The sequence below is a fragment of the Onychomys torridus genome, chromosome 20 (assembly GCF_903995425.1).
Source record: "Onychomys torridus chromosome 20, mOncTor1.1, whole genome shotgun sequence".
Classification (NCBI taxonomy): domain Eukaryota; kingdom Metazoa; phylum Chordata; class Mammalia; order Rodentia; family Cricetidae; genus Onychomys; species Onychomys torridus.
Window position 1 is genome coordinate 8,269,324 of NC_050462.1, and position 144,179 is coordinate 8,413,502.

Sequence of the window (144,179 nt, forward strand, 5' to 3'; positions counted from 1 at the left end):
GGTAAGGTGGGATGGGAGAGGATGGAGGAGACAGGAGAATGCTGATATTGGCAGATCTTTTACTAAGGAAACTGACCTGCTGTTGGACAGAGGTATCTGCTACATTTTTTTCCTTTTTCATAACCTATGTTCCATCTTTCATGGCCCCAGTTTTTACAACCTTCTATACTCAGCCCGTATGGTTTGCGTAAGCCCTGTGAAATTTCATCATGCAAGTCTGGAATACTCAGGTCTGGGGAGCCTGTGCCCTGGTCCTTGTGTCTTGTCTCAAAGTAGACATTGGACCCTTGTTGGTCCTAGAATTCAGTCCTTAGCTCTTTGCTGAACTTGACCTGGGTTGTAATGTTGATGGAGCAGCTGTTGTGACAGTCTGAAGCAGAAACTTGTGTAAGAATGAGGCCATCACAGAGAAACCCAGAGTCTAGCCGCAAAGAAACAAGGATTCCTGGCAGCATTATTTGAACAACCGGATCCATCTCTACCTGTAGCTAGAATGCCTAGTCCTTTGGATTATGTGTTAGTAATTCTTCTTTTGATCTTGAATGACTCAGAGTTTCTCCTTCTGAATGGAGAAAGTCCTGATGACAACAATAATGAAGACATACTGAGTTCTCTTTTGCAGTGGTCTTAATGTCTTTCCCAGTCAACCAAAAGAGTAATTAATGGGAAGTGAGAGGCCAAGGAGTCCATGTGAGTTACAGGTTAAGATTTAAGAGAAATTTGGACCATAATCCTGTTGTCCGGTTTTCATACCATGACCATCTCATCTGTTCCATTTCATCTCAGTCCCATGAAAACTTTTATAGGTAAATATGGAATATTGAGATTAGAGGTTCAATTTCAGGACTCTAGTAACTCTTGGATCTAAGCCTTTCTTCCTTCTAGTAGCCTCCCTTGCCAGTTTCTAGCCCTGCTCCCCTAACATTCCAAAGCACTGGGGACTTGCTTTTCTTTGCCTGTACCTCAATTTCCCTGTGCCAGTGTGAGGTTGATTACATTGTGAGCCCCATTTCTTAATTCCTTCTCCCCTAACACTCACTGTGGCCTCTTTGTGAATGAAACATGTTTTATTTCCCTTGATCTGGGGTTCAGCCATGTGGCTTAGCCTGACCAATGGATATGTGTGGAAATGTCAATGTGCTAATCTTAAGCTTTGGCTTCAAGTGGTCTTGCATCTCTCAGCTTGTAGTCTTGTGCCTTCGAAGACTATGCCCCAGTTATCCTATGGTCTCAGTAGAAAGAAGAAAGCTAACACTAGCCTTATGCTAAACCACTCCAATAAAATCACAGATTTGCACTACTCACCCTCCACATCTACCCTAGATGAGCAAACTGCACTGAATCTAGCAACAGCAAATGATGTCATCTCAAGATTCAGAAATTTGGGGTCATTTGTTGTAAAGCAGTTGCTAACTAATATTGACTTTGCAGTTTCTGTTATGCATGGCAATCCCTGGAGTAAGATATTTAGACTGTATCTGAGCAAAAATACTGCTACTTTCCTGATGGTAGAATTTCCAGAAAAAGCAAAGGGTGCCTAGTTTAACCAGAATCTCAAGTGAAAACTGAATGTTTTGTTATAAACATGCCCCAGGCATTAGATTCAGACAGTTGTCCCCAAATAAAACATTACCTAGACCATCTACAATCTGTGTTTGCTAACTGTGCTTGTTACTCCTTTAGTGCTCATTCTGACTAACTTTAGAGAAATGGGACACCTTACCACTCTTCACTCAAAGCTTTGGATTTATTGTTCTGTCATGCATGGGAGAGCTACTTTCAGGGAAAGCCTAGGCCCCTTGTTGGGACATAGAGACTCCTGTTTATGTATTCTCTCCAAATTCGTAGGCACAGAGGGAAAGAATAGAAAGCGTGTGGATTTGTTTATACTGCACATTCAGTTAAGTGAATCCATTCGTTCCATTTTGCACTGGATTATGAAAATATTTCTCTCCTCAATACATTGGGGGTGAAACAGAGTTGAATATCAATAGCCACGGCTTCAGATTGTGGATGGCTGCTTATCGTTGCTCAGCTCATAGGATTGCCTTTCTTACTGTTCAGTTCATTAAAGCCTTCAATTCCAGACTCAAACTCCTGTCTAAGACGCTTTCATTTTCGTTTTTGATAAACAGGTATAAATTATTTTTCTTTAATGTTATTCCAAATTGCATTGAGTTACAGTGGTGTTTTTTTCTGAAGCCTCGAAAACTTTAAAGCTTTTCTTTTCTTTCCATGGGCTTGCTAACAGCCACAACAATGCTCTCTTGGGTATACATGATCCTGCTTCAGCAAAAACTCAAGGAACTTTCTAGCAAAGGAAAAAAAAAGACTCAGGAGACATGCCTATGGTCTCTGGCCATTAGAAGCCCTGGGAGGAGAGACATAAGGTTGGCATGTGAATTCTTTGTCAGAGGGCTGGTGAACCTGTTCAGTAGGTGGGCGAGCTTGCTGCCGAGTGTGATGACTTGTGATTGACAGTTAGGAGAGAACTGGCTCTCACGAGTTGTCATCTGACTTCCACATATGCACTGTGCCACATGAGCAACTCCCCCACAAGAAACAAATAATGCATTTGCTATAAAGGCTCTATCAAGTGGTCGGAATACAGAGAACCAAGCAAACCATTCCAGATTCACTTTGAATCATTGTGTTATAAACAAGCATTACGTATCAGCTGATCCATGTGTGCTGCAGATTAGTTCTAAAATGTCCCCCAAAACTCACGTGGTGACAGTTTGGTCAGAGGTGGTAGCTATGGAAATAATTGAGCTGTGAGATTTTACCCCAGTTCATGACTAATCCATGGATGCATTCACAACTTAATGGGATATTGGAAATAATAAAAACCTCAGGAGGTGAAGGAAGTCAGTCAGTGGAGACATAATCTTGAGGGGTATGTGTATCTTGTTCCCAGCCCCCTCTCCTCCCTTCCCTTCCCACCAGCATGAAAGAAGCAGTTTTTGTTAGCTGTGCCCTTCTGCCATAATGTTCTGCTTCATCACAAGTCTAGAAACAGTGGAACCACGTGACTATGGGCTTAAATCTCTAAAGACATAGGGCAAAATAAGCATTTTCTCTTGTAGTGGGTAACCATTCCAGCTTTGACCTGGAAGTTCCAACCCCCATTGAGGCTTCGGTAATGGTCACGCCTACAAGGCGGAGCTAAGAGAGGATGTTAAGACCAGAGTTCCGGATGCTGGGGCTCTCTTTGTTCCAGGACCCTGGATGCTGGAGGTAGACGGAGCAGAGTTCTCCAGAGAACACTGCCAGCTGTGACACACCTTTCCCAGACCCTGCAACCTAACTATCCATTCATTTGTAAGTTACACCATTAAATAAACCTCCCTTTTAACTACGTGGAGTGGCTGTAATAATTTCACCAATATTCTCTCTTAAAGCTGTTCATTCCAAGTATTTCTTCACAGTGACAGAAAGCAGACTAATATAATATATAAATAGCTCTTGACCTTGACTTTGTTAGAATCCCCAAAGAAACTTTGAAAACACCATTCCCTGGGGTCTTCCTTACTTTTTCTATCTCAGTTGATGGAGTGTTGGCATCATTACAAGATCCTTAAGAGGTCTAAGGTGGAGGAAGGGAGAAGAAGCATGAACACATGTGGCAGTTTCTCAGGGGCAGACAAGCCCACAGAAGTGGGCTCCTCCATGGCCTCTTTTCTCAGCTTCAGCCCACACTATTAACAACTGCAAAGCCTGGGGGTTTCTCGACGGGCACTGAAGACTGGGTTTTGCTTTGTTTGCTCTTCATTGACTCGTTGACAAAGAGCATAAATGCACAGTATAGCTCAGAAAATTCCATTCAAAACATGATAGAGCCTTTTTTAAATGTCTACTACATGTTTAATATAGTGTAAAGTCCATGATATCAGCCCCCCATTATCCAGCACCCTGCTGCAACAATTATGTTATTTTTCTAGTCTTGTTGCTTCTAATTGTTTTTATTAGATACTTTAGAATTAATATCAGCTATTAGATCACTCACCTATATAGAATAGCATTTTTTCTCTAACACTTATTCTCTGATCAAATGACTAAAACATGTGGTTATTATTCCAGACATTGTTAAGTGTACAGTTCAGGGCTCTTTAGACACTAGATGTGTAACCATCACTGTCAGCAGTATTACTTTGTTTGCTATTGATATGATAAATACCATAAGCAAAGTCAGCTTGTGGAGGAAAGGGTTTATTTGGCTTGCACATTCTGATCACAGTCCATCACGGAGGGAAGCCAAGACAGGAACTCAAGCAGGAGTCATGGAGGGATGCTGTTTGCTGGCTCCTCCCTATGGCTTGCCCAGTTTGCCTTCTTATACAACCCAGGACCACTGGCTAAAAGGTGGCACTGCCCAAAGTAGGCTGTGCCTTCCCACACAAATTAATAACCAAGAAAATGCCCCCCACAGATATGCCCATAGGTCGATTTGCTGGATACAATTTCTCTATTGATGTTCTCTCAACCTTGATGATTCCACCTCGTACCAAACTGGCAAAACCTAACCATAACTACTATTCAAATTATTGTTGACTCCCTAGACTGAAATGTTGTATCTGTTCAGCACGAATTCTCAGTTCTCCTCTCCCAGCCCCTGGGAACTACTATGCAGCTTTCTGTTTCTAGGGATTTGACAATTCTAGGAACCTCATGAAAGTCACACAATATTTGCCCTTTTGTGTGTGGCATCTTTCGTTTAGCATATTGCCATTAAGTTTCACCCATGTTTCACTATGAAAGGCCCAAGGCTGTTCTGTAGTCAAATCCCAGTGCACTCACACCATTAGCAGGATAGAACAATATCCCTCAATGCCATCTCTCTTGGGTTCCTTCCTCTTGGACATCACAAAATATGTTATTTTAGAACTCACAACAGCTTCTGTTTCTTACTTAAGATCCACACAAGATTGCACCAGTACACATGTAGTCATGGGTGGGGGAAGGGTTCACGGGGATCTGCCCCTCCCAGGGGAGCTAATGGCAGTGTCTTTTTCTTTAGAGATGCATCCACTGCTGAATTACTCAACTCCAAAGGATAGTGTTACAACTACTCTTTTATGATTGGCCCTTGTCATACTCAGCGGGTTACAAAGCAAAATCAAGATCCAACCAAAAAGCCATAAACGTGGGTGTGAGAAGGATGCAGAGGGAGGTGGTGGGGGTGGGAGGCAGGTAGCTGAGGATGGAGGGATGGGTGTACATGTAGGAAGTTACCAATGACCAAGTTAATTTAAAACAATGTGTCGTTTTACCTTTAGTCCGTTGAAAGAATGACACACACAAGAGCCATATTGATTGTCCTGAAATATGCCTTGAGTTGTCTTTGAAGACTTGGTGTGTGGTCTGGTGTGTGTTGGTGGGGCGGGAAGTTAACAACTGGATATCATTACTTCAGACCAGTCTCAAACTTGAGATCCTCCTGCCTCAACCCTTCTAGTGCCAGAATTATAATTATGTGCCACCACACCTGGCCAGCACTGGTGTTTCTGCTGTGGCTTTTTTATGTGTTCTCATGGCCTTGGAAATCAAACCCAGATCCTTGTGCATGCAGGGAAAGGGCTCTACCCATGAGCAACCTTTTTAACCCCACTATGGCTTTTTAAAGAGGAGTGTTCAAGCGGAAGTGAGAAAAAGTAAGACTAAAATGAACAAAGATTATGCAAGATAATATAGGCCTAGAATATAGTATGTAGCTCAGAAATGACTCAGCTTTGAATAAAGGAGATGAAGGATAACGCAGAGTATGGAACTAAGATGCAAAGACCAAACCAAGAGAGAAAGCATGAGGAACCTTTCACAAAGAGAAGAAGGAGCCCTGGCCAAACTTACAAATGTCCACCTATAGCAGTTGTATATTTATTTCATACCCTCATTGGATGGACATATGCATAGGACGTGTTCTGTATCTTCAACCTCATATGCTGGATGTGAAGAAAAGTAGATCACTTGCTCCTTAGACACAGGTAAAAAAATGATACTCAAGTGACTATAACTAATATAATATAATATAATAACTGAGGTGAAACCTGGCAGTTTAGGAAAAGGTCAATCTTATTTTAAATAAGGATGAGCAGGAGTTATAATATCCAGATGGAAGACTATAGAAGAATGTGTTTTTCACAGTCTTTGATTCTGTTCCCAAACTTGCAATGTGACCTAGACACCCATCTTAACCTGTTTTGTTATGCTTTAACATAACAGTTTAGGCTGAATAATTAATATTGAAGAGAAATGTATAATGATCCCACTTCCATAATAATGTCATTAAACCATTCCTGGGGGCAAGTCTTCCTATAATTTGAATATCTCTTCAAGGCCTGCCTCTTAGTTCAGCTAAAGGAGATCAAATTTCAACATGAGTTTGGTACAGGACAAATTTCCGACCACAACACTGCTCTGCCAAGCAAGCTGGATGACTTCTGAGCCTATGTCATCCCTGTGTGACACTGCTTCTGCCCTTCTATCTTGGGATGTAGATTTTTGGAGTGGAGCCACCATCCTCCGAGGAAATCCAAGGAGGTCCCTGTTGAAATCACCAACCATGTGAGTAAGCAGGAAGTGAATGTTCCAATCTTAGAAGATCCATCCTCCCTGACACCACATAGAGAAGAAATGAACTCTCCCTGTCAAACCCTGGCAACATTACAGGCCTGTGATCAAAATAGTGCCTGCTGGCTCTTAAGCTACTATTTTAGAGGGTCCATTTATCACATAGCAATGGATAAATAAAAAGCTTAGCAAAAGATGGTACTCCTAAGGGCATTCTGATTCCAGAACCTAGATCAGCAGTTGGTAAAGAATGCCTCATTGCTCAGGTCCCCTACCTACAACTAATATATTCCCAAATGTGGCTATTGCCTACAAATGACTCCCAGCTCTGAGGCTGAAGAGAACCCTCTGGCTCAAGGTCGTGACCTTTTCAAGGATAGCCTGTACCTAATGCTCAGTTGATGCATTGATATAAAAGCTGGAAGTCTTAGTCTGACTTGGACCAACTATGAAGGACTACCAAGGCCTCAATGCCTGCTGCAGGGTCAGTCAAGGCCCAGTTGCTATTGCACATTAGCCTAACTTCTTTCTATTCACAATCTGCTTCTTTCACTTCCTCTACAAATACTATTCCTGAGAGAACCAGCCCCAAACCCTTACACACAAATCTCCACTGTGGAGTCTTCTGTAAGAGGCCCCTCTGCATTGCTGCTCTGGACTGTGATGAGAAAGAGAGTGGAATGAGATGCTTACAAAGGTGCCCAGTTGCAGGTACTCAGTGGCAGCAGTTCATGGGTAGGGTCAAGGGAACTGAATGTATGTAAACAACTTGTGCTGAATGTCTACTGCGTGTTGTGAATTCAAAGATAAAAGACAACATCAGTCTAGAAAAGTTTACCATCTAATAACAGATATAGACAAGGAAACATAAACATTCAAGACAGTGTAATAAATATTAACACAGAGGAAGAATAGATCAGGCTTGTGGGACCCTAGAGAGCCAACATTCTGAGCCTGATAATATAGAAGGTGAATTTCATGCAGGAATCAGTAAATATGGCTGAAGACACAAAACCATGGGAAATAGAAAGCAATGTAGCTAGAAAAGCTGATGGGCAAGTGGAACATACTTTACTGTATAGGAACATAAAGTGTTGCCAGCAGGTTTCAAGAAATGGATGATGGGGAGCTGGGGAGATGATGTGGTAGGTAAGAGTACTTGCTTAACAAGCATGAAACCTAAGTTCAAATCTCCACCAACCCCACAAGAACTGGGCATGGCACAAGAGTTGTAAGCCCAGCTTTTAGTGAGGTTGATGGAGACAGGCAGATCCCACGGGTTCCCTGAGTGGGCAGCCTAGTAGTAAAGGTGAGCTTCTGTTTCAGAGGAAGATTTCCTTGAGGTAATAAGTGGAGAGCAACAGAGGAAGACATCTAGTGTTCTAGCCTCTCTGTGTGTACACATATACATGTACCTGAATACTCGTGTGTACACATACACACACAGAGGAAGATATGGATCATTTAAGTCAAAACTGTGTTTTAGAAGGATCACTATGCCCACACCTTTACATATTGTGTAAAAGTGCATGGCTGGAGACAGGGAACGTGTTCAGGGTTACAATTGCAACAATCCATGTGGAAATAACGGCATTTGTCACAATCATTCAATGACTCCAAACAAAGAAAAATGGGGATTCTCTAGCCCTATTACTTGCAAACAAAACAAACAAACACCAAAAAAAATGAAACAAACAAAAACCCCACAAGCCATCCAGTCTGGGCACTTTACATTAGATGTGGATCTCTGTACTGAGAGAATTGAGCAACTGGCTGATTAATCCCATCTTCTATGCAGAGGCTGAAACAGCAGAAAAAAACAGTTTGCCAGTTTCATAAGAATGAATTAGTTCCTCTCCCCCTAGCACCCTGGAGAAAACACCAGTTCCTCAAAATGAGGACTCATGATAATTGGACACTTTCTGTGGCACCACAGCACCCAGGCTAGTGTTGAAATATTCCAGGTGACCCCAGGGAATGACTGCTCTCCTCAAATGTGCCATGGCCAGTTCAAGGACTTTGATCAAAGATGAGAACATTGATGCTCACAGCCTACTATCAAGAACAGTTAGTATGAAGCAGAGGAATGGTTCAGAGGTCAAGAGCATTGATGCTCTTACAGAGGAAGCAGGTTCAAATACTAGCTCCCAACCCCATGGTCCATGTAAGTCCTGTTTCAGAGGATCCTATGCCTTCATCTGACCTCCATGGACATCAAGCATGCATGTAATACACATATATACATGTAAACAACCACTTATACACACACATACATGAAGACAGCCACTTATACACATAAGACTGTAGCTGGAAGGTTTCTGCAGTCCTTGCCAGCCCTGCAGTGCCTCAGCTGCTTATAAAATAGTCATTCAGAGGCTTAATAGTATTTACAAACTGTATGGCAGGCTTCTTGCTAGCGAGCTCTTAGAGTTTAACTCAACCCATCTATGTATTCCATGTTCCGTGGCTTTACCTGCATCCCATTACATGTTGTTCCTAGGATGTCAGGCTGGCATCTCTCCCTCCTCTCCTTTCTTCTCTTTGTATATCTGCTTGGATTTCCTGCCTGCCTCTAAGCTGCCTTGCCATAGGTCAATGCAGCTTTATTTATCAACCAATCAGAGCAACACATATTCACAGCATACAGAAAGACTTCCCACAACATAAGACCAAACAAATAAACCTTTTTTAAAAAGAACACTTAGTTTAGCCTGAGCCAGAATTTGTTTGTCATTTCTCATTAGATTTTGTTTTGACACTTATCAGCCACTGTGTCTTGGAGCCACAGGAAAGAATCAATGGTTGAATAAATCAATACAGAGAGAATGCTCCTGGAGGTCACTTCTACTAAGTTGAGGGGAATAACCCCAATACCAGGGCTTTGTCACTGTCCCATGGGATTCAACTTCCTTAAGATTACAAGGTAGGAAATAGGCACTAGGAGAAGTTTGTGTTTTAGAAGCTACACATTATACATATATAACCAGAATTTCAGTCCACTTAGAACTTTACATTCTTAAATTAAATTTACATATGAACGTGTCTTTAAAAAAATGACATAATAAAATAGATTACGATTTTAAAAGGTCCTTCTATCTTGTTTACCTTTTCTGTTTTCAGTTTCCATGGCAAAGCAGTCAATCACTGTTTCCAGTTTCTTGCTATCTTTGCAGTTATGTCCTATGCATATGTTAAAGAATGCATATAAATATGTATTTCATACATGGCAGCATAATGCTCTATTTAAAACATTATGCATCTCACTTTTTAAAACTTAATGTATTGGGTTTTTTTTTTTTTTTTTTTTTTTTTAGTGTTAACACCTGTAGATCATTTAAAAAGCTCGCTCCTGATGAATGCTGAGGTCGTGTCCAATATTTTGTTACTTAAATAATTCAGCAATGAATACCCTGGTGTGCAAATGTGTTCTTTATCAAGCACATAAGTTTATATGGAAAGTGTGAGATGACTGCATGAAAAGATATGTGCTTTGAAATTGTTTGAGGTATACTGACGGAACAGTATTGCAGTTTTTCTCTTGACGCCCTTCTTCCTCAGTCATGTACAGTTTCCTACTATAAACATTTGTGTCTCTTTTTCTGGGAGATTCCCTAACTGTAAAAAAACGTGATCTGTCCATCTGCAAGGTAGATCAGAAGTGTTGAAGGAGGACATACCCAAGAGCAGCTCTCACTCACCGACAAGTGTTAAGTGATAAATAAATGTCCTGCCTTGTCTTTTGGTGAGACTATTCTGTTCCAGCTCTTGAAGGTGTCCAGTGGCATTGAGCCGCATATTATCATAAGAAAGTGTCTCATTAGAAAACCTCCTATATCCTTCTCTTCCTCCTTCCCCTTCTTCTGTGTTCTCTAACCAGGACTCCTCGGGCTCACCTCTCCAATAAACTATTTTCTGAACTTGTCTTTCAAGATTTGTGCATTGAAAACTCAATTCTCAGTGCAGTATCTGAGGCTAGGAACTCACAGGAGATGCACGGGTCAGGGGAGTTTCATCCTTGGGGCCCCATCACCTCTTACCCTACCACCTTGTGCCATGTTGAAAAAAACAGATGCTGGCACTTTGCTTTTGGATTCCTCAGCCTTCGGAATTGAGGAAGAAGAACTAAGGTCACAACAATTGTGTATCCTGCAGCCATGCCTGACACCCTATTTTATCCCCACTCCAACTCACTGACCTCATTCACTTGTCCATTCACCTTTTTACTCATTCTATCAATACCTGACCAGAGGTATCAACACCTGTGCCAGATACCTCTCTGGCCTCTGGATTTGATCAGATGGACCCTCTATTACCTGCACTCCATACGTCTTTAAGTTGAGCCTCCCATAGTCCATTTTCTAATTTCTATACCCAGTTGCCCAAGGCCTGGTATTTTCTAAAGAAAGGAGGTTTATTTAACTTGGTTTTAGAGGTTGAAATTCAACATCAGGTGACCCATCCTCTCACCCTTTGGAAGAGCCTTCTGACTCAGCCCTAACACGGCGGATGTCACAAGGTGAAGTCACATATTGGGGTGGGATCATACATGAGACAGAAAATGGTTTATAATCAGTAACCAAGTCTCTTGAAATCTAAATTGTTCTTGCAAATTAGGTACCAAGCCTTTATAAGTATGGTAATCTAATGCTCACACCCACTAAGGGAGGGTGGGGGTGCTGAAAAGCAAAGAGCTGTTAAGTCTTTGGAATAGGTCAGGGGGACCTGGGGCAGAAGATAATCTGTGGAGATTTTACATGCTGATGTAGGGTAGAGTCTGGTCCAAGACAAAAAGCAACTGCGTACTAAGCGATTTTGTCATAAGGCTACAAAAGTTCTGCTGCTGTGATTTATGGACATGTTTTTGTTTTGCAGATGGCCTGTTTTCATAGTAAAGAGTTTTATCCCCAGAGCACTCATTAATGGAAGTATTATTGTTATAAAACAGAAAGAAAGTCATTTCTACCCTCTCTAAACCCACTCAGCCTCCTCTGTTCCTAAACCAGGGCTGCACAGCATTGATGGAAGGAAGTCTCTCGATTCTTTCATTGAACTATTAACTATATCTTCTCCCTCGATGCCCCTTTCTCTTTTCAGTTCATCATCTTATACACTCTCCCTTGCTTTAAGCATGGGATTGTGTTTTCTTTTAAGAAAAAAAAAAAACCTGAGCAAACAAAACATGAGCTCCTCCATCCCTAGACCTTTCTCCTCAGCTGCTGTTCCTGTACTTCACTTCTTTGCTCATCCCCAACTCGGGCACTTCTAACCTCCCATTCTTCTTGTATCTTGTGTTTCTCAGGACTTCTCTGCACTTTTCTGACACTATCTGAGAAATATCCCCAAGATCAATCCATATTTGAGTTAAAAGGCTTTAATTGTTATTCCCTGTAGCTGGTTCCTCATTTTTAAATAATCTCTCAGTTGGCAGAACTATTTTCACGGCCTCTGCATTATTTCCCAACTGCCTACGTGTTTGTCCATTCAACATAGCATAGATATAATCTCCTTTTCCACATTCTCAATTCTAATAAACCTCTGCCTTACTCAAAAACCTCTTCTCAGTGCTCTCAAAGATACAAATGTGCTATAGACCGGGAACTTGTTACACATGAACTTATTGATCCCATCCAAGATCTGCTGGAGGGGAAGCCCAGAAATTTGTCCATTATCAAGTTTCTCAGGTAGTTTTAATGCACACTTTTAATTTAAGTTCCATATTGTTAACCTTCCCCTTTTCTCTCTTTTTTTGTGGGGGAGGTGTGTGTGTGTGTGTGTGTGTGTGTGTGTGTGTGTGTGTGTGTGTCCCATGCATGAGTGCTTGTATACACAGAAAGCCAGAGCAGGATGCAAAGTGTCTTCTTCTGTCACCCTCTGCCTTGCTGTCTTGTGACAGGGTCATTCACTAAGCAGAAGTTCACTGTCTGGACTAGTCTGGCTGCCCTCTTGAGCTCTATCTAGGTGCTATGGTTTTAAACTCAAGTCCTCACACTCACAGACCAAGCACCCTTCACACTGAGCTGTCTTCCTGAGCCTCTCTTCTGCTCTCTATTCTTCTGCTCTCCTTTCCTCTACATTCTAAGCTGTTTTCATTGTGTCTGCCTTCTGACCATTCATTAGACATGTTTGGTACCTTGGTTCTAGTCTTACATGATCTGTTCTGTCCACATGATTTCATCTGTTCAGATCGCTTCACTTACAACTTGTATTAGCCCCAATTCTGTTGTTTACAAATGACTGAAAACACAGAGTTAAGCAAGATTGAGCAAAATTAAAGACAAGACAGAATTTTTTAATCCCTGTAACATGCCTGCCTTGATCAAAGGTAGTAAATAAGGTCACCAGGATCTCACTATATTCTTTTTGTCTCCCATCTCTGTTTCCATTTGAGTTGGCATTGCTTTTAGTCCAGGTCCCTTTAGATGCTCACACTTCTGGGCTCTACTAAACCCATCACCGACGTCAACAGTGTAGAAATGTTGACTTCCTTAAGCTGGAGTCACACCACTATGTCTGAAGGTAGGCATGAAGAAAACTTTACTCACTGTGTGACGAGTATTGGTCTTGATTCTCAAATACAATGGGGAACAAAAAAAGTCCATATTCTCATGGAGCTGATATTCCAAAGGGAGACATAGATCATAAACAAAAGAAATGGGTAAATATAAGCTGTTGAATACTAGCATAGAAGAAGGATAGTGTAATGCAAAGGGGCAGGAGGACTAAAGGGGGGGCAGAGATTGCTTCCCCCAAAAAATTGAGATGGTGCTAACAGCAGGTCAATGGACTCTGAGTAGGCAAAGCCAGCAGAAATCCACTCCAGTTCCAAGCTCTACTTCTTACTGTCCTACCCAGTTGTCTAGTGGACACCATTTCTCCATATGGAAATAGAAACATCTCAAACTGTAGTTAGTACCTTCCTTCCCTCAGTTTGTTTCATATTTCTTCTCTTGAAAAAGGTTTTTATACATATTTAGTAGGAGTTGGCATCTCTATCTTCTCATCTTCAAGATTATAAATATAAATTGTAGAATGGAAACTACAAAAAAAATGGAAAAGAGTAAAACATCAGGAATGCACATGTTGCAAATGTTAAAGATCATTGGAAAAGGGTGGGCAGGGCAGAGAGAGGTTTCCTGATAGGTCTTCTCTAAGGAAGCGTTCTGGGTAAAATCCTAAGTTTAGAGGTGATGGGCTTTGCCCATTTCTTCCAGTTTCCACCTGGTAGGCATATATACAGGCAAAGGTAATTGTCCCAACTGAAGCCACTTACCAAATCCTGCTAATTTTACCTTTTAAATATGCCCAGGGTGTTCCCATAGCTGTGGCCACTTCTCTAGTCCATGCTCCACCATCGCTCTTCATTTTCCCTGAACTCTATCCAGTCTCCTCTCCTCTAGTTTTGTCGTCTCTTTGAATCCTCTCCAGGTTATTCCTGAAAAGGTCTTTGATTTCTACTTGTACTGAATGAAGACTGGAGATATCCTGTCAGATCTCTGAAGTGAAGCCACACAGCCAGTTTATACGTTCTCCAACTTCAGCTGCTCAAGTGCAAGGATGAAGTTGGCAGAAATTGAGTGGGGTTCATATTGAAAAAATGGGGAGAAGGGAATGGACAAAGTAAATCTATATAGGAGCTGGATTAAATGAGTGAGTCCTGGAATTCAAGTTGGTAAATTGGCAACAGAGCTCACAAGGAGATTATGAACAGGGAGACAGAGCAGCAGCAAGCAATGGGGCCCCCAGTGATGATAAAGGAAGATTGGAGATGGATTACTGTATGATAGAACATATATGAATTGGGATGGTTTAATTGGGGGTTTTGGAATCAATGCAGCTAGAAGTCTAGAGTATGAGAATTGAAATTGAAAGCTGAGATAGGGTGGAGGAACAGACAATTAAAGGCAAGGAGATAAAGGAGTTGAGAAGATACCTAGCTACATGAATATGTAGCTGGATACTGATGTAATCAAGGATGTTAATAAAATCATTGATGAAAGGAATAACAGTGTCTAGATGATAAGTGTTTAATGAAGAAGGGCACTGACAGAGAAGACCACAGATAAGGGCGTCTGTGGGAGGAAGGTGGTCTGTCCCAACAGTTTGCAACACAGGAGAAGCTGGAGTTAGAGTTGTAGAGGGCTCATTTGAAAATAGCCAAAGAAAATGAGGAAGACACCTATCTGTCCTCTCCAGACTCTGTATATGTGAGATACAAAAAGAAAAATAAAACAAGATGAATAACATCTATAAGCAAATGGGTCTCCCCCAGAGCAAACCAGGGAAGTAAGAGCAGATGAAGAAGTGGGGGATTTTGCTGATGATGTGCTGTGAGTTCCAGAGAGCAGAGTGAAGAGGGCTGGGGCAGGGGTGCAGAGGAAGACAGACTAAGGGATGTGCAGGATAATATCGAGGGTCTCCGGGGTGAAATGTAAAGAGAGATTAAGTGACGTGGAGTTGGTCTGTGAAGACAATGAGTGATAGTTCTGACTGGAGCCTCCCTTTCGATATTAGTGTGGGGAAGGGGGAAGAGGTGGAAGACAGCACAGCCTTGCTAGAACACATGAGGACTCAGGAGTCTCGGGGGAACACACAGCAATTTGTACCACACTCCAGATAGCTCATCACCTGGCAGGGGTGTCCAATCCTTGGCCCACAGGTTGTGAGAACATATATATTTCACCTGGCATTGCAACACCTTATCATTTACAAAGTTCATGTTCAAGAAACACACACACACACACAAAAGTCCCATAGTGTTTTATGTATGTTTATGACATTGTACTGAGTCATATTCATAACAATCCTGGACCAAGTTAGCCTGCATGCTATAGGATAAACTTGAAAGCATTAACAATACAACAAAAATTACAACTGAAACTAATAATTACCAAATTGTCAAAGTCAATGCAATGATGATCCCTATATTTAATGCCATAGCCTTTAAATTATACTAGTACCTATAACAAAGGCTTGAGATGGTTATTTATGATTGTAATTGAATTTGATACCTTTAAATTCTTTGAGGCAACTATCAAGGGTGAATATTTAAATTCAGTGCCCCTGTCAGAGTAGTGAAAAGGATTGTAGATTTGGTAGCAGGTGGTACTCCCAAAGCCTTGCAATCATATGTGTTAGCTGGATTAGTTCACAAGGCTTAAATAAATTTGAAATCAATTCAAACAGGTCACCTTGGCCTTGACACAACTTTTCTACCAAACTTTATGTCATCAGGAAACTTTATGTACAGATGGCACATTGCAATGGATTCCAGTAAGAGGCTTTAGAGGTTAACAATTTGTGTTAAATATGTACAAATAGCCTCATAACAAAACATTATTCTGTTAGCATTTTTTGTGCTAACTCTAGGAAGTGGGTATTGACATATCCTAATTTGACAAGTAAGAAGATTCCAGAGTCATGATAATGTGTTCAAAGCCCACAGCCAGTAGTTCTGTTGGAATTTCTTTCTGATCCTTTCCATGTTTATTTTGAGATGAGCTTATGCTATGTAGCCCATGATGAACTCAACTCCTGGTCCTCCTGCCTCTGGTTCTTGAGTTCTGGAATTATCATCATGGATCACCACAACAGCCTCAGTCTGTCTCAACCCAAAACAGACTGCAAAGGCAGAAAGGGCAGCTGATATGCTGGAGGCCAGAGAACCACACAGCCATGCCTGAAGGTCTTATCCCAACCTCGCTAATACCACACAGCCGTGCCTGGAGGTCTTATCCCAACCTCGCTAATACCACACAGCCATGCCTGGAGGTCTTATCCCAACCTCGCTAATACTTATTTTGGGGATCTTGTTTTTCTTTTATTAACATAACACTTTACTCTCTGTCCTTGAATTATCTTGAAGCCTGGAGTATTTCTCAAAAGTCTGTTTTGATAATTCTTTTTATTGTAGTGTGACCTCGTTTCTGAGTTCAGACTTCTAAAAGAAATACTTTCCCCAGCAGTTCCCTACCCTGTTTTTCCATAAAGAGCAGCATTAGAGAACATGAAATACCCATTTCTTCTTCCTTGTTCTCATGCCCAATTGGGGTCATTGTACCCAATTATTATGTGCGTTAATTCCCTCTCTCCATGTCCATGAAATATGAAATTAATAGAAAATTGGACTTTATACTGTTTCCAACTCAGGTTCCTTCCAGTTAACATTTCAACAATCTACAAGCACTCTGGTTTTTAAAATTAGAATGCACAGTACCAGATTTCCTTTCTGTGTTTACACACGTATACTGCGATGTGGTTAATCCTTCTCTCCCCACTTCTCTCCATCTTCCACTTCCTCTCCAGCTGTCTGGTAAACCCTCCAGTATTCCTCCCCCCACTGCCATGTCTCATGTCACATGTGTGCTCTACCCTCTGGGGTGTTGTTTGTCCCTCTTGTGGCCCCTTTCTAGTTTCATGACCTTTACCCACATTTGCTCCCATGTAACTGTGTGTGTGTGTGTGTGTGTGTGTGTGTGTGTGTGTGTGTGTTAGAAGCAATAGCTGCATATGACAAAGAATATGTGGTTACTTGTCTTTCTGAGTCTAGCTTGATGTATTTTCCAACTTGATCCATTTTTCTGCAAATTTCAGCTCCACATTTTATTATGGCTGAATAAAATTCCATGTGCATATGTACCACATTTTCATTACCCACTTGTCAATTGATGTACATCTAGGCTGGTTCTATTCCTTTGCTGCTGTTGTAAATGGAACCGCAATATCCATGAAGATTTAAATGTCTCTGTACTAGGGTACATAGACCTTTGGGGATATACCCAGTGATGGTATAGTTGGTCATGTGGTAGCTCTAAGCAACCTCCACACCTACTTCCTTCTTGGCTGCACCAGTTTAATTATTTGCACCAACAATGAAAAATACCTTCTCCTTCCCTACAGCTTGTCATTGTGTTTCTTCTTTTGCAAAGTATCAGAAGTTCTCTGCTTTTGACATTGACCTTAAAATGGTCTTCCCTGGCTGCAGATATGGCTGGCCTTCTGCTGCTCCTGTCTCCCCAACCCAAGCAACACAAAAGTAGGAATTGTTTAAAATGTGGGCCTCCATTTTCTTAGGCTCTTCCTTGAGGGCAGGTGCACAGGCTTCAGCACAGGGAGGATGGTTGTGGGTTTCAGAATTTGAAATCAGTGTTTGCAGCACTCAGGATTAAGATAAAAGAAGCATGCCTTTGCCTTTGTCTTCAGGGGATATGAATTTGTTGAATTCCTCTAGCTCAGTTATTCTCAACCTTCCTGATGCTGTGACCCGTTAGTACAGTTCCTCATGGTGTGGGGACCCCTGACCATGAGATTATTTTCATTGCTACTTCATAACTATAATTTTTCTACTCTTGAGAATCATAATGTAAACATCTGATATGCACCCCCTGTGAAAGACTCGCTTGACTCACAAAGGGGTCAGGACTCATGGGTTGAGAACAGATGATCTAGAGGTCTGAGAGTTTTAGAAACTGCCTGGCTGATTATCACTTAAATTTGTTTGTTGTAATTTCTTGTTTTCTGAAATAGCTGTCTACCTGCTTCTAACAAAATTTTGGCACAATTTCATAAAATAAGTTATTATTTGTTACTAATGGGCCAAGATTATCATAGTTATGAAGTAATAATACTTAATGTACTAAAAATTTGTATTCTAAATTTTAATTAAAAATGAATCAATAATTCAAAGAAATCAAAACTACATGTTAAAAAAAAGATATCTATGGTCATAATATGCTGACCTGACAACTGACTGCACACTACAGTAGAGCATCACAACATCCACTTTTAAGTGGTACTTTGGATTCTCCACCTCGAAGGAAAATGCTTAATTTCTATCCTATTGGAATCAGATGTATAGAAATTCTAAGCACTCATAAACTAACTCCCTACAATGGCAAAACTTTAAAATGTAAAATGTAAGTGAAAAAAGTTCAACAAAACAATGGTGTGGCGGGGTGGTGGTGGCACACACCTTTAATCCCAGCACTCAGGAGGCAGAGGCAGGTGGATCTCTGTGAGTTCGAGGCCAGCCTGGTCTACAAAGCGAGTTCCAGGACAGGCACCAAAACTGCACAGAGAAACCCTGTCTCGAAAAATCAAAAACAAACAAAAACAACAACAAGACAAAACAAAAAACCCTCAATGGTGCAGTTAACGGAAGGAGGGGATGAGGAAGCGGTTAGACAGGGCAGAAGAAGGAAACTGAGGGAAGAACCATGGGACCTGTGCGAATGAGCATGCTGAAGGACGGGGAGACGAGTGGTCAGGTTGCTGAGTCAGCGATCACAGCACACACTTTCCTTTTGTGTTTCTAGGAGCGTCTTATCAACGTGAGTCAATGCCATTGACCATCCCGGCACTTGGTAGCAGGACATGGTGGCTGAGAGCTGTACTTCTAAAAGTGTTCGAATGGAAGTGATGGCACTTGGGACTTTCTGTCCCCACACATGGTGCTGTGGCATCTTAAGAAGCCGTAGAAGCTGCAGGTCTCTCAAACCCCACCAGTTTGCTTGGCTAGTCTACTGCTGCCGCTTGGTTTTACTCGCTCTGTTTTGCTTAGTACTTTTTGAAGTTATTTGTTTCTTTTTATGCTTATTTTCCAGCCTCATCTTCACCACACACACACACACACACACACACACACACACACACACACACACACACACACAGACTCACACACACCCCCTAGACTGCACACTAAGTGATATCTGTGATGCTGTCCTGGTCCTCACGGGATCCTCGGTATCTAGCAATGCCCGGTGTGCAGGATGACTCCATAAACATGAGCTGGTGAAGGTAAGGATGATGACAGAGGACTGGAATGAGTGGTCATCCGTGGCCCATTCCAGACAGAAAGGAATCCGCCCCGCACATCCAGACAAAAGAGAACTGGTGGGGAAAGTCTCAAAGGTGGATACTGAGTGAATCTGCACATATGAAATGTAAGTAAAGAATATCTTTGCCTCTGGGTCATCGGCTTCCAAACAATACTCCCCTGTGCCCTTCCTTCTCAGGTCAAACTTTGATCAGGTGCTTTTGTTATCTTGCTTAAAAGCATCAATGAATATAAAAACTAACAATAGCAATTTACCACAGGGTATGTAGTTCGCCTGATATGTATTCATTCTTTAGTATGATCAGTGAATGAAGTCTACCTTCCTGCCCTGTACAGAAAGTTCTATAGAGGGAGAAATTATGCATATTTTTATTATTTACTAGCTCTTGGTATGTTGCATATTATGAATAGTAACTGTTTTTGTGAATGAAACCATGGGTAAATGAGTGCATATATATTTGCACACATGCGCTCAAAAAGACAAGGTACAGACAAAGAAAACGTGATACAGGAGTTCACAGGGATACGCTATCATTCCTAGCTACCACAGTATATGTGGGGTGTCTCAGGGCATGTCACAGAAGCGAGAACAGGAGGTTTGATGGCACCCAGGCAATAAATATGCTAGGCTTTTCATCTAGAGAACTGGAGGCCAGGTGGAGATGAAAAATCCTTTAACAAGAGCTAAAGGTACAGATAGGATAGTGTAGTTACAGTCCAGTCAGTAGTACAGTGTGGCCAAACAATAGATGAGTTATGTAAAGCCGTGTGTTTTCTCACAATGCTCAGGTCAAACTTAGCAGCAGAATTTGAGATGCTACACTAATTCTAGAGTGTCACCAACAGAAAGGTTGATGGAATTCAACACATCACAAAGAACATTTTGAAGCAGGTTTCTGTGGTCTGGAAATCTTCATGTCATGTGCTTCCGTATAAGTGGGAACATTCTTTGTTTTTTTGTTTTGTTTTGTTTTGTTTGTTTGTTTGTTTGTTTTGTGTGTGTGTGTAGGCATTAGGTAACTTTCCTGGATCACTTTATTTTTTAAGTCAGTCTCTCACTGAGTATGGAAATCACAGGTTCAACTACTAGCCATCCCCAGGGATCCTCCCATCTCTACCTCCCCAGCTTTGAGACGAAAGGCACATACCACCTGTCTGGCTTGTACCAGGGATCTGAACTCAGATGTTCTTGTTTGAGCAGCATTTTATCAGCCAAACCATCTCCTCAGCTTCTTTTTTTTTTTCTTTTGGTTTTTCATTTTTGGTTTTTCGAGACAGTGTTTCTCTTTCCTGGAACTCACTTTGGCAACCAGGCTGACCTCCAACTCACAGAGATCCGCCTGCCTCTGCCTCCTGAGTGCTTGGATTAAAGGCATGCGCCACCACTGCCCAGCTCCAGTTTTTAATATACTATATACGTGTCTTTTATAAGACAAATCAAGCGTGTTTTGCCACCAGCATATTATTAGCACACTAGCAAGAGTGCAAGCGTTAACCTTTCAAAGAAACAGCCACATACAAAAGGGAAGAGTCACTTTTTTATTGTTTTTTAAGCAGAAGCATAATTACTTATACAAAACATACATTTTTTTAGAGGAACTCATTAAAAGTTGCTTACAACTAATGGGAGACAGTCTAAAATTGAAGCATCGAATCGATGCATCTTTTTCTGAAGGTGTGGGCCTTTAAAGAGTCTGCTTCCACACTGGTCTGTCCCTCAGTGGTACTAGTAAGAGGACCCATGTCTGAATTCGCTCTCCATCCCCTAGGCCTCCCTGACAGTGACCACTCAGCTTGGCACCAGAGGGGAAGGTCCTGCTGCGCGGCTCCGGTGGGACAGAACTATTCAAGAGGGACAGTTGAGTTCTCTTGTACTGTCTCAATTGCTTATTTCTCCCTTTTCTTCTTTCTTTTCTCTCTTTTTCTCAATACCCCCCTCACTTTTTGTTTGGTTTGTTTTAAAAAAAAATTGCACTGACTTAACTGGAAGAATGAAACAACGTTATAATCTCAAATAGATCACATTTCAAGTGTGTCTCTGTCTCAGTTTCTGAAATCAAGCCTTTTGGCCAAGACGAAAACTTCTCCTTTGCTCCCAGCAAAGAATTATAGCATCATGAACATCTGGAATACATATTCAGCTTCTTTACATGATTCCCATAGACCTAATCCCGTTGGGTTCTCCAACTATAAAACGTGTTAACATAGTCATGCCACACACATGATTTTGTCACATAACATTTGTTTAAGAGAGCCAGTGAGAGGCCCATTTAAAGTGATGAGGTAGTTCAGGGTACCCATGCAGCCCCGTTGGCCTTTCCGACTCACTTTATAGACTGAACTAACTTGCAGGATCCTGGGGCTACATCAAGTTATTCTCGGGGTAGTGTAGATTAATAGCTGTCAGAGTTTGTTCTACAGTGGGGTGATCCCAGCTTCAGCATGAGTGATTGGGCTGCTCCAGCAAAGAGCTGTATCCTCCAACCATTCCTTGAAGTCATGGCTTTCCATTCATAAAGAAAATTCCCTATGGTAGGATAAACGCAGTGTTAGTATTGGCATGCTTGTGACATGGGTGCCACAGAAATATTCCACAAGGGTTCAGTAGAGCCCGTATGGGAAGGTTATCCATTAGCTGTAGAAATGCATGGGATGGCCCTTGGTACAGAGCACTGACGGCTGTCATTACACAGTTCTTTGTGACGTCACTTAACATCTGCTCTGGGTTTATTCCTCCCACTATAAAGATTCCGTTCAGTCCCTAGGAACTTTGGGCTCTAGGTCATGCTTGTTTTATATTGGATCATAAGAGTAGGTTGGTTGCTCTGCTGGGCTTGTGCTTATGGGCAGCCACCTGGCAAGCTGTCTATGATTTCATTTGCATTATCTGCAAAATCCCCAGGAGCTAGAGATTTGGTAAGGGCCAAGTGTCAGGAGGTTTGACCTGAAAAGCCCCTTGGAAGGAACAGAGAGCCCCACTTAGAAGCCTCAGGCTTCTCCCAACTCTGTAAATACGACAGTCACCTCGGGATGCCTCTTGCTTTGCCAACCAGTGGAGTGAGATTAACAACCCTGGCACCTTGCAGAGGAGCTCGCCAAGGCCAGGATGTGGGATCACTACCTTGATGGGAGCCAAAGTGGGCAGAGAGCTGGCCAGTTGGGTTGGCAGGACTGTAACTCCAGTAAGATCCAAATCTGAAGTCACCATTTTCCTTGGGAAGAATCAGGGATGGGAAACCAGGGTTGATCCCAGGGAGTCAGCCAAGCCAGCACTCATTAGATGGGAAAAGTAAGAAAGGAAGGAGTCGGGCACAGAGGGGCGGCAAAGAGTACCTGGATTCTTCAACCTTGAGAAGCCCAGAACAGCAAAACCAAGACGAAGTGGGGTAGTCATCAAGTGAGCCCACACGTCTGAACAAAGCTTATCTAAGGCATGTTGGGGGTCTGCGAAGTGCTGCTTAGCGTTGGAGTTGCTTTACTGTAGCTCCCCACGACTAATGCTCCAAGAAGACTGCACTGCACGAAGCCCAGGAAAGCACAATGCTCTCTAGTCCATGGTGAGCTTCGACTGAGCCTATGGGTTGCCATCGTCCACCTCTTCCCTCTGAAAGTAGTTGTCTAATTGCGCCACTCTGAGCACCTGCTTTGCTTTATAGCAGCAGCCCAGTACGAGAGAAGGTCTGTCTGAACCAGAATGAAGAACTAGATTAAGTCTGGAGTCTGTAATTTACTCTCCATACAGCAACAAAAAGCACTTCACTTCTCCTAGCTTTCTTCCTGTGTCTCACAAGGACTTCAAGAGTGTTACATATTCCTAGAATGCCACTAAGCCCTTTTAAGTGAAAATGAAAATAGAATATTCCATTAAAACACACGAGAATTAAATGAGATCATTAAAATAAGATGAAATAAAGAATTAGATATAATATGCATTCACTCGCAGTAGTGGTAGTATAATTATTAATTGACCAATCCTACTGAACAGCCATTAAACATGTAGATGTAGACTCAGAGTTAGGGACGTGTGATAAACAGTTACAACTTAGCTACGACTACACTATACCGGGAACTAGCAACAGATGAGGCTACTGAAGAAGGGGATGCTTTGAAGGTTAAGAGGAGAGCTTAAATGGGCCAAAGGACTCTGAGGACCCACTTCATGTGCCTGAAGAAGTGTGAGACCCTTGAACATGCAATGTTATGGAAATGGTTCATTGGCTGGATTCCTTGGGTGGGAGGGGAGACTGGTTAAAAAAAAATCCACACACTAATGAGGCATCCATCAATCCATTGGAGGAGGATGGAAGAAAATAGAAGGAAAAGGAGTGGGTCTTAAGAACATCACGAGAGAGTGGAAGACTACTGGTGAGATTGATGAGTAAGAACATAGAGATATCACAGAAGCAAGCCGAGACTAGCCTCACCCTTCGGTCCAGAGCCCTTGAGGAATAAAGAGGAAAACTGAGCAAATAAATATGCACCCACAAAATGGACATAGCTACTAGAGTGTCAGCTGACATTAATAACAAGAGTGTATATAGCACCTAGCAGCAGAAGATGATGTTTTGATTAGCTGTTGTAATACCTGCTCAGTGAAAAAGAAAACAGAAAATGCAGAAAAGCATTGTGAATGTTAATCGTCTGTTGTCCCTCTCCTACTCAAATTGTCATGACCCAAATAAAGCCAGGCACAGAGTCCTCCTCTGAAGGAAAAGGATGTGGACATGTCTATCTTCATTGGCCTTACCCCAAATCCTACCTTAGGCCTGCAATTTCTCTCCACTGATCCAAACAGCAGATTGTGTTATGAGGGAATGAACACACTTCATCTCATCTAGGGAAAAAAGAAAACAGCGCAGATGTTTAAGTAGGTGCTTGTGTGCATGTGTTTGAGTGGTGTGAATGTGTGTGCTTTATGCATATTTATTTCCTCCTGCAGGGGGAAAAAAATTCAAAACACTGTCGCCGGGAAGCAGCGCCTTTGTAAAATGTTAATGGTAGAACCAAAGCAAGTGCCACAGAGGGCTTCCTTTTAGCAATAACCAAGTAGCAATGAGTGAGGGGACCAAAGACTTGAGAAAAATGCACGGATGAAAAACTTAAAAATCACAAAACACAGGCCATTCACTTGAGATTTCTTTTTGTAACTCAGAAAAGATTTTTATTATCCTGATGATTCTGTTTTACTGAGAGAACCTTTGAGAGCCCTTGATGACATGATCAATTCTATGTGTCAACTCAGCTAAGCCACACAGAACCTACATACTTAGTCAAATGTCCTTTACATGTTACTGTGAATTTTTTTAATTGCACTACTTTTTATTTAGTATGTGTATCTACTTAGTGTGTGTGCACTTATGGATGTGTTCACAAGTACATGAGTACACCCATAAGTGCACACACACTAAATAAAATGTGTATGCATGTTTGCATACATAAGCATGCACATGCATGTGAAGACATCTTGAGGGAGTTGATTCGCCACCAAGTGGTTCCTGGGGATACATCTCAGGTTGTCAGGAGTGGTAACAAGTACCTTTACCTGCTGATTCATCTCACTGGTCTTCCTGGGATTGTTTTTAAAAAATATTAATATTTAAATCAGGTTTTTAGTGAAGCTGATTTCTATTCATAATGTGGCTGTGCCTTATCCAATTGATTGAAGGTCTCACTAGAGAATGGATGGCCTCCTCGGATGGAAAAGATGGAACTGTGATATCAGCCTGCTTTGCTTCAAATGTCAAATCTTGCTTGGCTTCCTAGACTACTGATCTACCTTGTAGATTTTAGAACTCCAGACCACTACATCTTTGTATGTCAATTCCATGAAAGGAAAATCCTATGTGGAATCTATTATATTTCTCTAAGGAATCTTGACTAATGCAATGGTGTTTAAATTGTTTTAAATTAATATTAAATAACTAATGTTCATTCTATGAAAGAAGCTGAGGCCTTCACTAAGCACTTATAAAATGGAACAAAAATATATTGTAAGTACATTTGTGTTTCTGCTCATGCTGTTGCCCATGCATGGAACAGCCTTTGCTGAGGTCCAGTTTGGAAGTGAGCTTATGCTTCAAGCCCTAACTCACTACCAGCTTGTGCTAACATCTCCAGATCCTTCCAAAGACCATACCAAAACACGAGTGAGACCAACAGAGATCCACACTATCTAGAAATGCAATTAGCTCATTTGTAGGACACCATTCTAAACCTCCACAGTCTTTGTTCTAAGTATTTGTCTTATGACTGCATTTGTTTTCCCAGCACAATAACTTGTCACGTGGTGCAATTCTCAACTACTAGACTTTGATGCATCATCCATTCATTATCATAACTGTCGAACATCCATAGTACTGTTTACTTAATTTAAATATATTTTTTCTTAAATAGATATTTTTGAGACTTGGATACATATGTTTTAATATTCAACTTTATTACTTAGTTTAAGGTCAAACTCAGAAAGGCATAAACAACATTTTTTTTCTTATAGGCAGACTCTGGATTTAACAGTTTGTAGTGTGTGTGTGTGTGTGTGTGTGTGTGTGTGTGTGTGTGTGTGTATGAGACTAGAAAGGGCATGTATGAGAGAGAACAAAGTATAATGATATCATGTATCTATGTATGCAAAAACAAAGTGAAACACATTACTTTGTATACCAACTTTAAAATAAAAAATTCATTCCTAGAAGATAATGTTTATTCTAAGCCCAGCATCTCTTATCTTAAATAGGAGTTCCTAAAACCACAGGCCTAAAACAAACTTTTTAAGTTTAATGATCTTAAATACTCATGTTAATGATATTAGATACTATGAAATCAATATTATTGAATTGTGGCTAGAAACTGCCACCTAGAAAGACTTTGGGCTTGATATCTGATCTCTTTGTTAAGCAAGATTGGGGGTGGGGGGGCGTGCTTGCCACTCAAGCTGAGTAGGGTCAGATTGGAACTTTCTTCTTGGTAGATTCCAGATAGAAAGAGGGTTAAAAATGGAATCACATCTGTACCTAGTGAGTCTTTGACTCCGGGTGTTCTAACCCACATTTTGGAAACTGAGGTGTGGGGAAGCCTGAAGAGCACCCAGGAAGCCGGAATCCAAGCTGTACTTGGGAGCACCTAAACTCGGGTTTCGTTGAATACATCGTTTTTCTACCTAGCCGTCCTTACACCCAGTGTCGTTTTCCTTACTTATAAAGTGAGAAGGCTTGTCATGTTACTTAGAGGGTTTAGGACTTTAAAAAATATTTTACTTTTATAATCACCATCTGTTTTCCATACTCAAGGTTTTTTAACTCTGTGTTTTGACTCACACAGCATGAAGAAGACATCCGTGAAGTTTAAGGTATTTCTTTGCCCCTCAACACTTCACCCCCTTTTAAATGACAGTGAGGCGGATATATGCATCTTTATTTAAAAGGTTTAGTTAAGATACTGCAGCTTAGGAATCCAGGACATTTCACGCCCTCACCCCCACCCCACTCCCGTCCCCCACCCCCAAACACACACTCCTTCCAGACACGCCCAGTGAAGATTGAAGCGGAAGTTTCCAAAGTGCCCACTAGAGGGCGCCCACATTTTTCTTTTTCTTTTTTCTTTTTTAAATTCCCAAGGAAAGCGCCTGTGTGGGTTCTAGCCCCGAGGCTCGGAATTGGAGTGTCCTTGCCCACTTTTCTGTTCAGTCTGGGACAAGTGCAGTGAGCCCTCACGTTCTCTCTCTCCACCAGGCCATGCTAACCCCCTGCGGTGACACCTCCTCTACCATCACCGAGACTGCTGTGCTCCCAAACCCACATCGATTTGGTTTCTGCTTCCAATATTTGCCCTTTAGTCATTTTAGCAGAAATCAAATCCAAGTTTGATGCTGAAAAGAAACACTGATTACTTCAGTAAATGGGTTTTTCTTTCCATTGGAAAACGTTCCTTCAAGTAGTTGCAGCAGCTCCCAGCTAGAGAACGTCTTTCTGGGATCAAGGGGAGCCTCCTGAGCAGAAGGCTTGGAAAACCTTGGGGGGGGGGGGTCCCTTCTCTTTAGCATGTGGAAATTTGGGATACGTCACTTTCCTCTAAATTCTATGTTCTGTATACAAGTTCTTCACCTCAGACACAGGACTGCACGCCAGAGCAAGCTTCCCTACAAAGAAAGACCCAAGAGTGACACCAAGATCTTCACCAAGGTCTCTGCGCGGTGGCCTTCGGGATGCCAGAGCCCTTCCCTCCCCCAAACTTCCACCCGGAACTTCTCTTCTCCCCTCCCCCTCCTCGCTCCTGGCTTCTTCCTTCTGCTTTCAGGTCACGTGTTCCATTATTCTCTTTTTCTTGTCTTCCCTGTTATTGATGTACTTCTCTCCTCAAACATTCCTTTTCCACTTTCATACACACACTCACACACACACACACACACACACACACACACACACACACACATATACACACATACAGACACACACAAATACACACACACACATATACACACATACACACACATATATACACATACACACACATATACACACATAAACACAGACACACACACATACACACATACAGACACATACACATATACACACAGGCACACACATATACACACATAAACACAGACACACACATATACACACATACAGACACATACACATATACACACAGGCACACACATATACACACATAAACACAGACACACACATAGACACATACAGGCAGACACACACATATACACATACACACACAGACACACACACTGACATTAATGTTAGCAACAGCAGTAAAGACAGCAATGGTTTTTATGTCCAACTGTGCAAAGATGCACGTGACCTTTGAAGGTGACCCCTCTCGGAGGAACACAGAGAAAATGGGATAGGACTCAAGCAAAAAGACGGGGGACCAGGTATCGCCCCATTTTCGGCGGCTCTCAGAAAACCTTCACTTTCTGAGAATGAACAAGTCCATTTTCTTTATTTCTTAAGAAAGGTGTCAGAAGCCTTCTGGAGCTGTGGCTTTATGCAAATAGACCACTCAGGTAGAAGGCTGGAGGGGGGTTGCTATTTATAGCTCACAGGCATTACACAGGCAAAAGGTGAAACTGTGAGCCTGTGTCTCCAGAGTGGACGTTCTCATGATGAGCGCATCTTCGCAGCTAGCTATTTCTGTGGTACACAGTTCCCATATCTGCTAGATTCTTTTTTTTTTTTCCAGACAGCAACAAAACAAGCATTCAGTAATTTCAGAATGAGCACGGATATCCTCTCCAAGGGGGTTTCCTGGCCTGATCCCTCCCTGGTACTAAACTTATACCACCTGGAGCTTCAGCTGGAGACTCGCCCCCTGCTCTCCCTTATGAACAGGTCCCGCACCCCATCATTAAAGGCCCTTTCACCTTTGAATTGACTCCTGGAGATTACAAAGATGGCCATTTCTCCAGGAATTATTGCCTCATGCTCTGTTGCTAGCTCACCCTCCCTGCTAACACAGACGATTTTCCAGTTTGAAATATATGGGAATCACTTCAGGAAATTGCTCCCCTCCCCATAGAAAACTGATAGTTCACATCAGAATGTTTCTACAGCACAGCTGATGACAATTAGGATGCACTGAAATTCAGTTTTCTTTGATTGTGCCATAAACTGGGACATAAATTAAAACTCAATTATCCTTTAAGGGTAATTGGGGTTATAAAACCCAGTGAGTCCCTGTGTTGTTGGCACTGCCAGGGTGCAGTGTCTGATGGGCTGGTGTGTGTTCTGTCCTCAAAACAGCCTTTCAGATGAAGCGAAATAAGGTGGTCTCTTCTGTGCAGCACAGCATCACAGCGCGACACAGTGCAGCTCAACAGGGCACAGCACAGTGCCCAGAAAGCTTAGGGACCAGAGTCACAAACTCGGAGGAATGTAGCAAGCTTCTAGAATGTATTGAGACAATTAAAGCACACTGCAGTTGCTCTGGGGAGAGGTTTGGGCAGTGCTGGGTTGCCTAGAAAGGCACCCAGTGGTAGAGCAAGGACTCCGGTCTGGACCGCATCCTCCGGCCTGAGAAACTAAGAAACTCTTAACAGGTCTTTGGTCCATATTATGTACATCGTCAAGGTCCTTAAGAGGGTGGTGGACATTTTTTTATGAAAAAGAAAAAGATCTGCATGAGTTGTCATAAATCAAGTTCCTCTGTGCAGGGGATTGCCCACACAACCACAGACATGCCGGACCACCTGGTGATACTGCAGTTTGCTGTGTTCTCTGAGTCAATCCTACCCACAAGAACATCCCAGCCCCGTGCCTCTCACCCTGCATTCTCTCCTCCCCATTCTTCATTTCCAAAACAGGTTCTCACCCCCACCTCCCTGAAAAATTGTTACCCCTCCCACTCTGCACTGCTCCTACCTGTTAAAGCCACACATGCTCAAAACATGGCAGGAAAGTGCCTCTCTTTCTGCCTGTCTCATGCTCCTGTTTTGCTTCTCTAGAGGTATGTGTCACTGAGCACACAGTAGGTACTCTCATCAAATGATACCTAACATCACCCACCACTGGAACAGCCTAACTCCAGGTTTCCAACGTCTGTGTCTGAAAGGTAAACATTGCCAAAAAGTATTGACCACACAGAGGATTGGAACAAGTCCAAACCCCTTGCAAAACCACACGGGTTTCATTTGAGGACATCCACCTCTCCGAGCAGATTTCCAGCCATGGGCAGTATAACGAGGCAGTGTATAGTTTCCAGCCGACCTCTGTCTCCACTGACATGTCTTAATCCCCCCCCTCCCCCAGAGTTGTGAGAGAGTGAGGAAAGTCAGGCTCATTTCCATCTCTCCTGGGAAACCACACCTAGAGAGATGTCCACGGGAAGCACAATGTCTGGTCTGGGCTTTTGTAACCCTCTTTCATAATTCACCTTCTTATCTATTCCCTCTCGAAACCACTGAGAAATAGGTACAAACCGTGTCAACAAAAGATCAGAACTTGATTCTCTACGGCAAAGGCAAGTATACATTATAAATAGCGAAGCAGCTGGCTGGAAGCATGCTGCCAGCCACTTACCCAGCTGAGGGATTTGAATGACATCATAACCCTAGAGAGGGTATTGCTAGCCAGCTGGTATTATTTGGAATACACACACACAAAAAAAAAAAAAATGGAGAAAGAAAACACAGCTAACGCACATACATACACACACACACACACACACACACACACACACACACACACAGAGTTATGCAGAAAAATATGGCCAACGTGGAACCAGTATGTCCCTCATATACCATAGTTTCCTTGGGGTTGCAGAGGTGACAGGCAGCCAGCTTTGTTGAAAAATAAGATCTTTTTATTTTTCACTTGGTTCCAGAGCTCAGCATAGTCTTTTTCTCTGCACAAAGCATGATACAGTGTCCTAATGGGAGCCAGCCCACTGCCGCCTGCCTGTCTATAGGTTTTAGGAAATGAGATCATCCCCTCACTTAGCAACCAGGACAAGGGTCACCAGGGTGCTGCTGGCTTTCAAACTAGTTTAACCTGGTCATTTCAGGGTTAACATCGCTGGGGTTTCTGGAGATGATCTTTTCTTCCTTTTTCCTTCTTTTTCAAATTTTGTATTTGCCCTAAAATATAAAATTGCCCCCCTGTCCCACTTAGATCCTCTAACCCTGGTAAGGTGTATTAGCAGGCATGTGTACCTTCATGCCCTGTGGAAAGTTAATCAGAGAACAGACCCTGTTTTCTATGGCAGCATCAGTATTTAATGTCTGCTAACCCTGTCAGTAACACACATTCTTTTAAGAGGAAAAAAAAATGCTTCTGTGCTCCAGTTTTTAAAAGCAAAGGTATGATGTTATTTGTCGCCGTGCCCAAAAAAGTCCTTACTCGATAACTTTGCCAGAAGAGGGAGAGAGAGGAGGCGAAAGCTCCCCCAGCTGTTTCCTGTCTACAGTGTCTGTGTTTTGTAGATAAATGTGAGGATTTTCTCTAAATCCCTCTTCTGTTTGCTAAATCTCACTGTCACTGCTAAATTCGGAGCAGATAGAGCCTGCGCAATGGAATAAAGTCCTCAAAATTGAAATGTGACATAGCTCCTCTAACATCTCCCATCTCTCTGGATTTCTCTTTGCCTCGTTATTCCTGCTCACCAATTCATTTTCAGACTTTGTACTTCAGAAGCAATGGGAAAAATCAGCAGTCTTCCCACTCAATTACTCAAGTGCTGCTTCTGTGATTTCTTGAAGGTAAATATCTCTTATTCTTTGAACTCTTGGGGAATTGTATTTAAACTGTGCACTGTTTTCTTCTGCCTAGAATTGTTATTCGCTTTAGAATTCGCATTGTTTCAGAACTGGGAGTTATTTACAAATTGCTGAATGTGCAGTTCTGTGCGGAGCTGGGGAAAGAGCTCCGGGAGACGAACGCAATTGCAGAGATATCTGTACGGGGAGAAACTGTTGCCAGGTACTTATGCTAAACCCTCCACTTCTACAGGGCTTCTGCGCTGCCGTTTTAAAGAGGTTCCTTTAAATCTTGCCTGTGGTTCGGGGCTTGAAAGCATGGATGTGAACTTCGGTTTGCTTTTTCTTTCACAGGTGCAGGCGTTTGCTTTTTAAGACCATGTTCCTGTGTGTCTGTCTCTATGTATGTGTGTAATTCGTCAGGACTTTATTTACGAGGCATGTCATAGATTAAAAGTTACATTTTAGACGATAGGAAAGCTTTTTAAATATGCTTTTTTGGAGCCAAGAATTGGGAATTCTCTGCACTTTTGCCCAGAAAGTCAAAGTTAAAGTGAAGTTTAATTTGCTTTTCTGAAAAAGAGCGCTTAGACAACTTGCTGTCTTTAAATATTCAGAAAATTTAAACAGGTCCACGCTGTGCTCAGAAAGCAGCGCGTTCTGGCGGCTGCTTGTCCAACTTTTCTCTTTGGAAGGGGACTTTCGTGGACCGAGTTTGGGCTTGGATCTCGAGCCACAAGCCTCTGCTCTCACACGGGGTGCAGTAAAGTCTCTTTAGGTGAATCTGGCTGCGGCTGCCGTTGTCAATGCACTGACTTCTCCTTTCCGATCACTGGCTCTCGTTCAAGTTTCCATTCTCAGCAAAATTATATCCTTCCAGACTTGTGTTTTTTCAATTTGCAAGCACTTTTAAGCCGCTGTCGCTGGCTCCTTGGAGGCAGTTGCCGGAGGGCTTAATTCATAAAAGATCCCAGCCACAGAGTGCAGCGTTTCTCTGCTGCTTTCAAATGCGCCGTCGCTAGGACTTTTCTTAGGCAAGTAAGTGGCTTGGGAGTTAGGGAGACAACCTTGTCAAGCACTTAATTCTGGATCCTTGAGATGCCAACAGGCTTCAGCCACCTTACAGGAATGAAGTCAGCGTTCCTATACGCTGTGTGGTCTGGCAGCTGGGATTGCGTCTCCCTATTTAAAAGGCTCATCCAGGAGACCGTGGAATGTTACCTCGACATTCATTGCAAGTTTGGAAAATCCTCTCCAAATGAACTTTTGTTCCCATGCTGGGTCTGCAGAACATTTCAGAAGTGGTGCTAGCAATATGCTTCAACTTTTTTCCTGTGCTTGCAGCAGGAGATGGTTGAAGGGAGCTGCTGTGTGGCAGTCTTTGAAATGTAATTCAATGAGCACAGGTCAATTGCCTAGAGCAGGGCACACAGGGCACAGCCTGGCTTTGTCCTCTGAGTCTCAAGGTATCTCCCAGTGCTGGAGCCAGGGGAAGGTGGGGAAGGAAGGGAAGGAGCTGGAACTTAGATCACTATTCTGGGTAGCTGAGATAGATAGCCATACATACAATGGAAGTCAGTGGCTTCACTACTGTGGGAGGGAGAGCAAGGGGTGGGGTGGGAGGGGGGGGGGGCAGAGGGTGGGGGGGGGGCAAGGGATAGGGGGAATGTGGGGGGGGGGGATGACTCGACTCCCAGCTGTGCAACTTGCTCATTGTTTGAATGGACAAAAGGCAGTTTACCCAGGCTCATAGCATACCTGCCTGGGTGTCCAAATGTAACTAGACGCTTTCACAAACCCCACCCACAAAACAGCACATGTTTTTAAGTCCTGAGTTTTCTAGTCACATCAGCCTCATAATACCCACCCTGACCTGCTGTGAAAAAGACCTGGAACATACCAAAATGACTGCACCTCCAGTGAGTACCTTCTCATGACTATGACCCTCACACTTCTGCTGGGCAGTTTCGCTGTCATTCAGATGTCTGGAATCAATTGATATCCCACTTGGTTAACACGGGAAGGCCTTTGGAAACCTGGATTTGTGGATGGTCTTTGAGGAAAGTGTTCCAGGTTAGGGATTGGGTTTGTTGTTGTTGTTTTGTTTTGTTTTGTTGGTTTTTGGGGTTTTTTTGTTTTGTTTTGTTTTTTTGTTTTTTTGCCCTGTCTTTCTCAGACTCTTCCTTGACCTCTTCCTTTCACACCCCTGACTTCTCTCTGTTCATTTTCCTTGTGGTTGATGAAATAAGGGGCCAAGAGAATGGAGAACATATGGGAAGACTTATTTGGAACTTTCCTTAGCTCCTAAGCAAGTTTGTTATTGTTTTCTGTTTGGGGAACATGATGTGATAAACTCCGACTCTCTGTGGGTGTGCTGTATTAGTGTCTGAGCTAAAGGAAAATGTACCAGAGGTCCTAGAATTGTAAGTACTGGCACTTATCAGACAGTGTTTTCAGTATAATTCCATGCAGAAAAGAAAGAAAAAATTGGTTAAAGCAATGTTTGGTTTTTAAACTCTAGAGATGTATATGTCTTGCTGGATTTAAAATAACTTTTAAAATGAAGTTTGTGACAGCTCATGACAGTCTAAACTTACAAAGTCTGTGAGACTGAGTAATAGTTCCTGTGGAGTTGGTCCAAACTAACTATTGCAGGTGGCTGGCCTTCACTACTATCTGAAACTCAGCAAGGATAGGGGGCGCTGTTTCAGAAATGGATTTGCTGGAGTATTATTCATTTTAGAGCTGACCTGCTACCAGCGTGTAGGGATGTGTTCTCTAAGACCAATTATGGGGATTACAGGGCTGCCCTTTCACAAAGAGCCATGAAGTCCTGTTGGGTCAGATTTGTTCAGGTTTCCATGAGAAATGCTAAAGGGGAACTCCCCTTCATCCTTTTTATAATTAAGAAAACTGAGTGGATATTAGCTCATTTCTAAGAAATCCTGTGCCTTTGGTTGTGTAGAGCTGGAGGACTTCCATGCCAAAGTCCTACTGAGGAAATGGACCACAGGCTTAACTGAGGTCACGCGCCCTCTATAATTGCATGTCCTCTTTCATGATCATCTGTAAGTAGAGAGTTCCTTTCCTTTACAGCTGCTTTACAGGCACTTATTTAATATTTACCTGGTGCTATCAAGAATCAGGGACTTGGGTTTCCTTGCCCCCTCCAAATGCTAAGATGAATATCTAACCACAAAATTGGAAATTTGTTTAAAATAATGGAACAAAATTTGTCAGGGATGCAGAATCATTAAGTAGTGAATTCACCCAGGACAAGGAAAGTGGTCATAAACAAAATGTCTAGGTCTCGTTCTCCAAACCAGATGGGGTTGAATGAACTTTCCCCAACTGTGAGGTTCGAAAAAAGCTCTTTAAAAAAATATAGCTTCCAGTGTATTTCCATGACCCCTTTTATAGGGTAGGCCACCTAGTAACACGTTGGTGACTCTTCCCATGCTGCTGAAAGCACACATATCTGAAAGAGGTGAAGCTGTTCACCTTGGGAGCCTTCCTGGAAGAAAGTCCATGCTGGTTCCACAAGTAGCAAATTGGAAAACTATTTGTCTGCTTCTTAGAATGAAGAAAGACTTGAGTCACAGGAACCCTGACTTTGGCATGGATGCCATTTGGCTATCAACCATTGGCTAACTTGTGCCAGCCAGAGGTCCCTTGATAGATTATGTTATAAAAGTGATAGAATGATAAATGAAATGCCTCCCAGACATTAAGTCAGAATTCCTGTTGCTCAAGAAAAGGCTCCTGCATGTTTTAGGTCCAGTGCCCTGCACATAGAAAAATCACTATCTGTATGGATCTTTCTGATAGTGGACTTGAAGAGAGGGACTTTAGAATGTAAGAACTACTTTTATTTCCTGTTAAAGCTCAGAAAATGAGTTCCAACCCCCTCACATTCTGCCATCCTCTCCTTTCCCGCTTGTCACTGTCTCCCAGGCAGGTACAGAAACTAGAAACGCTCTTCCCAAGGCAGCCATAAAACATGGACATTTGCTTCTAACCTCCCAGACTTTCTGTAGAGGAGCTGGCCAGAGCAAAATCTGTTGCCTGCCTTGTCTGAGGGTAGGTCATTGACCCCTTCTTCCAGAGAGGCCCTGAATCCTGCACCCAGGACTTAGAAATACTTCCCAAAGGGGCAGAGAATAATCAGGAGAGGCAAGATGTGCCGTGTTTCCCACCTCAGCCTGATGGTGTTAAACCCTAACTGCTCATGCTCCATTGAACTGAAGCGTAACAGCAGCAGCAACAAACAAAAGGGTTTTCCCTCATTTTGGAGTCTTTTTCTTGAAGGTTCTCTCCTCACCTAAACCTTTAGTTAATAAATAAAGGCATCGGGACTGTCTCCTGTCATCCCGCATTTACTATAGCGGTCTAGACTATGACCTTCATGGTGTTTAAGGAAAAGCACTGGATCTTTCTGTCACTGTGCTATGTGAGAGAAAATTTCATTCCTAAGACCTCATGTTTCTCCTCTCTCTGGATTGCTTGTTTGCTTTCCCATGTGGCAGGGTTAACTGCTGATGTTCTCAGGTGAGCCTCCTGGTCCTCTTCCCCGACTCTTGTTCTCCCTCCCTCCCTCACCCCCTCTCGCCCTCTGAAAAACTGTAATGATATATTTTCACAATTCCTTTCTGGCCACTGTAAAATCTTTGTAATCTATAGGCAAAAGATGATGCCCCAGTTAATTTAATATTTTGATTAATAATAAATATAATTACCTTAAGTACCATATGCAGGTAGCCATGTTGTAGAGCATTTAGATGAAAAGTTTGACTGCAAAACTGAGCAAATTTAACTTGTGATAACTGAGATGTTTTATCAGGTTCTCAGAATTGCAAGGGAATCCCCCACTGAAATAACTGCCATCCTTTGTCACCCAGTAAATGTTTGTAGACCTTTTACCCATTGATTTGTAATAGGAACTCATAAAAACCTCAGGATTTCTGAGAGCAAAGGGGTGAAACATAGGTTGTCTGATGTCAAGACAGGCTCAGACCAGGACCTGCAGGGGCGTTCATGCCACGTTGCTCTTCTAGGCCAGAGAATTTTAATGAGTGATTACAAGGAAATCTGAAGAGTCGGTGCATCCCTGTCCCACCCTGTCTGGACCCAGAAGGATACCTGATCCTCCTTTTTTCCCCTCTGGCAGATAAAAGTACACACCATGCCATCTTCCCATCTCTTCTACCTGGCACTCTGCTTGCTCACCTTCACCAGCTCCACCACAGCTGCACCGGAGACCCTCTGCGGGGCTGAGCTGGTGGACGCTCTTCAGTTCGTGTGTGGACCAAGAGGCTTTTACTTCAGTGAGTAACTCTTCCGCACCCCCTCCCACCACCCTTCTCTGGGCTACTACAGTTCTAAAGTATATGGGTTTGTGGATTTACAACTGCAGGGATTGTGTGAATAACTGAATGACTGGCCATGGCTGATAGCCATCCTCAGGCCAAGATTCCTCCCCTCAAAGTAAGCACAGCATTCAGCAGGGCTTTGGCAGGTTTGGGAGATTCAGGGTGGAATTTTCTTCCTTAAGAGTTTGGCTTTAACTGCTTCCTCGTGGGTCTTCCTCCAGCTTATGGTCTACCCCTATTCTCCTATCCTCGCTAATGAAGAATAGGACAGAACAGGCCTGGAGTACCAGAGGTTTTGTTCTTAGACCTTTGGGAGCATATATAACATTTGGAAGACATGCAGGATTACTTTGAGTGTTCTGTGATCTATAATAAAATGATAAGAATCCCCCACCCCCCAAATTCATGTGAACTTGAGAAATAAATTAAATGAAGAGCAGATTAGATGTCTTCATGGGATTCAAAGTCACTGGGAGTGGACAAAAGGTGATCTTTGCCAAGACATGTTTGTAAATATAGAGGCTTCTTCTAACTGCACACTGGAGTGGCGTACAAAAATGCTCTCCTTGGAAATCGACCTTGATATTTTGTCACTACTGCCCTTTGATGTAGTTCCTCCCTGGGTATTATATCCACCTGGAGAGGACTCTGAAAAATTCAGCATCGCCTATCTTATAAATAGGTCTCAGACAATAAGCAAGTCAACAGTCAGTGGAAAAGAGACAAAGGAGTCAATGTCTGTAAATAACACACACTAACAAGTCAATGGCTATCAAGGCAAGGGATCACTTGAAAACAATCTGCCCCCCACACACATCCATCTCCCAGCACATTATAATGCAGTGGAAAACCAAGAGACATATGTGAACTCTGTACATTTCTTTGGAAGTTTAAAGGGTTCCAAGAAACTGGGGCATGAATCATTCCTCGGGGTTCCTGCACTCACGTGCAGACAGATTACCTCAGTGACCCACCAAGCTTTGCATAGCTCCTGTGTGATGACCATATTCTAAAAGTCTCTCTTGAGGCAGGTGGTAATGGTGGTAGCTGATGGTGGTGGAGGGTGAGGGTGGGGGAGTGGTGTGTGTGTGTGTGTGTGTGTGTGTGTGTGTGTGTGTGTGTGTAAGAATGAGGCAAAAGTTTATGCATACAAGTCTTGAGATAGGCAAAAGAAGTACTAAGGAGACTGGTAATGCTTGTTTACCATGGTTTTAGCAAAATAAAATAAAAAAAAAACAAGTGACAGAGTATCATCAAAGAGTCAAACATGCTTTTAGCTGTTGGAATGGGGAAAATGTCCACTTTGTGCTTCCTGTCAGTCCTTTATTTTAATACATTCACTTAAAATTCTGGCAATGAAATAGTTTCATCTAGTTCTCTGTTGCAGGGTAAATGAATAAATTTATTGGGTGGGTGATTTTTTTTTAATACCAGACTTGCTTCATCTTTAAAAACGTTCTAGAGAAGGTGAACATGACAATGAGTTGCGATCATTCTATAATTTGCTGCCGTCGATCCTGGTTTTCACTTTGAAAAGCATGAGCGGTTCTCACCTCTGGTTCCCAAGGACTTGGTCTTGCCTTGGCAACCACTTGTGCAAGTTCCTTTCATCCAGTTCACTAATCATTTCCAAGCCTGCAAGTGCCCTCTCTTTAGTGCTAGGTGGAATTGTAAAACTCATCATGATGTCCTCCGGGATTTCCATATATGGTCCACGACTACTGGATTCTTCCACGCCTGTGATGTTTGCAGTAGAGAGTGAAAACTCAGACAAGAAATAATGAATCAACACTAGACAACTGACCAATACTTCTATATGTTCACACAGATGCTTGGCAATGAACCCTAACAATGGGAACCAATTTTATTGCACTGAAAAGGTTTTTTCATCTGATCACTATAAGGACCAAATTTTAGTAAATGTGTTTAACTTATACTTAATAACTCAAAATGAAAAGAATCCATATAGCCACTTGATATTTAAAGCAGGAGACTGGTGTGTGTATTTACCATGATTTTGGCAAACTAAAATAAGACAAGTGACAGAATATCATAAAAGAATTCTGGACAAAAAAAATGGCTTTGTGAAACATGTGCCAATCCTGTCATGAAGAGTATTTCATTCTTTTTTTAAACTCATATTATGCCTTATAGACATCCAAGATCTAAGCTAAATCCCCTGCCTGCCTCTGTTCCTTAAGCACAAAGGTATTTTTGATAGCTTTGTGTTCAACCCCACAACTCTTTCTACCTGAGAAAAGCCGGTTCTTTTCAATTGGTTTAGTTTACTTCAGAACACTGGGGGAACATCTGCTGGGCAGTAGCAGAAGGTACAACCAAGATGCCCACAGATAAATGAGAGACTGACCTTGCCTTTAGAGCAAGAGTCTAGACAAAGGTTAGGAAAAACTGTGTATCATATGCTGTAGGAGAAAAGAACCTTGGGAGAAAAGTATATATTCTTAATGCTTTCCCTAAATATTTCATCTCACATATGGCATGTCTTTACAAAGCTCTGCCCTCTGAGTGAACCCCTTAAAGGCCATAGCTATTTATTTTTGAAGATCGGGGTCAAGTTCAATGTCTGATATAGTAGTTGCTGGTATTTATAAATTTGAACTGGCAAGACTGAATCCAAGTAAACATAATAGAACTGCTTCTGTGGGACCCTCATAGTAAGGACCACGACGAATTATGACTGCCAAATATTTGGGGACATGCTTCTCAACTCATGCCTACCCAGGTTTTTGAAGGAACTGTTTTGCTTCCCCCACTGAATGTGTGTACACCAACAAGAACTTAGAAGCTGTACTTTGGCCATCCCCAAGCTACACTGATGCTCTGTTTTGTTCCTGAGCCAATTATTCTTAGAGGCATTAACTGTTGTCAACAGATTTTACTGCATTTCCTTTCCATCCCCTGAGATCTACTGTGTGTGGCAAAGTCAGCCCTAAGCATTTACAGTCATCAAAGCACCTTCCAAAGGGAAGCACTCTCCACATGGCTGTCCCTCCAGGACCCTTACTGAGTTTTCCTCTTATTTCCAAAGTTTGTTTGTCGTGTCCATACCATTTTATTTTAACCTGTTTCAACTAGACTTTGAAAGTATATATTTCTCTTAATAGTGGAAGGAAGTGTCTGATCTGGGGTTGATATCTAAACATCTGAAAGAAATTTGCCTCCATCTTTATTTTTTGGATAATACAAAATACTTAACGAGGAGGGGTTTTGAGTCCTTTTAGAATTGTTCTAAGTAAGTTTTTTATTTGTTTTTTGTTTGTTTGTTTGTTAATTCTTGCTTTGTGTAGACTGACCAAATTTTGCAAATGAGTATGTATTCCCCTCTAGCCCAAGTTCTGTGGGAGCGCAGCAGACACAACCTTCTGGATGATGGTGTGTGTGAATATCTTCCAGCAGAAGTAGAACAGTTGATCCAAAATTAATGCAGCTTCCTCAGACATTTTACAAAATGAAGGACCCAAGGAAGAGCTAATTACGGATTCTTCCCCATGTACCATAGACAGTGTGTGTCAATCAGGCTTATGCGGTCTTGGTCCTGTGAGGAGTGGGGTGCCATTGTGGAGGTGAAAGCTCAGTAGGCAAGAGCTCTGTATTAACTCACCCATGTGCTGGAACACACACAGAAGAGGTCCATTATAACTTTGTTTTGTCTGAAGCACACCAATGGGTAAAACAAAACGGGAAAAGTTAAGCTTGCCATAGGTATAACTTTTGACAACTTTGGTGATCATAACCATTTTAAGATGCTGTTTGGGAACTTCTGGAATTTTTCCCCTTTGAGGTATTTAAGAAGTTGACAGGCAACCAACCATCTTGAATGGTTTCAATTAAGAACAACCAGAAGAAAGAGAGATTCTGGGGTCCTTTTTAGTTTAAGAGTCTATAAACAGTCCCTTAAATAAACTGTATATGCTTGACCTCGGGCAGTCTTGGGGGAAGGGGAAGTAAATCAATTAGAAAAGAAAGTTGGAAACCCTTTCAGTTACCCAGATTTATGGCTTTAGTAAAACATCCCTATAATGCATGCTTATTAAGAACAGATCTGGATAAACCAATGACGACATCCTTCATGTGTTAAAGCATACTGTATTTAAAGAGTTGAAGTGAACCTTTGCAGTTAGCTTCATTGTTATCGATTGCACAAGCCTTCCTAGGTTTGGGTTATTATTATGAACTCAGCCTTCTTTCCTTTGATATACAGAGCCCAGAGCTGTCAATCATTATTTGTATGACTTTGGCCAGCATTTAAACTTCCTGGGCTGAAATGTCCTTGTCTATAAAGCAAGGGGGTTTTGTTAAAGGTAAATGACTTTTAACTTTAATGGACGACCTCTAGATTGCAAGCAACAAGCATTCATGCTATTGAAGAAAGGAGAAACCTGGATTTAACTAGTGACCGAGGAACATTTAGCTTCTTTTGTCTTCTTGACATCATTTCGGTTGGTCCCCAAAGGTAGGCGATCCACTCACTTCAAGAAATGAGAGCCAGCTGCTCTGCTATATTTTAATTTGGGCTTTTGGTCTCCAAGGACAGAACAGAAACTCAGACATGGCCACAAACTCCCAGGTCGTAAGCCTGAGGTTATCATTTCTCTTTGTTACCAAGGACCGTCTGATGATTGCACTTCCACATTGCCTCAACTTTCAGAAGCAATGAGGAAGTCTGCTCATTAGCAATGAAGAGGACTCTATGAATCTACCCAAAGCCTTTTGGCAGCCTGTTAGATACAGTCTGTCCAACGGAAGAAGAATGGAGTATTAAAAAGACACATAGTGACCACTAGCTTTGCGTTTGGGCCAGTGTGGACTCTGAGCTCCATCCATATGCATTTCTTTACACAGCATCCATCTGGGGATGCCAGGCATGCATTTGTGTGAGTGCTGGTCCACGTTAGGGGTGAGTGCGGTCACTGCCTGTGGAAAAACTATTCTCTTTGAAATTGATACATATGGAATTGACCTTATAACCTTGCCCTTATTTTTACTTGGAGCTAATAGGCCACAGATATGGTTTGAAAAAAAAATGGCATTGGGCTTTTATCTTGACCCACAAATGCTTGCTACTACTTTTTAAAATAGACCCAAGAAGACTCATCTTTGGAACTAAGAAAATGATGGTTTCTGTGTGATATTAGAAAACAGTTTTCAATTTTATGGCATGTTAATATTGGATAAGACTACCTTCTCCTGGATGGAGTACTATAAACAGGAGAATGAAGGGTTCAAGGGCAAAAATGTTGGCCTCATTTGACGAAAATCCAGGGTTGAGCTTTAGCTCCGCAACTTACTCTAGGAGACCTTGAGAAAGCTCCTTAACCGCACTGTGCCTCAGTTTCTTCATTTGTAAAATGGGACCTCCTTATGGTGTTAATATTAGGGTTAAATGAGCTAATAGATCATAATCTTAGTTTTGAATGGTGGCTTGGCACATAGCGGTACCACCCTCACTAGCTAGTGCATTTATTTTACTCCCTCCTTTGACTCAGTTGCAGAATCCACTGTGAAAAGTAAGATCTCTGAAAAGTCTAGTTAGCTCTGCACTCACATTTTTTTCCACTTTGGGGCAGCTGATAACATTATTGGTAGTAACAGTTATGGGAATCATCTTAGTATTGATGAAAAGAAAAATTATTTGCTTGCACTCCATTTACTTTTTCAAAATCCATTTGCTCTTCCATTTTGTCTCTATCCCCAATCCAACAGGCAAAGATGATTATTGCATTAGACAAATAAGGAGTGGAAGATGTGGGCTGTGGAAAAACTCAGCAGGTCACATTGTCACGCAAGTACACAGATGTGAAGCCAGATGTGGTAGCACAAGCCTACAGTCCTAGTGTTCTAATAAGGAGATGTGCGAAGCAGAGATGGGGAAAGCCCTAGATGCTTGCAGTCCAGCTGGTCTGACATGGACAGTGGCAAGAGACCCCTCCCACCCAGCTTCAAACAAGGTGGGAGGGTGGAAGGCAGGGACTCAAACCCATGGCTGGCCTCTGACCTCCACACATATGTTATGGCATGCACACTTGTACTCACACACAGAATAGGCACAACACACACACACACACACACACACACACACACACACACACACACACACACACGCATGCACACTCAAAATGAAAGGCATGGAGATTTTGAAACTTGATGGATCAAAAAACCAGACCTGCATCTTCTTGTCTCTATGCAATATGCTCATTTGGTCCCTTGCACAGTTTTGTAGTCTAGGGAAATGCTCCCCAAATTACAGACATCCTCTGGAAAATAAGGAGTAAGGGCCTTGGTAGAAAGCAGCTGGTTTTCAACATTTTCTTGAAATGAGGCCTGGGAGGCGAGGTTCCATGTAATGAACCTGCAGTTTACCCCTGGGACCATTGAGAAAATACCAGTGGGATTTCCTCAGAGTGAAAAGGAAAAGGTTCCTTTGATTAGAGATAACAAGTGTACAAGAAATTTCGCAGGGCTCCCTCAGACAGTACATGGCCCCTTTCCTGTGAGCACCAGGAAGCCTTACCTATCACTCACTGGTTGCATTTTCTTCCTCCTCCATCAGAAAACCTCAAATGTTTCATTTCTTGAAGCTTTTAGTTTGGAAGATTTTTCTTTCACAATGAATTACCAAAAGGCTATTTAGTTGGACCAAATATCTCTTGTGGGATACTGGGAAAGTGGCGGCAAAAGTTATGAAGTACTATGATGCATGGTGGGAGCCTTACAGAGGTGGGATGGAACACACAATCTCTATCTGTGCACAATAGGCTGTTAGAGACCATGGTATCAGAAGGTCTCACTTCAACAGTGGCGGTAAACATGTTACATCCAAGAGAGAGACTGAGCATTGTATGGCTTCAGTGTTCTTCCAACTACCTTGTCCAGACACCATATGCCATGCCAGCAACCCTAATGTACTCCATCTCTCCAGAAGCCTTCCTTTGGATTTCAAAGCTCACAGCAAAGAATCAGATACACTGAAAACATGCACAATGTCTCTCCCAAGGAGATTCTCTAATTGTCCTCAATAACAGACCACAAAGGCTTTGATCTCACATGTAGCCAGATGTCTTTGACAACCGTGGTGGCAAGCTATCCTGTTTGCACTAAGCTGTTACCCTGGCACCATTCCATCCCACACCTTTCTTTGAATCTTCGTGAGCTCTTACATCCCAAAGAATTATTTTGGTTGCCTGCAAAGTTCAAACCTCTTATTAACTGTTAGACCAAGGAGATGACATTGCAGAATTTTGTTTGTCTTTATCTATATGTGAGATCATGTTTAAAACATAGCAAAGAGCTGTTATTTGACATGCAATTCCCTAACTGTAGCAAGTTATATGCCTAGTTAATGCATTGTTTAGTCTCACATTGGCTAGGGCCATTTAAAGAGGCACTTGGCAAGCTCTGGGTTTCATTCTTGGCATAACTGCTCCTTTTAGCTTTCCACTGAACTTTAGATACCAAGAGAAACCCTTCGCTTGCTTTACATCTGGCATATTGCTTTATGTAATTCACCAGACGCTCTGCACGTGGCCCTCTGGATTTGTCCTAAGGTAATGAATGGCTTTGCAATATTTGGTCAGCAGAAGTGGAGACACAAAGAGAAGTTGCGCAACCCAGAAGAGACCACACAGTCTTTAAATTAAAACCTTTTGCTTTAAATGTTCAGGCACTCTGCAAGAATAGTGATTTCCATTTCAAAAGAAAAAAAACTTACGCTGAAATCCCAGGAAGATACTTAAGAACCTGATAATTGATCAAATATATGTACTTCTGTGTTTTAAAGCTACCTGATTAGTGAAAGGAAAGAATATGAAACCCTGCTACAAGCTTAGAAACCTTTGAAAATAATCTTATCAACATCAAAACAGAAACACAGAGGGACGTGCTGTATTCAAGGTCACATAGCTAATGAGTGGCGGTAGGAGGCATGTTGATTCCGTTCTTTTCTGACCCCAATGCAGCTTTCCTCCAGGTGACAGCAATTAATCATGCCTATGTGAAATTACCTGGTAACTTAAAACGACCCAGGGAGGCATAAAATCAAGTTCATCCAAACGAACAGTCCCAGGCAGCCCCTTCATTCTAATAAACTCACCTGAGAGTTAACAATGTGTTCCCTTGTTGCAGAAGTATTCATAAATTAAAGCCAGCCCCTGCCTGTCTGGATCTATGGTGTACAATGCCTTCAGATGTGCTTTGGGCATTGAAGTCTACCTAAGGTTGTAATTTAGATTATTATTGTATAGTATGATATTCTGATCCTCTGGCTACTCTCTCCAAGGTCAACGTTGGTTGAATGACTTAGCTTAGCAAAGCTGCATTCCTGGAAAATCTGAAATAGCCTGATGAGTTGTAGGATCAGTTGTCAGTTTTGTTGGTTTTTTGTTTGTTTGTTTGTTTTAGATTTCCCTGTCTCATGCAAAAAAAAAAAATTTACACCTTATTTCTTTTCAGACTCTCAAGCAAATACTCTATGAATCCCTAACTGGTTTTCTTCTTTGTTTGTGGTCTTTCTGGGGTGCCAGGAAAGGCTATCTGAGGGGCATGTTTAAGCTAAAGTTTGGCTACACTGTGTAAGAGCTGTCAGACAACTCTGTTTCTGGGAAGATGGCCTGCCTCTGTGCCGTTTCCCCTGATGAAATGGGTCTTTCACCAGAAGCAAGCAGTTTAGAAAGACTGTGCGGAGCCAGACACATGGAGCCAGCTCCTGGCTATCCACGAAACTGGGCGAAGGAGCACAAGAGTTAGAACTCTGGGGTACACGGATTAGGGAACCCTGAGGACATCCTTTCTTCCTCCTCCCTGCCTCTTTATAAACCTTCCTTTTCTTGGGAATGTTATTAGCAATAGGAGTTTCAACTGCAGGCCTCCTGAAGTTTGGGGTCTGGTAACTTCTGCTGAAGGAGAGGCCTGTCCAGTGCATTTCAGTAGGTTCAGTGAAATACAATTGGCTCCTACCAATGTCAGGAGTCCCATCATCCCAGTTGTAATGGACTCAAGTTACTCCAGATACTGCCTAACATATTTGGGGAGCAAAACTACCCCCAATTCCGAATGACTAGACTATAAAAACTCTAGGAGAGAAACAACTAACAAAATGGAGGAAAACCATGTATAAAATTAGAAATAACACACCACCTAGGAAGCCTTCCTAAGTGACGGGATTATGGACTCGGTCCTTAGTTACTGGGTCAGGAACTGATGCCTGGAGTAAGCAATGGGAAGACGCAGTGGAATTTTGAAAACTTTTCTGTGGAAACATACAGCTCTTTCTGTGTGCTATCTGAAATCATTTGCAGGCTTTCCTTCTTGTCTTGTAGCCATAGAACTCATTCATCTTTGGTGAGAGAAGTAAGAGCAAAATGCAGTGGTCACCACAAGGCTGTGGGCTTGAGAAGTGAGACTGAGGTCCCCTGAAGCCAGAGTAAAGGAAGCTGCAGGCAGAGCCAAGTCACCTCTGTGACTGTGACTTCCTTTCTTAGACTGCTAATAAATAAACTCTCTATTCTTCACTAGGAAAAGGCCTAGTTCTAAGTAAATGGCCATTTTTTTCTCTGCCTTTGTGATGCCTTTCCTAAATATCACCAGACTCATTTTATTGTTCAGAAAACCAGCAGTCCCACGTTGTTTGAGTCTGACCCAAATTACCTACTGAACAGCTCTGTGTTCTTGGGGTACTCACTCTGATCTTGAGTCTCACATTCCTCATCATAAAATGTGAATCAAAATATTATTTCTTGGAACTGTTCTGAGAGGCAGCCACAGAAGGGCTTTGGGAGCTGAAGGGACTATCTTTCACTCTTAAAAAGACTGGATGAGACACCTGGCCTTCTGTCTTTACTCATGGCCGACAATTCAGTTCAATGGCTTGATTTCAGTAAAGCTTTCTGCAATAATTACAATCTAGAAAAGTTAATGCAGTCATGTATTTTCCTCTAACTTCTTAATTAAAGATAACAGCATGCCAGTGTCTCCTTCTCACTCATCTCCTTGTACTTAGAAAGACCACTTGGTGACAGTTTTATTTTCTCTTGTTGGAAGAACGAGAGGAAGCCTCTTATGTTACCACACAGAGGCTGCTGAGTTCGTCCACTAAGAGGTGGCCAGGTCATCACTAAAGTAGCGCACATAGGCAAAAGATGTCTGTTCCCTGGAGTCAGCTATTAGTGAACCCTGCTTAGCCTCAAAACAGAGTGGTCAGCAGAGGAGATTTATTTCCAGGCTGAAAAATATCTTTCTCCCTCATGTTGCCCAAAACTAGAGTGTTTTTTTTTTTTTAAATCATTGTCTGATTTAGACAATGATTTAAGAAGCAGCTTTTATTTAAAGCCTGGCTTTGATGCAATAAAAAGTATGAGTTTTATTACCATATAGACCAGTAACAAGGTGTTTTTCTTTCTCAGGGGATTTATAGCCAGTCATGCCTAGAGACACAGATTTGATATAGTGAAACCCTTCGGAAGCACACAATGAAGTATTGGTTACAATTGCTATTGGATTTCTATCCTATTTTACACCACACTTGGAAAACCAGGAATTAAACTCCCATAGATACGTTTTCTGTCCTTCACAGTAGCCATTATGGAACACTTAAGAAAATTCCTGATTTGATATTGAAAAAGTCATTCTAAAATCTATTTCCTTCTTCCCATTCCCAGAATAAGTACTTTGCTTTCCACTGGTAACTGCTGTCATTGTGAATCTGAGACCGAGAGAATAAAAGTTAAGTCTCCAGGTCTACTTGAGGTGTCCACTCTGAATTTTCCCTCACAACTGAAAACTCAGTTCAACACTAAGCCAATGGGAACTTTTCAGAGGCTACCAGACCGTCATTAGGATGCCTCACCACTTTGGAAACTTTTACTCCATTCTTCTCTCCTATTCTTCTCAGGTTTTTTTTTTTTTTATAAAGAAGCCATTCTAGACCAGGGAAGTGATGAACCCCTGGCATAGAATCCAGAAGGTAGATAATGCAGCTGGAGGCCCTACCCTCAGAAAACACCACAATACAATTCTATTTACCCAAGCAGAGCTGAAGAATTGGAGAGCTATAAAGAGTCACAGGCAGCAGTCGGATCCAGAGAACCAGGAATCAGGTCCTAAAGCAAACCAGTGGGGAGCCAGAAGTGCAGTTTAGTCACCCACATTCGGTCCTGAGAACTCCTGAACAAGCAGGCACGTTCAATGTAACCTTGGAAAACTCACATACAATAGTCCTGGTGACCACAGTTCAAGTCCTCACAATGAACTGTTACGTCACATTTGCAGCTTTGTGGATGAGAATACTCACTGAAAACTCCAGGCCCTTCCTCATTCAGAAAACCTTTCTCCCAACTTCTACCATTCAACTTCATTAAGTGTGTGACTATAATACACTACAGATATCTTCATAAACCTTTGAAATTTGATAGATTGGAGGGTTCAGAAAGAAAGGGAAAAGGTTAAAGGGTAACTTTTTTCTGAGTCAGTTTAATGTGAAGGTACATCAGCTAGCTTGCTAGTAGAAGCTACCCAAAGCAAAGAGTGTATAGACACATTCGCTGCATTCCTGACTTGCCAGTCTTCCATGAAGGTCTTCCGTGAAGGAGCTTAAATTTCCCTATGTATTTTGAGTCTTATATTTATTTCCGTTAAAGTCTCCAGTTGTTCATAGGCTTATTTTGTTTGGCAGAAGGTAATGTTGATTCACATAATGAAGAAATTTGAAGGCAAAGCTACTGAAAATGGATCTAATTTCTCAGGGTAATTTGGGAGCGAGAAATTGATAATTTGTCTCCTTTTTTCCTGGTTTCATCAGCTGCCATACTGCCAAACATTTGTTCCATATGGATGCTTTGCTATTCCTGAAACACATCATATCTCTTAACTACAACTCTATCTAGTATGGTAGAAGGATAAAGCTCCAGTTGTCCCATTTTCTTGGCTGGACACCCTCCATGAATGGCTACTGAATGGAAGAAACAGGATCAAATGGAAACCATTTTCAGCATGTTCCAACCATTTCACTGTGAGTTTGTCAAGCACAGCAAATGTTCCTTATTATAAGGATGACTATATTTTCAGCACACATACAAATGCTAGTAACTTATACCTTAGAGTTCCACTCTCTTAGTTTGGGTGTAGAGATAGCTTTGTGTGCCCAGGGATTCTTTCTTTTCTGCTGTTCCTTACCTCTAAGTATGGAACAAATGCTTAGAGATAATGTTTTAGATAACCAATGCTATAGTCACACAGTAGGCTTCCCTTATGGCTGATTTTGAAGGCCCTAAACTTGTAGGAATCTCAAGGCTTTGAAAAGTATTAGTACCCTAAGTCTGGTTGGCATTCCTATAGGCTCATCATGATAATGCTTTGCATGAAATTATGGAAATTTATTTTAATATATAAGCCACAGGCCAGGAACTATGTTGGAGCACTGTGACAGACAAGCAAGCTAAAGACAGAAACGGGCTTATTTCTAGCTGGTTCTGAAGCAAGCACATGCCACTTGGACCCTTAAAGTCACTGGATGGATGACTGGTTTCAAGATAAATGACTTTGGTCCTCTCACATAAGAAAATGGCAATAATAAAGAATAGGGAGCTCTATTCCTTGGGGGGGGGTTGGTGAAGATGTGATCAATAGATATAGAAAGTATTTTATAACAAGAAACAATCTCTTGTTTACATCAGGTCAAGTGTGCTTGGTTGGCACATGCTCTTAAAGGTGCGGAAGGTGGATCTGGAGTCAGGATGCTCAAAATACCCTGGAAGATTATTAGAGATGCAGGATCAGGGGCTGCTAGCACCCTAAAAGACCTCAAGTCCACATGATAGCCAGATACACTGGTGGACTGTATGCACACTGAAGTCTGGGGTGACCTGTTCTAGAAAATAATTGGTGGCCCTCATTCCAGAAGAAAGAGAATAGAAACTAAGCAAGCTCACTTTTACTGAAACTGGTAATGATGTTGAGATCTACCCTGTTTGTGGTCCAATATGCAAGGCAAGGCAGCAGTATCTAGCCCCGACTCCCTCTAGTCAGTGGAGCTTTTCTACAGAGGAAACACAGAAATGCTCTAACGATAACCTTGTGGCCTGATTTTCTGTGAACTAGAAATTGGAGCTCCCAATTGCTGTGGCTGCAATTTTCAAATCTGTCACCAGGGCCAGGACCTCAGCTCCAGACCTTAAGATCTTGCCAGCTGCTTTTCCAATAGTCACAGTTTTCAAAATTAGCCCAGCAACAAAGCTGCATATACATGCATTTATACATATATAACATGGCTATTTACATGTGTATATTACATAAAATTGTATTGAGTGCAAAACCATCATGGCTCCTATTTCAGTATAAGAGAAACAAAAATGAGAATAATGTATTCCAGTCACCAATCAGAAATCAAAGGATAAACTTTAAAACTGTGTTGTAAGCACTCTTCTCTCATTAACTTTTGCTTGTTACTTTAATAAAAACATACAGAGGTTAGATTCCAGCAATCACCAGTTTAACTGCAGAACCATCCACTGAGCATCAGCTACATTACAAATGGTATCCAGGGGAAGATGAAACCTGCCTTGACAGTTTAGCCCTCTTGCACAAGGACCCCTTAAATATCAATTTTACAACCCAACAATCACATGTCAATGCTTCTTCTATTTCTGATTCCATCTCTTTACTCAAGAATGTCCCCTGTTTAGCCACATACTGGTGACAAAAGGGTTAAGTTAGCACAACAGGTACACTCACAGACTTTGCAAGCACATGTCACAAGATGCCAGTTGCCACTCATAACCCACCTGACCATCACCCACATACGTGAAATGTTTTAAAAATAGTCTCTTGAAAAATCGGGTGACATAGTAGGGCAGGGCCTGATTTCCTGAGTGGCATCCCTTGTCTGGACCCTTCAATGAATGGATTGTGACCCTAGCATTGACCACAGTGTCCTTGGAGGATTGCTTCATTCATTTATATACCCATCTGCCATTAGCCTGCTGTTTCTGCTTGTGATACTCAAGATCTCTTTGTCTGGTAACTATCCACTTTCCTCTCACTTAATCCATCACACATTTATTATCTTCGTACCACCACTCATCTAACCTCTGCTGACTCATAGGAATACCACACAGACTTCATCTTTGCACAACTCCACAGCTCTCCCCCAGACATACCAGAGGTACAAATCATCCAGGATTTGTAAAATATCAGACTCTCCTGATTAGAAGAAGAACCCAAGTCTGAATACCAAACATTGAATAATTTAGAGATCATCAAAGGGATGTTCCTTCAAGAGCAAGTGGAGAATTTGGCCAGTGGCTGTGTCAAGCAGAAAAAGCCAGGTTCCCAGCCAATGCGGCGGATGGTTTATGCAATCCCCCAGCATGTTTAGGACAGTGCAGAGCATCCAACCCAACTCTTTAGACAAAGCAAGCTGTAGCATTATAGTTTGTTTTGTACCAAGATCCAGAACAGCTGTTACCAATTCACTGGAATATTGCACATGTGAACCTCCATCCAGTCTCTTCGCTATTCAGAGCCTCCAGTTCACTGGAATATTGCACATGTGAACCTCCATCCAGTCTCTTCGCTATTCAGAGCCTCCAGTTCACTGGAATATTGCACATGTGAACCTCCATCCAGTCTCTTCCCTATTCAGAGCCTCCTCAGCACTCACCAAAGCGATTGCAACAGCATCCTCAATGATCACTCTGTGTCCAATCTTGCTTGACAACAGGCATCCCACCCAGGAGATTAATCTCTATAAACACTGTTCTAATCACTTTAGTCCTTTCCTAAACAACTTTCCAGTGACCATGCATGGCTAAATAAATTGAGCCCAAATTCCTCAGTTGACAGCAGGGCATGTTAAGGAATGCCACTAGCTGACTTTGTCCAGTTGCGTTTCTTAGTGTTTCCCTACAGCAGCACTCACAAAACAGCAGTCTGCAAGTCATATCCAGTCTTCTCAAGCATTTTTCTTGGCAAAGACAGTGTTTGGATGAAAATGGGAATTATCTGCCGTTATTTATTGAACGACTCTTTTCTTCATATTGTCATGTCCTTTCTGCTTCATCAAAACCTCTGCTCTCTTAACTGTCTTATTCTGGCCCATTTCACTTCTTTATATGACATGCTTCCATCAATGAGTCACTGAATCAATTGACTCATGGAGTCTACAGCCGCCCCCTATATCTTCCAACATCCAACCTACATTACTTGCTACCACACTTTGTTTTTGTGAACTTTCCCCCTGTTCTCTCAAATGTCACCTCCTTTGTAAAATCTTCTAGCAGATGCCAGCTCTCTTTTGAAACAGAAAAGTAATAATATTACTCTAGAAGCCTTTAGATTATGTTCTATTTCATGGTTTTGGTTGGTTGGTTGTGTTTTTTGTTGTTGGTTTTGTTTTGTTTTTGTGAGTGTTTGTGCTTTCTACTCTCTGCTTAGAAAAAGCTTGTTGAAAGTGAAGGCTATTAATTTCTGTAAGAGTTTCCTAGCTCCCTTGTACATGGAAGTCATTGTTATCTATTTTTTCCTTTGGACCCGCAGGGTAGGTTAGTTGTGCATGCCCATAAGAAGGCAGTAACTCTTTTAAAATACAGACATAGCTGGGTTGGATGCTCATTCTGGACTGTTAGGCATTTCAAGTAGAGAGTGAGAAGTGATGTATCAAAACAAAACTGCTGAGGGAATTTAGGTAAGTAGAACATGATTCTTTTTGTTGGAAGTTTGCTATGATCTCCATGTTAAAACACTAGGCCATGCCTCACAAGGAGTAACTTGTTTATAATTATAGGAGTCGGTCCATCCCTTGGGCCCCAGCTGAAAGTTGTATATTGTACCAATGCCAGGTAAAACACAAATACCACAGAGTAAAGGAAATACAAAGAGCTCTGTCTCCCACATAAGAAGGTGTATATTTCTGTAGTTTCAGGGTATCTAGAAAGGGACTCTCATCCTCACCTTCTCTGAGTACCAGGGAAGGTGAGTTATCTATCATCAAGATTATAGTCAATTTGATATTCCAGAAATGGATTCAACACAATGAATTTTGATTTGAGTGTCCAATTATAAAATGCTGTAAAAAAGAAGAAGAAAGTGACTATTATAAATTTAATTGAAGTCTGTGATATTTTGTGAAATACTATTTGATTGTAATAGAGTTAGAGAGGACAAGAAAGCTAAATTAATAAAGTCAGAGAGCACATTACTGTTAATGGGCACTTATCATATTGTCAAAAATTTACCTTAAGGTCCTTCAATCAGGTTTAAAAACTAATCCTCTACGGGTGGTGGTGGCGCATGCCTTTAATCCCAGCACTCGGATCTTTGTGAGTTCAAGGCCAGCCTGGTCAACAAGAGCAAGATCCAGGAAACATGCAAAGCTACAGAGAAACCCTATCTAGAAAAAACAAACAAAAGAACCAAAAAAAAAACCAAACCCAAAAAACAAAAACAAACAAAAAAGAACAAAAGCAAACAAAACAAAAAAACCCCAAACTAATCCTTACCTATATATAGAAATAAGCACAATAACCTAATATTAAATAGGGTACATTAAAAGTAATATTCCTTTTTCCCTTACACCTTTACATGGAAGATTTTAAATTATATTATTGAATTTCCAAATCAATATCAAGAAATTTTATTTTACTCTCTCTATACATGATCATGTAAGAGCTTCCACTGATGTTATATGGAAGATGGGAGGCATACTTCTGAGCATTCCTTGCTTAGGTCCTTGGTGAAGTAAAGGTTTGGATGTGCTTTATATCCTGAAAGAGGCTAGAAATACTGTGTGGACAAGCTGATCTGAGTTGAAATTGATGGAAAGATCATGCAGGAGTCCTTTCTTTTGTGAATTTGCTGGGCCAGTCTTTCCAGTGTAAAGTCAATACCTTCCAAATTCTACCTAGAGTTATAATGTTCATCTCCCACCTGATCTCTACCCCACAATACAGAGAGGATCTGATGGAGTGTATGTGGGCATTGCTAGTTTCTCAAAGCATAAGGATTTCTTCTTTCCTAAATTAAGCAGAGATCCAACTACGAGTGTCTGTGTACAATGAAGTAACATTTATTTCACTACCAGAAAGACAATAATGAATATAAAAAGGAACACTCAACATGTGCTTAAGAGATCTGATCATCATGGAGGGCTTTGGAATAGCTCTCTGTGAACTGGGAAACTTCAGGCAATTTTCTCCCTTTAAAACAGGGAGACAGACATCCCACCTAAATACCAAACAGTGTGAGATGACAACTTTGTAGTCATTACCAAATTCTAAGACTCAAGATTCACTGCTAACATCTAGAAATTATTTGCCTAGCAGGTTCTCAGAATTGAAGGAATATTGGACTCTGTATAATACATGTTGAAGCTGAAAGTGGGTTAGCTAGGGTGGCCTTTGTGGCCATTTCTTTAGAGCTTGGGGACTACCATTTCTTATTTTGGGCCATGTATGATTTCTTTTGACTAGAATGACAAGGACAAAAAATGGAGTCATTATATTATTGGTCACTCCTTTGAACATTCCACCATCCCTTGAGTAGGGATAAAAGGTTAATTACATACATCTCTCGGGCAACAGAAATGATCAAGGCTGTCCTGGAATACAGTTGCTTCAAAAACTAGGCTTTTGTTTCAGGAAAAATCTCCCACAGAGAAACATGGAAGGCGAAGGAGAACTATAAATAAGACTGTCATTTATGTCAATTATAAATAGATTTGCTCCCTTTTGATTAGAAGATTAACAGTAGCTGAAAGTCTACACTTGAACAGAAATGAAGGAAAAGCCTCTGACAAAATATTGTCACATGCTAATAGGTTTGATAGCATTTCTTCCCAAGGTAGCCTCTCTGCCTTTCTCTAAGTGAAAATTTTTCTTCTCTTTTCAATGTTGAATTCAGCAGAGTCTTTGAAGTCCATTTCAACAGTTTTCTAGTTCTCTCCTTACCCCCTAGACTAGACGGCACACTTGTACACACCCCTTATCAAATAAATCAAATGCTAGTATTATGAATTCAAAAGGGGGTACAACTATTTCCTGAGACACTCCTCAGATGACAACATGCACTATTACAGCAGTCATCCCTTTGCTGAAGTAAATCCTTTGCCAAGTTACTGTGTACACGTGAGTCCTTATGAGCACCTCTGCCTCTCACACCTGAACGCTTGCTGGGTAAGGAATGATCTTCCTTTTCTTCTGACGGGAGAAAGATAGATCCAGAGGGATCCCAGTTCTTCATGACTGGTTTGCCAGTTCCTCATTCTCTACTTGTGCTCATGACTCATCTTTTCCCAGTGTCAGGGTTACTTCTTATCCAAGCTGTCTGCTGAGGTCTCTCTGGGATGAGAATCGAGCTTCAGTCCTCTACCAAGCGCCCCTCCATGCAATGTGGGGGTGGGCATTGCCTCTGCTGGGATAAGGGGACAGAATATCCTCATCAAGTCTCCCCACCCTGACCCATGAAGGGGTTTGACTCTGCAGATGGGGCATTAAAGAAGAGGCTGTAGATAAAGATAGCTAGGAGGTGGGAGCTGATACAATGGGTAGTGATCTCTCTGGGAAACTCATACACACCTGAAATGATCTCTTCTGGTTTCACTGTGGGATATTTTTAAATAAATTTAAGTCATCAGCTGGGAATTCATTTCTTGACACAAACAAAACAGACCAGGCGTTGGAAAGCTTAGCTCCCAACATGTAAAACTATGTATAAACCATCTTAAACATAAAGTCTTAGAACTGTTGAACAGGTTGCTGTGTATGAGTTCTCTCTCCAAGTGGCATTGCTCAACACCCAGCAGCTCAGCTCCCATCGGAAGGCTGGCATGCTCTTGTGTAACCCAGACCCACAGCAATGTCACTCTTGCATTCGAGTGTTGAGTCAGAAGTTCCAAGCAAGACCATTCCCCTGAAACCCAAGCCCTTCATTCCTCCTAAAAGTCAAAATACCTTTCGATCTTGTAAGTCAACACTATCAGTTCTAGTATTTTCCTAATCAAAACCTAGAAGTGGCGCCGTGGGTGACTGGAGCCGTGTCCTCCATTCCTTTCTTGCCCTTCCCTGACACCCCCATCCAAGAATCTTCAGGCTTTGCCAGAGCCAAAGTGACAAAGCAATCCAAACTCTCATGTGGCCAGCCCTCAACCTCCCTGCCAAGCACTACATTAATGGCAGACTCTGACTCAGTGGGATGTGAAGACATGGGTCTGAGTACACCAATTTGTTCCCAGACTGTTAGGTAAACAGCAGACAGGAGACACCCTCCAGTCTTCTCTGTGAGATGTCTGGGCTGCATCCAGCAGCCTGCCTTTATATCCAGTGTTGACCTCTAATTTGATTGGCCTCTTGATGAGGAATCTTTCGCCTCCACTGAATCACTCATCTGGCTCTGTCTATGAACAGTTTTCATAATTGAGGAGGTGAGGCTTTTTTCTATTCTTAAATAAGCTGTCTTAGCATGTGCTTGGAGCTTTCATAAAGAGTGCCAAGTCCTGGCTTGCTCACAAAGGTGGAGATGGCCTTTAGACTCAGAGAAGTCAAACATTGGCACATGCCAGTGACCAGCTGATATGAGTATTTGTCTTGTTCCTTTGATATTGCTGTCATCTTTCAGGGAAATCTAGGAATAGCAGGAAGATGAGTCTGCCCTTTCCCTTCTCCACATCCTCCTCTCTGAGGATAAAAAAGCTGTGCCTTTCTCAGATCCTATGAGTCACTCTAGAAGGTCAATATCAGCCTTGGTTATTCTGAAGGCAAGTTTGCAAAACTTGCCACAAGGCCTATGATGTACAATGAGAATCCTCATGTTCCTCTAAAATTCATGGCTAGTGGTGAAGGTGGAATGTAGGATTTGGTGGGTGGAGACGTTCTGGTGAGAATGGGAAGGCGTGTCTAAAGATCGAAGTACTGAATGTGTGGGTAGGGCACACAATACATCTGGGCAGTAGTCTAAATATGAGGCTTTTTGGCAAAATAAGCCACTGACATAAGTTGATACAACATCTAACATTGAAGAATAGTAACTACCACAGTCTGTGGGCTCGTCACATGCACACCACTGTTCTAAGCACTTCTATGAATCATAGCACATTTCATTCTCAGCCACATCTGTAAAACAGGAACTATCATTATTGTTATGAGTGAGTTCACTGAGAAACCCAAGCACACATTCACCTAGGGAACAGAGCAATCTCAGTGTGACAGTTAAGGTCTTCATATCGGCAACCAACTAGACACCCCCAGTGCCTTGTGTGTCTTTAGATCTTTTCTCTCTTTCATTTCCTTTCCTGGATAACCCCTAAGCCTGAAAGCAGATATTCTTTGCTTAGTATATTTTCTTACACCATTAGTAAGAACCATCCCCTACATACTCCAGGCATCTTCTTATTTGTACATAGAAAAAAATCCCCATAGGTACTTGCAATAGAGTTAAGTATCTGTTTATCTGTAAACTTAATCCAGTCAGAATTGATGGCATATTCCTCTGGGTAGCCTTAGAATTTGGGACAATGTTTAGCACATAGAAACCACACAATTAGAATTTCCTAAATTAGGCTGAATGCCAGAGCTTCTGGTTGAGGCTTCAAAAATATCCTTTACATCGCCAGGCAGTGGTGGCACACACCTTTAATCCCAGCACTCGGGAGGCAGAGGCAGATGGATCTTTGTGAGCTCGAGGTCAGCCTGGGCTACAGAATGAGATCCAGGAAAGGCACAAAGCTACACAGAGAAACCCTGTCTTAAAAAACAAAAAACAAAACAAACAAAAATGCTTTACTACTATAATATGTCTTTAAGATTATATTTTCAAATTCAAATCAAAACCAAAAGACAAATAAGTACCTAGGAAATGCTGAGCCCTGTGGGGGATTCTTCCACTCCTTAAGTCTATAACCCATAAAAATGAATTTGGAAAGGTACAGTATACACATTCTTGGGCTACAACCAAGTACACCATTCCAGGCCACACATGGCCATAAAAGAATGCCATTGGCCACAATGCTTCTAAAGGCAAAGCAGTGTCCACATGTGGATGATTTGTCTTACCAAAAGCTATGGGGTTCCAAGATTTTCTAGAAGGCTTCCTTCATCCTCATAAAGTTCTCAGCTTCTCAACCCCTAAACCTGAACACCCCCGAGGGAGATTAAAAAACACCCAATTTAATTGAAACCTTTTTTTTCCACATTGAAGTCACAAGTTTTCACAAGGTACGATGTGTTGCCAATCTAGCATTTTCCAAACTAACTCTTCTGCAATGCAGTTGCGGTTTTCTTTTTCAGGCCCATGTCCTTAAAGTGCTTTGAAAAATAGATGTCTCTAAGGTCCCAATTTCTCTGAAAGATTCCAACCCATGACCTTGCTCTCTCATCCAAATCTTCCCAGGATTCTTTGTGCTATAGATGAGGTTAGCAGTAGGAAAATGATGTCACCTTCTAAACAGGCGTTGTTAATGTTTGCTATCAGTTGCCTCAACTCAGCAAGTCAATAGCAATAGTAAGGATGTCAAATGGTGGACAATGATCTAACTAACCAGACTGACTTAACTCAGCTAGTGTTCCAGATGTGCAAAACTGAGTACTGGTAAGGCTCATGGATGTCGAATAAACTGCTATCAATAGCAAGGGTTGTGGTGCTGAACTGCACTGACAGGGTTTCTGTTATAGGTGCAAGTGGGCAGTGCTAAAGGACAACCAGAAAGGGAAAGAGCCCTGTATGGGGGGAGTCACCTGATTGGAAAATATATTTCCCACGCTTCCTTTCCTTCCCAATGATTGGAATACATACCTCATCAATCTCCTATCTTCCCTATCTCCCTTTTTCTCCTTATTAACTTCTGCAGTATGCACTGGGGCAGACCCACTGCTATAGAAAGTGATTTGACTTCCTGTGGTGGCAGAGCCTCCCTGAAAGGTTCACTTTAGGCTCTTGGGTATTCCTCTTTTCTCACCTTACCAAAGGAGACATGCCGGTCCATATCTGCAGTCAGACTCCTTCTTCCCACTTTCCTTTATGCCTTGGAACATTCTGAATGCATTCCACTTGTCATGAGGAGGCCCACAGTTCTGTAAGTGTCAAGAAAAGATCTCTTGGCACTCTGATCTAGAACTTTTGGCATCACTAATTTCATTACCATGTTTTAGAAACATCATGTTTACCTTGCTTTGTAAACAAAATAGATAATGGTGACAAGTAGCAACTCTTACAGTATTTGTTTGAGGAATATTGAACGGAGGGCAGTTATCACACATCTTTGAAGACAAAGTACATAAAGAAGTCAGAGGGATGGATAGCACTTTACTGATCAAGTCAATCCCTACCCGCAAGTTATATGGTATGTCTACATGATTTCTGAAAGTGTACAAGGTAGTCTAGGTGTGTGGGACCACTGATCAAGTTCCATAAAGGAGACTTTGACTCACTTGGTACAGCTTTGGAGTGTTTTGATCTTAAGCTTATATTCTTACCAGAAGGCTTTGTGATTTTATAAAACCTGTTCCCTGTTTGTCTTTAAATACCATTAGAGCAACTTACTAAAATAGAAAAAGATCCTTCAAGGCTTCTTTTAGTGCTGGTCTGTGATTCTGTTTCCCCAGTACCCAAATCCTAACTCTAATTATTAGAGGCTTAAAAGAAATGAATTCAAGACCATTCTTCTGTCAACTTACCCAAGGTATTATGGAAGTCTTATTAAAATTAGAATGAATCAAAAGTAGATGAACAGATGGAAAGATACTGTGTTGGCAATGTAAATATGGGGAAATGAAACTAAAGTATCAAGAGAACTTGCCTCAATGGACCAAATTTTTATATATATAGTTTAAAAAACAAATAAATGGCAATGGTATCCTTTATAGGTGTTGCTCATGTAGAGAATTAGATGGTGATTACTCTTAGCTTTCAAACAGAGAGTGAAGAGGAGATGGAAGAGCTCCCCCCCCCAAAGCAATATTTTGTCAGGTCTAATTTAGTCCCAGGGCCATTGGGAGGCCATTTACCTCTATGTGGAGCATTACTCGGTGGCTATGTTTCCGTTCATGGCAAAAGTTGCTTGTGCTATGGGTCAAGTGAGGCTTTTCCAAGTCACAAAACAGGTCCCAAAGGAAAACGTCATCCCTGTTGTATCCAAAATAGTCACTTTGCTCTCTGTGCTATTTTCTAACTCTTTGTCATGGAAAGAGCTCATGTCAAAAATAGAAGTAGATTTATTCTAGTCCAGCCAGTGCGGCAGTTGTTAAAAGAACAAATAAAAACAAATGCTGGCCAGGATGTGAACAAAAGGAGACCCATATGCACTGCTGATTGGAAAATAAACCAGCTGAGATACTCTGGGAATCAGGATGGAGGCTCCCTGTAAATCTAGAAGGAGATCTACCACATCCAGCTGTCCCACTCATGAGTATTCCCCTGAAGGACCTCGAGTCAACATATCACAGAGATATTTGCACACTGACGCTCGTTACAGTACTGCTCACAATAGCTAAGTTATAGACCCCAACCTAAATGCTCAGCAACAAAGGAATGGATAAGGAAACCATGGTATATACACAGTATGAGAAGGAAGTCATGTTGTTTCCAGGAAATGGATGCAACTGGTGATAATGAAGAGAGCTACATAAGTCTTACAGACAAATGCCATGTGCCATGTTTTCTCATTTTTGGTTCCTAGTTTTACATAGATATGTAAAATCATGCATGTATATATGACATGAAAGTAGAAGCCAAGCTGTCTAGAGGAACAAAGGGACTAATAAAGGGAAAGGAGAAAAGTATAGTGGGAAGTCCAGTCAAAGAGCAATATATACTCACACAAAAATACCTATGTAACATGGCACCATGTACAAAGCATATACACAATGAAAATTAAAACAAAAAATAGACCCTCAGAATCAAAGAGTTGAAAAAGACCTTCTACCTCATAAAATACCTCTGCAGAGGAGACAGTTGCTTCCTCCACATCCTGAAAGAGGCCTGTGCTGGAACTTCCCCGGGGATGGGGACCAGAAACAACTTCACTGCCTCCTCTAATCTGCAAACAGAAAAGCACATCAATGCTGTGTCTCACTGACCAGGAGGATGATGACTCAGCTGAGTTCCTCCTCTGAACCTTCCTTACCTGCACCTGCTAAGGCACTTAACTTTATTCTATTTTCATTTTCATCACCTATTGGTTATTTCATCTCTACTACTACAGCATTAACTCCTTGAGGATCATGGTTTTGACTCACATCCATTTTCACAGTGCACAGCATTGGGAGTCAGGACCCTAAATACGGCAGGTAACCAATGGTTTTTGCTTGCTTTTTAATGACTACAGTTTTTAAATTAACTAGAAGCTTAGCTCTGCAAGAAGCTCTGCAAGGTTAGAAGTAATTTTGTCATGTTCACTGAGTTGGATAGATTTGGGGTTTGGTTAATTTTGGTATGGGGTATCTTTATTTTACAAGGCTCTTATAATAAAGTTTTATTAAAAATTATTGAAGTTAAAAAATAATTTTGTCACCACACATTCAAATTTCCTTACTATTTAATCTACTGAAAACCATTCCTGACACAGTAGACTATAAATAAGTTTTTAAGTGAACTTGTAAGTGAATAAATAAATAAATACCTGCTCAGAGTGGTTGCTCTCCCCTTTCCCTGTGAAGCAGAGGCACAAAGCCTGGTCCAGAATCACCTGTTTTGTGCCTCCTCTTGCTCTGTGCACATACTCTTAATCTATTGTATGTCTCCCCAGAATTTCCATATAAACACATCCTAATTCAATAGGCTAGAGATTCAATGGTGCCATTTGAGGCTCCAGTAGTCTCCCAGTTATCTGCTCCTTTCTTCATCCAAGATGTGAGCAGGAAGAGTGTCTAGAGATTACACTGGCTTCAATAAGATGAAAGTCAGTCTCTCACCTGTAAGTTTTAAGCCACATAGTTCAATACTGCTTAATTACCTGTTATGCAAAACAGTTCTGTTCCACAATATCCTCCCAAGAATCCAGCTGTCGAGCCAGTGAGGTAGCAGGTAAAATCACTTATCCTACAATCCTAATGAATGGAAGTCAATCTCCAGACCCCACATAGTGGTGGAAGAAAATAACTGACCACAAAGTTGTCCTCAGACCTCCACAAGCATGCTGTGGCATGTGTGCATAAACACACACACACACACACACACACACACACACACACACACACACACCACACAAACACACCACACAATGATACTAATAACAAAACTGCTTTTTGTTTTGATTGTTTGTTTTACAAATAATCCAGCTCTTTCTGGTATTCTATTTCATCTTCATTATCCTGTGTTGTAGTCCTCATCTACATAGCCATAGATAGTTCAGCATTCTAACTATGCTACAGCCAACAGAAAGGTGTGTGTGTGTGTGTGTGTGTGTGAGAGAGAGAGAGAGAGAGAGAGAGAGAGAGAGAGAGAGAAAGAAAGAAAGAAAAAGAGAGAGAGAAGACAGTTTCTGGTTGACCTTTAAGGAAGAATCCCAAAGCTTTTATATAACATTTTAAACTTGTATTCCTTTATGTAGAAGTTGAGAAAAATGGTCAAATATAGCTGCAAGGGAGGCTGACAAATGTAGTTATCTAAAGATTAGGAGTTCTTCTACCACAGCGGGGAAAAAAGGATCCTGGACAATGGATAGGAATCCTGTAAGAATTGAACTCCTTAAGTTCTTTAAGTTTTATGAGTAGGATGCCCAACCTTGAAGCACTGTAAAATCTGAGGATGCTCTCATGTCAGTTAGATCTATACCTTGTCTTTTGGCATCATTTATTAAGCTGTGCGATTTTTTTTTGAACCATTCCCCAGGATACCAATAATTGAAGCAAAACCTCTTTCTTAGGTTCTCGTGGAATGATCTAGGATGATCAATGATGCCTAGCACAGTGAGAGGCATGGAGTAGATGCTCAGATCACATTTATTACTCTTCTAATTCTGCCTGTATGCAAGGCTGGCTCTGCTCCAGGCTTTAAATCAACCTGAGCATGAAAACATCCCCAAAGTTCCTGACAGCTGTGTTTTCTTGAGTAATTTCACACCCTATCCATTCACCAGATGCATGTGAGCAAATGAGCAGCTGTTCAAGAGAGTGTCATTATCCTCATCTACCCTTTCCTTCCCATCTTTGTTGGATGCTATTGGACCAGACAGAAGAAACTAATAGACTTCTCAGAAATATAAGAAATAATGATTAGGATCAGAAATATGCAAGAAAAAAGAATGGAAGTTTGTACAGAATAAGGGAAGGGGCTTTTCAGAATGCAGACAGCATTCCTTTCCATTTTACTATTTTAATCCAGCCAAGAAAACCAATGTGGGAAGTCGCTATAAAAGCATAAAGGAAAATGTACCTTTTTAACATTGTTTTCTACATCATAGCAGATAAATGGTTACAGTTATGAAGTGTACCATGATTTCATTTTTTTTTTATTGTTTCATGATAAATGACTCTTAGGAAATGTTCTAAGAGGCAGTGAGATCTTCCTATTGACTTGTAAGTAGTCAAGAAGTTTCTACTTTAGGTAAGAGGCAATGTAGTAGAATGAATTGGTGCTTAGAAGGTTCCTACCATGAGTTCTGGCTTAACCATTTAATAGACAGGTGAACTAGAGACACATTATTAAACTTTTCTAAGCTTCAGTATTCTCAACAATAAATGAAGCAAATAATGGTGTCCTTACTATAAGATTCTTATGAGAGATAAATAACTCACTCATATCTAAACCAGATAGCCCCAGGTTTTTCAGTCTCCTCAGGTCACACCTCTATCCAGTGTCTACATAAGATGGCTTGTGGTTTCTCTCTATTTCTTTCTCTTTTTTTAATCATTCCAAGTCATCCCACTTTAGAGGCAGATTCCCAACTGTTTTCCACTCCCCATTTTCACTTTTGACTTCTAGGACTAGCATCATATCACTTGTCTCCTTTGCCCTAAGTTTACCCAAATGATAGGAAGAAAATGGGGGGGGGGATATCACAAGTTGTGATTTTTAAAAAGGAATGGGCAGTAGAAAGCAGAAAGGGGTCATGAGACATATAACAGAAGACTTGTGGTAATAGATTACCTATAGAAAGAAGTCAAATATAACTGTCAGACTTTGAGTCTGGGTAAAAAAGAAGAAATGTCAAGTCTAAAAGATTTGACTTGGGTCAACTTGGCTTTAATTGGTGGCAAAAATGTTGATTTTGGTTTTAGAGATAATGAGCCACACATTCCCATGGGTCATTGTATAATAATCCGATGTTGAGAGGGCATCACAGAAGAACTGGCTTAGAAGTTTCATCGACAGGCAACAGCTGTACCCTTCACCCTGCTCGACAAATGTGAAAGAATAAATAACTCTTTGAAATGGGATAACATGTTCTGGGAAGGTAGCTTTAGTTGGTAGCATGCTTGCTGCACAAACAAGAAGACCAAGGATCCAGGTCCCCATCAGAGGTTTGGGGTGTGACAGAGACAGACAATCCCTGAGGCTCACTGGCTAGTCAGCCCTGCTTAATTTCATCAAAGAAGTTCAAGTTCAGTGAGAAACTCTGCCTTAGAAACTAAGGTGGAGCCCCATCAAAGATCCTCTGCATGTCCATGAGCACATTAACAGCACATACACTACCCACACAACATAACCATACACACACACAATTTTTTTCAAAATAAATAAATTAGAATGAAAATTACCATTTCAGAGTCTCAAAAAGATTGAACATCACTCGATTGCATAAGTGATATTTAAAAAAATTCATCCATTAGACCACAAACTGAACATCTACCCATTATTATTTCTGAACCCATGACTTCAAATCACAGAAATATAACATGTTGCAATTGGTAAAGTCTTTCAATGGTCTTGTTCCAAATGCCTCCCTTGTGTATGAGGATAACAACACTGGCAATAATTCTATTAAAATGTGTGTTCTCCCTTGCTCACTGTCTCACTTCCAGTTCAGCTACTTAAGATACAATTTTAGGCACTTTATCTTCATCAAAAAAAATTATTTCTAACTAAAGCACAGACACAGAGAACAAGTAGACCTTGTGGATTAAGGGGTTTACATTTCAGTGCCATGCAAGAAGAATCAACTAGATTCCTTGAGAGTTTTTTTACCTTCAACATTCTTATTCTGAGTAACAAGGGGATAGATCCAGACTGGACCTCAAACATCTTGGAGATCTGGCATCCTATGACTGTGTCCAGTTGCACCCACCTTCCAATCCCACACAAGATGGAGAAGCAGGCTGCTCCAGCATGTTAGGAGCCCCAACAAGACAAAAGCTGGCCTCTCTCTGTGGGGGCTGGAAAAGGGAAGCAGCTGAAGCAACACTCTCCATTTCCTTCCAGTACAGAGAAGAACAATTGAGCTCCTCCCAAGGGAAGCCATTCAGAGTTGGACAGTGTGAGGTCTGTCCTGTGATGGGAATGGAGTATCACTAAAGAATAGGGGAGCTCAGTGGCCATGAGTCTCTAAACACAGACTCAAAGGTGGAAGGAAAGCCAAGAGGTCCTTAGGTCCAGTCCCCTGCCTCTATCTAAGCCTTCCAAAGCAGATGGTTGTCATCCCACATTTATAGATCTCCAGGGTAGCAATTACTCAGCTTCCCACGGGCCCTGGTTCAGCATGTTTCCCCTGTTTAATAAATTCTTCCTGATACTAAATGGGAATACATTGGATGTATACTGAGCCTGTCTATCCTTGTCTAGTCCTCAGTGGAGATGAAAAAGAGTACCATGTGATTATAGCCTGTCTTTACCTACCCAGAGTGATCTTAGCCTCATCTTTCTAGGAGACCTACATCTTAACTTTGTTTTCTATCCAGCTAATCATTTCTTAAAAAATCTTGCTGGAATATCTCCAGCTTCTCCAAATGAATACTAAAACAGGGTGAAATATGAGTTCCTACTCTCTAATTAAAACCTCAGCAATGCCAAGTTTTGTGGAAAGATAACTCTCTAGGCTTTCATTTCATAATCCCCCTCATGAGCTTGCTTCATATTACAATGTGTTGTAGTACTTTCTTGCTTTCAGAGCTTTCAGATATTTTGCTATAGTGCTTGTCTTTGCCAGGTATAGCCACTTCTGTCCATTTTAAACATCTTTCTGTTTTCAATGGCTTATTTTGAAGTCATTAAAGATCTCTTTAAATTATAATCCTACCTTCAACCATTTTGAAGTTCTATTCCCGACTCAAGACTATCTGAAAAATAGACTCTTCTATTATTTGTCATGAAGGAAGGAGTCTGGATTTGCACCAATCCTCTGAAGGGTTGGAATATCACTCATTTCTCCCATTCCCTATAAACATGGTTTAAGTGTGGGAAATGGTGCAAATCACCCCTCTCCATTCACTTATGCAATGATCATCTTTTGATGCATCTAATGATGCTCACTAGGGGTACAAGAATTAACAAATCAGCTTCTCTATCCATTCATTGTCTCGTCTGTCCACATATTAAAATGTCTTCCCTAAACACTGACTCTATGTAGAGCTATTCTGGCTGCCATTGTTGTAACAGTGAGTACAGTGTAAACAGCTCTGGACTTCATAGACCTCACATTCTCATTGGACTTATGGCAAAAGGAGAAAAAGTACAAGTCAGCAAATAGATAAAGAAGATCATGTCAAGTCTTGGTAAACGTGTGGAAAGGAACAATAGGATCATAGAATTGAGGGTGGAGGCTCCCTTAGATAGGGTGGACAGTAGGGGCCTTCTTTGAGTAGAATACCCTGAGGGCATTACAATTTAAGGAAGTTCTGATATTCTGAACCAATCTCCATTAGCAAACTAACCCTTCTGTTTTCTCTGACCCAGAATTTTTAATGGGAGGTTAATGTTTGGTAACACATTGTTCCTCAGTTAATTATTAACATGCCCAATGGGTTCTTGGAGTACTTTTAATCAAATGCGATAAACAGGGAATTTCGAGATTCAGAGCCCTGTTACTCAGAGAGGTAACGACTATTATCTCTGAAAAATGGGAGAATGGGTGTCACTAAGTGTAGAGCAAGTGACATCAGATAGACTTCTTCACTATGGAACTTCCCATGAGCTCTCAATACACATTTGCAGCTGATCTGAAGATTTTTTGTGTTATATCTCGTGAACAACAAATCCTCTTTTATGAGTGCTGACCCAAGGAAACATCTTGGATCTTTGGATGTCTTTTAACAATATAGCTGGCATTTGGGATAGGAAGTCTGGTGTCTAGGCAGGTCCTAAATATCTTAGAAAAGATTGCAGTGGCTGATAAGGTACTTACTGACTGACTGCTTCAGTGTCTCTGTGAGGCCGGGCCTGTCCTTCTCCAGTTTCTCTACACAATGGAGTCTCTTAAATGTTTAGGTTTCCTCTCTCTTAGAAAATCTACAGTCATGTAGTTATATAGCATACAAAAGGTGCCAAATATAACCACAGACTAAAAGATTTCTAAGGAATTTGTATTTTGAATAAGCCTTTGCTTTGGGATCATATCATCCTCTAGGGGAGTGATTCTCAACCTTCCTAACACAGCGACCCTTTCATACAGTTCCTCATATGAGGGTGACCCCCAACCATAGCATTGTTTTAATTGCTACTTCATAACTGTGATTTTGCTACAGTTATAAATTACAATAGAAGTATTTTGGGGGATAGAAGTTTGCCAAAAGGGTCCAGACTCACAGGTTGGGAACCACTACTCTAAGTCATGATTTTTAGTAGCCTTTGAACATTTTTGGACCAGGCCAAGTGTGTTACCACACTTCAAACTCTTTTCAGCCTTGGTGGAGCACTTCCATATTAAGGGATGCTCATACACACTTCTGTGCCTATGGCAGGTCCTCCCTAGAGGGCCCTTAGAAGTCTTTGGAGAAACCAGTAAGAAATATATGGGAGTGTCTCAGCACAGACATGTCAGTCATCCCTGGGGATCCCTAACAGACTTCTTGTTGAGTGAATGAGACCATTTCCCTCTTACCTATCCCAGAAATAGATCTGTGAAGGAGACATGTAAAATATCTTGGAGAGGAAATGGGAATTAGATAACTAGAAAAAAAACCATTAAAAATCCTAGTGGTTTTTTGTCTTTGTTGTTTTGTTTGTTTGTTTCTCAAGAGGAAAATGAAATGTGGAGCTTGAAAGAAGTTGGAATCACTGCACCAGCCACAGCTTCGGCCTCCTTTCTTCATGCCACCAGTCTGGAGTTGCTGCCCACGGGTACTGTTTGGTTTAAAGCTATGAGAAGCTCCAAGACAACCTCATGAGGAGGGCTTTGAAACTAAGAAAGCATCATTTGCCCCTTCCTGTCACTTCTCTCTGGAAGCAATTAGAGTAATTGATCCAGCTTCCGCAGCAAGACTGATTCTAATACTTGCTTGAGGCACATTAATAACAAGATAGATAGACAGACAGACAGACAGATAGATAGATAGATAGATAGGCAGAGAGAGAGAGAGAGAGAGAGAGAGAGAGAGAGAGAGAGAGAGAGAGAGAGAGAGACTGGTGAATAGAAAGTTATCATTCTTTTTGCACAATCACATGACCTCTAGTTACCCCCAAGTTGTTTCTGTAAGTGATCACAACTGGTGTGCTTCTCTTCCAACTTTTCCTCCAGTTCTGAATGGTCCCTGAGAGGTCCCCACATTTTTGTATTTTTTACTTCTCTATATTACCCTAGAGGGAAATAAAGGTGGAAGGCACAGAAAAAAGTGGGCACAGGCTCTTGTGAGTCCTGTCCTCTGAGCTTGAGTTTACATCTGAGCAGAGTGGCATGAATTCCCACCATGGAATTTTGCATGCTAAAAATCAAATGGAGCTCAGAAAAGCAGCATTCAGTAGCAGAGGGCACCCCTGTGTTTCCAGATTTCTATTTGGCTAACTTGTTAATGCTCTAACTTCCTACCCTCAGACTCCACCCCTTGTGTGCAGGTGATAGCTGGAATCCAGAATGGTACAGACTGTCAACATAAAAAACACAGTGAATGGGGCAAGGTCAACATGTGTCTTTTGTTTCGGTTTCTTCTTTTGGAAAGTTTTGGTGTGTTTTCCCCCCTCTCTCTCTGGTTCTGCTATGAGACTAACATATGGATACCTTTACTAGGCAATCAACAAAGAGATATGAAAACATACTGGCATATTTTAAGTGTTTGAAAGAGGTCTTCTTGGGACTGTAGTTCTCAATGGCTCCTTCTTCTTTCTATACTCATTCCTGGGTCTTATCCATACCTAGGCAATGGTATCAACTGAGAATTTGCTGGAAATGTAAATTCTGAGGCACTAACTAGCTCAGACTGGCAGAAACAGAGATCTTGGATGTGGCCCACTGGCCCATGTTTTAATAGCTCCTCCAGGTGATATCAATGCAAGTTTAAGTTAGAGAATCACTAATGTGTGTGTATTGTTGTGTATCCTAGAATATTTTAGTCCCCTTGGGCACTAGCCATTTCAGGAACTGCCACAGATTAATGGCTGTATGGATCGATAGCCGGTTGATAATTGGCTGTATGGATCGATAATGCTGACGTACATTATGAACTGCAGGTTCCAGGGGATGAAGGTGAGAGGCATAAACTTTCTCCTTTGTCCTCTTCTGCATTCAGAGCACCCAGTCCAGGCACATGAGGATCACTGACTCTGCTGAATGACATAAACTAAACTCATTAAGAGTTTACTGCGTCCGGGTTGGGGATTTAGCTCAGTGGTAGAGCGCTTGCCTAGCCAGCGCAAGGCCCTGGGTTCAATCCTCAGCTCAAAAAAAAAAAAAAAAGTTTACTGCATCCATCACTGGTGGCTGCCTCTTAGGATGAGCCCTGAGAGGTCCAGTAGTTTACTTGGCTCACATAATTTGAAATGGTAGAACCAATGTCTTAACTCAAGAAAAGTGCTCGTGTTCAAACCAGTTTCCCACAGCCCCCACCTTCAAGTCAGTGATGGTTAGAAGAGCGATCAAGATGACCTCTGAGTGCCTGCTGTACGCCACCTGCTGCTCCAAGCTGTCTTTGTCCTGAATTTGATTACCCATAGATACAGGGACCATTATTATGCCTTTAACAGAGGACCTTGAAATACACTGGTGGTGGCTGCGGTGGTGTGTGTGTGTGTGTGTGTGTGTGTGTGTGTGTGTGTGTGTGTGTGGTGTTGGACTCAAACCCCGGACCCCATGCATGTAAGGCCAGCATTTTATTGTTGTATTAAATGCTCAGTTCCTGATGTTAGGTCTCCTCTTTTCAATGCTCCGATGTTTTTCATATTGCTTCTTTTTGTGTGCTGTTGTGTGCCAGACTTGTCAATACATCTACCGATGAGCATTTAGGAAATGCCCACACATCTGAAGTTGTGATTTTAGACAGAGAAGCAGAAGGATGAAGTTTCTGTCCTTAAGATACTTAAAAACCAAATTGGGAAAATAGGCCAGTCTTCAAAAAAACAGAAGGTAAAGGCAAATACGTAGTTAAATACTGCTTGTTGGTTGTTTTACATGTTCAAAGAGGCTAATAGAATTGAAACAGAGCAGAGAACACCCCAGGACCTGAAAGAAATCTCTTGTGATATACTGGGGCTTAAACACTTTGAATAATTGTCATTGAACTGTGGAATTCAGCACCCCTGCACTGGAGTAACCATTAAAGTTGTCACTGTCACAAGGGCCATAGAGGATATTGATCTGTCATCTCATTTTTATTTTTTGCTGAGAATAGTGTCTAGATTATAGAGTAGGTACTAAATAAAAATCTGTGAATGAATGACCAAAAGCAGAAGAAAAAAAATGTGGTAACAGAATAGCAAATATGGTTGCCCAAGTTTGTCAGCATCCTATGTGTCCCAAAGAAGGTTGAGCAAGATCTCCATTCTCCATAGAATACTTCAGCTCAAAGGAGCATAAGGGCAGCACCTTTGTTATTTGGAAGCCAGAAGTCCACTCCTTCATTGGGGTGTAGTATTGGTGCAGCAGCTGTGATCCATAAGCCCTCTCTAGAGAAGAAACCTCCTAGGTCCCCGGTGCTTTTGAAAACTGAGAACCAGGATTTCTTGTCATCAATTTCATTTCCCTTGGTTTTCCTCCTACTTAGTAAACCTTTGAATGCCAAACTCAAGCTTGGTTCCACCCCATGCTCCCTTCATAAAACAGCACCAGTAATTGAAAGCAGAAAGCAGTTCCTTTATTCTAACTCATGGGGCACAGGTAAGCTTCCTGTTTGGATTCCTCCTTAGCTTTCTCCTTTCTAGCACTGGGAGGAAATCTGGATACAATTATCTGCTTTTGTGACTAAATTCTTTCTGGTTCTTATGGTGAAAAGGCAGTTTCTCATCAGAATAGACTGTCAGATAGTATCCTTTGACTCAACAAGTCCATTCCTGAGCACTCATTCTTACCAATGACCTCTGATTAGAGCATTATCTTTACAAGAACACTTCACTGTTGCATTAGTTAAAACAATAATAAAACTGGAAATAGCCAAAACATCTAGGAATACAAAAATGCTTGAAGAAACTAAGGATGATAAATCTACCCAATAAAATATCCCACAGCTTTAAAATTATAACTTTGAAGATTGGGTGGAAACATGGGAAATGCTTGCAATAAAACATTAAATGGAAGAAATAGAACATTACATTAAATTTTGGCTGTGCCTGTAGATACATAAAAATAGTCTACCCCTGGATGAGAATGAGGAAAAATTACCAAAAAATGAAGGTAATGCAATTTGTTGGGATATTTAAGTTATGGGTAAACTTTCATGATTTTACTATCAGTGAAACTTGTTATAACTTTTGAAACTCAGTAGGATTGGAAGTGAAATTGTCTAGCTCTGTGACTGAGCTGAGTACCCTATCTGAAACAGAGTCATGGTTTTATGAATGGTATGTGAGTATCCAATGCCTAAGCTGTGTCCTTGGTTCCAGAAGTTCAAAGACTTCTACCTCTTGTCACCACATTACCTGGGAGAAAATTGTTTAATGGAAGTTTTTGAACCCTTGAGTTGAAAGTTCAGTTTAGAAGATCTCACCTATCTTCTTCATGTGGTATGGAAGTCTCACTAATGCTGTCAACTTCGGGATGCTTTTTATCACCAGAGAATTCTCCCACTTTTAGAGTGTCCCTAGGAAGGTAGCCTGGCTCTGTTACTTAATAGACTAAGTTACTACTTAATCTTTGTAAATCTCAGCTTCCTGATATTTTAAATGAATGCAGGCATAATGTCCAGTCCATGTAGATACTAGAAAGATATAAATAAGACATGTAAAGTAATAAGACATGAAAAGTTTAATAGAAATCACTTAAAAGAGATGATGCTATTGGCTATATGTTGTTGCAAAGGCTTTGCTTTTTCAAATATCACAAAGAAAACAGTGTTTAATGAAAACATTTATAGCCTCTTTTGATTTTATCCCTGGATCATTTTGTACTGTCCTCTGATTCACTAGCTAGTCAGTTTCCTCTAGGTGTCAGTCATTGGTATTCTTGTTTATATAGAAGTATTGTCTACAGTATTTTGTGTAAGTCAGGTTGAGAATTTAAACTTCAAAGGAGGTAACATAGCCCTCTTAGCAACTCTGACCTTAGAGAAAGGCAGCATTTCAAGTCAGGTAGACAGACTGGAGCAACACCCATGGAGATGCCTCAGATGTCTAACCCAGATGGGGGATATGAGAGGATTCATATGCCAAGAGCCACAGCCAAGGACAAGAGAAGAATTTGGTTTGAAAGAAGAGTGTTAGGACATCCACAACCTGGAAAGAGCAGCAAAGGGTGATTTGTGGCCTGCTGAGTACCAAGGAAAAGGTTTGGCTAAAGAAGGCACAGATGTTCTGAAGAATGTGAGGAATTTATGACAGTTCATGGTCCCGCTGCAAGAAATGTCTGCCAAAGGGAAGTCTCAGTAGAGCAAGTCTACTTGAGAAGAAATGAAGAGCCTAGGACTTCTCAGTTGACCTTTGTCTGAGTGTCTTCTTGATCCAGAAGCAGGTGAGAGAAGTTCAATTAGGAGGCAAAACGAATGGGTAAACCTCTAGAAGTAGATGCAAGTGTCCCTGTTCTGACCTTCTCCTATTATTCTTTCCTTTCAAATACTTGTTCAGCGATGGAAGCTTACAGTCCAGGTGCGTATTTGAATATGAACTGACACTCCCAGCTTCACATGCTGAAGGCCTGGGTTCTCAGCTTGCAGTGCTAGTGATAGGTGGAGCATGAAGGCATTAACTTTATGAATGGATGAATCTGCTGATGGTACCTAAATGGACTACCAAGGAGTAGGTCTTGGTTTGGGGAAGGAGGTCACTGGAACATACTTTTGAAGGGCATGTCTTATCTACCCATGTCACCAAGTTTCCCTCCCAGATACACACACATACTCTTCTCTCTCCCCATCCCATTCCCTTTCTCCATTCGTTCATGAGGTGAAAACATCCCTTCACCATGCCTTTCTAGCATGAAGTTTTCTGTCTTGACACAAAAGCATCCTAAAACCAATGGAACCAGCTAATCGTGGACTAAAACCATGAGCCAAAAAAATTTTAAAAATTAAAAAAAAAAAAAAAATCCTTCCTCCTACAAGTTGCTTATTTCAGATATTTTATCACAGCCACAACAGGATAACCTTATTGTGTGGAAATGGCTAGGAGCCCTTAGGACTCATTTCTAGAAGTTTACAGATGGAGTTCTTTCATGAATGTACATGTATTTGTCATAGTGGAGACTGTGGAGACCACATCCATCAATAGGTCCATGGATAAACTGTCCTTTCTTCCAAAGATGAGAAGCTTTGTATGGAATTAGGACAAAGAAGGTGCTGGAAGGCCAGCTGAAAAACAGAATGAGACCTGCCTTTCTGCAAGACAGAGCCCCATTCCCTGCTACAGCAGGGACAGATTTTATTCCATGAGTGCCCTAAGCAGAGCTTTCCTACACCTAGATCGGAGCTAAAGTGAACCGATGGAGGCAGGCAGAGGAATCCAATGCCCCCAGACAGCCATGCTGGCACAGTATCACAGTAGGGCTCACAGTTTCTCTTCTCCATGAAGCCAACTCATTCGGCAACTGTGAATAAGTTTTGCGAAGAACTGGAAATGACTTCTGTGGCAACGGTCTCCAGTTCTCAGAAAGGAAATTCGCAGAAGTGAGCGACTGGTCAGAAGGCCAAAAGGCCATTGCCTCAGACCAAGTCCCAGGGCAGAGCACTGAGGCCATTCTGTGTTTAGGCTTGTAACAAAAAGTACAAATAAAAATGACATTACTTTATCCAACAGCATACCCCAAAGTGGTTTTTTCTATGTTGAATTTAGTGAAATAATTAAAAGAATCAGATTTTTTTTCCTGGTAGATAATTATATTTGCTAAAAAGCATTTAATGAGTTTTAGAATGTAGGCATGATATTAGTCCCAGATGAAATAAAGATGAGAACATCTTCTAACTTGGAGTCAAGCTATTAGTTGACTCCCCCCACTCTCTCTTTCTCTCCTTATTCATAGCTCACTTCGTTTGGGTGGGGCTAGGTTGGGAATATAAAGGATCAAAGCTCACAGGCTCCATCATTGCCAAAAGCTTGCAGAGAAACCACTTTAGTTGACTCTGATTTTGTTTCGATGCCCAAAGACATTTTTAAAAAATCTAACATGAAGGAATTTGAAGAAAACACATAGGTCTCTTGATTATATTTAGGAAATCAAATACTAGGAAAAAGGGGCAGCAACTGTGGCAGCAAAAATCCATAGAGAAAAGTAATAATAGTCCAACAAGTCCAGCTTTATCTGAAATGTCCTGAAATAATATAATTACTTATTATATATATGTATAGTATAACTTCTAAGATGCCAAAAATGAACCATCCGGCTTCAATCTGTATGCTCGTTGGTAACCTTAAAATGAGTTGGTTTGAGAGAGAGAGAGAGAGAGAGAGAGAGAGAGAGAGAGAGAGAAGGAGGAAGAGGGAGAGAGAGCAAGGGAGCCCTTGAAAAACCATGTTTACTACCTCTTACCTGATGCTGTCCCCTGGAAACATGTTGGATAGCAATGACACATTCATGGTGGCCTGCCTAGAAGCCTGCCTGTTCACATTACCTAAGTGGATTACCATGAACTGTATGTAACTCATCTTTTCTGAGGAAACTACATGTGCCCACCTGAAAAGAAGTGTCTGTCACACTGGAGGTCCATACACCATTGACAGACACTATGGAAACTGGGGAGATAAAACCCCCACTGAGTACCAGGAGGTTAATTAAATGTTCTGATCAATGATATTAATAACTTTCCTGCCCATGGCAGAGGGCCATTTATCCACCTTCTGAAGATGAAGTCTTGTGAAGAGAATAGGGAAAGGCCCATTGAAAGGGGATTTTCACAGGGCTAGAGAGATGGCTTAGCAGTTAAAAGTACTCAAGGTTCTGCAGAGGACCTGGATTATGTTCCCAGCACCCACCTGGTGGCTCACAGCTGTCTTTAACTTCATTTCCAGGTGTTCCAACACCCTCCTTTGACTTCCATGGGCACCAGGCATGATTGTGGTACTTTAAAAATAAATGTAGGGAAAACATTCATACACATAAAATAAAATAAAGCTTTTAAAAGTTGAAGAAATTTTTTATAAAAACACTTATTTTTTTGCAAATTTCCAATTAAATGAAAAGCATTCTTCTTCATTTAACACCTTGGTTATCAATATGTAGTTTGTGTTTTCCTTTTGCTTTAATACCTCCCAAAAAATGAGTTTCTGGAGGGTTCTTTCCTATTCTCCTTCCAACTTACACTTGAACCCTACCTTGAAGGGCCTCTGCAATCCCCACAGACTTTCCTGTCTTTATCCATTAATCAAGCATCAGAACTTGACATATTTCTTCATTTTTTGACTGACCCTAACTGTCCTTAAATTGAGCTGATGAAACTTGCTTGTATCTGAAATTAATCAGAGAGAGAAGAAACTTCTGATTCTCTCATTAGACCCTTCTTCTTTGCTACATTGCCCTCCTACTCCAGAAAAGCATTCAAGTGCCAGATGTAAACATTATTTATTCCAAACGTGGGAAGCACAGCCAGCTTGGCACTATTGAGAATCATGTCTTCAGAGAGGGTGCCTGATGTTATCCAGAGTTCAGTTTGTTCTTGGGACTGAATCTCTGAGAGTCTGGGTAGCATGTGAGTCCATGAGATGTCTCTAAGGCTGAGATCCAGCATTGTTCTCAACATACCCTACCACCATCTTTCTCTCCTCTCTCTGCATATGGCTGAGCACTGGGTGCTATAGAAACACTCCCTGGGTTGTTTCAGTCTGAGAACATAGCATGAAAGGGCTGCCATGCCCAAACCCCACCAGCATTCAAGCACACATCAAGCAGTTATTTATGCCACTTAACACCCAAACTGTCTCCTCCTGCCCACCCTCCTCCATTCCTCTTTCTGTGTGTTTCAATCTGTCATTGACTCTGGCTGCCTTTTTCCTCTGCCATGGTGCTAAGAGCCGTTTCTGCTGCTGGGGAGGCTGTCTTCCAACAGTTTGCTCTTCTGGGGCAGGACCTCTTTTTAGAGCCTCCACCTCTCAAGGTTCTCCCTGCAGACATGTCAGACTTGCCTGGCAGTTATCACCCCTTTATCTGCCATTACCTGCCATGCTGACCCTGTCACACCCACCCCTGGGAAAAGGTCCAGATGTGCCCCAAACACACACACACACACACACACACACACACACACACACACACACACACACACACACACAAAAAAAAAAAAAAAAAAAAAAAAAAAAATCCAGAAGCCTCAGAAAAGGAGACTGACAGGGAAGAGGGCCCCTGAGAACACAGGGCAGGTGCCAAGTTGCAAAGTACAGAGACATGATAGACACTAGAGTAAAACTAAAAACAAGGAAGGTACGAAGGTGTGCTTGCATACCCCTTTGGATGATTCATCTCTCTGCGGCACCAGAGAGAAAGGCACTGCCCTCTAGTCATGAACGCCTTGTGTTTTGACTACAAGGCCACTGTCACAGCTGAGAGTAAACCGGGATTAACAGTGAATGCATAGGAGATAATATCAATAGCCAGGCTACTGTCTCCAGATTAGAGCCAGACTCTCTGCCGGTTTTTGTCTCAATCTTTCAGAGAGAGAAAGGCAGGGCGGGTGGGGGAGGACGCTGGAGCTCCGCGCTCCGCTATTCTCCCTCTTCTTGTTTCTACCTCATCCAGGCACAAATCTAAGATGGGGTAGTGAATAGTGGTCCGGTAATACTGCGTACTTGATGACCATTCATTCCCAAAGCAGACCTGGCAAGGAGGAAGCCCTAGTTTTCAATTATCCAAGGAGGGAATGAGTATCTCATGCATTTTAAATAGTAAGTGAGGAAGACATTCTTCTTGCCGAAGGTGCTGTATTAATCAACAAAACTGAATCATACAGACAGCCAATATTTACGTAGTTCGCTTCATGCCAGACATTAGACAAGGGGCAACTTAATCCTCATAGCACTTCTAGGATATTTTTTTTGGCATGGCAAATCTACTTATGAATATCTGAATCTTAGAAGATTGGGTTCCAGCTGGGTGGTGGTGGGACACACCTTTAATCCCAGCACTGGGGAGGCAGAGCCAGGAGGATCTCTGTGAGTTTGAGGCCAGCCTGGGCTACAGAGTGAGTTTCAGGAAAGGTGCAAAGCTACACAGAGAAACCCTGTCTCGAAAAAAAAAAACAAAAGATGAAGAGGAGAAGGAGGAGGAGGAGGAAGAGGAGGAGGAGGAGGAGGAGGAGGAGGAGGAGGAGGAGGAGGAAGAAGAAGAAGAAGAAGAAGAAGAAGAAGGAGGAGGAGGAGGAGGAGGAGGAGGAGGAGAAGGAGAAGAAGAAGGAGAAGAAAGATGGGGTTCCATTCCAAACTCATGCAGTTGAATACATGGCAGAATCTAAACCATCAGACTCAGTCCTTTGGGCTTTAAGTACTCTGTCTACTGCCTCTGTCATCAATGGGACAGGTATTACTGGCAGATCTCACTGAGATTCTGTGACTTTTTGTAAGTGGAAGAAATTGCCTAACTAGTTAATGATAGCTAACTTACATAGAAAGCCCCACTGAAATAATTTCAACATAAAAATGACCTCTTGGCATCTGATTACCTTTCACCTTAGACACTGATAAACCAAACCATCCCCTTAGGACAACAGTTTCTGCCCAGTGAAGCATTTCTCTTGCCAAAGTATAATTTTGTTGGCTGTGTCTATCTCCTTCAAGCCTTGGAATAAGCCCCAAGCTAGTAAATTCTGCTGTCCTGGCAAGATGCTCACCCCCCAGGGCATTGTATCAGGCTAAAGTAATACATGTTGCTTCCCATTCTGTCAGCCCATTTCTCTAAAGAGTCTTAAAGCAACAATGTTTCTGCTTTGAATCTCAGCTGTTCCTGCCCCTAAGCCTTGGGCTTTGACTCCCTGACCTTGGAAACAAAGGGAGCTCCAACTGTCTCCTTTCCATACTTGCCCTTCAGTTGGGACTTCCAAAAGAACAGAGACTCAAGACAGGAGCAGCCTCCTGATGCTCTGTGTCATTCTTTTGAGACCCAGAGATACATAAACATTGACATGATTGGGTAACAAGGAGACTTTGATCTTTGGCATCATAGAGATTTAGTAGCTGAGACAGGGCTGCTGAGTGGTGGGGGTGGGGTGGGTCACATAGGGTCATGATTCCTAGAAAAGATGACTTCATCCAAACTGAGGAGTGGAACTGGCAAACACTGCCAATTAAAAATTAACACAGACCAGAAGTGAAATCGATTCCTGAATTTGATAGGTTGTCCAGACTGTTTCTGACACATTGTTCGCAGAAAAAGAGAACATTTTCTCAGTGTCCACTTTTACAGATGCCAAAGGTCAAGCTTGGGAAAGATCCTTTCACAGAAATGCAGCCCTGAACTCAGGTATTCAGAAAAGGATCCATCAGGTATTATTTCTAAATATAGGTTTTAAAACTTCTGCAAATAATCTGAATTTGGAAACCTTTAATACTGATGAGGGGTCACTTCCATCTCTGGTATGTGTGAGTCTGTAAGTGCACACCCGTGTGATCATGAATGATGGGAGCAACAGTAAGCTCCTTTTCTCTGTCTTTCCTAAGCACATAGTCCACACGTACCTTATTAATTTATTTCAATCAAATATGACTGCTATGAAATTTTGAAAGGTTGCTGTAAGTCCTATGGATTCAGGAAATATCAACCACACAATGTTTTTATGTTTGTTTGTTTGAGATAGGGTTTCTCTGAGTAGACCTGGCTGTCCTGGGACTCACTTTGTAGACCAGGCTGTCCTCAAACTCAGAGATCCACCTGCCTCTACCTCCCAAGTGCTGGGATTGAACACATATGCCATCACCACCCAGCTAACGATGTTTTATATTAGGAATCATGAAACACGTCAATTTTCCATAGAAAGCTATCAGAAGTAGGAAATACTGGGAAGTAGCTTCCATTTCGGCAAATGAAAATTAAAATGTTGCCAGGAATTATAGCAGAAACCAATAATCCCAGCACTTGGGAGACTAGAGTTTAAGGTTAAGGCAAGTCTGAGCTATGTAGCAAAACCCTGTCCCCAAGGAAACAAAGGAAGGAAGGATGGAAAGAAGGAAGGAAGAAAGGGAGGGAGGGAGAGAAGGAAGGAGGAAGGGAGCAAGGGAGCAAGGAAGGAAGGAAGGATATTAAAATGCTAAAACATAAGGCCAGGGTCTTAGTTCAGTGGTACAATGCATGCTCAGCCAGCATAGGACCTTGTGTTCTAGTCTCAGGAAAACAGAAAAAATTTATTGGACAGCTGTAAGATTACTTCTTATACAATTTTCAGAACTTTCCTACTAATATCCAATGCAAATTGAAGTCAACTGAATTAATTTTCATTAGATAAGTTTGCCCACAGACCAGTACTGACTTAAGAATCCAATCATTCAGACTTATTCTGAATTGTCAGTATATCTAGAGGTTGGCAAAAAAAATTAACTTGCATAAGAAAACCAATTTTCTGATTCCTACAGATTCTATAATATTTGGTTGTGTAATCAATCTCCAGCTAATAAAAGTTAAGGGCCAATTGTTTATTATCTAATAATTCCATCTATGTCTTCTATTAGGTGTGTGACTGAGAATTTTCTAGAAATAGCTTCCAAACCCCATCTTGAATTTTCTTGCCTCTTCATCCTGTTTTCAATTTTTAAAAATTAATTTAATTGTAAAAAGAATCTACTTTGGTACCTCTTCCTCCTATTAGCAATTGTTTTAGAGAATTGTTGTATTCTTTGTAACCTAGAAAAGAATAAGCATATATCTTCAAAACTAGGTATGTTCCTGTTTTGAAAATGCTTGCATTTGTCGTTATTGAAATATTGATTCACCAAATCAATGTTTCATTCTTTCCAATGAAGAGTTTAAAAAGCTTTTTCAGTAAGAAAAGGGGAAATTTCACAGAGAATCAAAGTTAAGTACAGTGCTTCAAGTACATTTTCAGAAACTGATGAGAAACACACATTCATGATGGATGGGCAGAACTCTTTGTTCTAGAAACAATGACACCAGTTAAATCTCTGACACACATACTTCTCATCAGAGACGGAGAAGAGTAAGTTGCTTGCATCCGTGACAAAATGTGATACTCAGCTAATTAGTGTAGTTTTGATGATACTACAGTTCTGCCCCAAACCCCTGTAACTAGCAAGTTTGCCCTGAAGATTATTGAATTACTCCAGTGACCATGCATTATTTAAAGGAAAGTACTGCTATTATAGAAGCCAGATCTTTAACTATTGGAAGTCTATGTGTTGTCCTATGTTTAAAATACAGCAGTGTGTTATGCCTAAACCTTACGCCTATTCAAAGTCTAAGTGACCAGTTTGTCTGACAGGCTGTCTTGGAGCTATATTCTAGACCACCCTAAACCAAGATAGTGACAAAATAAGTTTATTACTATAAATTTTCAATGTTAAGACTTCATCAACAAAACATCTGCAGAATGTTACAGTCTAATAGTTAAATGTGTAGACAGTAAGAGAACCCTTGGATCACATCTCCATGTGAAAGATGAAGACCTTGTCACATGTCTTTTCCCACTGCATTGGGTAGAAAAAAGGAGAAGTGTTTGGAGCATTCTGAAGAAATCAAATGATAAATGTTCATCTTCTAAGTTTTAAAATGTTTGAAACTCTTCCTGGAAGGCAATGCGTTTCCCAACTATGCTGACTAGCCAAGGTTTTCTATAAACTCTCTGGAATAGAAAGGACCACAGTAGTAATCCACTTTCCAATAGAGGATTCTGCTCCTAAGGTCAGTGATAGGTCTTTGTACAGCCTTAACTTAGCTCCTTCCTACAGCGGGGAGTTCATTACATTTCAAGAATTTTTTTTTTCAAATTGTTTAAACATTTTTCTTCAACTTGTTTAAAATCTTTTATGTTAAGCCAATTTCTGTTTCCCTGATAATTCTGATTCTGCCAATCAGAATAAATGTATGTAATAAGCAGTTTTTAAAGGCAATAATGTAGCAACCAGTTCTATATCATTAAAAAATTAATCAAATGATTGAAATGTTCTGTGATTTAGCTGTGATTAAGATACACATCAACAGGTGATTTACTTGGTGGCCTAGATGACAAACTGTATTGCATAAAGCTTCCGTTTAGATTGTAACAGTAAATACTTTTATTCAAAAAAAAAAAAAAAAGACTTACATGTGATAGTTGAAGGTAAAACCTAAAACTTTGACTCACAACTGTGGTCCCTCAATTGCTGAGAGATGATGATTGTGCAAATCAAGCCTGTAGGACTCTTCAAAGGATTAATTAAGCTTTCAAAAGCAGCAGGTAAACATTTGTTATACTCATAAATTCTGAATGAAGTTCAATGGATCCATTGTAGTCATTCTGAATTGACAAAGAAAAACATCCCTCTAAAACTGGTAGCTTGAACTCACTGGTTCATGGGAAAATCCACACATGTATATCACTACTCCAATAGCATTCAAAAAGAAGATAGAGATATAAGATAAAAATCAAGCTCCTTAATGGAACATTACACAAAAATCCTAAAGCACTCTGCTTCAAAATCCATCAGTCTGTGAACTGGAAAGCACAGCTACCTTTAGAGCAAAATACATCAAACTCTAAGCTCTTCTGAGACATACAGCAAACTAGCTGCTATGGTGGTGTGCTATTCTTTGCTGTGGTGATGGTTACTATTTCAGAAGATAATATAGACCTGTGGTAGTCTCGTGGCTCTTGAGAGTTACCAAGAAGGGCCATGTAATGTATGGAAATGTTTTCTGCTATCCCAAGATAATGACTAGCATCCTCCTCTTGGAGCAAGCATGGATCACGGAATTAAGATTGAGAAGTGCTTGGAATAGGCATCTTAAATAGGTCCTAGAATCCACAATCTATCCCTCTCCACTTTCAATCTATAAGCTTGAGTTGTGAAAACAGTTGTATTTGATCTAGCTGTGTTTGGAAGTTTCTAGAAGGACTCCTACAACTCTACTCCTAAATCTTAAATAACTATTCCATAATCAACAAGTAACTCTTTATGCCTGCCCTTTAAGAAAATGTGTATATAAACAAAGGACAATCATCCTGAAGGTTACTATTGTGATAGGTACAGCAAAGAGACAGGTTCCTCTCTCCTTTCCCTACCTGCAAAGAGAATCCAAATGTATGCCCCAGTCTTAACTGGCTAGCCAGTTCAAAAACTATATAGAAGTCCTCTGTGGGTCACAAGGGACATGTACATCCATTTGCGTCTTTCCTCTCATTTATAGTCCCAGGAAAAGATTATAAAAAACAAGAAAACAGAAAACATTGTTTACATTGCCCAAGGGACCAGCTGAATTTCAACTTGCCAGGGCCTGGCTGGCAAGCAAGAGCCCTGAATTCACTTGCGTGTTAGTCTTCCTTCCAATAACAAGGAAAAGCATTGCTGAGGCTCCACTGGGGTCAGCTTCGTGGTCCCTCCCCAAGCCCACAACCACAAGCAGCCCATAGGCTCTGCTGTGAAAGAGAGCAGATCCTTCCCAAAGAGAGCACAAGTGAACCCTCAAGAAGTTACTACACCAGCTGCTCTGAGAATTAACCTTCCTTATGAGGAAGCAGCAATGAGGTTCCTGTGCCAAGCATCAGGAAAACATTTGGGTTCTTAGAGGATGCCTTAAACAGTTGGCCTTCTCAGCAGCGAGGCAGCCAAACTGGTGTGATAGTGAGCTATTGCCATGGACCTCATTCTCCCCCCAATGAGGAAGCTGAAAATACCATTGAAAATTTTGACTTTCAGAACCCCATTATTATTGTGTCATTATTTGTGTGACTATAAGACTCTAATGCCATGCCTTCTTGGGCCAGGAATTAAGATTAAGCCTATATCAGATTGTTAATTGGATTCTTGTAGGTCAGTGGTTCACAAATTTCTTTCATGAAGCCTGGATATCAAAGGAGAGATCATAAGTAGTCTGCCTCCCAAAGGATGTAAGGGAGATGAGAACAAGTAAAAACTGTATACCCCTATCCAAGACAGCACAGCTTCACGTTAAGTATGCTTGATACACTGCTATATAGACAACATTTGATTTAACAAAAGTTGTATGGTGACAAAAATTGATCATTTGGGTGCATGGTAAGTTCTATGTAAGCTTGTTTTACCTTTTCTTTTAATTCTGAGAGCCAGTAAGAGTGTGGTCAAAAACATGATCAAATCAAACCAAAACCTAGCTAAATAAAGAGGTCTAATTGATTTGCAAATATCAAGGGAGGTTTGATATCAGTGTCCTCTCTGGCATTCAGTTCCTTCTGTCCCAGTCCAACAATTATACTGTAAGGAAAGAGAAATGGGTTGTTCCATGCTTTTTGTGAAAGACCCTTTAAGACACTGGAAAAGATACTTCAAGCACACAAACTAATAAGTAGTTGAGATATCTTCTGTACCAGGTGCAGTACATTATTTTATTTAATACATTGTTTCATCTTATCCTCAGTTCTGACAAGAAAGATGTTATTACCCATTGGACAATAGATTGAGACCTACAGAGCTCAAGTGACTTTTCTGGAGTTACATACCAATACCTTCTGGGCTCCAAGAAGCTCGTGAGCTTAACAGCAAGTAGATCAAGAGTTTAAATCCTGACTCCACCAATTACTGCATAAATGACCTTAGGCAAGTCCTTCAAACTCTAAGTCTCAGTTTTCCCCAAAATAAAACAGGGATATATTTCTAGACTTCAAACTTTGCCTCTATGCAATTTGATTTTACCACAGAAATGGTCAAGAAAAGAACAATTGAGCTGCCCTATGTACGAACGCATTTATTAAAGTCATTAAGAAGGCTCAGTTTTTCCAGCATCATGTATTAAATGGTATTCTTGCCCAAATGTTTGAGATAATGGACAATCTAAATACCTTCAGTTGATCATTGCACAGTATATATGTGTTCCAAAGCATCATACTGTACCCTCGCAACATATACAATTACCTTGTCAATTTAACAACAAAACAGTATGTTTACAAAATTTTAAGAAACATGATCTGTAAGTTTTGTTTTGACTAGCACTCCTAAAGGTCTCTCAACTAAGACAATAGGAAGAAGAGTTAGGATCCTTGAACATGAGGTGTTTAAAACATGGGCAGAACAATACAATAAAAATGTATGGTGAGTGAATTCTTGCACATGTGTGTGTTATAACCCCAGGGGACATATTGAAATCTAAAGGAACATATTAGCTCAGCCATTATTGGAAGTACTTCAAGAAAAGTGTGACATGTTAGAGAAGTACAGAGACTTGATGTAGGGAGAAGAGAGGTATCAGGGGTTAGCTGGAAGTCTGTGAACATAGGCAAAGCTGTCTAACTCCAAGCTGCTCTGCTTTGTGCAGACAAGCCCACAGGCTATGGTTCCAGCATTCGGAGGGCGCCGCAGACAGGCATTGTGGATGAATGCTGCTTCCGGAGCTGTGATCTGAGAAGGCTGGAGATGTACTGTGCCCCCCTCAAGGCTACGAAAACAGCCCGCTCTATCCGTGCCCAGCGCCACACTGACATGCCCAAGACTCAGAAGGTAAGCATGTGTGGATTGAATGTAGTCATGCTTTTTCATACATGGGCAGGGAGGGGAATGGAAATTCTTCCCTGTGTCTCCTAATCAAAAGGCTCCAATCCCACCAATAGGATGGCTTACAGGTCCATCCTTTGAATCACTCTACTGAAAATTATCTTTTCCACTGCCCTGGACAATCTGACACTTGGAAGGTGGTGGAAAACAAGGACTAACCCTGTCAAGACTCAAGTTGACCTATGAGTCCTCTTTGGCAAATAGCATATCAAATCCTAGTTATCAATGAAATTGTGAAGATAGTTGTCAGAATTCAGTAAATATACTCTAAGATGTATTCCATGTATAAGCGGAATGCCTGTACCAAGTAACTGTTAGACAGGATTAACATTTTCCATCATCGTATCTAGTAACAAAATTTATGAGTCCTGGAGTTCCACAATGGTCCAAATATGGAAAGACTCTGTACTAGGACCTATTTGAAATTCAAAGTGGCAATTATAAATTAAAGAAAAAACACTAAAAATGGGAATACTCTGTTTGGCTGTAGGAATGCTTAAATGTTTCTAAAGATCAAAACACAAGGCATCCTTTGTCCAAGCATTTTTTGTAAAGCAACCTCAAGAATACCATCTGTGTGATTAGAAACAGATAAAACATGGATGTATATTGGCCACTTGATACACTTGTTAATGAATGAGTGAATGAACATTTCAGAGCCTAAGTAAAATCGGTCCTTACATAGAAATAGAGAAGATAAAAGAAGAAAAAGAGAAAGGAAGGGAGGAACATCCCTCTCTTAGGTGTTCTGAGGAGTTTTGCTGAAGAAAAAATGGTGAACGTGTAGATTCTATCTTTGAAACAAAACTAGCATGTGCGGAAAGCATAAGAGACCCAAAAGTTCACGATGACACCTTTGTTGTTTCCTGGTCCTAAACTACAGCTGAGGCTGAAGGAGGACCACAATGTCTTAGGGGAGACATCACCCCAGTGAGTCACCTCAAGGGATGCAAGGGGGTTGTTCAGGACTTGGTTGGTATATACAGAACACAGTAGGGACAAGAGTCAGAAAGAATTCCAGTGTGTGAATGAAGGGCAAAGGAATGTTCATTCTTTCTTGTTGAAGAGGATGTGGGTATAAGAGACAAGGTTCAAAGCTCTGGAATGTCAGCTCTGGTGCCTGGGATATAGACCCCTTTCCAGCACCAAAGCTGGCTCCTTTTTCCTATGGAGCCCAGGCATTCTGGGCAGATTCAAAGACTGTCTTCAGCACAGGAACCATCTATTCTCAATGCAATTGTTTTTGTGATGTTTGCAGTCCCAGGCCCTATCTACAAACAAGAAAATGAAGCCCCAAAGGAGAAGGAAAGGTGAGCCAAAGACACACCCTGGAGGGAAGGAGGGGACAGAAGTGACCCAGCAAATCAGGCGAGAGAAGGAAGAGCAGAGAAAGAAGCATGGAGCTAGGAACTGTGAGCACAGTGGCCGACAGGGAAGTGGTAAAGACAAGGATGAGAGAGGAACTGACAGCAACTCAGAAAAGCTCTAAATGAAGGAAAGTAGGCCCAGCTGAGCTAGATAATGTCTATGATGGAAGTAAGAATAACCTACTGTGGGGTGTGGTGATTATACATGGAAAGAATGGAAAAGCAGAACAAAGCACCTCAGAAAGCACAAGGAGACAAGGGGACATCAAGAACAAATGAATTAAAAAATATGCCAACAAGATATACCCTTCTCCTTCAAAAAATAAATCAGAATAGAAAGTATTCAAATAAAGATCACATTGTCAGCATGCATTCCAAATTTTGTACAAATCTATTATAAAAGAATTGCCCATGTAAATATATGTTCAGAGTTAAAGATTAACCCTAAATTCTCAGCAACGTGTATTGTGTCATGGAAGTTCCCAGATTTCTTCCCTGAATTTCATTGGTAGCTCTGCTTCTTAGTCAAGCCCAGGGTTTATGCCAAAGAACATCCAGTATTTACATAAAAGTCTGTGAGGTAACCTCTAAAAGGTCCCTGAACTTTTATTTTGTACTTTGGTATCAGACATAAAAATTGTATTAGTTTGCTATGGCTGCCATAGCAAAGTACCATGGACTATAAAGTAAGTGGCTTAAACTGCACACACTTTGTCTCTCACAGTTCTAGAAGTCCACATTCAAGGTGTCAGTTCCTTGGAAATCTTCCCCCTGTGTCTCCACAATCTTCCCTCCTTACATATCTCAGTGTCCAAAATTGTGTTTTTATTGCGATATCAGTGAGACTGGATTGGGCTCACCCTAATGACCTCATTTGAATTTGATGACCTCAATCAAGACTATATATCTAAGTGCACTCTATTTTTGAGGTACTTGGAATTGGGACCTTAAACATGAATTTGGTGGTAGAGGATAGCAGTTAGCCCGTAACAAACATATCCAATATCAAACTATATCATTTGATTGTATCTCCTAGGGAGAACAAAACATCTTTAACTATCCATCTATCTGTTTTCTCCCTCCCTACCTCTCTCTTTTTACACACACACACACACACAGAGAGAGAGAGAGAGAGAGAGAGAGAGAGAGCACTAGATGTTGAAATCTCAAATCCTATAAGATTTTTCTTCGTTAGCAAATCCCCTAGAATCATGCTGTTAGCACTGATAAAGGCCTTGGAAGCCATTTGATTCTCTGTTTTAAAGACCAGGAGATCTGGACATAGGTAGAAATGTACTTGGTTTCTAAGCTTCTTCTGGGCAGACAACACTTCATCAAAGTGAATAAAGTACAGAAGAAGGGGGAACATTGGAAGTCTCCCCTAACTTGATATTTTTCTGCCAGAAGAAAGGTTGTGAATACAATCAAGATCGCTGAATTTTCTGAATGTGAAATTTCAATCTGCAGAAAGTGGGTCTCGGTGACCTTTGCACTTACTTCCCTTGATTTAATCAATACAGCAAGATCTTCATGGATCAGAAAGCAAAAATCTCAAGTTATTCAAATTGCGAATTACACCTCAAAGAGGGTGTAGAAGACAGTAATACTCAGCCAAGCTCATGATGACCTTTGGGCTGGTAAAATGACTGAAAGCCACAATGAAACATTTCATCCATGAAACCTACTTCAAGAAGCCCTGGTGTTAAAAAGCATCTTTCTTGTCTAGTCCTTTATGATCCTGATATTTTTTTCTACTCCAGTATCACCTTTTCACTATGGCTCACTGGAAATCTTGAATTTCTTCAATATTATAGAGATGTCCAGAGCTCAAAATAGGATTAAAAGGTTCAGTTAGAAGTATGTGTCAAAACCCCCAATGAAAACTAACCTACTTCTGGTATCACTGCAAACCAATCCTAGATTATTAGGAAATACTACATTTTGTTAAGACAGCAAGCACACTTTAGTGCCAGCCTCAGGCAAAAGCTGACATTAATGCCACATCAACTTTGCAGCCTTCAGACACAGACAGCTTTTCAAGAGACCACAGGTTAGCAAAATAATTCAGTATTTATGTCCTATGGAAAGGTTTGGGTGGTTGTATCTAATTATAAACTTCATTCTAGTCAAACTGAAACCAACTAGTCAAACTTAATTTCTAGTTAAAATAAGTTCTCATAGCCATAGACTGTGTATTGGAATACATTTTTTTCTTGAAATGGGTTTTATCCATTTAAAAGCAATCTTTAACATAACTACATGCCATTGCTATGTAATAGGAATCAGGAAAACATAATCAAGCATTGTTGTCCTTTCATCTCATTTTAGTAGTAAGTAATACCCAAGGAATTAGAGGTATATGCACAACACACAATACTGAGTAGGTGGTAAAATGTATGGATGAATAGATGGATGGATGGATGGATGGATGGATGGATGGATGGATGGATGGATGGATGGATGGGTGGGTGGGTGGATGGATGGATGGATGGATGGATGGATGGATGGACAGATGAATGTTTGGATGGATAAATGAGTGATATAGGCAGACACACTATAGCAGAAAAATAAACCACAAAAAGTGAGGAGAACTGTTGAGATTGATTCCTCCATCCCTACCGAGGACAGTGAGGCAATCACAGAATAAATCAGGAAAGGCAAAGGAGGTTTCCTGACATCTCACATATTTGAAATGTTCTTCTTTAGCTTGAATTGAAATTGCCCCAAAACTTAATGTGCCAGTTTGTGATTAGCTAAATACGTCACGGTGACTGTCATCCATCCCAGTGTTTTCTTGAAGTAAAGAGAGTAGTAATTCTTATTTACAATCCCCATATTTCAGCTTCAAGTGTTTGTGTTAGGGCAAATTGATAATTGTGTTTAAAACTAATTAAAATACACAAGGAATCATAATTCTGAGACAAATTAATTGAGGATCTATGACTGTAAATGTCTAAATGAGGCATAAAGCTTACAAGTTGGAGAAGCAAGGTAGTATCAACATTAAGAACACAGAACACCATTAGACTACCTTAATGCAAGTCAAATCTCTTTAACTAACTGCTCATGTACTGATGGGCAAACTGTCTAGCTCATCTATGTCTCAGTTTCCTTATCTCTCAATATGGTAACAACTGAATCTACCCCATACAGCTGTTGTTTTAAGAACTTATTGAAATTATATATAGATATATCTGTATTTGTGCATGTGTGTGTGTATGTGTACTCAAAATGGTGCTTACACATAATAAGCACTATTGAAATACTAGCTAATACCACTGTACTTCTGGAAATTAGAGCAATAGAAAAGTTCCCTGGAGCAGAAGTATCTCATGTTGCTAAACATGTCAAGCCAAAGTTTGACAAGAGTTCCAATGAGTACATATTCTCCAACATATGACAGAAGAGAACTCAGTGGTCTAAGATTCCTCCCAGATTGAAGAATACTTGATTCTGTAAATAATTAGAAATTAAATGGTTAGTCCAGCTCTTCCACATCTGAAGAACTGTTAATATTTATTTCAGGATCATACAATGGACTTTTCAGAAAACCATCATTTGTTTCTCAACCAGTTAAAATCAAATATAATATGTGTTTTCATTCCATGGTGCCTGGGGAAAAATTAACTGTAGCGTGGATACTAGATCTTAATAGTTTTAAGTAAAACTGCCAAAACAAATAGAACTGTGGGCTATTTCCGGGCTCACACAGCTTCCGGGACACTTCCATTTCTTGGGCTGCTGATCTAGCGTGCCTTTCCCCAGTGTAGGGTCTTTCAAATGTCTCTTACAAACAACCCAACTTCACACAGCTTCAAATTTGTGCTGGTAAGATGTAAGCATTTGCAAAGGAGACAAAGAAATAGCTCCCCAAGAGTAACCCCTCTTCAAGAATCTCCTAACCACCTCCCCCCAACTGACAGTTGGAAACAAGGCTTCCTAAGGCAACAGAGCCTGCAAGTGTTCAGGTCTACTGGAATTTATAAGGAAAGACAAAAGTTAGTCTTTTTATTTGCCTGCTAGAAGGGAACCAGACTTTTTTTTTTTTTTTTTAAATATGTAATTGATAACACAAAGTTGACTTTTCAGCCAAAATGAAGTTGATAGCCTGAAATTAATGTGAGGGCTTTTAAAAGCAATGGAAAGATTGACAGCTTTGGATTAAGCACAGTCCCCATTAAAAAGTTTTAGAATAGCTACTATAGAATTTCTTTCCTGAAATGCTACCTCGGGGCTGAAAGGCCAGTTATTGGTTCCTTTGACCTAAGTAAGAAACAACACCTGGTGCTGGTTAGAGAAGATTCTTCAGGAGCCACCAAATATGCAAGAATAAAGGTGCCTCCCCTTTTCCTGCTCCTCTCAGAGATTAGGATTATTGGCCACAACTGCCTCAGGCTTCTGCTATCTCCTTCCCCTTTCCTTTAAGAAGATTTAAAATTATGTCTATTTATTCTGGGGAGAGGCATATGCCAGGGTATGTATATGGTGGTTGGAGAATAACTTGATGGAGTCAGTTCTCTCTTTCTACCATGACAGTCCTGGAGATCAAACTCAGGTTATTAGACTTGGCAACAATTACCTCTACCCTGTAAGCTATCTCTCCATCCACAGTCTTCCCATAAGTTTCCAATACTCTCTACTCACTCTGGACTATCCATTCTTATTCTGTAACAGTCTAAGCATGATAGCAAATATTCTCACCCTTGTTAAAATGGCTCCAAAATTCCAAGGAAAAAAGTAAGAAAATTTAAATCAAACTTAAACTGGCTGAATGACCCTGACTTCTAAGCAAAGATTCATATGCCAAAAGTTTTTACAAAATTCTGTGTAAAGTCTAGCAATGTTCACATGAGGCTTTCTGTCTGGCCAATACTAAGAAGTTAAGTAATCAAAAACCAACCAGCCTTGCCATCTGTGAAAATATGATGGGCTATTTTCACAGCTGTAGATAACAATTATGGCAGGATGAAAATTTCAAATAATTAAGAGCTAGAGTATAGCAGGTTGAGGGCTGGGAAAGATTCCTAATCATATGACAGTACTGCACTTGGAAATGTGTGATGCTGATGTCATGGCAAAGCATGTTTATAAGTTTATGGAACATTGCAAGACCAGAAGAAATGAAAGTGTAAATGTAGCAACAAATGCATGGCATCATTATTGTTCTTTCATCAGTATTAGTTAACCGGGTTGCTATTAAATGCTTGGTTTGTCTCTGTGAATAATATTCATATTCTTCAAAAGAATATAAGGCTAGAGGTAGAGGTGTTCTGGCACCACAAAATGATTCTAAATTTTTAAAACTGTTTGCATGAACTGTTCTTGTAGCTTGTTCTGCCTTGGAAAAGCACTGGCTGGCATTCTCCTTGTTTACTTTTATACGCTGAAGGCTCCCATCAACCTCAAACAGATGCAAATCACTTCAACCTGTCATAGTGTTATTTTGTTCATCCTAAAAGTTTGGGAGAGTCTTTCAAGCTTCCAAAATTTCTCTCAATTCAGTGAAAAGGAAAATTCAGAACACAGAGTTTGAATGTTCTGCCCAGATTTGTCACACACTCAAAGAACTTAGTGGAAGAGGACAACACCCTTTCTTACTAACCCTGTGAACTCATCACTGGTACATTGAACTGACACCAGAAGACTTTGGGGGGCCTCAGGTCTCTCAAGGACATCATGACACAAATTATCACACACACTAGCTCAGTGTTAGTGTAAGTCATAAGCCGGTTGGAACAATGGCATTGTGAAAGCAAGAGGAAAAATAACATCAGAACGAGTTTTCAGGTGAGAGGTGCAAACATCAGTAAAATCACCAGATTCTGGTATTGCACTTTTGAAATGTCACATCTGAACCTTTCAGCAATTCCAAAATCAACTCCCTCGGGGAACAATGGTATGACTAGGCTTATTTATCACCTCCACCATTATCATCTTCATTATCATCACCAGCACCATTATCATCATTAATCACAAATGAAAATAGCCAAACCACTTGTCCATAAAATTCGTCAAAACAACCTTGAACCTGTAGGATTCTAAACCCCCTTCTAGACTGTTAAAAAAACAATATAAATAAATACATACTTTCTGCTGCTTAAGGAAAATTCCTTCAGTATTTTTTTCTATTTCCCTCCATCCTTTTAAACTGTTAACCAGTGATTTCTTATATCACAGGAAGATAGGCTGGAAATCAAACCAGGTGGTTATTTGAAGAAGGAGAAAGTTCTTAGATCAGGCTAATCTTGAAATAATGGTAGGATGAATTCAAGTTCCTTGACTTCTGAGCATTCCTAGGAACACATCATTCATTAAAAGAGAAAAAGAAGAAGAGCTTCAAGGGTACTCTGCAAAATCAGAGGGTAGCTAACTTTGCCTATAATCAGAAGAGAAGGGGTAGCATTCCAGCATAGAAGGGTTCAGTAGTAGTAACTATTAAAAACTGGGTGATAATAATAATAGACAATATTTATTCAACACTTGCCCTATGGCAAGGGCTTTAGTGAATCCTTTCACTTAATTATCATAAGCATTCCTGGTAAATGCTATCATTTTCCCCACTGTAGAGATAAGAAAATTAACTGGAAAAGGCTAAATGCCTTGTTAAGGTCTTGCTCTCACATCTGGCCAAGTCAGGACATACATCCAAGATGGGCCCCAACAAGTTAGCCAGACACCTCACTACTTCTTCCATTTCTTAATTAACATCAGTTAGGCCACAATCATCAGTGTAAGTTTTGAGACAAGAGAGAGCTCAACAATATTGTGCTTTGTGAACACAACAAGCGACTGTGCAATGCTTGCTATGGACCTAAACTCTACCCCATCACTTCTGCAGAAAATTTATATCAATGTAAACAAGAAGACAAATGTGCTACTGGCTTTTGTTTCTTAAACACTCTGCTTGCATTTAGGGAAGATACAGAGGTAAAGGAAATATGCCCCCTTATCTCAGCAAGCTTCCCTTTAAGTGGGGAGAACAAGCATGTGCAGAATTTCCTCTAAAACATGTCAGTGTTCTAACAAAGGTAGGTGCAAATGAAATATCACACAAGCTAGTCTAGAATGATGTTGCTAAGGGTCAAGCTCAAAAAATGGATCTAAAGCAAGTGTCTTGGACAGTGAGCCTTCTAGCACACAATAGTAGCCATCTCTCTATGTTAAACAGTCAATCAACCAACTTAATGAAGTCAGTGCTTTTACTCCATTTTTCACATTATAGAGGAGGAAACTGAGGCAAGAACAAGTCAGTGACTGTCCATAGTCATATAAGTCTTGTAAGGTGAGGGAGCTGGGACCAAAACTAGGCATGTAAACACATGGCCGAGGGGAGACAATGAGCAAGAAGTTGTTAGGAGATTTACCTACATGAAAGAAAAGAGTTTGGTAGCTTGAGAAAACCATCAAACAGCAATGCCATCTGATCCCAGGTGAAGAAGGAGAGAAAGGAGCTCAGGCAGAAATGTCTGAGGCTGATATCAGGTATTAAGGACAGCGTTTAACAGCCATCAGGGAGTCTTTAGACAAAGTGACCACTAAAAATGTGTGGGTTCCAAAAGTGTGTATCTCCACTACACTCAGAAACAGCTTAGGTGAAGGGTCAACCTGGAACAATCCAAACTATTCAAAGGAAAAAGGCATGGGGAGGGAGATGAATAGCCATTCCCATCATATTAAAGGCAGAAGAACGTAGTTTCCAAAAATCAGCCAGAGGCTAAGCAAACTGACACAGTGTCCCATATGTCCACACATGTGCCTCTGTCTTAAAGAGTGTGCCACATACAACAGGAGCCCAGAACTCTTGAATTGTGTCCTCTGTTCTTTCGTTTTAAAGTCACATCCTAATGAACAGAATAAATCTCATGACACTCACTCTGCTTGGCTACCAGAGAAGAAAGGCTGATCTGAGACTGTCTTAGGATTGGAACTTGGGACTCCTTGAAGTAAAAAGATGTCAAAGCTGATAATACCAAGACATCTAAATCATCCTCCACAATGTCATGTGTCCCCAAGCCAACTAGAAAAAAAGAACTACAGCACATCTTTTCAACAAGTGAAGGGTTGATGTCTTGATGTCTGGGTCACCTCTTAATCGTCCACCGTTCTTTTTTTTTTTTTCTATTTGCCCTTTTGTGGAGAAGGTCAATGCTGAATTAGTACTTTATGCTGTAAAGAAGCTGCTAGTATTCTATGTTGAGCATTATTTCCCCAGTGCTTCTTTATAGGAGGCCAGGCCTTTCCTAGGCTATTCCATACAATACTTAACTTGTTTGCAGTGAATGGAAGACAGAAGCATGGTCTATTGAGAATAACAACACTTCCTTCCACAAGTATAAAGAGCCTACCATCCTTCTTTTATAATCTGCCCCTTAGGCAAAAATACACACACACACACACACACACACACACACACACCCCAACAGGCATGGTGAAAATCAGAAGTAATGATATCCAAGGAGTTAGCCCTTGCTAACTGAACATACTACATTTCCAGAGCTCTAAATATAACCATGCAAGTGTGGCCTAGCTGACACTGTGGTCTGGAAGAACACCATCCTTTAGCTTAGAGTCCTCACCCTATGAGGTTCTACCTCCATCTATGGATGAGGTGGGATGGTAGAGGACTAATGGCATTATGAGCTACTACCATTAGAAAAAGACACGGACTCTGAGGCACTTGGTTCTCTTCCGCCTTTTGGTGTGGTAGGTAGCAGGCTAACAGGTCAGCCTCAGATTCACAAAGAACTGCTGCAAACCCAAAGCAGAAGTCTAGCTTAACTCTGAGAAATACGCAAGTTTGTTTTTCTTTTTTTGGGGGGGGGGGGGGGCTCGTTTGTTTGTTTACCCTTTCAAAGCTTCAGATTCCTTAAAGGTCAAAGGGTCAAGAGGCCAGTGCCCATCCTGAGGACGACTGTGAGAATTAAATGAGAAAACATGTATGTGTTTAAACTAATCCTTAGCACGTTATCGATGCCCAAGAGATGGCTACTGTTATTCCCATTCTTAATTCTAACAGCCTGTTCCTCTGCAGCCTTCAGCATGTCACTAAATCTTAGCTAGCCTCCATCTGGAAATGGAGTGGCTACAAATAAGGCCACCTTGCCAAAATGGATGTGAGGAGAGAGAGAGAATGTACTCAACTGTAAAGCCTCAGCAGGTGTCAAACAGGATCATTGTGATGTTTATTATTATTAACCTTTGATGATCTTTGCCCTCAAAGGGTCTATGGATAACTTTCCAGGGGAAAGTTTGAGAGCTAGGGAGGAAAGCAAATGGCCTCTATTACAAATTAATCCCTTTCCCAGCTCATTCCCTAATAGGCTGGTTAGCCCTTCCTTCAGAAGAGTCAATTTCTTCCATCAACCCCAGCAAGATGGAAGACGAGCATTTTTTTTTAAATAATCTTACCTTCTCTAGTGTAAATAGGAAATAATATTTACTCACTACCGTTTTCCTTTCAAAAATCTGTCTAGTTGCACTCTAGACACAGTTTCAGCTGGTTTGTTTGTCTTGGACAAGCTGCTGAAGTGAAAAGTTTTTGCTTGGCTGCATGTGAAACTGTTTCATAACCCTTCAAGAAGTGCATAGGAGGTGGGCGCCAGCTCCAAGGACGGCTGCTCCTAAAGGGCCTCCACCTGCAGCCTATTGTCAGGGGCAGCCAGCGTAATTAAATTAAGACAATGAGAGAAGCAACAGATGCAGCCGAGTCTCTGAGTGCTTTTGTTTGTCACTGTCTTTGTCTGAAACAAAGAAATCGCATGTGAGCGCCTGGGAAGAGAGCCAAATGCAAACCAGACACACAGCTGGTTTTCAATGGGTTCGCTGAGCCTGTGTGCTTGGGAAGCATGCTACTCAGAGCAGTGGTGGGTGAGTTTCAGCCCATCACTCTACTGGACACTGAGGCAGACCCACAAGAAAACCACCAGGGGACACTTCTGATCAACCTCACCCTGTCTACCTTCTGCATCTGTAAGATGGTCAATCTAAACTCACTTTCCCCTTTTAGTCCCCTCATACGCTTAAAGAGTAAAGTACAGAAGACAAGTTTGTAACTCAGCTGGAGAACTGGGGATTCAACCAATTGTGGGATTTCTTTCATTGTTACCAGGTCATTCTTGAGTTGTTTTAGTGTGTGTATTTTAGACTCCTTGTTCTTTATTTCTAAGCTAGCGCGCATATTAAATAGAAAAAAGTTCAAATTAGAATACTCCTCTACCTGTTAGTTAATTTGGTTAATAGTTTTGTAGACTAATGCTGTTGACATTTCCACTATTTGAAGTGTGTGCAGTGAAAGGGAACAAATGTATGTAGCTTCAGATGGTTTGGGGACTTTAATGATCCCTCTCTTCTACCACAGATGCCTCCTTTCAATTTGTCTAGAGAATGATTGAGAATGAGAAGCAGACGCTCACTGGTAGATCAATGTCTAATGCTTTGTCCAGCAACAAAAGTGCTTTAAGTGGACTTCATAAGAGTTGTATGCTATAAAAAGGGATGGCATTTCAAGATGCTCCACTCAAGATCCCACTTTCTTCTGGTCTGCTTCTTTTACAGCGGGCGTGGACCTGTTATTTTAAAGAGTATTTTTACATGAGAATGCCACCTTTCTTCTGTTCGGTCAGTAGGATATTGACCATTGCCTCTCAAAGGGCTAGTTCCCTTTCATATTTCATGAAGGACTCAGTGGTAACTCGTGTTCCTAGTAGTGATGATCAACATGTGTCAGAAAAATCACCACATGCCTAAGAGTCTTGGTTGATAGGTATTGGTTCCAAGAAATGGTAGTTACCCTTCCGAGGTCTCTAAAGTCCTTTAGCTCCTAACAGTATTGAGACTGAGTGGGCATTACACTAGGCAGGAGAAAAGTTTGGCAAGTCTGCCCCTAGTGTGAGAATGGCTGTTGGTCTTGACAGAAGTACTTCCCCAGTGATAAGGGACACTGTGACTTCTGAAGTGTCATTCTGAACCTATAACTATCTATTGCATCTTCTTACAGGACATCCTCTGACTAGAGGTAAATTACCTGCAACACCCCGAGGTAGATTCTGAGCTTTAAAAACCATGATGCAGATGAGTCTGCTCTCTTAGGACTTCTGTTCTAAACAAAACTCATATTCCTTCATCATCATTATTTGTGGAGAAAGTGATAATGGTAGCAACCCAAAGAACTTGGCATTCGGGCCTTAGAATAGTTACTTTCCAATTAATATGACATAACAAGGGCAGTGAAGACGGCTCAGTCAGTGAAGAGCCTACCGTGAAAGCATGCGAATCTAAGTTCAGATTCCTTGGCATTCCTGTAAATAACTGGCAGCCAGGCATTAATGCTGAGAGGTGGAAATAGACAGATACCCTGAGCTTGCTGTTCAATACTCTCTAGCCATGGTCAGTGAAAAACTCTGTTTCCAAAAAAAAAAAAAAAAAAAAGATTGCAGCTCTATAGCTGTACCCACATACACATTTGCTTGCACACATGTTTGTGCATGAGCACATACACTCACACACTACACACACATGAATATAAAGATAACATAATAAAGAGAGAAAGTTAATAATAATATCTAATACTCATGTTAATTATTATGCCTCTGGTCTAGAAAAGGGCATTCATGAATGCTAACGCCTCAGTCTTATAGATACTATTGATAGATACTGATGTTCTATTTTATGGACAAGAAACTATGACTTACATATGAGTTCACACAGCTGGCAAACCAAAGACGGTAGAATTGGAGCTCAGCTCAGGATGTTGTGATTTTTACCTGACTTCCCGATCTTCTGCTTCCAAAATGCCACCTCTCTCCATAGGGGAAATGAACAAAAATTAGAAGCAATGTCTCCTTTTTATAAAACAGTAATGTAAAACAAGCTACAACAAGACAGCAGAGGAAACCTCAGAGTCTGAGGAGTTAGGGGTTTTGTTGCTCTTGTTGTCTGGATCTGGTTTGCTTTGTTTTGTTTTACTCACTGGGGGAAAAATAAGCTTCCAGTGAGAAGGGTAGAATTCTCAGGATCTCAATCTTATGAATGAATCTGGGGTAGAGGCAGGTGGAGAGTGTGGCATCTTTGTGTAATTATAAAGCAATGGCACCCATGCCATAGAAGCTCATAGAGACAAGTCAAGTTTGGTTGAAGTATTAACTAAAGGCCTGTCCATCTGTATGTTTCTCAAAGAATTCGACTCCAAACCCTCTTTTAGCTTGGTTGGTGAGGCATAAGATACAAAAAGATGAGACCCAGTATTAGAAATAGCAGGGCCCAGTACCCAGGAAGAATCAGTACTAGTCTCCTATAGCACAAGAACAAAGGGAAAGGGGCTATAAGTATAACAGGAACTTATTACCCATCTTATAAAGAGTTACAAGAGAGAGTGAAAGTTACCAAAATAAAGAAATGATGAACCTTTAAAGGCATTGAAATACTTCTCGCCCTGTTTTGGTCATTGACATTGCATATGTGTATTGAGTTAATTATCTGTCACATAGTGACTAATAAACACAAGGGACAAATGAATTGTTGAAAGACACAAGCAGATACATAAACCACAAAAATTAATTGGACCTTTTCTTCTTCCTTATGTGTAGGAGGTGCATTTGAAGAACGCAAGTAGAGGAGGCACAGGAAACAAGAACTACAGGATGTAGGAAGAACCTCCCAAGAAGCAGAAAATTATGCGTCATGGCAGGATCCTTTGATCTGCATGAACAACCTGCAAAACATTGGAACACCTACCAAAATAATAAGAATAATAAGTTCAATAACATTTCAAAGATGGGCATTTCCCCCAATGAAATATACAAGTAAACATTCCAACCTTGTCTTTAGGAGTGTTTGTTAAAAACTTTGCACCTTGCAAAAGTGGTCCTGGAGTGGGTAGATTGCTGTTGATCCTTTATCAGTAACATTCTATAGAGAAAAAAAATATATATAATTATATCCCTAGTCCCTGCCTCTCAAGAGCCGAAAATGCATGGGTGTTGTACAGATCCAGTTGCACTAAATTCCTCTCTGAATTTTGGCTACAGAAGCCATTCATTCAGCAACTGTGCATACGTGGTTTATGAATTGCTCTCTTATTTTTACTTTTCCCCAATAGCTCAAGCTGCTTGTTTTACAGAGTGTAATAATCTTGTCTATCTCCATTAGCCCTTTCTCTGACACTGGTATTTGTTGAATTTGGCCTCCTCAAAAGCAATAGCAAGTAAGTAGTCAACTGGCCCACCAAGTTTTAACCCACCTGACTTCATCTGTGGCATTTGTACCAAATATAAGTTGGATGCATTTATTTTAGACACAAAGCTTTATTTTTCCACATCATATGACAAGAAAAAAAATTAGAAGGACAATAACTGCAACTTTGAGGCCAATCATTTTTAGGTGTGTTTGAAACAGTATGTCTCTTCAACTCTTGGTGGTTCCTTCAAATGATAAGTTAGTATGTAACTAACTAGTGATTGCTCTTTTTATTTTTTCCATATAAAGCACTATGTAAATTTAGCATATCAATAATACAGGCTATATCCACCAGTATGTAAAACTCTGTTGTTGTTGTTTTTTTAGTACAATGGTGCTATTTTGTAGTTTGTTACATGAAAGAATCTGGTCAAAACGGTAAAAGGTGAAAGCAAAGCAAAGATGAAAGCCTGGAGCCTAAGATGACAAAAATTAGAAAGGGAACTGGAAAAAAAAAATTAAATCCATCCTCTTGGGAGACAAAATGCCTTCCGAGAGGAATTTAAGATAAAGTCCACTAAGACACACTTGGTGAGTGTGTCCAGAGAGGAAGCTATGGCGTAAGAAAAGCAAGAGGCTAGGGATTTGAGGAGTCCTGGTTCCTTTTTATCACCGAAGAAACAAGGGTTGCAACAAGGACTCACTACCATGTGACCTTGGTCAAGTCACTCCACCTCTCGGTGCCTCTGTTTCCTCATCTGCAAAATGGGGGCAATATGTCATCTACCTACCTCAGAGGGGTGGTATGAATATTAAAAAGATAGATCTTCAGATTTTTCCTCTGGGTTTCCAGGAGGGTGTGACATCAGAGCCCTTGAATTGCTGAGATGCAAGGAATTCTGTAAATAACCAATTGACAGTGTAGCTACAAGGATTATTCCTTAGTCACTAAGGTGACAATATAATACCCAAGTTCTAATTGGTGACGTTGTCCAACTATCTAGCAAAGAGTTAATGACTCCATCTCCCCAGCATGCTGCAAAGTAAGAGACATTTGATGCATAATTTGGTTTTACTTCTGCATTGAACTTATGAATATAAAGATAAATGAAAAGAAAGAAAAAGGGAGAAAGAGAAAGATCCTTGCCAATTAAGGAGTATTCCATTTATCTACTCTTATTAATCCTTGTAGGCACTTAGTATCTAGGAATAACTCTGATATTATCAATGATAATCTATTCAGTTTGAAAACCACATTTTCATTCCCTTTAGCATATAAAAATAAATACCCTAATAATAACATCTATTAAAAACCACAAGTTACTTTAGTGGATGTACTCTTATGCCCTTGCTTGTGTATATACGTACTTACTTTATTTTGTGAAAATGTGCTGGCCAGAATTGCTACTGGAGAGGCAAAAAGTTTCCATCTCAGCCCCAAGGTTCTCCCTAGTGACTGCTTAGAAGAAAGAATTCAGCTTCCAGCAAATGGGCAGATTCAACTGGGCACTGATAACCAAAAGAACCTAGAATAGGTTTCCTATTTGTGGAGCAAGATTGTCTCCCTCTTTAGAACAAAATATATATATATCAAATATCCAGATAATCTTATTTACAGCCTTTTTCTCTTTTGCAGATTTCTTAATATTCTCACAAAATGTTTAAGAAAAGCAAAAACAAAAACAAGACATTTTTAGTTTTCCTTCTGCTGGGTTGCCTCAAGCATCTCTGAATAAATGAGAAAGTGCTGTTTAGTAAAACCCTCAGAAGGATTCGGTGCGCTGAACATGCCCTATATATCATGGAGAGATGTAAATAGAATATTAGGTCAGTTTCACCATCTCCCTGTTTCCCAGAGGTGTGGTGGGAAAAGTTGGACCTTCCCATACCCAAGGTGGCACTTCTGACATTAGTTCTTGTTTCCAGTGTGTACCTTTTAAAGTTAGTGATTCCAAGAAAACCTGATAGGCAGTCTTAAACAGATTTGTGGGGTTCCTGCCATGGTTGGATATGGTGATTCCAAGTGTCTGTCACATATTTTGTTTATTTAATTCTACAAATAGTCAAAAATTCTCTCAATGATGAAAACTTAAATATGCAATCCTTTATCCAATACATAATTCTCTCCAACTGAATCAGAAATCAACTAATACAAATTAATTATACTAACACATCACTATACTCTCAGATGAATGAACACTGTAAGATAAATCTACATAAACTCTGAAAGCCACCTGACCATTATATGATGAATCAGAATGATTCAAGATTGGTAGGAAATGATACTTCAAATTTTACAACTCTAAATTTTGTAAGCTTTACTACGGAGTTAAATAGTTTAGTGTCTAGAAATGGGACAACTTTAAGAAGTTCACAAAAGAATCATAAAGATAGGTAGGAAGGAGTTTTCATTTTCTATAGGCTTATTCCTATAGAAATTTTAATTTTTAATTAAAAATACTCAGTACCTAGGTCAGATTTTGATCTTTGTTACCAAAGAATATCAGTTGTTTGAACATTGTAAGGTGAATCAGTTCTACTGAAAAAGTTAACGCATCTCTCCACTATAATCTACTTTCCTAGGGTAAAAAAAAAAACACTTTTTAAATACTCATCCTACATGTATGTACCCTACACACATGCACACATACACACACACACACACACACACACACACACACACACGCACGCACGCACGCGCGTGCGCGTACCACCTACTCACCCTAAGAGACTCCAAATGGAATAATAAAAAGAAATCATTTCCATGAAAATCTTATTTTTAACAAAGGCAGCCCTGCCCCCTTGAGACTCCTTCCCCTTCTTGGAATGTCAATGCAACATGTGGAATGTCTGTGTAGAAGAAACCACCTCATACCCCATGGCTCCAGGATTTCTGCTGCTGGTGTGAGCACTTTGAGGGTATAAGGAAAAGAGGGTGCAGCAGCATGTTTTGCTTTCCCATTTATTCTTTGGCCAGCTATGCCAATGTGGTGCTATTGTTTCTTTAAGAAAGTACTTGACTAAAAAAAAAAAAAATGAAAAAAGAAAAAAAAAGAAAGCATAGACATATTTTTTTAAAGTATGAAAACAACAATTCTATAGATAGATGGCTTAATAAGATAGTATTAGATCTAGCCACCACCACTTTATATCACTCACAAGTAGAATATTGTTCACCCAGTTGTGAGTTTGGGGGTTCAGAGACAGAGGATGAAAAGGTTTTAAAGTTTGAAGACTCCATTATTTCATTGGCTCTCAAATTCAACAAAATTAGCAATACTTTACCCAATCTGAAATGTCGGTCAATAGCATGGAGTCAAAATGGGAGGAGAAAAAGAACTTGAGGCAAATGGCAGGAGAGAATTAAGTTACCTCTTGCTTTTTGTTGGTTGGTTGGGATTCTTGTTTAGTTTTGGTTTTGATTTTAGTTTTGATGTGCTTGTGTTGCATACATGTGCATGCATGTGTGTGTGCACACTCTTGTGTGCTCCACTCTAAAACAAATGCTCAGAAAGTGGAGAAAATAAAAACAAAGGTTTAAGAACATAGACTTACCTATTACTAGAAAGAGCTTCTGGCAGATCCTCTGGGATATGCACTAAATTCTGGTTTTTAGAGGATGTTCTTCCATCAGACATCTCAAAGAGTGCTCGCTTTCCTAGAAACAGTCATGGATCTCATTGGGAAAGGTTGGAAAGTATTTTCTTGTGAGATGGGGGTTATCTACCAACAAAGAAAGAAAAGAATTCATGAGAAATTTTTGAAGAAGATGGCTAACAATCTGTGAAGATTTTGTTTTGTTTTGTGTTGGGTTTTATTTTTTTACCTTATACAATCTTTATGAATGAAAGTCTTAATGTTCAAAATGACTTGGTCTTTTTTCTCTTTCAGAGTAGAATAGAAGATAATAAACTCACATCCATTCTTTATAGGTTAGCTAGAAATGTATGGTTTGGCTTATTGAATCAGACTATTTTAAATGTTCCTTTCTAGTTTCAATCATAAAAGATTGTCTAGAGTAGGCCCTACTTGGCTCTTCTCCCATGAATGAGCATTCCCATTCAAAGCACATTGGTTTCCCCATGTTTTCAAAGATGGATGATTAATATTAAGGAATTATTCACCTTAAAATACAGTAGAGATGTGAGTCTCTGTCCCCACTCCTCAAAAACATCATGAAGTCCTGACTCTGAGGGGTGGGGGAAACTAAGGGAAATTTTTGTTGCTTCTTTTGTTTTCAAGGCTAGTAAGTACTTAATCCTATAGTGCATATTTACTTACTGCTATTGTGATATTCTATAAGACTTTCCCGTTAGGTATTAGAAATTGATACATAGATACCTTCTTTGTGTGGTTTCTCTTTCAAAGAAAAGAGAGAAGACTGTCTGAAGCTTAAGTGCATCTGGTACATAATAACCAAGTCACATCTGGTACTATTCCCTCTTTCCTATCATTTTAAGGAAAACTTTCCTAGATAAGACAGAAGCCCAGGGGACTTTTGAAACTGTCTTTGTTCCTCACAGTCCTTTTTCCCTCTCAGAATTTTATAGAGGCTGGCCAGAGAAAATCTAATAACTAAAGGACTGTCTTTTAAAACACACATTTCACATGTTCCCTCTTAATGTCTGATTATATTGATTTCGAACATGATTTTTCTTTTTTTAATCTGTCATTAATATGGGTTTTTAAGTAGAAAAAATTAACAAAAAAAATGAGAAGGAATAAAAAAATCCAAATGTCATCGCCCATTGAAATGGAGCTAAAATGGAAATACTTTTTCCTACTTTAAACCCTGGCTAAATCACCTTCAACATAACCTTTCACGGTCTTTAGAATCTGCCTGTGTTTAAATGGCCTAAGTAAGCATTATTCATTTCATTTTCTTTTGCCCGAAATGCACCTGTGTAAAGTGAGAAAATGAAAAAGAGAACTCAAAAAATCCCTTCCAAACCACCCACCGACCCCATTCAGCAGCTCATTGTAAAGTCTCTTTTGTTGATCACCTAATCTCATTCTGTTTGAATATTTACCTTGTACCTACTGCTAACCACACTGCAGGAGGACTCTGAAACCTCAAGCTGTCTATTCACAACTCTTACCTGTGTTTATGTATCATTAAAATGTCTATTCAAAATATCAAAAATTTCCAAACATCATGCAGTTTATATTCAATTTACATAAAACTCCAAATATCATATCATATCACATCTCTGTTTGTTAAAGAGTTAATGAGCTATGGGAATTTGGATTACATCATGTATTTTTCTTCATTTATTTTTATCACATTTAAAGGCCGAGTGTGATAATTAAATTACAAACATTGAATTAATTTTCCTACGGAAACCTGAAAGTGATAATTGGTCATTCGTTGTTATCTCTTTTATTCAAAAACATCTTCTATCAAATCAATCCTGATTGTATTTGAAATGATTATTATTCAATTCATTTATGGAAAAACAATATCAGTCCTAATGACTTCTGAAAATGTAACTAACTGAATCATTATCTTACATTTACTGTTTAGTAAGCATATTTTGAAAATGTACGGCTAGAGTGTCATAATAAAATGTTATATCTTTCTTTAGTAATTACATTAAAATTAATCATGTTTGATTAATTGGTTCTTTTGCTGTAGTGTGTCATTTCTTAAAATGCCTTCTGTTACATAGCATTTTTAGTAATGATGGTGAATGCAACTCACAAACACAAAAAACACCCAGAATAAAAAGATGTGTGAATTGTATCATATACTCATGAACAGTGAAGTAGGTAGATGAGACCAACCCTGTTCACCGTGACCCAACAGTGAGTTATAACCCATGATGCAAGTAGCTGGGAAAACATTTGCATTCCTAGAGATCCACCCACATCCTATAAGGAACACCCACAAATAACACTGGATGCACTCCCGTATGAATAGATTTTATAAGAATATGATTTCTCACCATTGAGTTCTTTCAAGACATCTATTTACCGAATACATACCATGGTATCACACTCATACAAGTTTTAGTAGACAGACAAGTTGAAGAGTACAGAAATTTCCTTCCTATTTGAAAGAGTCTGACTGTATTTCCCTTCTATTACCCTACCTTTCTCTCTTTAGAGAGACACTGAAGAGTAAAGAGGAACCACTGCACTTGGATTTAAGGAGGAAATAAGGCAGATGTTTTCTTTAGTATTGTCCCACATACCATTGGTAGTTGAGTTCAACTTAATTCCCAATCTTTGTTCCTTTAAACTTGCCATAGATTTTCACTAACATTCTGCAGTCCCTCTTCCAAATCCCCTGCGTTTTGTCTCCCGTGGCAATGTAGCTCTTCTCCTTCCTCTGCCCAAGATGATATCTTTCCCCTACATTCACGCCCATCTAACCTAGTTACACCTTTTCTGAAACAGTTGTAGATAATGAAGTGAGAGGTTGGTAGCACATGATAGAACAGGGGTTCCAATTTGACACCCCTCATTATTATTAGTTCAATGCCATCAAGGAATTTCTGACTGCTCACAGGCCTCTATCCTATTCTGAAATTCTCCCAGGAACTACATGACTTCCTACTAAACCCTTCACAAGCTTGCAAGGAAATTCCATTATGTTCTGGGAAGCAATATTTCCTCACAGCTTTAACCTAATGTTTGGAGGTATGAGCAGACTGACTTACTTTTTATTGTTGAATATTGTCCAAAGCTATTTTCCTCCCAAAGAGCTGAAGAGCAATTCTACCCCTGGAAAGATCTCCAAGATGATCTAGGCCAAATCATTGCTTTTCTTAAAAATAACATTCCTTGCTGTTTGATGAGCATCATTGATTGATAATTACCACTAACTGTAATAATAATAATGGCTAACAACAATAAGTTATTGCTGTGATCTACCTATACTGTATCGCTTATCCTTGTTGTTTTTTTTTTTTTTAAAAAAAAAAGCATCAAGCACTACTATAAACTCTAAAGACTAGGAATGGAGGCCCAAACACATTAATACACTCAAAGTCCATACCTGAATATGGTCTGAATATGGTCTGCATACTTAAAACATCATCACTTCATATTTGATTCAGATGTAAGGACACAACAGCATACTAATTGGCACTTCTTATTCAAATTTCATTTTCCATTTTAGAGGCAGAATGCAGTTATGTATGTCTTTGAATCATAAATCATATTGGAGGGCATTATCAAGATAAATAAGCATTTCTGCACAGCAGCAATGTATTCAAGCTGAACTTTCAACATTACTACTGTCTCTCCTCCACTTGTTTAGGCTACAGTGTTAATTCTTGATAGCACTTTGAACAGTGTTTGGGAAATCCAAGGGTAAACCAATCTTGGGAGGCAACGATGAGCGAGGTTATGTCCTAGACCCACAATAGTACAAGGACAAACAATTCATACATAAGGAAATGTGTAAGTTGATCATGAATACTCTTACCAGAGACTTGGAAGTAATCCATCTGCTTTTTCCTCAACAATTTTTCAAATTTGTTGAGGTCTCAGTGGCCAATGGCTGAATTGGAGGTTCTGGAAAAAATATATATCTTTATAGCCTGGAGTTTCATAACATCAATATACCTACATCTCTTCCTTTGCAACTCACATTAGCCAAGTCACATAAGAGGTTCTGAAATTTTGAAAACCTATGGAGACACTCAGAGTTGTTGAATAATAAGGGATTTATTGAACAGGGACCAAGACTTCAGACATTTCATATAAATGATATCACCATCAGAGCCTAGAATACAACTTCAACTTACTATAACTTCAAAGTATTTCTCCATGGTTTTAACTTAAGCTGAACACTACAAGGATGAAATCGCCATCGACTCAAGGGAAGGTCAACTGTCCCTTGTTTGTAACCTTACCAAGTCTTCTCCGCCATTTTGGAAAGTCATATCAACAATGGTGACACTCACTGGATTATATGAAGACTCTGTTCTGCACCTGTATCACTTTATGCCACTATAGTTCTTCACATGGTTACAAACATCTGGTAACATCATTATATTTTTTAGTGAAGTAGTGTCAGGCATTTCCTGTTGTATATTTTGCTATACATTCTTTTTTTTTTTTGAGCTGAGGATCAAACCCAGGGCCTTGCGCTTGCTAGGCAAGTGCTATACCACTAAGCTAAATTCCCAACCCGCTATACATTCTTTCTATCACTCCCTGCAGTTCATACATTTCTGCAATGGTTCTCTGTTGATATTGTGTATGGTAACATTGAGTTTCACTTTGGGATGTTAGCATATCAAAAACAGTCATTACTAAGTTTATGGTTCTGATAAAGCTGAAGACTACAGAACTATCAATTATAACTCTTAATGGAAAATGAGTGACAGAGCACATGTCCCCAAGCAGTGAAGAGTCTTCAATGCAAAACTGAGCTGAAAACCATCTCCAGTTTATAGATAGAAACTAATTCTTCTTGGGATCCAACCAAGGATAATGGTTATAGTTATTACAACATCTGGTTTCTAAATGTTCTTTCCTTCACCCTGTGATGGGCTGAGATGACTTTGAAAAGAATACAGCAGTCACTGAAAGCAGAAACAGGTGTAAATTGGATTTGAAACAGTTGCAGCAGTGTATCAGAACCAGAAATTGCCCATGGATTTCAAATAATGTGGGAAATGTTCCTCTCCTTGGCATAAAGGAAGAACTAAAGATTGAGAAACCCTCCTGCCATTTCCTAACCAGCTTCGCCTTTTGAACTCAATGCCCCTGACTACTCCCAGCATCCCGTAGAAAGGACAGAGAAGAAAGTTTCTTCTTCCAAATGGAAATTTGAGGCTGGAGTTGTAGGCTCTAGTTGTAGCAATTTCTCTATCCCAATGCTGTAAAGAGAACCTAACATTCCATCCCATAAACACGGAACTATTCTTCCAAACCTCAAATCTCTAAAACATGAGAAGGGGTTAGGTGGGTTTTTTGAGACACTGAAGGAGAGAACAGTGAGAGCAGCAGAGCCAGTGTTCACGGTTGTGCCTCTCTGCCTTATTTGGCTCACAATTCCCATTTAGACTCCCTTACGTAACCTAAAATACGCACAATTAGAACGACCCCAGAATCAAGTTTCTCTTTGTTTCTCTCTGCTTTAAAGGTCATTTGGAAATAGACATTCCTACCCTTCTCTCATAGCCAAACATATTGATTCCCTTAGATTGCAAATGCCAAGAAGACGCCTCTGGTATCTCTAGACCCCACCACTGTAGTAAAAACTGCAGTGAAATCATGTACTTCTGATTGTGTTAGAATGTGCTGCCTATTTGCTCCCTCTCATGACTGTTTCTCAACATTTTTTAAAAAAATCTGTTTCCATAGGCATCTATATTTCATAGCACCTCCTGTCCCTGGGCTCCTGTTAAGTGTGGCCAACAGGAGTCACTAACAAAAGACAGAAGGCTTTAGGGAGGAAGGAAGTTGGATAGTTTCCCCCTTTCTGTCTTTTCACTGTAGCACTTTGGTGAGCAATTGCATCCCTTCTGTCCATGGTCTTTGCCTGTCCCTCCTGATAGACCTCCATCTATCCTCATGTTGTTTTCCCAAATGAAAGCGCGGCTTCTCTCTGTCTCTCTAGACCTGAGTGGGGTGATTTTTTTGACGCTTGTTCATCTCTGGTTGCATCTTCCCCTTTCCCTGCTCATCTCTTTATCATCTACATTAAATTCTACTTTAAATACCTAACATAGCTCCTGCTTTTCTTCAGGGGACTCCATGCAATAAAAACAGAAACAAGAGAAAAAGAACACTATGAGATGAAGTCAAGCAGGCTGAGGCTTAGATGTGGCTCTGACACTTTCAGCCAGGTGCTGAGGCCAAGCTACTGCACAGAGAAATGCCCTTGATAAGGTCTGAATGGTGAACCATGATTGTAGAGATACAAATGTAAGGGCGATTCAATTCCTTTAGCCCAGTAATGATAGTAGGTTTACCCCCTGGGTTTTGTGAGTTTCACAAACATGGGTCCTTGTCCAGATTTACAATACAAGGCATGGATTTTTCTCTTGTGGATCAGACCACAAGATTTCAGAGCCAATCAGAAATCACTTGGTTATCCCCATAACATTCATGCTATTATTTTAACCATGGGGAATATCTTGATAGGCCAGTCATTATTTGTAGCTCCCAGGGCTCACAGCTGGATACAGTTGCTGATGACTTGTCTTCCCCAGCAGTCACCACAGCACCTTCCAGTACTATGAAAGCCAGTCAACAGGGAAGAAGCTTCCAGGTCAGTATCAGCATGGTGTCTCCACACCCAGGGACTAAAGTGTGTGGTGTCTTCAGCAATAGGGTTTTATCATCAAGTTCTAGAGGGAAACTAAGGCCAATAGCCAAAAACCTGCATTGTTTGGGACACTCCTGACCAACAATTTGAGAGGAGGTATCCCACATTGGGCACCAGGCTTTTTATTTGGCAACCTATGGCTTCTAGAAGGATCACTGTCCCCTGTGTAGGGTAACTCCAATTAATTAATTCATTCATTCATATAAAAGAGTATATATATATATATATATATATATATATGAAGTTTATAAAATATAGGCTCCCCTATTGATTTTCAAATACTCCTAGTGTTAGTTATCCCTCCTTTCCCATCCTCTTCCATACCCTCCATCTACAGGTGAGTCCTAGGAACAGGAAAGGGGGAATAATCATCATGATCTTCATCATCATCTTCTCCTGTTGTTACTAAGAATGAGTAAGTTGTCAGATATGGTGGTGCACACATTTAATCCCAGCACTTAGGAGGCAGCGGCGAGTGGATCTCTGTGACTTTGACTTCCAAGTACAGCCAGTTCCAGGCCAGCCAAGGCTTTAAGGTAATATCCCTGTCTAAAAAAGAGAGGGTGAGGGGTGAATGAGAAAAAGAAATGACAGAGGAAGGCCATGGCTGCTCCTAGGTGTGGTGGAGGAGAAGGTTTATTATAGATAAAAGGGAGAGCATACCCAGGGGCAGGGGTATCTGGGAGAGTCCAGAGTGGACATGACCCTGAGCTGGGCCGTGTGAGGAGAGCAGGGAGGGGAGAGCCGGCCAGACCAAGAGGCCATGAAGGCAGAGCACCAGGTAACTAATGTGGCTGAATTATATAGGGAAGCGCAGCTGGAGGAAGGGCAGCCCAGCCCTTGGGATGGAGAAGTTTAGAGTAGGATGTAGGGTACGCCAGCCATAACCCTGTAACAGGTAGGGACTGAAGGATTCTGGGAGAACTTGGTGTCCAGGTCTGCAGCGATATGTTAATGGGAACCTCAGTTAGCCATTTGTCCTAGCTTCAAGACCTAACAAGGGGTAATTGAGTATGTAAACTTCTCACAAAAGACCCCTCTCCACTGGCTTTCTCTGGCTTTCCCTGTGTATGTGCTGACTCATGATCCCAATTTTCTAACACTAGCCAAGGGATTACTTTCTCTCCCCTAATCAGATTCTTCTCCTTGGCAACAGCAGGGGAAAGTGCTGGTGAGGATTCTCGTGCCATGCTACCCAGCAAACATAGATTTCCAAGTCAGGCATTTTCTTGCTATGTTATTATAGTTCTTCCTGCTTCCTCACCCCAACCTGGGCAGTAGAACGACAGCTCCTCAAGATCATGATTTCTAACTTCTTCTTTGACCGTGTCAGGGTATTCCATACATCACCCAAATATTGGTGCCTGTCAGGGCAACCAATTCAAACAAGCAATGTATGTGAATCACTTGCTTCCTGTTATGCCCAAACACATAATTTTTCCAAACAGTTTAATTAAATTCATCAGCATGCAACTAGAGTTCTTCTGCTTCTTCTTTACACTTAGGCATTTATTCCACAGCACAGTCTTCTAAGATATCAATCTTATTTCTAGTAGCCTGCTCAGTGGTACTTGCTATTCTGCTCTCTTACTCCTCATCTTGGGTGGTTTAATATCCCTGGTGTGACAAACACTAATTCCCTGAAAGAAAAGGCAATCTGTTTGCAAGTTCCCATTAAACCATGACAGTTTCTTATGAGTCTTTCAAGATTCATGAAATATTCTTCCAAATCCTCTTTAGGGGAGCGGGGTCATTCCTATGGGGCCCTGCAAAGTAACGGTTGGCTGGAAAGTAATTTGGGAACCTCTAAGATCGATTTTTGAAAATGCAGTACCCACAGAAACAGGCTTCTGATGCTACCCCAAGCACTGTTAATGGCTTGTATGGCAGAAGTCTTCTGGAGACCTACCTCGGGGCTGATTGATAGATGTCATCATTCCTTTGAAAGGCATGGGATATTGATGCTGTACCCTCGTATGACAAATGCACAAGATTTTTAGATGTGCATGTTTATTTCTCAGAAAGAGTATCTAGCAAGCTGAAGCAACCTGATGCAATGGGGAAAACCTGTCAGTGAAAGGATCGCTTCCAGTCTTCAGGGCACACTTGCGCTCTCCAGGATTCATTTGTACATTAGAAAGCTGGTTCTCAAAATCAGACTACTAATACTCCAGCCTGGGTAAGGAGACACTTATGGCAAAGGCCCATGCATTCCTGGATCACCACACTGGAGCAGGAAAGGAAGACGGGAGTGGAGACGCACATGACAGTGCCATGTGCATCTGGTTACGATGCCGTCTCTGAAAAGATGCTCTCCCAAGAGCTGAGTGAGAACAGCAGACAGTGCTTCTCAGTGAAGCAGCCCAGATGAACCCATCTGAACCTGTTATTCCAGTGGCCTTAATAGACTGTACATGGCCACTCACACTTTCTCACCAGGCCCTCTTGGGACAATGCTTCTTAGTTTTGAGACAAGTTAGATGAGATTAGAGGTGAAGTCTATGAACCATGGAATGCTGTTTTCCTCTTTATGAAACTAACTGGCCCTTCTGGGGATCAAACCCATGACCTTGGGCTCGTTAGCACTTTACTTCAACCATGCCCAAAACAAATACAACTTTGAAGCCAGGAGAGCATCAAACCACGCATAAGAATGTAATCAACTAAGCCACAGGGAAACATATAAAGTAAACACGTTCTGTATAGGCAAAAAAAAAAAGTTTGGAAAGAACCTACATTCTCTGAGACCCTTCATCATTTCAAGGCTTACTGGAAATTCCCATTTAGACATCTTCTAACACTTTGTCTTCAACCTATTTTCCTCTCTCAATATCTGCCTCAAAAAGCAATTATCCATCTGGAATTTACAGCCTGTAACACCATCACCCGGCAACTAGTTCAGAACCTTGAAGTTGTCCTTCACAATGAATTCAACCTCCCAATACACATTTAGGTTAAATTAGTCCAGTGAGGGGACTGTTCAAACACCTGTCATTATTTCTGCTCCTACCTATCCCCAAAGTATCACCTTAATCCACCCCTTATTGCCTTCTAGGCAGTTGCAATGGCCACATACCGCATCTATTGTCTTCAATCCATTGTGAAAGTTACTCACAAAAGTCTTTCTTCTCAAATTCCATTACTATCCAGTTCATTTTACCTTTTCTTTACTGTTATATCTTAACAATCTGTATTCATCCTGCCTTTGCACATCATTTGCCCAACCATTTGTCTCCTTTTCAAACCTTTCCATGTATTTAAAGACCATGTAAAGACATGATCCATATTTCACTTCTGTTATTCTAGGCTACTTCCACACTGTGGATTATATTTCTGTTGAATTCCTGGATCTCATATTGCAATATTATCTGGCTCTTCACTATTTAACACTAGATTGTTTTTGTTCTATGACATTCTTCTCTACTAATCATACTATAAACTCATGGAAGGCAAGGATTTGGCTTTTATGTCATAGGCAATTTTAGAGGCTTAATATGTTCTATTCTAGAAATGTAGCTATAAAGAAATCAGATTTACATTATAGTCATGAAGAGATGGACAATTAGAATAGTACATGAGCAAAGTTTGTATCAACTTCTCCTGCATAGACGTGGGGGGAAAATGTCAATTCCCTCCAGATAGGGAACCAATGAAACAATTCCACTCAAGTCTGGCTTAGTGAACCAAAAACTCTAAAAGAGGTAATTTAAAGGATCATGGGTAACTTCAAGGTGGCTACCCTACAGAGAGAGCTCCCAGATTGGTAAGTGCTTCCATATCCTCAGAGAGATGAGGGGCTCTTCCTCCTCAGCCACCTCCTCGACATCTCCTGTACTCCTCCATGAGCCATCCCTCCCCTCCATAGAGCCATGCGAGTGCACTTAGTCTTGTGACACTCTCACATGAGTCATCACAGCTGATTTCAAGACAATGGCCATTGACACGCCCAGGGGACAGCATTCCACAGTAAAGTATTGACAAAATTGAGAGTAAAGAAAACAGGAGATGCTGTGATTAAAAATGTGAACTGAATCACTACTATTAATTCACCTCTTCTCTCAGGCCAGGTAGTGTAACAAACGAAGTGAATGTCTTCAAATTATGTGTGCTTGCACACACAGGCTCATTGTTTATATGTAGGTATACATGTGTGTGTATATATACACTTGCAGAAGCCAGAATTCAACCTTGGGTGTTGTTCCTCAGGTACCATTAGCTTGCTTTTTGACACAGGTACTCCCACTAGCCTGATACTTGCCAATTAAGCTAGGCTAGACAGTAAACCCCAAGAATCCCCCTGCTCTGTCTCTTAGTGCTGGGATTACAAGCATGGACTACTGTGCCAGGCTTCTTGTTAGTTCTAGGGATCCAATTCAGGTCCCCATGCTTGGATATCAAGCACTTCACCAATTAAGCTATCTCCCGGCCCCAGGACATTGAACATGTGCAAAATAAATTATTCCCCAAATCTGACCAGAGAATGTTGTCCTATTTATCTAGGCTCTTTCCCTCCATACAAGCTTTGCCAGACTTGCATCTTCTTTTGAAACCTTGTCCCAGTCTTCTGTGTGATCACCATCTCCAGCTCTAATAACACTGTCCGCTACAGCAGGAATTGCATTCTCAAAATATGGATGTGTATGACTATAAAATACCAGATTCCAAAGACGTGCCATGACAAACAATGATGACAACAATCAAAAAAGGTGTCTTTTCCTGGGGATGTGTACATAAATGTCTGTTCACCCCAGAGAAGCAACAAAGACAGACCAAAAAGACTACTCCACCCAAGTCCATCTTAGTGGACCAGGGAGTCCATTGGGATTGCTCACCTACAAGAATATGGATAGCTCAAAATAGCTGCATGCCCCAAAAGCCTGTCCCAGTATGGTAAAGCCTCATTAAGCTGCATCCCTGGGGCACCACTGCAGGACTTGCAGGCAGTTCAGCTGTGCAGAGGGTATTCTCTTCCCACCAGGAGTTAATAGTTGATTAACCTTGAGGGATAGGGAGATGACTGGGGTGACTTATAAGTTTCAGGAACTTTCTGTGAGTTCTAAGTTGTTTACTTCCTTAGCCTTCCACAATTCATTTACTTTCTAAGTCTTAACAACCTTCTCTCCACTATGGACTGTTTCAATTCAGAGAAAATTGCTACACAACACTAATTAATATTTTATGTTGATTGTGTGTTGGAAGGATATATGTTACTTCTAATAAGTTGAATTATATTGTTGAAATATGTTTCATCTGTGTTTTGTTTTGGGTTTCACTTTTTTTAAGTGGCAACTAAAAAAAATTCATCACATGCAGCTTACACTTTGGCTACTCATGTTTTAAAATTTCTGTTTACATTTGTGTCTGTATCTCTGTGGGGGTGCATAGGGCATGTACCCCAACATACATGTGAAAGTCAAAGGACAGCTTTCAGGGACCAGTTCTCCTTCCTCCAGGTGAGGTCAGGGGACTGAACTCAGGTCATCGGGTTTGGCAACAGGTGCCTTTAACCACCACCACTAACCCCAGCCCCTCACATGCCCTCACTGTATGTCTAATAGAATTAGTCATCTAACGTATCTACCAGCCATTCTGATATTGAGCCATCACAAGAAGCCAGCATTCTGCTTGGTTATCACCTTCTATAGCCAGGACTTCCACATGGTAAAACTGAATGCACCTTTTCCCTACTCAGGGCCACCTTACAATTTGGCTTTCTCACTTCCATCAAGGACTCTTTTCCAACATTCCATATTTAAAAAGTCCTGAGTCTTTATCTTTCCTCATAGTTTTTTACCTTTTACCAAACCTTGGGCAGCTTCCTCCCTTCTTTCTGTTCCTACCACTACCTTAACATCTCTAAGGAAAGTTTCCCATGGCTTCCATGCCTCCTTATCCCCCTCATACTACCTCTGTATCAGTTTTCTTAATCTACTACCAAAATCAAAGAGTGAGACATTCAAAGAAACCTTTGGGATCCTTACAGGTTCCTCTCAAGTGAGATATATGAGGATTGTAGGAGCTTTGTCTGACTGATACGGATTATTCTATTTTTCACATGCATAATCACATCTAATTGACCCAACAATGTTCTTAGAGAGCTAGTCCTATTAGTAAATACGATTTTCAGATGGAGATCAATGAACAACACTGTGAGTCCAATCCATCTAGTCCCAGGAGCCTCGTTCTTAAGTTCTGTTAAATTATTAAGATAACTAGGGAAAGGCCTCACATTCTCCTTCCTTGGAAGATTGCTTCTCTCTAGACAAGTAGATAAATCTTACTGTCTAGCAAGTGGTTCAGATGAAAAGTCTGAGTTATTTTTTAATCTCTTTCTTTCTCTCTTATTCCAAATTGAATCCATTAACAAATCCTATAACCTTTCTCTGATAAAAATATATCTCAAATCTAATTTCCCATTATCTTCATACATATATCACCATATAGATGTTCCCATGGTGTACTCAAGTTTTAATTTGGTTCTTTACTAATATGGTGGGTTGAACTGTACCCCTTGGTACGATACATTCAAGTCTCCCTAAAACACCAATGTCAGTGAATATCTGGAGATGAGCATCTTTACTGGTGGATTAGTTAAGCATATAATCTTCCTGGACTTAGGTAGGCTCTAAATGCAGTGAGTAAGGTCTCTTTGATAGCAAAGAGAAGGACTGGAAAAGAGGAACACAGACACAGGGAAAAAGCCATGGACCAAGGGTGCCCAAGACTGAACTGATGTTACTACAAGCCCAAGGTGCCAGAAGCTGCCAGAATTGGGCAAAGAAAAGAGGAGTTCTTCCCCTGCATCTTGAGAGAGAGAGAGAGAGAGAGAGAGAGAGAGAGAGAGAGAGAGAGAGAGAGATGGCCCTGCCAGTGCCTTGATTTATCCCTACGGCCTCCAGAACTGACCCTGTAAGGAGAAAATTTCTGAATTTCTGTCATCTTAATTTACATAGCTTGTGTTGCTTTATTATGGCAGCTTTACTGTCCTGTCCCATACCATCTGTCTGCTTGGTTTTTAGAGACTATCTCATAGTATAGGCTCAGACTAGCCTCAGACTAACTATGTCAAGGTCTCCTGGAACTCACAGTGCTTCTCCAGCCTCTGTCTCCCAAATGCTCGTGACAGGCACCAGCCATCATGCAGCTCATGTCTGTTCTTAAAACAGGCAGTTCACGTATCAGTTTCTTAACTGAAAATATAGAAGTGTAAATTCCATCCTAAAAGTACATATTAGAACAAACTTCAAATTCAACAATTCTTCTTGGATTCATAAGAAAGAACCCAAGAGAAATCATAGCCCCCAAGATTGGAGACAGGTGAATATAGACTCACAAATAGAAATTGTAGGAGACAGGGCTAAGGTAGCAAACCATGGATTGTAAATGACTGAGCACTGGAGGCTTGGCACTGACCATTCTGAGAGTTCCAGACTCCAGGCAGCTCTAAGGTCCCCTACAGTATTCTGAGATTGACTGTCAGAAACTCAGCCAGGTTCCAACAGAAATTTCAGAGAAAAGCCCTCTCCTTCTTCCAACACAGAAGTGGCCATAGAACCAGGATACACTAGCAGATGGGGTTAGGTGTTATCACAATTTAAACCATCTAAATGAAACATGCCCCACCATTCTGCCTCTCCTGGAGAAAGAGAAACCCTGAAGAGTGCCTATGAACTCTAAACTTCATCACAGGACTGGGCGCCATTCCCCTCCCAGTTTATGACCATCACAACTTTACAGTCCTGAAGACATATTTACAGCAGCTTCTTTTACCCAGCTGTCAGCAAAGATTCATGGGATTCATAGATGAGCTAATTAACAGTTGGGTTGAGGCCTGGGAAAAAATGGATTAAGATTCGATGAAGGGTCTAAGATTATCATCTGAATAATATAATGCTGATAGCAGAAACAACCACCCTAAGCAATTTACATATGTCCAGCCTTGCACAGAGAGTTTAATGTTTTACCTCCATCAATTCTCACTTGACATGACTCTGCTGGGCTACCATAATTACCTACTGAGTAGTCCTAGCTTAGAATGGTTAAATAGCTTCATCACAGAAAATGAAGGAAAGAATCTTACCTGTAATTCTGTGAATCAACATGAAAATATGGCTAACCCATTGAGAAACTGGGAAAACATATGAATGGAAAGCTTGTGGAAGTGAACCCATCCACAGTTACACAGAAAACAGAGCGCTGCTCTCATTTCTAAGCAGAAAATCAGAAGCCTGAGTCACAATGAAATGATACTTTTCCAAAATATTGGCAAACTTTTAAGGTTTTTGAATATCAAGTATTGATAACAGTGCAGGAAAACGGGTGTTCTCAAATCGTACCTGTATTCATGTGAGCAGTAGCAAGTGAACAGAAACTATTGAAATTTTTAAGTACCCATGTGTTTATGAATCATAAGATTTACTTCTACTCTTAGGGAAGCTCTCCCATGTACATGCACAAAGATGTTTATTGCAGCATTTTTTTTTGCCAAATCAAAAGCTGTGAGCAGCATTAAAGCCCACAGTAGGAGACATTTAGCTCATAGGTAAGCATCTGGGAATGACTTTTCTTAGTTCATTTATACTAGTGTAAAACAATGAGCCATCTATAAACATTGAACATTTATTTCTCAAAATTCCAAGGTCTGAGAAGTCCAGGGTGAAGACAGATGTCACCAGATTTGCTCTCTGCTTCCAAAATGGTGTCTTCCTGCTGCATCTTCCCAGGGGCACAGAGACAGACAAAGGGACAAAGGGTCTAGGCTACCTTCTCCCAGCCACTTAATAAAGCCTGGACCCACTCGTAAACGACGGTTTTCATGAACTCATCACTGATGTAAAGGCCCTGACAACACCACCACAGTGAGGGTGTCTCAATGACATCACTGTAGGCAACATTGAGACCCTGAGCATGTTCATTATCGTGAACAGCCTTTGAAAGGAATGGGGGGAAAAATCTCCACAAAGCACATCGTCGGAATTCCAATACACAGTGTTAAATGAAAAGCAGGGTATAAAAGAACATCCAAGATAGTATATCACATACCCAATAAACAAAGCCAATTTGTTTCCTGTTGAAAGGATAAAGGCTGTTTTTTTTGTAATCAAATGATGGTATTTTATTATTATTATTAATCTTTTTGTTGTTGATGTTGTTTTGTTTTGAGACATGGTTTCTCTGTGTAGCCTTGGCTGTCCTGGAACAACTTCTGTAGACCAGGCTGGCCTCGAACTCACAGAGATCCACCTGCCTCTGCCTCCCAAGTGCTTGGATTAAAAGCATGTGCCACCACTGCAGGGCTGTTTTTTTGTTTGTTTGTTTTGTTTTGTTTTTTTATTTTTATTTGTGTGTTTGATTTTGTTCCATTCAATCTGTACTGAGAGATTATCAGTTAATGAAATGAACAGTATTACTTTGTCTCAGCAAATAAATTAAGAAATTGTATGTATAAATAGATTGTCTTTGATTCCTTGTTCTCACTTTCCAGGTATTTCTTGAGGACATCTGCCTGCTCTGGATCCACTGCAATCACTCTGATCCATCACTGGAACAAAAATCTGACTGTGCATTAGAACCTTATGGGCCCCACTCAAAACTGTATCACGAATCTTCAAAGTTCTTACTAGTAAAAACAAACCCAGTGCCAGGTATCGGGGTGAATGCTGGAAAATCAGAGAAGCAGAACAAGCCACAGCTTTCTCACCTCAACAGTTCCTCAGCTGATCCTGTTTCCTCAGACTGGAAGCTTCTGAGTCCTCTTCCAGAATGGGTCTCAGCTGAACAGCTTCTTGAAAGCCTGAAAGCTTAACCAGCTAAAAGCTTCTGGTTTCTAGTCTTCACGCCTTATATACCTTTCTGCTTTCTGCCATCACTCCCTGAGATTAAAGGCTCACTTTCTGGGATTAAAGGCATGAGTCACCATGCTTGTCTGTATCCTTGAACACACAGAGATTCAGGTAGATCTCTGCCTCTGGAATGCTAGGATTAAAGGCATGTGCTACCACTGCCTATCCTCTATGTTTAATAATGTGGCTGTCTGTTCTCTGACCCCAGATAAGTTTACTAGCATGCACAGTATTTCAGGGAACACAATACCACCACACAAAATGGTTCAGAATGTCTGGAAATTGAGACCATAAAATATCTATTTTTAGCAAGTTCCCTAAGTGATACTTTTCCAGTTAATATCTGTTCACATTTGGAATCCTATATACAAGACATCTAATGACCTTCCTTAACTTTAGAAACAGTCCCAACTAACAGAAAAACATTTTAGCAACTGTTTGTGATCCAGGAAGCTATCCTCAGGCAAGACAAGGATCCATCTGTGAGAAGCAATTAAGGGCTATGGAAGGAATAAATGCATTGATAACAGCTGATCCCATAAGAATGGGTTTAAAGGTGCTTCTTTCAGTATGGGGCTATAGATCAAGAACTTTGCACATCCCATGTTGAAGGGCTGCCAGGGAGAAGAAAAACCCAAAGCCAAGGAAAAGTTGTGTAAGAGGAAACTTAAAAGACATCTATGGAAGCTTGGAAAGAGGCACATATGAAATAAAGTGTTGTTTATTATTTTCTAATCACAACTTTATTTAATGAGGAGATTTGGCAGGGAGGGGCCCCTGGTTGGAATGAAGATGCTTTATCAATCAAAGAACCCAGTAGAGTATTTGGTAGCCAGATGAACTGTGCTGGCCTTTCCTAACTTACCAGCTGTTTCCTTTCTGTTGAATAGAAATTGCAAATTTAAACCTTCAAAACTCAATATGAAAATATTCTTCAGACTCTAGAGAGCACGGTCAGGTCCTTACAAGAGAAACAACTTAACAGTGACTTGATGATACATCAGCAGAATACTAATCCAAGTGGCCAGACGTGAAATGTTCATCGGCCTAATGACATTCACAGAGTTATTTTTATGCTTAATCAGATGAGTCTTGGGCAGTTTTTGTATATGGAAAGGATGATACACAAAGATCGGCGCCAATTCCTGGTTATGCACTTTGCTTAAGAATTGGCTGGGGCTGGCTGAGAAGATGGTGGAAAGGGGTTCTTGGTGAGACCACAATGAAATCTGAAGGACTGAAGGAATGCCAGATCACTCTGAGTGCCTGGGTTATGAAAGGTCAGCTAGTGATGACAAAGTGACCAATTCTCATGACACCACTTAATGGGATTTTGCAGGTTACAGATGAAGTCAGCAATTTCCATTACTATTTCTTGGATAGGGAAATGCTTTGAAATTCTCTATTAAAAGTGTAATAAGTGGCTGACAACATAAAAATTAAAACCTGTTTCTTTCATTTGCTTTTACTCTAGAAATACAAATTTGGAGTAAAATATAATTTAAAATTTTTTTTAAAAATACATGGGAAATCATTTCAGTGAAAACATTCCTTTCAAAAAAAAAAAAAAAAGTTGTCAACTTTCATTTAAAATGAAGATCACCTGAGAAGAAATGGGTCCTATAGCCACAGCTTTGAGAATCAAGCTGTGAGTTTTCTATATATGTTTATACTGATTGTAATGGGAGATCACAGATTCCCCCTGAATTTGACATCCTTCAGAGTCCCCAACTTCCATCTTACCAAGTTATGTGTCGGCTTCTAGGAAATACCTGGTGGAAGACAGAAGAGAGGAGAAGACCCCATCAAAATCTTACCAGAGCTAGTTCATTTGAAAAAAAAATCACTTTTTCCTTGGCTAAAGTAATTTGGTTTGGCTTTCCACATGACCCAAATTCACCAGATAATTACCAGTTTTCTGTTTCTCTTCATGTCATTTTGGTCTGGCCTTTGAATCCTGGGTGTACCCACAGTCCAAGGAATTAACTGAAAATTTCCCCTGACATTATTAAACCCATATACCATGCAGTTTATGGTCTGCTGCAGGACCCCAGCTTTCCAGCACCAGCAAATATGCTCTGGAGATTGACATGGGCCCCCAAGTCAGATCAAGGGAGAAAAGTTTGTTGGATAGACTAATTGAGATTAGAAGCTACATTGAGGGCAGAGGAATGCCTATCTTAAGAATCATTTATTAAAGGGCTCCATAATTACTTAAAGCATCTATTAATCAAGGAATAGAAAATCAAATGAATAGCACCCAAAACCCAAAATGTATAATGGAATACAACTCCTCTTTGGTTATTATAAAAAAACAAGCCCGCCAGTTTCTCATCTTAAAGTACACACTCAGGTGCGCACGGGCGCGCGCGCACACACACACACACACACACACACACACACACACACACACACACACTTGTGGCTAGGCACAGGCAGCAACATCTCTCACCAGCAGTTACTGTACTCCACTATGTACCAGATATTACTCTAACAAAGTCCTCCCTGTGGATTAATTCACTGAGGCAATGCAAACTCACGTGGCAGGAATTATGACTGTGCCATCTGGAAGATAAGGAACCCAAGGCTCTGAGCACCTCTGAAACTTCCTCCAAGTTTCCTAGCTAATAAGTGGAGAGAACCAGGTAAAAGTCACCTGGCTCCAGAGACGAAACCCTTAATGAGCTTGCTCTGTGTACTTCTAAATTAAAACGTAAGTAATGGGACTGGTTGGTACACAAAATACAAGTACTGGGAGTTTCATTTTACATCTCCAAGGAACTTCCAGACTGGGTCTTTGCTTTATAGTGTTTGTTAGTGTCCTTGGGCGTTAAAAAGAGAGATCTGACAAGATAGCTCATATGGAGCTCAGAAAAATCCAGGGTATTGTTTCTGCTGAAAATGTACAGATTGGCATGCAGGCAGAGGTTTATAGAAGATTCACAACAGAAAAGACCATGAGGAACAGCTAACAGCCCTCTCTCAGTGGCGCTGTTGCTCTAAAGGGAACGCCCCCCCTCCCCCCCCAAGCTCAACAGCTCCCCTCCAGGCGATCCATCTTCCGCATCCTGGCACTCAGTCCACCACTCCTCTTCTCCCAATCAGAGGCTCTCCACCTAGCAGCCTAGAGAGGCAATGCCATAACCTGGCCCTTCTCTTCTTTTCCAGGTCTTATGTCATAGATTTACACCTCCCCTAAAAGACCCTTCCCTTTATTCTCAAAGATCTTTTCTTCTCTCCACAAAAACCTGCCTCTTGTAAATTAAAGCTGAAGTATCGACTCTATGGTCCTCTCAGGAGGCCCTAGAGCCCATAGTACCAGCTTCCTTTTGCTTTTATAATCTAACGGTCACAACTCCTTGAAACAAAATGGATGCCCTTCACAAAAGGGGAAGCCAGGATTACCATTTCCAGGATGAAAGCCTCCTTTCCATGCCAGTCAACTAGACCACTTAGTTGAAAAAGCCAACAACACGTAATAATTCATCTCATTTTGCCTGTGTTGTTTCCTACTTCCTTGCAGAAGTCATCATTCCCTGTGGCCTTTTTTGCCCCCAGTGGAAAGGAACTCTGGGACTTCGCTGTTGTCCTAGGATTATCATACACTTTTTCTGTGAACTTGAGCTGGCCACTGCAAAGGATGATCGATCCCAGCTGCACAATCTGTGGAACAAACATCCCACATAGTATTTATGAGGCAATTACTGTGGACTGTCCATTCTCTGGGATGGTGTACTGGGTTACCTCATGTGGCAGACTGAGAATCTTGAGAGCTGGGGTGATGTTTTTGTCCCAATTTCATAGATCCAGAATCTTGGGGTTTTAATCACCCAGGTATTGTACTAAACTCAGATTCAAACCCATACTTGTTCTTCAGAACTCTGTGTGATCTGCAGCTAGCTACACTGTGTTGGATTCTGTGTGCTGTTTGTATGCATTGATATTACTATCAAACAGCTCAATCTTTTAGAAAGGAAATGGGTGAGAAAAGACCAAGTGGGAAGTAAATTGACAGATGATTCTAAACAGGGAATACCTAATAGTTAACTGACAGTCTTGGGGCAGAGTCATGGGGATCTCCGCATCCAAGAAGATCCGGGCAGCAAATGTGAGGAACAAGCAAATTCTCTTTGGTTGCCCCATCTGGGTTGATTACGACGATGGGACAATTTCTCACCCTGCTAAGATGAAACCAGTGTTGCAAAATCTTGAAAGAGGCCAAGGCAGAGACCACAAGCATTCTGGCAAAGCTTTGGTTTGCAGTGGTTTCTCATGCTGAAATGATAAGGCAGGGAACTCCAGCACTGAGTGGGGGCGGGGGAATGCTAATTGGGAAATGCACAATGAGCCATATGTAGACCCTTGTATCCCTGACACAGCAAAATACTCCCTCTGCTCTGGATGGCAAAGTTGTTTTCCACTGGGCATGTGGGAGAGAGATGACGTACTCTCTGACAGTAACTGAGAACAGGTTGGGGGGAAACAAGGGTCACTTCCAAGAGGCCTGTTAAAACTTTCCCTTTTAAACTTGGAGGGAATAATACTGTGCCTGCCCAAGTGAAAACCTATCTGTTGCTATGCGTTCAGTGTACACCTTGCTTGGCTACTCAAAACTCTCAATGAAGATCGCAGCTGTTATTGTGTGTGTTCAGAGACTCTCCCACTGCCATGGCAAAGGAACAAAGGAAAATAACCCTGCCTGTGGCTACACCTGCAACTGGGTTGAATGGTGGCTGATGTCCACTGCATTCATACAGACCTAGAATAATAATGATGCTTTTTGTTGGCACAGAGCTTTACGTTTTGGGCAGTCCCTTTATGCTACCATTTCCACATTTTCACCAAACTCAAATACAGTGCCTTATCTTCCTCATTATGAACAACATCTTAGAGACTTTGCAATGATGTGTTCCAAGGTCATTACAATGATGCCAGGATTTTCTGCTTAGCAATTTCTTCCTCATTGTAACAACATCAGCAAACACACACAAACCTTTTTCCCTTTTTGGCTTAGGCTATAATTGCTCTCTTTTTCTTATTGACTTATAGGAATTATTTGGATATTTCTTGGTATGAAATTTTTGTCAGATGTAATTTGTAAATGTCTTCCAGTTGTAAGTTGAATCTTCAATGCATATACCATTCACTGACTCTAGAACTGAAAAACAATGCTATCATTCCTTAGTCCAACTTGTTCATTCACAGTTGGAGAAAATGAATCCAGAAAGGAGTTCATGGAGCTGCTAAATTAAAGTTGCAACACATTTTAATTTCTTCTGAATTAATACCCTGTACTAATGAACTCTTAACTTGTAGTCATGCGATTTACACTCAGCTGTGGAAAAAAAATGGCTAAACCTCCAACAAAACTACATAGTTCATTTATACAAAGTTCAAAGCTAGGCAACAAACTTGTGGAGGTAAATATTAGATTTCTTGAGAAGACAGCAACTGTAAGAGAGCATTAGATCATGGATAAAGTTTCCCGCTGTGTAACAGACTATGCCATTTTTAAAGATTCTTTGTGATAGTGTCTGGCTATATAACCCAGGATTTCCAGGAACCAGCAATCCTCCTGTCTCCGCCTTTCAAATGCTGCAATTATAGGCCTGCGCTACCAATCTCAGCCTTAAAATGGACTGTGGGTCCCCCTAGAGGAACTCAAGGTTCTCTGGAAGAATATAACCATTAGCCTGAATTCATATTACAGAGATTTATTAGATTGCTCTACAGGATGATGTGAGCTGGGTAGTCCAACAGGGACTGAGTACAGGCTAGAGAGCCTAAAAACTGGTAGAAACTCAGTCCACAAGGCTGGATGTGTTGGCACTCACAGTCTGGTGTAGAGGCCTGGGTCTTTAGTCTCCCTTCAGTTAGGGAGAAGAAGCTGTATTCAGATGCCAGTACAGGATGGTAGCAGCAGCAGCAGCAGCAGTAGCAACTTAGATGCTCTCATCACCAAGGAGCCAGGAGGAGCAGGTCAAAGCAGCCCCGTTTGTCTCTCAGAACTCTTCAAAGGTAGGGAAGACACTCCCCATTCTGAGGGAGGGTCCTCCACCTTAGTTAATCATTCCAAGAAATACCCTCACAGATCCCTCCAGAGGCATGTCTCTTAATTGATCCTGGATCCAATCAAGTTGACCACCAACTAACTGTCATGATTTTAATATCTTAATTTATGAGAATTATTCTTGACTAATGTGACAGATTTAGCCAAAAAGAATAATTCTGGCCCTCAAATGACTTTTAATCTGAATTATTCTTTCTGGCTGACTTCTTACTAGTACACAAACCAAGAAGCTGCCAAATCCCTATGTCTTTGAATAATCTGGCTTTCTTGAACCAGCTGTGGGCTGGGCTCGTTAACCTTCAAAATCTCGCCAAGTTCCAAATTTTGGGGATTTTTTTTAAAAAAAGATGCCAACATGTATAATCTCTGAGTGGGGAGTAGCATCAGCCATTGTCTGGCTCTTACCTAATGTGTGGTCAGGAGTTATAGTGTGCTGAAGACTGAGAAAAACCTGTCGAAGGCTATGCTTAGAGCATCTTCTATGATGAGCAAACATCACACCAATCAATTCAGCAGCTGCCTTTAGTATCTGCTGTGTCTACACAGAGTTGGATACTGCCTCAGGCTCCCAGACTCCAAAACACCACAGAAAAAACAACCAGTGCATTGCTGCGCTGGAAGAGCACTGAGCTGATCCTCCACATGTTCCTGTGAGGACACCACAGACGAGGTCTGAAGACCAAAGAAAGAAGCCTGAGCAAGATCGATGAACCAAAGTAACGACCACAGCACACCTTTTCCATATTCAACCGCAAGACCACCCATCTCTTCTTGTCCTAACATTCATGGTTCTGGGACTCTACATGATCACAACAGCAGATTGTAACTTTAGTAACTCATCATGCAGCCTAAAATATGTGAATCAGAACTTCCTATTTTGTAAATTTCTACTTCCATTTTCACAAAAATTTTAGGCAATGTCCTCTTCAATTAATTTAGTCAGCATGTCAGGTTAATTTGCGGTGCTTTCAAAGAAAAGGAGCATAGGTAACAGATATGACATACAATGTATATCTCGATGACTCATTTGGCTTTCAAAGGATACTAGAGTATACACAGGCATAGAAAGTGTGGTGATGTATTGTGTCTCCCAATACACTGTGTCTCCCAATAAAATGTACCTGAGGATCAGAGGAAAAAGCCAGCTACTATACTAACATAGAAGTCAGGCAATGGTAGCATACACCTTTAATCCTATCACTTGGGAGCCAGGGATCTGTCTGGATCTCTGTGAGTTCAAGGCCACACTGGGAACAGAGCCAGGTATGGTGATACACACCTTTATTCCCAGCACTAACCATAGAGGTCTAAAGGTCTATACAGACAGACAGGAAGTGACAAAGCTGGGCAGGAAGAGGAAGTGATTTAGCTAGGCTGAGAGAACAGAACAGAAAGGCATATAGGTGTGGGTAGACAGGAAGTAGCTTGCTTTGGAAGCTGCAGAGTTGGTGAGGTGAGGTTAGCTTGTAGCTTTTCCTATTTCCCTGATCTCTCAGGTTTTTACCCCTATATCTGACTCCATGTTTTTTATTTAATAAGACCGCTTAGCAATTCACCTCCAAGAGAGAAAGTACAATACATGATCCTGTCACAGTACTACCACTAATCATCCATGTGACATTTTCTTCCTGGGTATTTTTCCTCTCTAGGTCTCTGGGCAAAGGGTAGGGAAGGAGAATGACAAGATGGCTCAGTGTGAAACTGCATTGCTGTGAAGCCTAAAGGGCTAAGGACGAGGACGAAGGACGAGTTCATTCTCTAGGATGCACATTAAAGGTGGAAAGAGAATATTGACTCCACAGAGTTGTTCTCTGACCTACACATGTACATCATGGCATGCACATGGGTGTACACATGCACACACACACACACACACACATACACACCAATGAATAGAGATGTTTTGTTGTTTTTAAAGCAACTCTTGAGGCTAGTTGGGCCTGGTTGGTCATCTCAGGGCTCAGGACAGAGAGTGAGGATACAAAGGACTAAAGGAAAGGAAGAGGGACAGAAAAGACAAAGGGAAAGGGGGTAAGATCAAGGACACTTAAGAGGCCTATATGATGAATTGCTACATAGGGCCTAGAGGTATGCCCTACATGGGACCTCCCACCATTCCCTTTTACCTCTACCCATGGTGTAGCTGGTACTCTCCTGATCATGTTGGACCACTGCAGTTCCAAAACCATAATCCAGGGTGGCAATTTTCATCATCATTTTCCAAAACATTATAGTCCACCCCAAAAACTCCCCAGTGCCACCAACATACTGTAATCCTCACAAAAAAAAACCCTTTCTTTTTATTTCTGAACCTCTTGGACTCACTGGATTGTATGATGCTAAGCTTGGTGCCCACACAAATGTGTAATCTCTACCACTAACCTGCCAGAAGTCTTGCCTTCTTGAACTTGCCTGGCTCAGAGTTTACCCAGATGCAGATAAAGTTTCTGAAGTGGGATACAAAATGGATACTGTAACTTTGGAGAAAGAAACAGTATTAAGAGCAAGTACTAGGGCACAGCTGAGCCCACTTCTTGGGAAAGGTACTTGAGTATCCCTGTCTCCCATATGAAGAGAACATAAATCAGATTTGGTTTCCTGACATCACTGGCTGGGATAACTAAACAGAAATTTAACTTGCTGGGAGACAATTTTCTCTATCATCTGCAAGATCAACTTGCAAGTTGAAAACTCCCCAACATATACTAAAAATTTTTTCATGAGCTTCTTAAATACCTGTTATAAGGTGTAGCAGGTCTCCATGTACCTGCTTTGCTTCCTAAAGCTCATACCCTGGACCGAGAGTCCTCCATCTTGGATGTAGCAGTTATCTGTATCAGAAACACCAGAGGAGCTTTTTAAATCCAGACATCTAGGCCACGGCACATAATCATTAACTAAGAAGCCCTGGAGATGAATCTGGCATTGATATCTTATTGATCCTCCTGGTCATTATAGTGTACACAGAGTGATAAGCATTGATTCAATTACTTTAAAAACCACCAAGGTACAGGGTGTGGTGGCACACACCTTTAATCCCAGCACTGGGAAGTAGAGGGAGGTGAATCTTTGTGAGTTTGAGGCCAGCCTTGTCTACAGAGGAAGTTCCAGGACAGCCAGGTCTATAGAGACCCTGTCAAAAACAAAACAACAAATTACTTTGGTGCTTATTGTTATTAAAGATTGCCAGATGCCACTCCTGAGATTCCAAATCACCATGATGTGGGATTTTGAAATATAATTCCCAGAAGTCTCCCTCCCCAAGGAATCATCATGGTGATGGTTGGAGGTCATACTGGGGAAAACCCTACCCTTGTTGCCTGAAACACCAAATATTCGCTCCTTGGCTCTCCCTTGGCTTTGTTCTTTGATGGTATGCCAGCTTCCACTTCCCTGACCTCTAAGGTAACTTCTGATCCCAAATATAGACTCTTCCCAGTGACTTTTTCTGATCCTTCCTGGGAAGAATTTATTATTCTCCATTTGAGTTTCCATAGCAGTATATACATGCTTCTGCTAAAGCATTTATCAAACCATATTATCCAGCCAGCACCTAACACATCACCTGAGACATAACCCAATCTGGCAAATGTTTGTTGAATTAAGTGAAATTATTTGTGGGATTGGTCATCATATCAGATATCAATGTGTGTGTGTCGAGACTCCAGATGCTGGAATGGGGCACAACAAAGATCCTATTGCAAGAAAAGAGAAGATAGCTGGTCACAAGGAAGCAGCTTGGCAGAAATTCCAGGACCAGGATGAAGGCTTAATTCTACCAACACAGAGTGTGTACCAAAAACACCAGGTTTGTTTCCTGACCCCTTCAGGGTCAAAGATGGTGATTTAAAGTTAGAAGTAGATATGAAGCCAGGCCTATGGCCATAATGGATAAACATAGCACCCAGACATTTGTTATTTAAAGTTAAAATAAAATAGACTAAAGAGGCAAAGCCTAGACTTATAATCACAGATTAGACATACTACAAATCTGAATGAGAGACTGGAGTGGTTTTTATGCTCTCAAGTTTGTAAACTAGCAAAGTCATATCTGCAAGGGCTAGGAATGGGGAGAGGCTCCTAGTGCAAAGAATCCTAGCATCCTCAGATGCCTTCACCTAGCCATCTGTCCTGGCTCTTCTAAGTTGCTAGTCTCATGGGAAATGAGGAAAGTTTGAAATTTAGGTGACAGTGACCAAGGTCACTCTTAGTCCCAGGAAGCTGGATCTAGCTTTAGAGAATCTTCATCCCTGAGATGAAGTTAATTCTTTTTTTTTTAAAGAAATTTTTTATTCACTTTACAGACCAATCAAAAATCCCCTTCTTCCCTCCTCCTGCCCCCCATCCTCCCCCTCCCAACCTACCCTCCATTCCCTTTTACAAGAAAGTAAGGCCTTCCATGGGGAGGTACATTTAGTAGAGGCAAGTGCAAGTCCCTTCTCCTGCTGTAGGAGGTGTCCCATCATAGGTAGTGGGCTCCAAAAAGTCTGCTCATGCACCAGAGATAGATTCTGATCCTGCTTCCAAGCGGGGGGGGGGGGGGGGGGGCTTAAGCAGATCATGCTACACAACAGTCTCATTATGCAGAGGGCCTAGTCTGGTCCTGTGTAAATGATCTAAATTTTATTAGTTCCCACTAATTTGGTTTGGTTGTCTCTGTAGGTTTCCCCATCATGATCTTGATGCCCTTGCTCATAGACTGGACTCCTGGTGGGAGTACAAATTTGTACAGCTACTTTAGAAATTAGTATGGCAGTTTCTCAGAAAATTGGGACTCAATCTTTCCTCAAGACCCAGCTATACCACTCATGAGCATATACCCAAGGAATACTCAATCATACCACAAGGACACATGCTCCACTAGAACCTGGAAACAACCTAGATGCCCCTCAACTGAAGAATGGATTAAGAAAATGTGGTATATACACACAATGGAGTACTACTCAGCAGAGAAAAACAATGACATCATGAAATTTTCAGGCAAATGGATGGAATTAGAAAATATCATCCTGAGTGAGGTAACCCAGATTCAGAAGGACAAACATAGTATGTACTCACTTCTAAGTGGGTACTAGATGTAAAGCAAAGGATGGAGTTAATTATTGCAGAATCCAAACCAGATTTCCTAGGAGCAGGATGGCTCCTCTCATGTTGGACAGTCCTGAGATTAACTCAAGAATAGATTACAACTCATAGAGCCTCAAGGAAATTGCTAAGAATGGATATACAGACATTCACCCACACTCACACATAATGACTAACATACATTTCAGTCAAAACACTTAATTACAACTCAATTAAAACTCTATTCTCTGTTCACCGATCTTTGTTGAAAAAAGCACCCATTGTATGCCCATTGCTATGGGGGGGGCGCTATTTCATAAGTATGAGACACCACCAAAGAATACAGAAATCTCAAGTTAGCTGGGGGCGACAAGCTACATCAAGTGAAATAGGCAGAGTTCTACAAATGGAATACAGTAGGACATGTCAAATCCCCAAATACTGGTGACCACTGATGGAGAGATGTGTTGGTTGGAGAGTAGAGGATGAAAACACCTTGATATCCTGCTGAATTAAAGGGCCTAATACTATATTTACAGACCTACATGTGATGCATAAGCTACAGCAATGAAATGGTCCCTAAGGGCACAGTGTAAGGCCTAGAAAATCAGTGGGAATTCCTGGGTCGTTCTGAAGCAGGCTAGTGATTTGGATAGCACAAAGGGAAAGAGTGCACCTTGAACTACCATGAAGATCAGGAGCATTAATCCTATACTAGGTATCACTAGAACCAGCAATATGGTTTTGCTCTGCTCCTACAGGAAAAAGATCAGAATCCCCCCAAGGAAAAGAATAGTGAATTTAGGAGGGCTACAAAGGTGAAGTTTTCACTGTCCCTGGGATGCCTCACCTTTTCAGTGCCGAGGAGTTAAAAATATAAACAGAGAACTCCTAACTTGAAACACTCGACCTCAGTGCCCAGTTTTTATTGGGGCTTCATGATCGATTGATGGATAGATGGATTGCTAAATGGGCAAGCCAAAGCTTTAGAGCACACTTCAAAAACTGATATGCAGAAGCAAAAAAGCTCCTTCATCAGGATGCTGATATAAAGCCCTTCCTAAAACATGCCTGCTGCACAATGGAGTATAACACATAAATGTATAATTATAAAATGTAGTAAAAATTTTCAATAACATCCAAGATACGGAAATACATACCACTTAGAAAAAATGTTGAAAAAGAGAGAATTGATTTTATAGTTAATAGAATTGGATAGAATCCTTCTTCCTTATTATCTCTACGGAGGGAAGGCCCCACGTGATAAGGAATTGGAGGGAGGGATAAGGACTCTTTCGTGTTCTATATCATCAAGACGCATTTGTGCTTTACATTGTAACAGCATATACATGTTGGTTATTACTAACTCAGCACATGCACCACTAATGATTTCCTTCTTCTTAATACCCCCAGCCCAGATGCCCCTGGAAGAGCAGTAAAAATCTGACATCAACATAAATTAATGTAAGCTTACATTTCAAGATGTGCCTGAGCCCAAACATCAACAGAGTGAGGGAAGAGTTGCCATGTGTGATAACGAGAGAGCCCCAGACATCAATGCTCTCAAAAACGTGACTGACCACCTGGAGAGAAGTCCCACAAAGACTCAATTCTGAAACGACTGTCTTCGCCTCCCCCAACAAATAGTCTGCCTGCTAAAGATGAGGTAAAGACATATTTTCATGATGCTTATCCTCTAGTTCCTTGGGTAGCCAGCTCACTGGCATCTACAAACGACAGTTAACAAAGAGCTCCAGCATTTTCGATGCTCAATCTTTCAAGGTGCTGATATCAAGTTTGTATTATGACTCTGTCACCCCACAGTTTTTGTAAATCCAACTGTTCCCAGAATTTGTGATCAGACCAAGGATTTCCCTGGCTATCGCCCTTGACTTTACACTGTGTTTCTTGGTGAAACGCACAGGTGGTTGGATGCTGCAATGGTACTCAAAGCATCAAAAATATTGACAGGTGATGGATTTGGTAGCAAGGAAGGAAAGGGGAGAGGAGGGAAGGGGAAGAAAAGGGAGGGGGAGGAAGGTAGGGGAAAGGAGGGGAGGGGAGAGAGGAGAAAAATTCAAATCCTGCATTTTTTAGAGCCTACAATACACTGCTTTCCCCTCCATATTTATTTTTAATTTTTCTTTACTCTTCAGAATTTCATACATACAAACAAATACAACAGTACTCACCCCATTTCCTACTCTCATCCCCCAACATGTCTCCCTCCCAACATCACATTTTTGTTCTGTATAACTCACTAAGTCCAGTTAGTACTGCTGATGTGTATATTGGTGTGGGGCCATCCACTATAATGTGGAAATCCCATCACTGGCCACACCCTCACAAAAAGAGAATGATTTGCCCTCTCCCAGAAACTATCAACTGCCAATAGCTCCTCAGTAAGGGCTGAGGCCAGGATATCCTCAACCCTATCACTCTGTTTTGGGGAGTAACTAGCATAGCCACTTCGGAAATCAATCTGGAGATCTTTAAAAAAAACTAGAAAAAGATTTACAATATAACCCATCTATAGCACTCCAGGGCACATGCCCCAAAGGACTTCATATCATCCCACAGAGATACTTCCTTGCACTTCTGTGTTCAGCTTACGATAGCTGGGGAAAGGATTTAACCTTGATGTCCACCAACAGACGACTGAATAAGTAAAGTGTGATGCATATACGCGATGAAAAACTATTACTCAGCTATAAATAAAAATGAAATCATTCAATCTTCAGGTAAATTGACAGAACTGAAAAAAAAAATCCACCGAGTGAGGTAACTCAGGCCGAGAAAGACAACTCCAAATGTGCTCTCCTATGAAGATCCTGGATCTGAATCTTTTGTTCTGTGTGTAGGGACCTTTGAGGGGGAGACACTAAGGGGATAACATAGTATATAGATAAAAGGAAACTAGAGAGAGAAGACACCAGTGGAGAGGCTTGAGCATGTGAGTACGGGGACACCAGGGGTGACAAACCTCTCTCCACATGACTCACTGTTCTCAGAATAGCCACATACAGAAGTACCAAGGCTGGTCACACAAGTGGCAAAGGGTAGCGATGCCAGCCAAGCCTGGGGAAGGGAGGTCTGTCAAATCCAACTGGTACACCAGCTCCTATAACTATCATCCTTAGCTATCAAGACCACTGAGCAACACTGAGATGAACTTGGCCGAGATCTGTCCTTCGGAATTTCGAGCATACTGATTTACCTTCTGCTAAATATCACATGGGAACTCAAACAGCGCAGGCCCATTCTCACAGCCTATCAGAGTAAAGTGCGCCTGAGCACAGAATGGACAGTTTTGTGGGTCAGAGTGCAGTATTTGTTTATGAATATTCTGCAGCCGTCATTAGAAACATTAGAAAAGCAACTGCTGCTTAAAAAACAAAACAAAACATGTCAGGGAAAACAAATGTCTTTGGGAAGCAGAGACCTGAAATCAGGCTCAGGTGATCAATGTGTTAAAATTATCAGAGCTCAGTTGACACAGACATGCCTGTCACCACCACAAACACGGGCGTGGGGGGTGGACCACAACACTCATTCTCATCACTGAGCCCTGCTGATGCCCCCGCTCACCATCTCTTCGTTGTTCCAGATCTGATGGAGCGCTTGTCACCATTGCGCATCTCTTGAGTGGATCTGTGTGGTCCCTGGTGCTCTGCGTCACTGGCTTGTTTCTGTATTTGTGTTTATTTCTCTTAAAGTCTTAAATCCAACATCAGGCTGGAAGGATAATATAAACTTTATAGCCTGAACCAAAGGAAGCAGAGAAACTTGGGGGATCAACTGTAAACAAGATTTGGTTTGGTTTTGTTACTGTAAAAGAAGTTAATTTAACCAGCTAGTAGAAGGGTAGTCTTAACAATGTTGACTGATGTTTACACAAAGCAAGTCACTCAGCCATGGTAAATACTCTGTATCCTTCATGGGGTCAAAAGTTCAGAAGTAGAAGGAGAAGAAACCCAAGAGCTAAAGGTTTCCCAGTATGTAGATGAGTCTTAAGTCCAACATAAAGCTAAAACAACAGAGGCAGGGGTAAGCATCAGAGAATCTAATGAGAAAAACAGATACCATCTAAGTCGTTTACAAAAGAAACAGTTCTTGTTGTAGGGACTTGGGTACAGAGGCAAGGATGAGCTAAGATGGAGACCAGTGAGACCAGAGCAGCACCTTCCTCCCTGGGGTTAGGGTGACACTGGAGGGGTATAGCATTAGCAAATCCATTTAGAAATGTCACAGGCGTGGTGTGGGCCACTCAATAGCAGGGCTGGCAAGATGGTCCAGTGAATAAAAACTCTATACCAAGCCTGATGACCTGGGTTTGATTCCAAGGACCCAGAGGGTGGAAAGAGAGAATCAACTCCAGTGGGTTATCCTCTGATCTCTACATGTGTATTCTCTCTTTCTCTCTCTCTCTCTCTCTCTCTCTCTCTCTCTCTCTCTCTCTCTCTCTCTCTTCCTCTCTCTGTCTCTCTCTCTCACACACACACATACACAAATAAATAAATGTAAAAATAGTTATACAAATCAAATATCTGCTAATGATTTATGAATATTTACTTGAAAGAAACACTTTTCAGCCAAAGAAAACCTGTCTCAAAGGGAAAAAAAAAAGAAGAAAGAAAAGAAATCTCCCTTTGGTATAATTTTATCAAAGATGAAAGCAAATCTGTACACTAATGAGATGGATGTGCTGTTTATTTTTGTAAAGAATTAAATACTGGTTGAATATCTGCTACCGTAGGACATGGAACATCTTCAACATTGTTCAAAGTTGCTCCACATTTTGCAATTTTAATCATAATACTGAGACCACATAATAAATTGTGTAGAACGACACTGTTCCACACAAATATATAGCACAAAATGGCATAAAGATGTTCAGGGCCCTTTCAGAAATTGTGGGAAATTCTGTTCTAATCTCATGAGAAAAATCTATCAGACAATTGCTTTTGAAAATCTCAAGTCATTAATTCAAAAATCAATTGTTAAAATAAAATATTCTAAAATGATAAAAATCCATATACTTGCTAATTGGATACTTACATGCTGAAAAAGGACAGTAGGAAAATACTAAAAGTCTCCAATTTCTGTAGTTAAATCATAAGAGCAGCAGAGAGCTTTGTGTGTTCAGTGAAAATACTATAATTCATAACATACAAGAGTCTACAGTCTGAGCCGAGGTGTTTCAGGCAGAGGCCCTGAGCATTAGACATGGCAATACATGCCATGAGAAGTGCACCTGTTGTGTGTGCTACAACAAGATTGTGGTGATGCTTCCAGAAACACTTCAGATTTATTACGTTTGATTTTTAATTACATCTTGTCTGTCCCATATTCATTTTTTTACTGTCTCCAAATGTTTTGAGACATGCCTCCCTGTTCGGTTACACAACTCCATGTCAGTTCGTTACCACAGTTTAAAGAACCGCAGTCTGTGAGGGCTGGGAACACTGAGAAGGAGCCAATCAACAAGAGTGGAAATCGCACAAATAAACAGAAGCAGCCACTGCTGGGCTTCATTTGAAGCCTAATGAAGAGGACTATTCTGAGTGATTCTGCAGTCCAGTTTTCAACTGGTGCTTTCAGTTAAACCAAGCTACCTGAAAACCAGTTGGCAAGAAAACCTGAGAAATATGATGCCCTGCAATACTGATGACATGAGGTTTTCAAAGGAACCAGGAGACACAAGAGCCCACACCATGAAGTACATGGACTTTGACCCTCTGCTGGAGAAGAGCCTTTAAGACCAACACCAGAGGCTGTTTAGGCTGTGGACAAAGTGCGTTCTGTCTGATGTCATCCCTTGCCTGGGCTAACATTGTATCCTTTTCTTAGATTTCAATAAAGTATTACTGGTATAGAACATATGCGTAGTGGGCCAGTTCTCACCAGTTCTTCTAGCCATCCCTATGTAAGACCAATGGATGGCTTAGTGGAGGAGCCAGACTCCAAGAAAAGCAATCAGAAGCTGGAAGATGAAAGAAATAATGAACAATGGACATAGTGGTACATTGAACATGCTAGTTTGGCAAATTAGAAGAAAATTCATTGATTTCCAGCTAATTCTTTGATAATCCCACACTAAACATCCTTGCTTTCTTCTGGAGCAAGACCCCTCAGGATGACTCTGGTAACAATGAAATTCTAACCATTCAGCTTTCTATAGGAGAAGGAACCCTTTATGGGAGGGCAACATAGGCCAGGTATAGTCTGGGCACTTCAAACACGTGGGTCTAACTCCCAAAGGAGGTGGAGCATGATACCCAAGTTATAGTAGAGGAAACCAGAGCTAAAATAATTAAGGAGACTTCGTAAAGATGCAACTACTGAGTCAAGAATGGAATTTGAGGTCACAGCATCTGAGACTTTCCTATGAGAAAACATTTGTAAAGCCCTCCCCAGAGGGAGAAGGCAAGAGGAGGATTTCTTGAGATCTGGTGATCCAAATCGGAAATATCAGAGTCCCTCGATATTGAATCAGGCAGAGATACAGAAGGATTAGAAGGCAAGAATTGAGATGATTCTAGAGCATTATCTACCATTGTCTCTCCCAAATTCTAGGTGTATTTGGATTATTGGTGACTCTCTAGTTCCAAACCATGCAAAGGTTGTGGCAAACAATACAACCCCTTTATATCAAAGCAACCCGCTTAGCCAGATCCCTAGCCTCATCTACCTGAGGGCTGTGGTAGGGCCAGGGTGGAGGGGTGACTGGTCCTCCTTCCCACTTGATTCTCCAGCAAAGAATAACTCCCCTTCCCCTTCCCTCCACCTTGACCCCCACTGGCCAATATGCACCAGCTCTGGACTAGGCCCAGTACCACCTGACAGGGAATGTTAAGGTCTCAGTTTCCAGAGATGACCTGGAATGCCATCTGCTGGTAAACTCAGCTCAGAGTCAACACTCTCCAGAGCTAACAGCCATGAATTCTATAAAAGTATGGGACAATGCCTTCCTAGCAAGGCTACCTGCCACTTGCCTGCTCCATTTGTCTGCTGGTCTCCCCTGACATCGGCTGGCTTAGAAACTCTCTGGTTCCCTCTCCATTTAGACAGCTGCGTTTCTGCTTTCTGACCCCAGGTTAAGCTATTATCTCAGAAGCCCAGTAGGACAGGGACAAAAGCAGTTGGAACAGTTCTTGCCTTTTGGGTCTCTAGAGAAGTGGTTTCTTCCCTGTTATCTGTCTTCTCCTTCCAGCTTATAACCTAGGCTCTTTTAAAGGATGCTCTTTTTCCCCGTCTGTTGACTAAACAAACTGGGCCTCCCTCTAACTTTTGGTCCCCAGAGCTTTCTCTTTATCGCTGAATGTATTCTATATCCTCTCTAAGCTTGTCCCTCTTCCTGCCTGAGTTTTTCTCTTCCCCCACTTCCAAACACAGAGAGTCCTATCAATCGGCACTTGGACTATACCATAGAAGGAAGCTAATGGTCTTTACAGAACCATTTGTAAGTAGGCCATCCAGGCTCAGTGCCTCTGTCCATTATTTTATTTCACCTTACCCGGGCTCTGTAAGGTGAGCACTACCTTACCCCCTTTTCCAGATGAAGAACTTGAAACTCAGGAGAAGTCATCAAGTTTTTTATAGGCAGAAAGTGGCAGAACCATATACAAACAAAAGGTATGAGCAGTTCAAAATGCAGACTAAATTTCTCAGACCAGAAAGGAGATGCATTAGGGAAGGCCTTTTGTCTCCCTCTTCTAGGTGGATGGTACTTACATTCATCTGAGGAGTCTAAGAGAACAAGAAAGGTTTCTTTTCTTTATTCCTGGTATATTGCGTGGTTGATGAATTTCACTTCATTATCCTCACTCAGAACTCAGGCTGGCAGAGCCATCCCTTAAGACGGTTCTGGTCACCAACATGTACTAGCCCTAAAACCTTCTACCTGAAGGTAACAGTCAACCATTCTGATTGTATTTATTGGTCAAAGCAAGTAGCATGTCCACAATTTGGGAAATGTGGGAAAATGTATAATTACAAAGACCATTTGCTAATAATTTACCATAAGGACCCTGGATAAGTAAGAAGTCTGGAAATATGGATGAATAGGTTTAATGATAACTTAGTCCCAAGTTCAGGAAATTGCCTTGTGGGTCTTCTGACCCCTCCAACTTTATCATTTATACTTGTTTGTTTGCTTTGTAAACAAATCCTGTTATTTACAATTTGTTTTTGTTAGTTTTTGGAGGGTTTTGGGGGGGTGGATTTATTTTTTGAGACAAAGATTTTCCTGGCTGTCCTCAAATTCGCTCTGTAGACCAGGCTGGCCTTGAACTCACAGAGATCCACCTGCCTCTGCCTCTGGAGTGCTGAGATTAAAGGCATGCACCACCACAGCCCAGCAACAATGCTCCTTTTAAGATCACTAAATACACTTTGTTTCATGTATAAATTACACAGGCAGCGTTTCATACCATACTAATAAAATCAATGTCTAACTAACAAGTAGAAAATTCAGACTCTGTGACATAATAGATGCAGAAACTCCTAACATATTTCCTGCTACAAAACAAGCACTCAACAATTGTTAGCTCCCTTAAACATTTAAGACTCCAATTAATCTTTCTATAAAAAACACATCCATCTCCATAACTGCCAAATACTAGGGAATGCCAGAAGCACTTCTGGCTGTAATAGTCCTTCCTAGACACACAGCATACTGTTTAACTACAGCGGCAACAAAAATGAATGGGCTGGGGCGATGGCTCAGTTGTAGAGAGCTTGCCATGCATACAAAGACCTGAGTCTGAATCTTTACATCCTACATTAAAAAAGCCAGACATGATGATATTCCACTGTAGTCCCAGAGCTGGGAAGGCAGATAGAGCAGACCCCAGGGCTCAGTGGCCAGTCAACCTCACCTACTTGGTCAGTTACAGGCCAGGGAGAGACACTGTTTCACTAATCAAAGTGGACAGCACCTAAGGTACAACACCCAAGATTGTCCTCTGGCTTCTGAATGCACCCATACACACGTGAACATGCACACATACAAATGAACGAACTTCTTCCAGAGCTCTACCCGCAGGGAGAAATGTGAGATGGTAGTTCTCTGGGTCACAGTTATTTTCACACAAGCTCTTCCTCGGTAACTGGGCTTGTTTTGGATATTTATGATAAGCCTTAGTTATCATCGTCACCTTCATCACACTGTTGCACATTTATTCAGAATCCAGAACATAAGGACAAGTGGAAGACAGTGGAGGTTGTTTTCTCAGGAAGAAAAAGCAAAACCACATGGGCATGCTGGGGTTTTCCTGTTAACTTCTAGAAAGATAGACATGGCTATTCAGTGGCAAAATGCAAGAAGCCCCATGCAGAAGTGAACCAGAGTAATCCGACTGTCGATCTTGGAGGAAATCCATGGTATGAGAGCAATTACCTTTGGGAATTTAGAAAACAAACAAGGCCTGTGCCAGTAGCATAATTCTGCTCACCCTTTTTCTGATTCCAACCAGGATAAAAGGAATGCCAGCCTATTAGTCTACGAGGGGAAAAGAGGGGATATTGTTTACACGTCTCACCCATGATGGAGACACTTTGATGATGGAAGACCCTCCCTGACTTTATTCTACCTTACTTCACCCCAGATATGAATACCTTCAACTGAACCCTTTCTTCTTCATTTTCCACTATGAAGAAATGCTTGCTGGGAGAACTTTCTAGCCGGATACCCTTGAATGCACTTCCTGACGAAGTGGGAGATGAGCCAGCTGCCAGTACAGATGCTGAAAGTACTGGGAACAAGTAGGACTGATTGTAATAACATGTTGCCCAGGCTGAAGAAGTGCTCTGGTAGTAGAGGCCCCAGTACAGTGTACAGGCAGCATCTAGCTAAACAAAACCACGGCAAAATGTGGCCCATGGCTGTAGTGCAATGGTGAGGCTCACTTGCTAATATGTTACATGTCATTTGAGCACTGAAGAACATATAGGAAATAGTATCATTGGTGAAAACTGAAAGATTTTTGCTCCCAGACTTTCTGCCTGGCAGTTTCAATAAGTTGTATAGGCTGTGATTTCAGCTATAGAGAAGACTCCCAGGCAAAATACATATTGATTAACTCTTTAAAAATTCTTTCATTTTCATCATTTGAAAAATGTAGGGGTTTTCAGGGCCTTTTTTGTTTGTTTTTTGCTCTCAGCCTTATTCTTTCGTTAAAATAAAAATAAAGGCAGTGTCAGTATCAAGTCACTAATGCCTTATTAAGAATCGATGAATGTATTAGAATCCTACTCCAGAGATTAGCAGCATCCTGCGACAGCAAAGTGAAGCAGAAGAGAAAAGAAAGGTGCTTCACATCTGCAGGGCTTTTAGAGCGCATAAGAACTGCTTACTTTAGACAGAAGTCAGAGGGTGGGAGCTATGTTTCTGAGACTATGATGCAAAGAGGATACCAAATGAGAAGGACAAAGATAAAATTAGTCTTTATTCCATATTATTTGTGTATGAAGAGGGATGCTGGGGATTGAACCCACTGTCCCCCACGTGCTAAGCAAATGCTCTATCCCTGGAGGATATACCCAGCCCTATTCTGTGTCTTTGACAGTTAGTGCTTGTTTCAATGTTAACTGAGTCATTTAGTTTTCTCCTTTTTAAGCTGGGGTTGGAAAGGGGTAGGGAATAAGACCAAGAGATGACAATGTTTTGGACCAAAGATGAAATCTCAAAAACTAACACTGTCGTCTTCTTTTCACTGTGTATAATCGACTAGAAAAATCACCTGGTGCGTGGCAGATGGTAACTACATCATCATGAGCGAATCAATGGATGAAGATGAAGCTTTGCAAACTAAATAAATAGTCTTTCCTTTGAAGCTATCACGTGGTAGATTGTGTACTTATCCTAATCACCCCTCACTCAAAACACATACAAACAGTACTCCAAGGGCTGTCAAAGCAAGTGAAAAAAAAAGCCAACTTAAAATCAACAGTGCTGCTGTATCATCCTCCTTTGGTGACACATTGGATTTATTTACTCATTTTTTTTATTTTGTTGTACCTAATAGTGAGTGGATTTTCAAGTTAGTCTATTTTTCAATTAAAAATGATATATAACTGAGCATGGTGGCATATATCCTAGGGTCACAGAACTTAAGAAACTGTGGCCATGAGCTGGAGAGATGGCTCAGCAGTTAAGAGCACTGACTGCTCTTCCAGAGGTCCTGAGTTCAGTTCCCAGCACCCACATGGTAGCTCCCAACCACCTGTAATGAGATCTGGCGCCCTCTCCTGGCCTGCAAGGACACATGCAGACAGAACACTGTATACATAATAAATAAATCTTTAAAAAAAAAGATATTGAATCTTAAAGAGAGAGAGAGAGAGAGAGAGAGAGAGAGAGAGAGAGAGAGAGAGAGAGAGAGAGAATACCTCAGAGATCATACAGGGCTTGGGTTCCCCTAAAAAAAAAAAAAAAAAAAAAAACTGTGGCCTGAGATCAGCTGGGGGCTACACTGTAAGACTGTTTCAAGAGAGATAGACATTTTCTTATGAATGACAAAAGAAAATCGAAAAGAGGGTCTCAAACACACCAAAATATTCTAAGGAATTGTTTGACCAGTTCAGTAGCCCCTCACATAACTACTGTAAAAGTAAATTTGGTATTTATTTTCTTCAGAAAGGCAAGTGGGAAGAGGGATATTTTATTCAAATCACACTCCTCACTTACTATCTACCCATGAAGCATATCTTACATAAAGACAGTGCCCTACTAGACTAGGGTAATAATGCATAAATCTCCTTTAGGTTGTCTTAACTTTTTCAAGATCTGCATTAGCAATGGATATTACATGTATACAGCAAGGATTCCAAGAAGAATATTAATCAACACGCCTTATCTCCTGTGTTCTTCACCGATACTTCCACTGCCTACCCTTGAATAGTTGATGTTTATCTCAGATTCGCATGTCTCAAAAAGCCTATGCCCTCTTGTTTTCTTAATGTCAGTTACTGGTTCCTCCACACACTTACTCCACCCCACTGCTTAATCCAGGAGTCTGCAGTCAGCTTCCTACCCTCTGACCCCATCTATTAGCAACTCTTGTAAATTCTTGATAGCTAAAAAAAAAAAAAAAAAAGCTGCTCTTCCATTTCTTATGGAGTTATGTCCTCAAAAACCTCAGAACTTCATTGAAAGCACCTAAAATACAAAGCATTAAGCCTACTTTGTCTTTTCTCAATATTACATTGAACACTTCCATTAACCTATGTCAGGTAAAAATTACCTGACACAAAAAGGTTTATTTTATAATAAATTATTGAATGTCTATAAACACATAGGCATTTTGCAAATATGACATATGAAAACACAAAATACAATACTCACCTTCCCAAAGCTGGCCCCACAGTACAGTAACAGCTCTTTAACTTCACGATATTAATTTATATTAATATTAATTAATATTAATATTAACTGATGCTCTCTACTACTGTCTATCAATAGAGAACACATCACACTGCAAACTATTTAGCCAGTATGACTCAAAACCAAAATCTAAAGTGTACTTTTAATGAAAGAGTTCACTTTTGCATCATTGATATGCTGAAATACCTTAAGTAGAGCCAGAACAAATAAAAGATCTGTATTCCCAAACCTACACAACCTCCTCTTCACCACCCGTGTGAGAAGCTCTTAGCCCAGCCAAGTTGAAACATAAAATTGACTATCACACCACTTGCATCAAAAACTGATGTTCAGAACACACTCTAAAGTTGGTAGCAGATATATCACTTATGTAAACATACCATTGGGTTCAGAAGAATATGTCATGGTTACTAGTAGTGAAGCCTATATATAATTATTAGCTGTTCTAAAAAGTATGAGTCACTACACACTATCTCCGGAACAGGGCCAAGTGCATCCTTGAACAGACGAAAGGTAATTTAGAAAAGTAGATGTATATTCTGGCCAACCTTGTAAAGGGGCAAAAACGGATGGGTAATAACACCAACTGGCTGTCCTTCTTTGCTCTTTCCTTTTAAAAAGCACAAAGCTCATTGTAAAAGAAGCATTATACCAACTCAAAACTTTTTCGTATCCAACCCCCATAATTATTTTAACTATGTAGCATAGTCTGCACACAGCCAGTGATTAAGCCATGCCACAATGAAAACAATCCCGTGAAACTAATGACAAATGAGATAGACAGACTGCTCTCTTTGGCTTGGTGTCTGAATACAATTCTATTCTTCAGACATCATTAAAAGCTTCCAACATATTTTTAAATCCCTGGCTGTCTGAGGATCGGTGGGGTCAGGGAAGAATGGGCAGTGACAGAGAATGGGAATGAAT

General features: G+C 40.9%; 1 protein-coding gene across 3 annotated transcripts; it reads left to right on the forward strand.

Annotated features, from left to right (window-relative positions):
* The first annotated feature begins 31,290 nt into the window (after positions 1-31,290).
* Igf1 (insulin like growth factor 1) lies at positions 31,291-102,639 on the forward strand. Of its 3 annotated transcripts, none has more exons than XM_036170169.1 (5): positions 31,291-31,604; positions 36,769-36,925; positions 84,828-85,009; positions 86,322-86,373; positions 99,015-102,639. In XM_036170169.1, the coding sequence occupies exons 1-5, from the start codon at positions 31,542-31,544 to the stop codon at positions 99,038-99,040; spliced, it is 480 nt and encodes a 159-aa protein (XP_036026062.1). In that variant the 5' UTR covers positions 31,291-31,541; the 3' UTR covers positions 99,041-102,639. The 3 variants fall into 3 exon arrangements, with proteins under 3 accessions (XP_036026062.1, XP_036026063.1, XP_036026064.1); XM_036170171.1 differs by lacking the exon at positions 31,291-31,604 and adding an exon at positions 33,480-33,520; XM_036170170.1 differs by lacking the exon at positions 86,322-86,373.
* The last annotated feature ends 41,540 nt before the right edge of the window (positions 102,640-144,179 follow it).

Bases quoted from the DNA above. Each gene is read 5' to 3' on its own strand.
- Igf1 (XM_036170169.1), top strand. From the start codon at position 31,542: ATGGGAAAAATCAGCAGTCTTCCCACTCAATTACTCAAGTGCTGCTTC. The intron at 31,605-36,768 runs GTAAATATCTCT...CCCCTCTGGCAG, and splicing joins GCTTCTGTGATTTCTTGAAG to ATAAAAGTACACACCATGCC. The intron at 85,010-86,321 runs GTAAGCATGTGT...TGATGTTTGCAG, and splicing joins ACATGCCCAAGACTCAGAAG to TCCCAGGCCCTATCTACAAA.